This window comes from Pristis pectinata, chromosome 2 (genome assembly GCF_009764475.1).
Source record: "Pristis pectinata isolate sPriPec2 chromosome 2, sPriPec2.1.pri, whole genome shotgun sequence".
NCBI classification, from domain to species: Eukaryota; Metazoa; Chordata; class Chondrichthyes; order Rhinopristiformes; family Pristidae; genus Pristis; species Pristis pectinata.
This window is the reverse complement of record NC_067406.1, coordinates 100101017-100245195: the sequence shown is the minus strand read 5'-3', so window position 1 is coordinate 100245195 and position 144179 is coordinate 100101017. Positions and strand designations below refer to the sequence as shown.

At 42.0% G+C, this 144179-nt stretch overlaps 2 protein-coding genes and 1 non-coding gene across 3 annotated transcripts; 1 reads left to right on the top strand and 2 right to left on the bottom strand.

Moving 5' to 3' along the window:
- Nucleotides 1-28842: 28842 nt before the first annotated feature.
- On the top strand, nt 28843-53351 carry LOC127584148 (uncharacterized). The gene is made up of 3 exons (XM_052040732.1): nt 28843-28950; nt 51015-51176; nt 52401-53351. The coding sequence occupies exons 1-3, from the start codon at nt 28858-28860 to the stop codon at nt 53349-53351; spliced, it is 1206 nt and encodes a 401-aa protein (XP_051896692.1). The 5' UTR covers nt 28843-28857.
- A 14162-nt stretch (nt 53352-67513) lies between these two features.
- Nucleotides 67514-130705, bottom strand: cpe (carboxypeptidase E). The gene is made up of 9 exons (XM_052010227.1): nt 130374-130705; nt 97730-97926; nt 92545-92712; nt 89044-89161; nt 86460-86642; nt 80059-80198; nt 79411-79510; nt 75598-75716; nt 67514-68744 (listed from the first exon to the last, which is right to left on the bottom strand). The coding sequence occupies exons 1-9, from the start codon at nt 130618-130620 to the stop codon at nt 68646-68648; spliced, it is 1371 nt and encodes a 456-aa protein (XP_051866187.1). The 5' UTR covers nt 130621-130705; the 3' UTR covers nt 67514-68645.
- On the bottom strand, nt 89812-89914 carry LOC127567582 (U6 spliceosomal RNA). The gene has a single exon (XR_007955921.1). It is a non-coding gene; the product is annotated as a U6 spliceosomal RNA (small nuclear RNA).
- Nucleotides 130706-144179: the final 13474 nt, after the last annotated feature.

Here is a 144179-nt window from a genome sequence, read left to right as displayed (position 1 = left end):
ATTGGTATTGGTTTTGGTTTATTATTGTCACTTGTACTGAGGTATAGTGAAAAGCTTGTCTTACAAACCGATCATACAGGTCAATTCATTACACAATGCAGTTACATTGAGTTAGTACAAAGTGCGAGAGGGAAAGTGCGTTGATGTAGTACAGGTAAAAACAATAACTACAGAGTAAAGTGTCACAGCTACAGAGAAAGTGCAGTGCAATAAGGTGCAAGGTCACAACAAGTGACGTGAGGTCATAGTCCGTCTCATTGTACACAGAAACCATAATCAACAAAAGGAGGGCAATGGCCAGTGGGTGACAGTAGCCCAACATCCCCCAGTGACCCAAACAGCCACTTGTTTCCCATAAGGTGTCGTGCTGGAGGAGCTGGTCCCTTTGTTCTGAGTTTTGGCCTCCAAGTCCCCGAAGTGATCAGCCAGGTTGGAGGGGTGGCTAGATTTATCAGAGATAAAGGTGCAGCACTCCTTTGTAATCACCGCACATGTACCACCATTCGCAGTGAGTGGACCATCCAGGGCCGTCTGATTCCACCAGGTTACCACCCTGACGGCGGCCAGCTCTGCTGCCGTTGTCGTTTCTCATGAGACAGTCTGGCTGTGCAATACAGGGGGCAGGCTGTCCTCTCGAGCCTCTCCACCTCCGCGATGGCCCTGCTGTCCCTGTACCCGCTGTGTGCTGGGTGCTCCCCCTGTTCATCAGGTGTGGATTCAGGGCACTATCAAACACTGGAAGACAGCAATTGTACCAGCCCATGGGGAACCACAGGTAGGTACTGGAGCCGGAGATCCAGTGGGTCACGTTCGGAGTTTAGGGAGCCCCAGCTTAGCGGCACCATCAGCAGTGGTCATGGGGCACCTGGACACCAGTCTCGCTCAAACTCACAACGGCCAACTGAAAAAGTGGAACTGTACTCATCCTGGAGTCTACACCAGCATTCTCTTGGAGTGCTCAGTAACTGCGGAATACTCTGAGGGTCGGGACTCGCGCGGAGGTCAAATTGTATGAAGGGAAATACCAGCTCCTAAAACACCCACCCCATTCGGAATCTCTGGAAGGAATGTACAGTGGTGGGGGAAATGATGAGGAATTGCCATCCAGCCCCCCCAGAACACGGATATAACGAGCCCGACAGGTGCAACAGGGAGACTGAACCGCGCAACACCGACGCAACAGAGATAAAAGGAAAACTAATAAAAACAAGAGAGTCCACGTAAACAGTCCATTCTGACAAGCATCCAAGGGAATCAGCGTCGATGGCAAGGCTTCAACGGCATGTGCTGGGATTCAGGGGTAGATTCAACCGTTCCGCATGCTCCACGATTCTGTCTTTGGAGGTGCTGGCGGACCCGTGAGTAATTTCAAGGGAAGGTTGAGCAGACAGCTCGTCAATCATCACAGTCAGCAGAAAGAGATTGAGGGTGGAGGGAGCAGTGCCATCGTCCTGTAGCGGGGGAAACAAACTCATTCCCGGCGGGTTAGGTATCGGGTATGGAGACAGGACGGGTTATTTCCACACGGAATCGCGACCCAATGAGTGTCCCCAGGACCGCACACAACGACTTCCCCCTTCTGAGGGGGGCCTTGTGGCTGTCGGACCCAGATCCTCCGGGACTCCTCAGTCCCGGGGGATTCGGGGTCTCGCAAGTCAGATGGTGGGGAGTAAGCCAGATGGCGGGATAATGGAGACGCCCCCTTGGCCAGTGGGCCGTGTGTTCAGCTGATCAACGGCCTGCTGTAGCACGCCCGACCACCCCTGCGATGTGCAGGAGGGTGTCAGCGTGCGTATTGTCTCCTTCAGCAGGCCGTTCATCCTCTCAATCAGGCCCAATGCCTGGGGATGGTAGGGGATGTGAAACAGCCACGAGATCCCCTCCTCTGCCGCCCAGTTTTGTACCTTGGCCCCCGCAAAATGGGAGCCCTGATCGGACTGTACCTCCCACGGTACTCCATAGATGGAGGAGAGGTACTGCAATCCCTTGATGGTGCTGTTCTTGTCTGCCCTTTCACAGGGCACCGCCACCAGGACACCTGAGTACGTGTCCACCATCGTCAGGGCGTATTGCTTTCTGTCATGGCGTGGGAGCAGTCCGATATAATCCATCTGCCACACACGACCCGCTCGAATGTGGCCCGGTGGCCCCGTTGGCCAACCTCGTGGTTCTACCTGCTGGCAGATGGGGCAGTTCACGACCATGTTCTTACACTGGTCCATTGTAAGGGCGACCCCAAACCGTTCTGTCCAGCAACTTGTACCGTCGGCCCCTAGGTGGCCGCTCTTACGGTGCGCCCATGCAGCTAGGCGCTGAAGTCAGGTTCATCAGGCGAAAGGGTTGCGCAACATATCTGGGCAGCATAGTCCACTGTGGCATTATGGATGGCCTCCTGGGTCTTTCTGTGTGTATGGGCATCCACATGATGGACCGATATGCGTCTCTGGGCCTCTTGGTCCCAGATATAGCGCCAATGTTCCTGGCCCCAGAGGGGGCATCCGTGAACTTCTCACCCCGTTTCGTGCCACCGCGCCACCCACACCACCATACCATTGGCCACTGCCCAAGAGCCGGTATAGATGTGGACCGGCCCGGTGGAGTTCTGTAGCATGAGTGCCACTGCCGCTAGCTCAGCCAATTGACTGGACCCTCCCGTTCCCTCTTTTGTCACTGTTTTCCCTGTGGTGGGATGAAGTGCCACCACCTTCCAATGTTGCTTCCCATTTTTCCAGCGGCTGGAGCCATCTGTGAACCAGGCGTGCCGCTTCTGCTCAGGATTAAGGGAGTCGAAAGGTTGGCCCCAGGACACGGGGGAGGGCACGATCTCGGGAATGTCTGGGAGTGATTCCTGGGATTGGGGAAAGGACATGACCTCTTCGTGGAGGTGGCTGACCCCTTCCGGACCGGGTTTGGCCCGGTCCGCGATATACCACTTCCACTTCAACACCGAGGACCTCTGGGCTCGGCCCTCTTTGTGAGTGGAGTCAGGGGACTTGACCCATCGCATGATGGGCAGATGGGGGTGAAGGATGACTGGGTCAGTGCCAGTTTGGTGTTCTGTGGCAAGGAGTGCCAGGTAACAGGCCAGCAGCTGGCACTTGAAAAGGCTGTAGCGGGCAGCAGCCTCCGGCAAGGACTTGGTCCAGAAGCCAAGTGGGACCCTGCGCCCCTGGGTCCTTTGCCAGAGGCTCCATTCAGCGACCGACTCGCTACTGGAGACTTGTAATTCAAAGGGGACCCCTTCCTGACGGGGGGCAAGGGGCAGGGCTTGCTCCACAGCTTGCTTCGCTGTCTCAAAGGCAGCCTGCTGTTCAGGCCCCCAGGAAAAGGTGGCCTTTTTTCAGGAAACCCTATGGAGGGGTCTCAGGATCATAGTAAGGTGCAAGATATGCTGTCTGCAGTAACCAAGGAGTCCCACGAACCTCTGTGTGTCAGTTTTGTTCTTGGGGACGGCAAAATTCAAAAATTTGTTCCATGCGGGCTCAAGGATCTCTCTCCCACCGGCGTGCCATCGGATTCCTAAGAACAATACATCCTGGGCTGGACCTTGCACCTTTTCCATATTAATGGCCCTGCCCCGCTCTCTGAGAGAGGAAATTACCATGTCAAGGGCTTCTGCAACAATGGCCTCAGAACGGCCTTGCAGCAAGACATCATCGATGTAATGGGTGGCTACCACCCCCAGGAATAGTTCAATGGTCTGCAAATCCCGTGCAAGTAACCCATGGCATATGGTTGGACTGTGGATGTCATCTTGGGGGAGGCGTCTAAATGTATATTGCCTCCCGTCCCAGGTAAAGGCAAACTGATCCTGGGAGGTATCGTGGAGGGGGATGGAGAAGAAAGCATTGGCCAGATCTATAACGGCGTACCATGACTTGTCTGGGCGCCCTGACACATTCTCCACAAGGGTGACTATATCGGGTACTGCGGAAGCGAGAGGGGGGCAGCCTTGTTCGACTGCCGGTCATCCACCGTCATGCGCCAGGTCCCATTCTTTTTCCGGACGGGCCAGACAGGGCTATTGAAAGGGGAGGCTGCAGGCCTAATAACTCCCTCCCGCAGCAAGGCTTTCACAGCCTCTGTGATGTCCTGGTGTCCTCCCGGTACCCTATACTGTCGACTATGGACTACCTGCAAGGGAGGGGGGGACGACAACTGGCTCCCATTTAGCCACCCCGACTACCACCGTGGCTCAGGCAACTCCGAAAGTAAACTTGCCCTGACTAGTGTGTAGGGACTGTCCCTTTAGGACATTTATCCCCAGTATACACTCGGGCCAGTCCGCAACTAAAATGGCCACTGTTCGGGGGGGGGGTTGGTTCCCAACAGCCATGTGGACCTTGACTTCCTTTGCTGGCAAAAGGGAATCCCCCAACCCTTCAATTTGCATCTGTGGCCCCTTCCAAATTGTGGGGTTCCCTGGTACAATGGTGTGCTGGGCACCCATGTCGACAAGTGCCATCCACCTCTGTATGTTCCCTTTTCCCCAGTGTATTGCTACAGGTATGTGTGGCCTCAGATCCCCCAGGCATGGAAGGGTGACGGAAGAGACACGCTGAGGACCCTGGCCTTCATCCTATGGGAGGGGGGTGGGGGTCTGCCACTCCATGGGTGAGGGCTCTTGTGGGCGGAACTGGACCATCTCATGTCGCAACGGGTCCCGTAGCTGAGCTATGAGTGCAGGAGAGGCCGTTTCAGGTAAGGGAGGAGCAGAGGCAATGTCAGCCTCTGCAGGGGCAACCCATGTGGCCCGGCGGTTGGGGGCACCCCCTGAGTCAGGCTTGGAGCCAGGGTGGCCCCGGGTCTTTCCACGGCCAGGCTTCTCCCCTCAAAGCTCCTTCCAGCGTGCGTGGAGAGCGGAGGTCAGAGCTCCATCTATACTCGCGCCATCCACCCCTGCACGCAACAGATCTAAGTACAGCTGCCTGTGCGTGGGACAGAAGGAGGTGTCCCCGGCCCTCGTCTCCGTTCTGCGGACCTTGGCGGGCATCCCCCGCTTCGTGTACTCCAATCCCTCCAGGAGGATGATGGCATCCCGTACGGTCTTCCCCCCAATCAGTCCCATGAGGGGCAGGACCACCGGTCTCAATTTGGGGCGTGTGGTGGCGACTAGGTAGCCTGCTAACGCTCTGGTCGCCACCGTATTTTCTAAAAGCTCCAGGTCACCTGCCCTCTCATAAATACCTGTCACCAGCACCCTCTCTCTAATGACCCTGTGCTCTTGCTGACCGTACTCCACTGGGGTCTCCCGAATAGATCCCATTCTAGGAGGGTAGGGTACCGGGTCCTTACTGCGGTCACTACCCGGTTCCACAGCGTGGCATCATTCCCAGCCCTCTCCGGTGGCACCCACAGGGCATTGTTGATGCCTTGCTGGTCGGACAGGCACACGCCTCCTGGTGGGAGAGGCTCACGTTGGAGGCCCCCCCATCCCACAGCTGGAGCAACCACGCGGCCAGGTTCTCGCCCGGTGCTGGCGGTACCGGTCTGCCAGCTGCATTAACTCCTTGATGGAGAAGTCCCGGGTCTCCGTGACCTCGGAGGGGCTCCATGCATTCTTCCCCAGGGCTGCCTCATCCCCATTCCCCTCCCTCGTGGAGCGGACCTGGGACCGCGTTCAGACGGGTCGAGCCTGCAAGGGCTCGGGGGCACAGGGTGGTGGTCGGGCTTGGAGGGGCTCCTGCTCTTCTAGCGCCCCTTCCTCATCCAGGTCCATCCATATGTCCCTGTCCCCAAGCCACGTGTCTAGCCAGTCACTGCACCAGACCAGGGCTCAGATTTTAAAGGGATCTGGCTGCCAGCCAGCTCTGCGGGCTGCTTGTGCCTGCTGCACCTGGACCAGCCAGCAGGTGACCTCGGTACCCCAGACTTCAAGGTCATTGGCCCGGGTCTAGGCAGTTTGGACCACCTCCTGGAGTGTGCAACACCTTTGTCGGAGGGTCTCTATCTCTCTTTCCCTTACTGAGCAGGTATCCTGCAACTGGCCAGTAATCTCAACCTGGCGCCTCAGGAGGGATGCTAGGAGCCAGATGGCACCCCTCGGGCTCCCTCTGGCACTGGGGAACCCTGACTGCTGGAGGAGGGCCACCACGTGGTGTCCCAGTTTCTCACCACGTGGACCTAACTGCTCATCCCAGTCCACGGGTTTGGCATGGTTTGCCAGCAGGCTGGCCAAGCTCCCAAATCCCTCACTCTCCTCTGTCCACCCTGGGATCCTCTCCTCTGCATCTGAGCTAGACTTGCATCCCCAGTTCCGAAACATTCTCCCTGCGTTTATGTCCAGCCAAAATCCTGAAGACCCTGCTCGCAGCGCCAAATGTTGCATGAAATTGTTCTTGCTGTATTAAAGATCAAGGACTCTGGACACGAGCTTTGTAGACCAAAACTAGTTTAATCACAAAGGCAAACGCAGGACAGAATGGATGGGAACAGACACACGCTCACTCACACACAGGATACCATGAACACGAGGGGGGAAGGGCAACTGGGGTAAAATACACTCACACACACACACTAATACACACACACACACACACACACACACACACACACAACCACACAGTAACAATGTACAACTTCAGGATATAACACTTCAATGCGCGTCCTACACTAGCATTGGCCCTTAACGCTCCATGACCATGTGGTGATGCACTCTTACCAATGATCTCTGCAGCGTTGTCTCACTACCCCTGGGGTTGTCGAAAGAGGAAGAGCTAGGGGATTGCAGCCCTTTTTATGGTCCAAGGAGGCTGGGTGGAGCATCACTGTTGTGACTTAAATGAGCCAATGGTGTGGGGGGGGGGGGCGGTCAAAGACAAAGGTTCCTGCCACAGCCAATGGTCAGACAGGTTCAGAGACAAAGGATACTGGTCAGGCAAGTTCAGAGGCAAAAGGTACTCTCACACCTGAGGGGTGGGTGGAGCCGCACCTTGATTGACAGTAGTATCACTTCTGATCAGAGGAGCAATGCTGTCCTCCGGTCAGCGGGGGTCAGTGTCATTACTGTCACGTGATAGCCATGTGGATTTCTCACAACAAGCTGTCCTTAAGTCTGTGCCTGTGATGCTGCTGCAAGTAAGTTTTTCACTGCACCGGTACAAGATAAGATCAGATACCTTTATTAGTCACATGTAGATTGGAACACACAGTGAGATACATATTACACTCTTTTTGTGTAGAATGTGCTGGGGACAGCCCTCAAGTGTCGCCACTCTTCCGGCGCCAACATAGCATGCCCACAATTTGCTAACCCGTACGTCTTTGGACTGTGGGAGGAAACCCATGCAGACACGGGGAGAATGTACAAATTCCTTACAGACAGTGGCCAGAATCGACTTGACTTTGACTTTGATTGGAAGCCTGTGCCGAGTGGTCTACCACAGGGATTGGTGCTGGGTTTCTTACTGTTTGTCATGTACATTAAAGATTTGGATATGATTGTAGGAGATATGATTACTAAGTTTTCAGATGACATGGAAATTTGTGGTGTTGTTAATATTGAGGAGGATAGTTTTAGGGTACAGGAAGATATTGTTCAGCTGGTAAAATGGGCACAGCAATGGCAGATGGAGTTTAATCCTGATATGTGCAACATGATGCACTTTGGAAGGACAAGTCAGTTTGGGACATACATCATAAATGGTAAGGCCTTAGGGAGGATTGAGGAACAGAAGGACCATAGTGTACACATCCAATGATCACTGAAGGTGGCAGCACAGGTAGGTAGGGTGGTAAAGAAAGCATATGCAATTCTAGCCTTCATTAGCTGGGGCACAGAACATAAGATAAGGGAAGTTATGAAACATTGGTCAGGCCACAACTGGAGTACCATGTGCGTTCCAGGTCATCACACTCTAAGAAGAACACAATTGCACTGGAGAGGGTGCAGAGGTGATTCTCCAGGCTGTTGCTAGGGATGGAGTGTTTCAATTATGAAGTAAGACATGATAGGCTGGGTTTGTTTTCTTTGGGGTGGAGAAAGCTCCCTTGCTTTCCTCTCTTGAGGTTATCCAAAATTACCATCAGGGAGAAGGTATAGGAGCCTGAAGACTCACACCCAACATTTCAGGAACAGCTCCGCCATCAGCTTTCTGAATGGTCTATGTCCCAATTTGCATCACCCCATTCATGCATCATCCTGTGATTGCTGATCGACACAGGTTTACAGACTAACTGCATTGCAATTTGAAAATCTCTATCCTTGTTTTCAAATCCCGTTATGATCTCCTGACCTCAGTAATTTCTTCCGGTCCTATAAATGCCACAGAATGACTGTGCTATTCCAATTCTGCCCTCCAGCGTCCCATCATATTTAATTGCCCCAGTGTGGCAGCCTTACTCTCAGCTTCCTTGACCTCATTGCATCTCTATCACCCTTCCTCCTTTTTAAGACTGTTCTCATAACTTACATCTTTGACCAAGCTTACAGTCTTCTGCATTAATATTTCAGCATCAATTTTTGTTTAATTTTCCTGGGAAGTATCTTGAGATGTGACTCTTGTGTTAAAGGTGTTTTATAATGGGAGTGGTTTCTGTTGCTGGATATCAGATAGAGCACAGCCATTTTAGACCTCCTTAGTTGCAGCCTATTGATATAAAACTAACTGTATCTCCTGACATGAGTCAAGGCAGACAGCCAAGCAGAAGACTTGAGATCTACATTGTCCTACTCAAGCCCATCAAGAGCCAGCTGCCAGGCACTAGGAAGGCTTTGAATTTAAGGGTGCACAAAGCTACTGAAAGGGGCTGAAGGAAGGGCTGGGAATTGATCCAGAGGACAGTATGGTAGGGGAAGTCAAGGTTTTGTCATGGGTTTCAAATTGAGTACTCCTCCTGTCCCACAGGAAAAGAAACAAAATCAAGGACCTTCTATTCTTGTCCTGGCTCACCTTCCCAGCAAGTGTACCTGAAATGGAAGCTATAATAGATTTCTGGTGTAGAACTCAGGTTAAGCTTGTACTTGAACCCTCCAGATGTCATTGGAGCCTAGTCTGCTCCTTTCTGGCACATGACTTGCATTCTCCAAATGCCGCCTGACCTGCTGAGTATTTCCAGCATTTTCTATTTTATTTTAGTCTTTGAGCATCTGCAATTGTTTTTTGTTTGTTTTCACCATATAAGTACATGTCGGTGTCCTTAAAGTAATTCCATATAAAGGATTGCTAATTAATTCACAGTTAGTATTGATTGCTGAATAAGTTACATTTGCCTTTGGTCAATGAATATTCTAATTATCAAGCATTTATCTATTATTAATGCTGTTTACTTTATTTGTTTCAGGGCTATCTGATCAGAATATGTTGGCGATTATCAACAAGAAACTTGTTCAAATATGGAAATATGTAAAATGGGCAAGGAAAGGCCATCAGATCCTCATTAGATTTCATGAATCATCTTCAGCAATCAGCAATATTGCCAAATACTGAGGAAAGCAAAATCCCTGAGCAAACAATCCATGGTTAATCCCAGGGAAAATATAACAGTGAATGCCTTCATCAACTCCCCAGGCAGTCATGTAACCTCTTTGAAACCATGGTTACATATGCTGCATCAATATATATATTTAACTCATCCCCTGCAGATATATCTCAGTGAACTTCGGAGTCTATGTCAATACATTATTTGTTTGCAGGACTGTTCAATTTATGTGGGATGACACTCATTTGATGTTGCTTACTCTGATGTATACTCAAGGTTCCAATTAATGTTCATTATGTGGTTTAGCTCCTGAAAAACACAAACGTGTGGAATTACTAATCTATACAGCTAGTTGTAAGTGACAGAAAGAATATCTGGCATCATCAAGAATGGGGCTTTCAAATCATGGTGCAAACTAATTTCAATATATGAGGAGACATGGATTAAGAGAAGGACATTTGACCTACTAAACAACTCTTTTATACACAGTGAACACATTTTCTATCCCAACTTTTAAGTTACCTAAGGGAAATATTGCAGTTTTATTTCATCTGCAAATGCTTATCAAGCATTCTTTATATTTTTATATCTCCATTAATGAAGACTTCTGGTTTCTTTCCACAGCTTGCATTTTCTTAGTCTCAGCATCATGGGGGCTATCATCTTCCCAGCAAAATTTGACAAACTTTTTATCCACACCTTCGACCCCATTTCCAAATAGACATTTGTACTCACCTCATCTAGTTGGACATCACATCAATTACCTGAAGAGGGAAGCTCATCCAGATGCAGCTACAGTGCTGGTACTCTGCAGGAAATTGCATCAAGTATACAACATGAGATTTGCATACTTACTCAATGAAGGTATTGCAGGTTTTATAGCAAAATCAGTGGAGTACAATTTGCACTTATATAGCACCTTCTATATATTGACGCCACCCAAGGTGTACAGAGATGTTAGCAAATTAAGTTTAAAAACCAAGGCATGTATGGAGAACATGCAGGTGGCCAAAAGCTTGGTCAAATAGACAGGTTTTGAAGAACATCTTAAAGGAGGAAAGAGAAGTAGAGAGGTGGAGAATTTAGGGAGGGAGCTCCAGAGCTCATTGACTTAGTGTTTGAAGGCCTGCCAACTGATGATGCATTGGCCATTCCCATAAAAAGCATTGCAGGCAATATATTAAGTGGCAGTGGTGACTCTTTTACAGTTCCTCTGGGTAACCTGTGATGGTGCTATTCATTACCCGCATGGATTAGTAAGGAGCACAATCATTTCGTAGATGCATAGACTCAGAGTTATACAGCACGGAAACAGGCCCTTCAGCCCAACTCATCTGTACCGACCAAGATGCTTTCCTGAGCTGGTCCATCTGCCTGCATTTGGCCCATATCCCCCTAAACCTTTCCTATCCATGTACCTCTCTAAATGTCTTTTAAACATTGGAATTGAACCCACCTCTACCACTTCCTCTGGCAGCTTGTTCCATTTGCCCACCACCCTCTGTGTGAAAAACTTGCCCCTCAGATCCCCTTTAAATCTTTCGCCTCTCATCTTAAATCCGTGCTCCATAGTTTTCAACTTCCCCACCCTGGGAAAAAGGCAGTGAGGATCTACTCTAACTATGCCTCTATAGACCTCTATAAGATCACTCCTCAGCTTCCTTCGCTCCATGGATAACAGTCTCAGCCTATCCAGTCTCTCCTTATAAGTCAAGCCCTCGAGTCCAGGTCACATCCTTGTGAATCTTTTCAGCACCCTCTCTATCTTAACCACATCCTAACTATAGTATGGCAACCAGAACTGCACACAATACTCCAAGTGTGGACTGATCGATGTTTTATGTAACTGTACTCAATACCATAGCCAATGAAGACAAGCATACCACATGCCTTCCTCACCACCCTGTCTGACTGTGTTACCACTTTCAAGGAGTTATGTACTTGTACCCCTAGGTCTTTCTTTTCAACAACACTGCCCAGGGACTCTTCTATTCACTGTATGTCCTGGCCTGGTTTAACTTCCCAAAAAGCAGAACTCTTCACTCATCCAAGTTAAATTCTGTCTGCCATTCCTGTGCCCACTTTCCCTGTTGATCTATATCCTGTTGTAACCTTAGACTACCTCCTTCACTGTCCACAATACCACCATTTTTGTTGTCATCTGCAAATTTATCAATCATTCCACCTGCATTCTCAACCAAATAATTAATATATATGACAAACAATAGGTGATCCAGCACTGATCCCTGCGGAACACCACTGGTCTCAGGCCTCCAATCCGATAAACAACCCTCCATTACCACCCTCTGTCTCCCACCACCAAACCAATTTTGCATTAAATTGGCTAGGTCATGCTGAATCCTACGTGACCTTACCTTCCGGACCAGCCTACCACGTGGGACCTTGTCAAAGGCCTTGATAAACACAGGTAGACAACATCTACCACCCTGCCCCCATCAATCCTCTTCGTCACCTTGTCAAAAATTCAATCACATTTGTGAAACATGATCTCCCACAAACAAAGCCATTCTTTCCAAATGCAAGTAAGTCTTGTCTCTCAGAATCCCTTCCAGTAACTTTTCCACCACTGAGGTAAGGCTCACCAGCCTGTTGTTCCCTGGCTCATCCTTGCAGCCCTTCTTAAATAAAGGCAAACATTAACCATCCTCCAACCTTCCAGAACCTCAACTATGACTAATGAAGATACAAAAACCTCTGCCAGGGCCCCAGCAATTTCTTCCCTTGCTTCCCACAAAATCCTAGGATACACTTGGTTAGGCCACCCAATTTAGCCAACTTCATGTGCTTCAAGACTGCCAATGCCTTCAGGATATCATTGTTATCTTCCCTGAACTCACAAGCTTCCATGTCTTTTTCCAGGGTACAAACAAACAAGAAGTATTCATTTAAGACCTTGCTTGTCTCTCATAGCTCCACACATAGGTTACCACACTGATTCTGAAGGGGCCCTACTCTCTCCCTGGTCATCCTTTTGTTCTTAAGAAGAATCAGTTCAGGATTTTACTGAGGGAAGCTGTAGAAAAAGATTCACAACCAGGTGCACCATTGAAAAGCCTGTTAATATGGCTATCAACATCAAGAGCAAAATGCCTATGAATTTTACAGCACCTGTATTAGATGCATTAAAGTAGCAACCCCTTTTGCCTTAATGCAAAATCAGAAATCACTGAATAGTTGCAAATTTGGGACTTTCATGCTTTAAGAAATAATTACTATGGTTTATTCCCTTCAAAAGATGTTGAAGCTCAATTGTACGTTTCATAGACACTGCTGCTTTCTCAGCAGGAAGTGGCGAGGGCATACATTCACCTTGATGAGGGAAATGTGTCAGTAATTTTAAAAGGATCATTCCGTGGCAGCCTCAATTGCTGAGCCCCTGCAATTAGCAGCTGCCTTTGCATCACAGATGAAGAGGTCTGTGAACTTCAGTTATCAGTTCCCAGGAGCCGCTGACTGTACTGCAAAATAGTTTTATTGAAGTAAAATTTACTGGGGATGATTCTTACCTAATAAAATTGTTATCCCAGTGACAACTTTAAATCCTGGAGGTTGGATGTCAGCTGGTCTTCCAAGCCAGCTGCAGCCCAAACCAAGGAGGCACTATGTGGGCTGACAGCCGTTTGGATTTGTCCTTAAAGCCATTTGCAATCAAAGGTCAGCAGCTACATACTAGCCACTGGGTAAGCATCTCAAAGCACTAAAAGCCACTTTGGTCCCTAATGGGTCCTACAATGTTCCTGGTTACCCTCTTGCCCTCAGTATTCATATAAAATGCTTTTGGATTTTCCTTACTCTTGCCTACCAATGATGCCATTTTGTGCCCCCTCCTTGTCCTCTGTTTTACTTTTTTAGGTTACCACCCACCCAACACATTCTATATTCCTGCAGGACCTCACCAGTTTCCAGTTCCCTAAACCTGTCATTATCTAATCCTTGATGTCCCATAACATCCAATGTTCCTTAGACATTGACATTGCCCCTCACCATTATGGGCACATTTTGACCCTGAACTTTGGCTATTTCATTTCTGAATGCCTCCCACTGTTGACATGTAGACTTCCCTGGAAATGGTTGCTCCCAATCCAGGTATTGTCATGTTGAAATTAGCTCTCCCCCAATTCAGGACCTTAATATCTGCTCTATGCTTGTCCTTCTCCATAACAAACTTAAAATTTACAGTCATCATCACTTTCTCTATTCTCCTACAGGCACTTCCTCCACTTGCCAGGTTAGATCCCAATGATTAGACCCAGTTTGCTTAGGACCTTGGCTCTAAATTGAACAATTCCATGCAGTTGTTCAAAAAACATGACCTACAGTTGAAAAAAAATCCTTTATATTTCAGCAATGTCTTTAAACTAACAGAGAATTAAGAATAGCATCACAACACATTTATTAACGCTTGTGAAATTGACCTTAGCAACATAAAAATTGAACCAGTTTAGTGAAAAGTGTGTGGATGCTTATTGGTAGGAGCTGTCTGACATGAGGGATTATCTGAAGAGTGATACTGAAAGCAGCAGGTTCAGTGCCCTCTGGCTGACATACACCTGGCCTGAATTGTTGAGCAGGCTTCTCAGAAGGAAACATGGTGTTGAGGCAAATAAAACTTCCCATGCATGCTTTTTATTTTTGTGTCTGTACATAATCTCAGTACACCTTCTGTTCAAGTAATGAGCACTTCTGCAAATCAATGGAAAGTTTTCAGTAGCCCTACTCGTGGAATCATCTCTTGGTTGACAATGGAAAAATACCAGAGAGTCTGAGATATGGCCAAAACTCACCATGGATTATAAAAGAAAATTGAAGTGCAGATGTTGGAAATCTGAAATAACAGAAAATATTAGAAAAACAGCAGATCAGGCAGTACCTGTGCAAAAAGAAACAGTCAATGTTTCAGTTCTAAGACTCTTCATTAGAACTGAGAAAGAGAGAAACAAGATTCTCTGCGTAGCAGATGTTGGGGAGGGCAGTGGGTGAAACAAAGGGAATTTCTGTCAATTTGTTTCAGGCATTGACTTCCACCACCTTCTCTGCCATATGAAGTATCTTGTTCTTGACTTCTCCATTCTGATGAAGGGTCTCAGACCTGAAACATGAACTATTTCTCTTTCCACATATCCTGTCTAACCTGCTGAATTTATGCAGCATTTTCTGTTTCTTTACTGCAGACTGTAAAATACTTGAAGTATTTGTCGGAGGTTCCTCCAATGCTGGCATATGTGCCATTGGCTGGAATCCCTTGTACTGTGTATGTTGGAGAATCTGTGCTCTGTTAGATGGTTCCTGACCATACATCCAGGTAGACCCTCCTTTTCTGCACAACCTGTCATCTTCCACAAGCACTTGCTCATGGGAGCCAGCTCCCCTTCATCATCCTCCTCCTGCCTTCCCTCATGATCCTCCTCTTGCTGCAGGCACTCAAGCATGGACTCTGCTCAGTTGTTTGCTAACTTGCACGATAAGCCACAGATGACGACCAACAGGGAGGCTCCATGACTGAGTATTGGAGGGCACCATGGAGAGTGCAGGCGGCAAAATCTTTTTTTGAGAAGGTCAATAGCACTGACTAAGCTCCTTGCACTGCCATGGCTTCTGTTACATCTCCAGTGGCTGCAATGTGCATAGAGAAGCCAGCTAAATAGCCTTTATTTCCTATATCTATCCACTGAGGCAGTGGTCCCAGAAAGATGTTCAGCAACTGCGATTTCCTTAAAATGAAGAAGTCATGTGACCTTCCAGGTTGTCTTGCATTGACCATGAGGGAGTATCTTGGCTTCCCAGGAGCCGAACACTGAGTGACTGGAAGCCTGTGTAATTCATGAAGAGCTCCAGTACTTAGCGAAACCAGCAACACTGACAAGTCCACTTGCCTGCTCCGCAACATCTTCCCCACTGGAGGATGTGTAAAGGTAGCCACTTCTCCTGAAGTATAGAGCATGAATGCAGTCAGTAAGCAATAAACTGGAAATAGGGCACAGATCGGAAGCAGCCACCTGCAATAATCTCAAGGCTAAGAGGCTGGGTGTTACAGTGACCTTGACTTTGACTCGCAGGGTGCTCCGGACATGGATGTGAGCCTGGAGTTAAGCTGCAGGACACCACAGGTCACTGTTATTAGGCAAACCTCAGCCTCCACAGGTATAGATCTTCAGTGAGATCAGATAGAAGCATGGATCTCTGTAGACCCTGGGATATGATCTTTGATACCAAGCCCTTCTGCCTCCACACTTAGGGTTCCCAGCATGACTGACACCCCTCGAACCACATGCTCCAGTTCCATGTCTTCCAGCAACACCACACATGTGCCCATTACAAGGATCTTCCAAGTTCGGAAATGGCAGCTAGTGTTTAAAATGAGCTGGCAGCCTTTAGTGTGTTCTATAGCAGAACTGCAGGTGAGAGCATAAATGAGCCTTTAGATTGTGCATCAACTGAGTAAGCAGCATTGTAAATTTGGAAAAAAAGAGAATGCTAAAAGTATGCAGCAGAAGTGAGAAAGAGCTAGAGTCCTGTCCCTCATCTCCCTTAAGTGTCCTTCTGTATGTGGAAGGAGCTTGCTCAGCCTCAATGTAGCGTCAGCCCCACCTCCTCTCATGCTGGGCACTAGTTCAGAGGCTCCTACCTCCTGAATTGTTGTGAGACACTTGTAATTAATGATATACTGGTCAGGGTGAATGGAACAGCTGGTGGCAATTCAAGAGACAGATACTGGTGAAAGGAGGATCAGAAAGCATTGCTGCTTATCCCCTTCCAGTATTCACCAGGACACCCTGAGAGCCCTTCGTTTCCTCCCTGTTCAGTCAGTAATTCTCCACTTGACGGACAGTATTAACATGAAATACTTCCCGTTTGACTCCATACACTTCCACCAAATAAAAGATGTTGTGATACCAAAAGCCCAGGAGCAGCATGTTCCTGTTAGGATGAAAGGTAAACCTGGCAAGTTTAGGGAACCTTGGCTAATGAGAGATATTGAGGCTCTGGTAGTGAAAAAGAAGGAAGAATACATTGGGTTTAGGAGACCAGGTATGACTGAATGCCTTGATGACTGTAAAAAGATTAAGAATACTATTAAGAGGGAAATCAGGAGGGCAAAGAGAAAGTATGAGATGGATCTGGCAGGTAGTGTTGAGGAAAATCCCAAGAGGTTCTATCGCCATATTAAGAGCAAAAGAGTGGCTAGGAAGAGAGTAGGTCCCCTTAGAGATCAGCAGGGCTGCCTATGTGTCGAGCTGCAGGAGATGGATGAGATTTTTAACAAACACTGAGGAGAAAATCATAGTTGCGCAAGAGATAAGAGAAACAAATGGTGATGTTTTGGAGGACATTCGTATTACCAGGGAGGAGGTTAAGGTGATAAATCCCCAGGGCCTAACTGAATGAATCCTTGGACCTTGTGGGAGGCTAGAGAATAAATTGCAGAGGCCCTTGCAGAGATACTTGCTTCATCACTAGCCACTGGTGAAATTCCCAAAAACTGGAAGGTGGCTAACATTGTTCTGTTGTTTAAGAAGGGCAACAAGCTACATGGTGATAAATCTGGTAAATTGTTGGCCAACCAATTGAAAGCTGCTTCAACTAAACATCAGATTATTAAAGTTCATAAATGAGATGGTAATTACACAGTGGACCATGATCAAATTAATAAATCTTTTCAAGAATTTTATACTTCCTTATATCAATCAGAATTTCCTGAGGATTCTACATCAATGCTTGAATTTTTAAGGAATTTGAAGACTCCAAAATTATCACTTAATGAACGTTTAATATTAGATGCACCCATTTTGGAGGAAGAAATAAAGAAAGCAATTTCTTCAATGAATTCGGGTAAAACACCTGGTCCCGATGGGTATACAGTTGAATTTTTTAAATCCTTTTCTGATCTTCTTTCTCCCTGGTTAGGTAAAATTTTTAAAGATGCCCTATCAGTGGGTAAATTACCACAATCCTTTTATGAAGCAACTATCTCTTTAATTCTTAAAAAGGATAAAGATCCCACTGACTGTGCATCTTATAGACCTATTTCTTTATTGAATGTGGATTCTAAAATTTTTTCCAAAATATTGGCTTCTAGAATGGAAAAGGTACTTCCACAAATTATTTCTGATGACCAGACAGGATTCATTAAGAATCGTTATTTGCATTTTAATATTAGGAGGTTAATGAATATTGTGTATACCCCCTCATCTACAACTCCAGAACATGTTATCTCGCTAGATGCCGAGAAGGCGTTTGAGAGAGTCGAATGGGAATATTTATTCAACACGCTTCAGAAATTTAATTTTAGCCCAAATTTTATATCCGCGATCAAATTGATTTACTATACACCTACGGCTTCAATACTTAATAATAATCAGAGATCCCCCTTTTTCAGTCTTTTTCGAGGCGCTAGACAGTGTTGCCCTCTAAGTCCTTTATTACTTGATATTGCTTTGGAACCCTTGGCAATTGCTTTTCAGGAATCTTCTAACATATTTGGCATCACTCGTGGAAAGGGGACCCATAAGATATCACTATATGCAGATGACATGTCTCTCTATCTCTCTAATCCAGAGAAATCTATCTTTGCAGCATTATCACTGCTTGCTCAGTTTAGTGTTTTCTCTGGTTATAGATTAAATCTAAATAAGAGTGAAATGTTCCCATTAAATATGCAAGTCCCAATTTATAGGCAGTTACCATTTAGATTAGTGACTGATTATTTTACGTTTTTGGGTATTAAAATTACCAAGAAGCACAAGGACTTATTCAAAGTTAACTTTTTACCTTTAACTGATAATGTTAAATAATTGTTTACTGAATGGTCCCCATTGTATCTATCATTTATTGGCCAAATTAATGCGGTTAAGATGAATATTTTACCAAAATTTTTGTATTTATTTCAGGCCGTTCCAACTTTCATTTCGAAATCTTTTCTCAATACCATTGATTCTAAAATTCTGTCATATATATGACAGAATAAAAACCCAAGGCTAAGTGAGAAATATTTACAAAAATTAAAAAAGGATGGTGGTATGGCTTTGCCTAACCTTAGATTTTACTATTGGGCAATTAATAATGGATATTTAATTTTCTGGGCACAAGATTTAGATGTAATTCAATGTCCTCGATGGGTGTACCTTGAGTATGAATCAGTGCAAGGATTTTCATTAGTTTCTATTTTAGGAGCCTCACTCCCTTTTGTACTTACTAAATTGAGTAAACAAATGACTAACCCAATAGTTAAACATACAATACAAATATGGTTTCAATTTAGTAAATTTTTTGGATTGAATAAATTTATTTTATCAATTCCTATCCAATCTAATTTTTTATTTCAACCATCCAGAATTAATTTAGCCTTTTCTTTATGGAAAATGAAGGGAATAACATGCTTTCATAATTTATTCATTGATAACTGTTTTTTTAATCCTTTGAACAGTTGTCTAATAAATACAATTTGCCTAGATCACATTTTTTTTGATACTTACAGATAAGAAACTTTTTAAAAGTTATTTTACCTTCTTTTCCGATACCATATGAAATTGAAATTACAGAAAAAATCTTAGGATTTAATCCTTATCAGAAGGACTTGATATAAATAATTTATGACCTGATTATGAAAATATATCTAGAGACACTTGATAAAATTAAGAATGAATGGGAAAGAGAACTCCAGATACTCTTACCTACAGAGACATGGAAGAAAATTCTCCATTTAGTTAATACTTCTTCAATGTGTGTTCGACACCCTGTGATACAGGTTAAGGTGGTCCGCAGGACCCATATGTTGAAAGACAAGTTAGCCCATTTTTATCACCATATAAACCCTGTATGTGACAGATGTAATTCGGAGGTGGCTTCCCTGACACATATGTTTTGGTCCTACCCGCTTTTGGAAAAATATTGGAAAGACATTTTTAACATTATTTCAATTGTATTGAATATTGATTTACAACCTCACCCTGTTACTGCTATTTTTGGGTTACCAATGATGGATTTGGCCATTTATCTGCTTCTGCTTGTGGAATAATTGCTTTTGTTACATTAATGGCCAAGAGATCCATTTTATTTAAATGGAAGGATCCTATACTTCCTACTACATTTCAATGGTTCTCTCAAACTATATCATTTTTAAATTTAGAAAAAATTAGGAGTGGTACTGTTGATCCTTCACTTAAATTTGAGGAGGTTTGGAGTCCATTTATTCAGTATTTCCATATGATGTAAGCAGACCTTTTTCGAATCCCTTTCAATAACCTTTGAATACAGAGGAGCGGAGCTAACGACATAATAATTTTTTTTTACCGAAGAAATATCAGTCCAATTTTTTTTTGAAGTTTTTTGGTTTGCTTTTGTTTATTTTTTTTTTGATTTGGGGGTTCTTTTTTCATATTATTAAATCTCTTTTCAATTTTTTTTTGCATCATGATCACTTAGCAAGAGGGTGGGAGGTCCAGATTATATTTTTTACTCCTTGTGAGTATATATATTAACTGTTATTATTGTTATCCCAATCTCTTCGCACCATATGTATAATCATTAATGTTATGTATATTAATTTGAATTAACTTGAAATTCAATAAAAAGATTGAAAAAGAAAGAAAGAAGGGTAACAAGGACAAGCCAGGGAACTACAGGCCAGTCAGCTTGTGTGGGGGGGGAAGTTACTGGAGGGAATTCTGAGGGACAGGATCTACCAGCATTTGGATGGACAGATTCTGGTAAGGAGGAATCAACATGGCTTTGTGCGTGGGAAGTCGTGCTTGACAAATCTTTTAGAGTTTTTTGAAGTGATAACCAAAATGGTAGATGAGGGTAGGGTAGTGGGTCTTGTCTATTTGGAATTCAGCAAGGTCTTCAAGAAATTCCCGCATGGTAGGTTGGTCTGAAAGGTTAGGTCGCATGGAATCCAGGGAGGACTAGGAATCAAAATTGGCTCAGAGGTAGGAAGCAGAGTATGGTGGTTGAAGGTTGTTTCTCAGAATGGAGGCTGATGACTAGTGGTGTGCCACAGGGCTTGGTGTTGGGATCCTTGATATTCGTTATTAATATAAGTGATGTGGATGCAAATGCATAAGGCTTGATCAGTAAGTTTGCAGATGACAAGAAATTAGGAGGTGTTGTTCATAGTGAAGAAAGTTATTGTAGATTATAGGGGGATCTTGATCAGTTAGGGAAGTGGGCTGAGGAGTGGCAAATGGATTTCAATATGAATAGGTGTGAGGTGACGCATTTTGGAAAGTCAAGCTAGTGTAAGACTTTGTACTATGAATGGTAGGGCACTTGGGAGCGTAATGGAACAGAGGGACCTAGGAGTACAAGTGCATGGTTCGTTGACGGCAGCATCACAGGTAGACAGGATGGTGAAAAAGGCATTTAGCACGCTGGCCTTTATCAGTCAGGGCATTGAGTAAAGGATTTGGCACATTATGTTGCAGTTGTATAAGTTATTGGTGAGGCTGTGTACAGTTTTGGTCACCCAGTTATAGGAAAGATGTGGTTAAACTGGAAAGAATGCAGAAAATATTTACAAGGATGTTGCCAGGACTGGAGGGCCTGAGTTATAGGGACAGGTTGGCCAGGCTAGGTCTTTATTCCTTGGAGCATAGGAGAATGAGGGGCAACTTTTTCACGCAGAGGGTGGTGAGTATATGGAATGAGGTGTCAGAGGAAGTGGTTGAGGCGGGTACAAGAGTATCATTTAAGAAGCACTTGGATAGGTGCATGGAGGGGCGGGGCTGACAGGGATATGGGCCAAACACAGGAAATTGGGACTAGCTGGGTGGGCACCATGGTCAGCATGGACTCGTTGGGCTGAAGGGCCTGTATCCATGCTCTATTTCTCTCTGACTCTATGACTCTGTTGGTATAAGAACTCATATAAGTTTAGCTCTGCCTGCCTCTATGTGCATTGGGAAACATTATCTAGTTCATTTCTACTGAATCCTTTGCCTCTTTTTCAAAAATCAAATTGCTGAAGGAACTCAACTGGTCCAGCAGCATCTGCAGAGGGAAATGGACAGTCAACATTTCAGGTTGAGACCCTTCAGCTGGATTGAAAGAGTAGATGAGCGATGGCCAGTATAAAGAGGTGAGGGGAGGGGTGGAGCAAGAGTTGGCAAGTGATAAGTGGATCCAGGTGAGGAGGGGTGATAGGCAGATGGAGGAGGGAAGAGTGGAAATAGCAACAGAGGCTGGGAGGTGAGAGGTGGTGGGAACAAAGGGCTGCCAATGATGGAATCACAATTGATTCAGAAATATGGTCCATAAATTGTATGTCAGTGACCTTGGGATATTAAACTTCATTCCATCTCTTCTACCATGCCAAGCAACCTATCTTGTGATTAGATTATCTGATGCAAATAAAATGTGTCTGACAATGGAAGCAGAGAATAGAACCACACAATTACCACTTTGTTTCCATCCATTTGTCAGTAATTAGCTGGGCACTACTACTGAACAGTAAAAAATTATGTTGGAAAATACAACAGATGGCAAAGTAGGCAAAGTTCCAGTAAACTAACTTGCTGCCCATTTTCAACTTAAAGCAGTCCAATTCACACTGCTGTAATGTACAGCCGAGAGTGAGAAATTCAAGCTTGATTCAAATGTCCACTCTATTCACAAGAATGTCCAGAAAGTGAGTTAAATAATTTACAAAAAGTCTGTGAAGTACTCACAAAATCCAAATAACTTGGAATGATTGAATCTATATAACACATATTCTAAAACTGGGGTTTTAGAATATTATTAAAGTTTTGCAAACTAAATTCCATGATTTAACTCACAAAGGGGTTATGAATAGGCTGTTAAAACAGTAAAAAGGATTCTTTATTTCAAATCCATGCATTGGTCACATAAAAATCAATGAAATGAGATTTGTGTTGTCACATGGGGGCTGCAATGGATGATATTAAGAGAATATTCCTTTTCATTAACACTTAGCATATCTGCTTAATCCTGTCAAAGAATTCTCCACATCTCCAGAAAGAGTTCATTAGTTACTTAAATCTTTAACAAACTTCACCAATAAACCCATCGTGGGTGTCCCCTTAAAATTTTTCCTTAAAAATTGAAAGTAATCCAATTCCACTGACAGAAAAGGATTATTTAAATCTTTCATCCATTCATTTGAGAATATTGTTAACCTGAAGTTCTCTAAAAGTTACTTTTGATGATATTCTGTTTAGTAAATCTTTCCAAAGCATTTAAAGAAACATCATCTTTGATATAGCTAAACATATAACTTTGAAGGCTTCTGATTTACACATTCTGGTTTTTATTTCTCTTATAGTCAGGAGAGCTGTATTGCTTAAATGGAAGGAAGTTACTCCGCTTCCTCATGCTCTTTGGTTACGGGATGTTATGTCATACCTGAATCTAGAGAAGATTCGCTGTTCAGTTTTTGAATCTAACTTAGACTTTCAAACCTTGTGGGGACCTTTTTTCAATTATTTTCAAAATCTCTGATTTGGTGACTAAAACACAGATATTGGCTGACACTGTTACGTTTTAAAGGGTTTTTCCTTGTGTTTTTTTTTCCATCTAACAGCTTCCGTTTTTGGCAGTGGGAGTAGATTTTTTTATACAATATAATAAAATATTTCAATTTTTTTCCTTTATTAACTAACTATTATATGTGATTATTAATTTAGTGTATTGTGATCTTAAGTATGATTTAACACAACGTATTTAGCAGTATTCTTACTCTCTCTTCTGATGCATGTACTCTGTACTTTTTTCATGGATTTAATAAAAATATTGTAAAGAAAAAAAACATCATCAATCACTAGGTCCACTTTTTAAGGTGTTTTTTAAATAGAGGCATGATTGTAAAATGGTTCTCTATTTATGATGATGTCTATGTTGTTGGTACATTCGTGTGGCGTATCCCACTGCCAGGCAGCTGTTATCTTTGGATCCCTTCCAGTTTAAAACAGGGTGATATATTAGCTTAAAACATTTGTCGCTGATAATTGGTGGATTTCACTCAGAATTTGCATATGCCCAGTGACATAAACTTGTCCCTAATATATGCTTCACTAGTTGGATAATATAAGTAGTAGAGCACCAGAATCATAATTATTTAGAAAGAGACTATCTGATCCCTAAGTACAGAGTAGAAACTAATACGGGCAACATCATAATATGAACATTTAATGTGCTTGATTCAACTCAACATCCCACCATTTTAATGGAAGATTAGGTTATTAATCATCTCACTCTTCTGTTCAATTAAGCATTGAGGAACTTCAGGCCAATCTCCTTAAACATTCATATGATAACACCTTCAACAATAGCTTTATTTTTGCAGTGCAATAATCTGATTTTCAGAGAGTTGACTGCAATTAAGATAAAAATGTGATTCGTCATTATTCACTTTATACTGTTGCCCTAACTCAAAGTTATCCCCATACTGCTGCAAAGAAATTAACATAAAAATCATGATCACGTGGTCATAATGAATGCAAAGTAAAATCAAATAAGATTGAGCTGATAGCATATTTATGAGTTCCAAACTAAAACTCACCAACATTTATCACATCCTCGGTAAATGCTTTGAACCTCCATCTTTACGATTTTAACAGTACTAGAGCTGACTACTGCAATTAATTACTACGTGATCACCACAGTGGAAAGAATTCTGCTGCCTTTGGCAATTTCATAGTCTTCATAAGCTCCAATTCTAAGTAGTTAATGCAACCAATATGGCATTATAAAAATGCTTCCAAATGTCTAGTTTTAGGCAACCACAATGAAATTGTTTATTAATAAGCACTGTTTCTTTGAATGAACTTGCTAAATTCAATTCAGATGTGGAGAATGTAATGAGAACTATCCAAGAAACATCCACTACATGGATTTTCAACTCACAAAAGACCTTCTGGCTGCTAATGTGTATTTTGTTGCTTACTGTGCCAGTATGCGCTTAGCTGGTTTTATTTACGATTTTGTGCATCACAACTTATGACAATAACAGTAAAGGGAATGTATGTGTTCAGTTGCACATTGAGAATATGAATTGGAGTTGATGGTACTGACTGCTTCCACCATCACTCTGACAATTGGGATTTACACCCGCTAATGAGCAGCAGAATTTTTGTTTTAAATTTCTAATCAACATTTGTATAATTTGGATTTGACACTGCCAGATACCAATCAGAGAGGTATTTTTATACAGTGCAGGATTTTTCTGACTATCCAGGGAATCATTTAGCTGACATAGATCAGTGCAGATGACATCCAGTAATCTAGAATGCAACAAAGACCACAGGTCACTCCTCATCTCAGCCAAACCACCTCTCAGCAGTGAATCTGCTATAGTCCTGTGTCAGCAAAAGCAAAATGAAGTGCAGACTGAGTTTCTGCACTTAAACTACAAATTCAATAATGAGATGCGGATGTCAACCAGTCCCCTTGACAGTTATAAAAACCTGGTTATTTGCCTGTTAAACATTGATTAGTAAACAACAGGAGGGAGAAACTGGCCAGCATCCAAAGACACAGGCAGTGCAGGAGTTGATAAACACCTGCGGATTCATTGTGATGCAAAACAGTGCATTAAACAGTCTCACATGCACCTGCCCATCCACATTAGACTGCACTGAGTTCAACGTATCCACAACCAACAACCAATCCTGTGGTGAAGGCTGGAGTGGTCCTGAACGTATTCAGTAGCACAGCCAGCCAATGATTCATAGACTTTGTCCAGCAAGTCTCCTTCACCCATGTCGAATGATTGTTCAACATTTCCATTGGATGATGGATGGTGTGGAGATATTAAGATATATTGAATTCCAGACACAGTCAGAGAGGTGGAATAGATAAACTGTGCTGACCTAAATGACAAATCAGTTTCAGAAACCTGTTCCTCCAGGAGACAATGTTATGCAAAAACTGACCTCAGGCCTTCAGTAAATGTTCCACAGAGATGCGTCATTCTAATGGCAATCCTCGTGACCACCAGTGGCTGCAAACCAGCATCTGCAAAGAAAATCCAAAAAACTCAGATGCTAAAATAAAAACAAAAAAACGTTAGAAGTACTTAGCAGGTCAGGCCACATCAATGGGAAGTTAAACAGAATCAATGTTTCAGATTGAAGACCCTTCATCAGAACTCAACCCAGTAAGGAGCCTGATTCCAGATGAAAGATGAGGGGACAAGCTGGCCATCTCCATGGTGGGACTGGAGAAGTGGGCAGTTGTGGCCTGCAGTCTTGACACACTGACTTGGACTTCACTGGATCCTCCCTATACTAATCAATCCCAGGCTAGCACACACATCCTCTAGATACTGCCTTCATATGAACAATGCCCAGGTGCTGAGCATGAATCTTCTGCAACATGCAGGTCTCAAGCACATTCACAATCTACTCTCTGGCCCCATTCTAGGTAACTGACACACCAGCAACTCATGCTGTCTTCTCCAGAACATCTGATCTCGTCACTCACTTCCAACCCCAATTCACTGCATCCCAACATGGTATATTCATAGGTCTGCCTCTGAGGAACATCTGCACAAGTGGCCCAGGCAATCTCATCACTGTGACTGGAAAATCATCTCCAATATTTTGAAGTTGAAAAATTCCCTGTTCCAAGTTAGCTGTTGTCTCCTCGTAAAGCATCTGTGACAAAACAGCTGCAGTATTTGCTGGGCAGTATTCAATATAATCATCCAAATATGTCAGTAAGATAGCCAACCACCCTTTGTGTGAAAAAGTTGCCCTCAGGTCCCTTTGAAGTCTTTCCCCTCTCACCATAAACCTATGTTCTCTAGTTTTAGACTGCCCTACCCTGTGAAAAAGACTGTGTCTTCATCTTATCTATGCCCCTCATGATTTTATATACCTCTATAGGGTCACTCCTCAGCCTCTTACACTCCAGAGAAAGAAGGCCCAGCCTATCCAGCCTCTCCTTATAATTCAAGCCTTTCTGGCCCGGTATCTTCCTCGTGAATCTTTTCTATGCCCTATCCAACTTAATGACATCCTTCCTATAGCTGGGCGACCAGAACTACACACAATGCTCCAAATGTGGTCTCACCAATGTACAGTTGTAACATGACATCCCAACTCTTGTACTCAACACCCTGTCCAATGAAGGCAAGTGTGACAAATGCCTTCTTCACCACTCTGCCTCCCTGTGTCGCCACTTTCAGGGAACTATGCATTTGTACCCCTAGGCCTCTCTGTTCTCCAACATTCTCCAGGGCCCTGCTATTTACTGTGTAAGTCCTTCCCTGGTTTATCTTACCAAAATGCAACACTTCACACCTGTCCAAGTTAAACTCTATTTGCCATTCCTGTGCCCACTTTCCCAGTTGCAGTGGTTCAAGAAGGTGGTCATTAGGGTTGGATGTTAAATGTTAGCTATGCCAGAGATGCCCACATCCTGTAAATGATTAACCTCATTCCTGAACCTACCCCATTAAGCCCCATAGCAATTTTATATGTTTCATTGAGATCACCAGTGTTTGAAGATTACAATGAATATAGGCCTACTGTTCTTCACTATCTATGCTGACAAGACAAATCCCATCTCAGGAATTGATCCTATGGACTTTCATTACACTCTTTTTTTCATAAGTATATCTTTCTTTAAATAGGGAGACCAGACCGTTATATAATATTCTAGATGGTGCCTCAATGTGGTGTCTCGCTGCCTTGGTGAAGCAGCCAGCATAATCAAAGACCCCACCCACCCGGGTCATTCTCTCTTTTCTCCTCGTCCATCAGGCAGAAGATACAGGAGCCTGAGGGCACGTACCACCAGACTTAAGGACAGCATCTATCCCACTGTGAAAAGACCATTGAATGGTTCCCTTGTATGTTAAGATGGACTCTTGACCTCACAATCTACCTTGTTGTGACCTTGCACCTTATTGCCTACCTGCACTGCACTTCCCTGTAGCTGTGACACTTTACTCTGTATTCTGTTATCGTTTTATTTTACCTGTACTACCTCAATGCACTCTGTACTAATTCAATGTAAATGTACTGTGTAATGAATTGATCTGTACGAATGGTATGCAAGACAAGTTTTTCACTGCACATCAGTACAAGTGACAATAATAAACCAATACCAATACCAATTCAAAGGGTTCCATGTAATTTGAAAATACATCTTCACCCTTGCATTCAACCCCTCTTGCAATAAAGACCAATATGATGCATGCCTTCTTAATGGCTTGCTTATCTAATGAATAAATCACAATTTCCAGGCCACGGTTTCTTTCCACTCAATAGTGGGATTGAAGCAAGGAAGATTCCCCATTCAAGCAAGAGCAGGTGTCACCAACCTTCTTTTTGAATAGGGTCCAAGGTTCAGTCAAAGCATTCAATTCACAGCTCCAGTGACATGGCAAGTGCATTTTGTATCCCTGTCAGGGAAGGCCACATGAAAAAAATATTGATACTGGCAAACTACTCTTTGTCCAGTTGCTGGCCCACTGACGGATGTTGGATTTGTCCCTTTATAAATTGGATGATGTCGCAAGAGGAGTTGGCACTTTGATTGGCCCTCAGCCTGAAGCCTGTTGAGAGCTTGTCCTGGAGTTGAAGTCGCTGTGTGATGAAGGATGAACCAGGGAAATTTCCAGCATAGAAATTTTCTTCCTTCCATCGTCCTTAGCCATTTTTAGGATTAATAACTTATCCAATTTCCTGGCAGCCATATTAAATCCCCTGCCAATTACGCCAGGAGCTTGCCACTGGGGCCATAAAATTCCAAGCCATAAAATTCCAAGCCAAAGTAATTTTTCAGAATAAACATTTGCTATTTAAACATGTTATATTTTCCAACTGTTCAGTGATTTTGAATGACAACAAAATATTAAGACAAGAGGACAATTGATGCAGTAACTTATACTTGGTATATCTTATCAAGCTCCTTCAGATTCTTTGCCTTCAGATCCATCAGATGCCAACTCCTTGTATGTGGATGCGCTGACAACCTACTCCCAGGCCTCTCTCGACTTTGCTCATGAAGCACATATTAGGGAAATGCCTATGCTGCATTTCCTGGCCTCTGATCAACTTCTTCTCATGAGAGTGCAGCTGACATTGGGAGTTTACTCATTTCATAATCTGAACACTACCCCACAACTAACACCATTTGTTTTTAATCGGATCATGGTTTTCATTGCTTAAGGAACTACACATCTAATCAAATCATCAGATTGAATTACCTGATGGTGATTTCCCATAAAACCTTGTTTAATGCACACAGTTATTGTCTTCATACATTTCATTAAGCATATGCTGAATAATGTCCCTCCCTCTAGATTTCCCCAGATGTTCCTGCCAACCATGTGTCATTCCACCCACAGTGCTTCATTCCAAAGTTCCTCTTTTCACACAGAACAAAAATTATAAGTCTCCTCAGAAGTGCTGCGGTCTCCACAGATGCAGTCATAGATTTCTGCCTCAGTTAATGCTGAGAGTCCCCAAGAAACGGAGGAAAATGTTCACAACAACATTCTACACATTCTGGGCAATGAATTGTGTTTGGTTAGATATACTGCTGGTAAGTTGCATTTATTATTTTCTTTTTATCATTTATTGTATTTATTGTTTGTACAAATGTTCTACTTTCTGGAAATGGGTGGACTAACATGTAAGGAACTGTTGTTCTGATTCTGGAACCAGTGTTCAAATGCAGTCCGCACTATTAAGAGTCCCATGTTGCTGCCGGTTTCTTTATTAGCATCAAACCGATTCTGCCATTAAGTGCTCTGGGACAATTGTGGCTCCATTTCAATTCCATCAGAGAACTTCACAGAATTTCCAGCAAGTCGTACAGAATCTGCACATTTGCTTAACAAGTCCTTCCTGCTATGGAATAATACATATGCCAGGATCAAACAGTTCTTCAACAAAAATAACAATGTATGCATTGATAGTCAGTTTCACTTTAGGATTAAGGAACATTTTTATAACTTACCCTCAGGAGATTAAATAATTGAGGTAAAATCTGTGAAAAGAACAGAATCTCCTTTATTCTTTTTGTATGTGACCAAATAAATACTGAACTGTACCAGTGTATGTTTTAATGTGGTTTCTTTTTATTCATTAGCGGATGGTGGGCATTGCTGGCATTTATTATCCATCATTTATTAAGCTTTACTAAAGATGGTCACCATCTTTCCCAGAAGTCTAGATTCAGCTGGTGGTGGCGGGGGTTGGGTGCTTTGTTTTTGCTTCAGAGGACGTTGGTGAACCGGACGGGCCTTTTCATGATCAACATTGCTGGAGCTTGCTTTCAATGTCCAGTTTTATTAAATTAAGTAAATTTAGATCCTCAAACTGCCATGATGGAATTTGGAGAGTTATCTTGAGGTGTTTAGTCTATGCCTCTGGGTTTATAGTACAGTAACTTAAACATCATTTTACTGTTCTTACTTAACATTTAACTGAAAGAATACACATTGATCTGGAGAAATTTGTTCTTATAATTAAGGTCTTCTGGTGCTAAATTATCAATCACTGAGTCGGTTGCCAATATAAATGGATACTTTCAGTTGGTATACAAGAAGATATCTTTCCAACTTAATGGTACAGTAGAAGGAGAATTATTTTGGAGCCAGAAAGATTGGCTCTGAGTGATCAAATGGAATCATATTCCATGTTGCACAATTCTCCCTCAGAATACTCTATTTTCATAATTGCAGTTCTTACCCTTTCCAGACAGAGGGTAAAAATTCCACAGTGCTGTTTTTAGTGAATAGACTTAGCACATTTATTTGGTGATCCCTGTGTTAAATAGGCCTGTTGTAGTTTCAGGTATTTATATTACATTGAATGCAGTTCATTGACTTTTCATCAATGGCAGAGGCAAAGTAAGTTTTATATAGGTATTTTCCAGAGCATTATGGTAGAGAATTTGATAGTGGTTCAGAAGTTCCTTGTTATTTTGTACTTTTGATCAGATGTAGACATTACTATAACTACTTCCCTTTCACCACAATAGGGGGAAATTGTTGATTCGTTTTTTAAAAATGCCCAAATATGATTATGGTTTCCATCAGATAGACAAGATGGAACATTGCATGTATAAAGCAGATTATCACATCTCTCAATAACTGCATTGGCTGGATTTTGTTGTTAACATAGCAGTGATGTTAACAGTGTTCACTATTACTATTTAAATCAAATACCCAATTCAAGCAACTGCACGCGTATAATTAAATGAATAAATCAGGAGATTTCCAGATTATAGAAAAGCTTCTCCATAATAAGCTGTCTACAAAAATAGAAAATGCTGGAAGGACTCAGAAGGTCAAGCAGCATCAGTGGGGAGAGAAACAAGAGTTGACATTTTGGGTTCAGGACCCTTCATCAGAACAGGAAAAATGAAAGAGAAATCAATGTCATTTAGTTGCAGAGAGGAGGATGGAGAGAAAGTTGTCAAAGTAATATTTACTTAAAAATCTGAAACTGGCATCAGAAAAGAAAATGAAGCAAATTGAAACAGAAAATCACTGCTGCATCTGTGGAGAGAGAAAAAAAAAATCCAAAATTATTAAAATCAATATTAAGTCCCAATGGCTGTAATGTGTCCAGACAGAAGATGACATACTGTTCCTCAAGCTTACATTGGGCACTATTGGAGCAATGTTGGAAGGAAGGTCAGAATGCAGGTGGGATGAAGAATTAAAATGACAGGACATTATGGTAGAGAATCGGTTACTACTTTCAAAGTACCTCCATTCATGTCACCCTTGTGAAATGAATGGAGGTACTTTGAAAATAGTAATCAAACCTGCATTTGGTTTCTCCAATATAGAGGAGACCTCATTGTAAACACTGAATGACATACATTCGATTAGAAGAAGTGCAAATGAAACATTGCTTCAGCTGAAAGGATTGTTCGGGTCTCTGGATGGTGGGTTGCTGAATGCCTTGACCTGCTAAGTGCTTCCAGCACCTATAGGTCATTGCTCCAACTAGTATCTCTCTGCCTGGTGCCCTATTCAAATACATTGAATGGCATGAATTACCTGCAACTTATTTTCATTCAATAACACTTGTATGAAAAATCGTGGGATGTTTCTACAATGTAAAATGTACAGCGATAACTTTAAGTTGTTGCGACAAAACAGACAAATGCTGGAAAATTTCAGGAGGTCAGGCAAGATCCGTGGTAAGAGAATCAGTCAATGTTTCACATCTGTGACCTTTTGAAGGTTTTAACAAAGGACCACAGACCCAAAATGTTCATTGTTTCTCTTTCTGCAGATGCTGCCTGACCTGCGGAGTTTTTCCAACATTTTCTGTTTTTTGTTTTAGATTTCCAGCACCTGCAGTTATTGTTTCATTTTCATTTACTGAAAGTTGTTCTGCTTAACTTACTCAATAAACCCACCAGAAAAAGTTGGGTTTCTCCATTCCTTTGCAGCAGATGAAGTCTTAATTGCTCTCAAATAATGTCCACTGCGTGGTTAATTAGCTGGTAAATGGGATTTGATTAGATGGTTGGCATGGACATGATGGGCTGAAGAACCTGTTCTATGCTCTATAATTCATTTTACAAGTTTGACTTTAATTCCTTCAGATTGATTACTTCTCTAAAATAGATTTTTTGTTTAATTTTTTTTTCTTCAGTCTCTTTTACTTCTCTCCATTGCTCCCATCTTTCTTATAATCTCTCTGTTTTCTATAACTGAACTACATTAACATTTCTTGCTGATGGCTCCTGGTTCAGATTCTGAATCGATAAGTAATGATTATTTAATGTTATTGGTTAAAGAGACACTCAGTCGCTTGCCCTTTTCATATAGCTTCCAGAAGCCCTCCAAAGGGTTGCATGATTTTGGACAGGAAACCACCACCAAAGCCCACAGAAAGCTAATGGCCAAGAGCAAGTCTTACAATGACTAGTTCTGTTTGTTTGCCATTGACCACAAAACGCAACCCAAAGGATTACTTTGAATCTATAGAGATACAAGAGACAGCAGATTAAACTCAGCAGGTCAGGCAGCATCTGTGGATTTGTGGAGGGAAATGGGCAGTCAACATTTCAGGTCAAATCCCTTCATCTGGTCCAGGTGAAGGGTCTCAACCCAAAACATAGACCATCCATTGCCCTCCACAGATGCTGCATGACCCACTGATCAGTTTCTTTTTTGCATTTTGAATCTACAGTTGATTTGGGACAACCATTTTAAACATCACAGTATCTTGTGAATAACAATGACAAGGATGGCTTCCTCATTAGTTCATTTGTTTTTGTTTGTGTAGGCACAAAATGAATAGTGTCTCTTCTGGGCAGTACCCCCACATATAGTCACACACACACTCACCACCCTCAATCTCCCACACACCAAATAATCCCCAACCATGCACACAAACACACATTTGCAATTGTGTGTCTTTTGGACTGCATTTTGAAAGATAGTGAATTTCAGGTGTTTTTTGCCTTGCATGATTTGGATAACCAACATGTTGCTATCAATGTTCCAAACTTTTACTAAAAGTCTAAATCTTCAACAAAAGTAAATACATGATATAATTGCAATATTTTAATCAAAGAAGTAAACTATAGTTCAGCAAATGTATCTGTTGCTCTTCATATGAAAATTCAAAAAAATGTTTTGACATAATGCAGCACAGAAGGGTTTAAACAGCAGATTCAATAACACTGCCTTTTTTTCTATTGAAATTGGTAAATTGAACTCATGCAACCATGGCAACATCAGCAAAACTCTTTACCACTAACTGGATCTATAAAAAATCTGACTCAATGCCACGTCAAGGCAGACTTGGAGCCCTTTCAGACTTTGCCTGTGGGAATAGCCATCTGTTTCCAGGCAGACAAGGACTTAAATAAACTTTCATAGGGTGGATTTTTAACTCTGCTAGATGGACCTTTATTTTTCTTTCCACTATAATTTTCTCCTCTCCTCTCCTCTCCTGAAGTTCTGGCTCTTATTGGAGAAGTTTCACAGGCATTTTGCCCAAATGCACTGTGGCTGTGCCTCACTGTAAGATTTGGCAGGCAAATCAACCTGGTGATCCTTTTCCCATCTTACATATTTCTTTCCAGCTGGTTACATTAGGTAGCAATCAGGAACAGTAATCCTTCCCCCATTCCTATAGCTGCAGTTCCTTCCCCCTGCCTATTTGAGTTTGGAGAAGCTAAGCAAATGCAAGTGCTCCAGATCACCCACAATGGACAATGCACTTACCAACTCAGTCATCAGCACAGCCAGACAAACTAGTTCAATGATTCAGGCAAAGCTGTGATTGAACAGAGAACATAGAATGTACAATGTTGAACCTAGAACAGGCCCTTCAGCCCACAATGCCTGTGCCAATTGAATGATGCCAATTTGAACTACTCCCATCTGCCTGCACATGGTCTATATCCCTCCATTCCATTCCTGTTCATGTACCTGCCTAAATGCTTCTTAAGTGTTGCTATCATATCTGCTGCCACCACCTCCCCTGGCACCGCGATCTAGGCACCTCCCCTACCACTCCCTGTGAAGAAAAGGCCACATAAATCTCCTTTAAACTTTCCCTGTCTCACTTTAAAGCTATGCCCTCCAGTATTTGACATTTCCACCCAAGAAAAAAGGCTCTGACCATCTACTTTCATCATTTTATATACTTCCGTCAAGTCACCCCTCGGCCTCTGCCGCTCCAGAGAAAACAATGCAGGTTTATCTAATCTCTCCTTATAGCTAATATTCTCTTGATCTCCCAATCTACCTCATTGAGGCCCTTGCACTTTACTTGTCTACCTGCACTGCACTTTCTCTGTAACTGTAACACTGTACTCTGCATTTTGTTTTCCTTCTTACTATCTCAGTGTACTTATGCATGGAACAATCTGTCTGCATGGCATTCAAACAAAAAGCTTTTCACCGTATTTTGGAACATGTGTCAATAATAAACAAATAACAATTCAGACAACCTCCTGGTGAAACTCTTTGAAACCCTCTCCAAAGCCTCCACATCCTTCCTATAAATTGGCAAGCAGACTGCTCACTCACAGTACTCCAAAAGTGGCCTAACCAAAGTTTTTCCAACTGCAGCATGACCTCCCAACCTTTATACTGAATGTCCCGACCAATGAAGGCAAGTATGTCAAACGCCTTCCACACTACCCTTTCTATATGTGTTGTCCCTTTTAGGGAGCTATGGACGTGCACTCCAAGATCCCGCAGTACATCCATGCTCCTAAGAGTCCTGCCATTTACTGTATACTTCCCTCTTACACTTAAACTCCCAAACACCTCACATTTGTCCAGAGTAAACTCCATCTATTATTTCTCCACCTACATTTCCAACAGATTTATATTCTGCTGTATCCTTTGACAACCTTCCTCATTATCCACAACTCTGCCAATTTTTGTGTCATCTGCAAATTTGTAAATCAGCCACCTGCATTTTCATCCATATCATTTATATATTGTAACTTGATATCTTGTAAGTGGTCACTGAGTCAGATAAGAAGACAAAAGGGACTGCAGATACTGGAATATGGAACAAAAAACAGAACCCCGGAAGAACTCAGTAGGTCAAGCAGCATCTGTGGAGGCAAAAGGTGCATGTTGATGCTTCAGGTCAAGAACATGCATTAGGACTGAGAGGGAAGAGGAAAGATATCCAGTATATAGCAGTACAAGGGATGGGTGGGACAGAGGCTGGAAGGTGATGGGTGGAACCAGGCCAGAAAGGGGTGGGGGTGGGGTGGTGGGGGGTGAATCATGTAGACAATGGATAAAACACATGCAAGGGCTCCATCAACTATGGCCGAGGGGAAGCAACATTTCAGGAAGGAGGAGGACATTTCAGAAGCTCTAGAGCAGAAGGTCTCACCTTGAGAACAAATGCAGCAGAGACAGTGAAATTGGGTAAAAGGGATGACATCCTTACAGGATACAGGGTGGGAGGAGGTGTAGTTGAGGTAGCTGTGGGAGTTGGTGGGTTTATAGAAGATGTCAGTGGTAAGTCTGTCTCCTGAAGACAGAGAGGTCCAGAAAAGGAAGAGAGGTGTCACAGATAATCCAGGTGAATTTGAGGGTAGGGCGGAAGTTGATGGGATTCCACATGAGTGCAGATTGTAAAGGAGTTAGTGAGATGCCTGGGCAATCACATTCAGCTTCCTCCACCATAGACCAATGGCAATTTCTACTGGAAGAGGGCATGTGACCAAAAAAATATGCTGCCAAATATGTATTTGGACACTTCTGGCATGTTGTACAATGAGATGGATGACAAGTCATGGTACGCTGATCTCTGTCCCTTAGGCTCTAATTCTCCAAGTGCAATCTTTGGGATATTTCCAGTGGAGCTGCTTGTTGCAGTGAGAGAGGTAACAAGTCTATGAATATGTATTTGAAGTGCTCTGTCAGTGAGCCTATGAACCAAGAGCTGGATAATGAGATTAGCTCTTCCACGGCTAACAAACACATGACAGGAAATTAAACGCAAAGAAAGGAAAGAAATTAAGACAATCATTATCTCTGAAGAAAAAAATACCTGACATACTAATATGACAAAGGACTGAGAGATCTCTGGGCCTACACCATAGAGTTCTGAACGTGGTGGCTGCATAGACTGTGGATGCATTAGTTGTAATCATCCAAAATTCCATGGATTCTGCAAAAGATCCAGCATATTGGAAAGCTGAAACTGCAATCCACTATTTGAGAAAGAAGTGAGAGAGAAATCAGGGAACTGCAGGCCAGTGAGAAAATGATGGAAGAGATAACAAGACACTTTATTATATGATGAGCCAAAGTAAATATTATTTTTAATGGAAGGTAAATTGTGTTTAACATATTTAGTAAAATTTGTTGAGGCTGTAACTGGCAGGTGTAGTATATTTGGATTTTCAAAGGTATATAATGAGGTGCCACATATCACTGTAGCACTTTATTTAAAGCCTTTTGGCTGAGATAACAGGAGTTACGGTATTAAAGGTACTATATTAAGTCTGCTTATATGACAACTGACAGAAGGCAGAGAGTAAGGATAAAGAGATCATTTTCAGGTTAGCAAACTGTAACTAATGGGGTGTGTCCTGGGACTTCAACTATTTACAATCCATGTTAATGATTGGAACATAGTGGCCAGATGTACTGCATGGAAATTTGCTGATCATACAAAAATAATTGGGAAATTAAGTTGTAAGGAGGACAAAAAGGGTTCACAAATCAATATAAAACGGGTTAAGAGAGAAGATAAAATTATGGCAGTTGGGGAATATATGGAAAGTTTTGAAATGATTCACTTCAGGAGGAAGAATAAAAAAGCAAAATATTATTGAGCAGACATTATCCAGAGATTCCCAGGAGTCGATGAGAAAGTTATATTTCTTCAAGGAACAAATTTCTTCAAGCTTTGAGAACTTCCTTGAATCCCATCCTCTGTTTGCCTGATAACCTCTTCCCATGACAAAGCTCTATTTCAAGAGTCTGGTGTCAAGCATGTGAACGATGTCTGCACATCGCAGCTGACTTGAATGTAACTGTGGCCGATGTTGGTCTGGAAGAGGAAACTGGCATTGATACATTTATCCTTCCAGTGAATTTGGAAGCTAATGGGGAGACAGCATTGATGATATTCTTCCATTGCTTTGAGATGGTGCTGTAGGTAGTCCAGGTTTCACAAGCTTATAAGCATCGTTGTTGTCTGGTATTCCATGAGTTTGTGCCAGGTCTTCAGAAGTCCCTTTCCTCAATTGAAAAAAAACTGTTCTGGTGAAACGTCATTGGTGGATTTCATCATTGATGTCTGCCTTCTCCAAGGTGTGGCTCCTGAGATATGGGAAGTAGTTCACATTTTTTGAGGGTCCCACTGTGAACCTTTACTGTTGGAAGGCAATGTGAGGGCAGGTTGGTAGAGGACCATGGTCTTGCAGAAGTTGCAGGTAAGGCTGATCTTTACATATGCTTCAGTGAAAGCCTTTACGATGACTTGGAGCTTGGCCACCAAGCTTGTGCAAGCACACACAACATCTCCATACTGCAGCTAGACTACTGAGGTTTGGGTATTATTGGTTCCAGAGTATAGTCGTTTGAACAAGTTCTCCTGAGATCTGAAGACTATTGCAGGAAGTTTGTTGGAGGGAAGATGCAACATTATAGTGAGGCAGGTTGAGAAATTTGCAGGGGCAATGACACAGCCTTGCTGGACACCAGTATCCACTGAGAATGGAACACATCATAACACAAACAACACTCTTCCAGCTGCAGGTCAACGTTGTTTCTGAAGAGATGGATGTTGAAATGATGAGAGATGGGTGTCAGAGTACTCTTGGACTGTCTGTTATATAGCAATGCCTCCAGAAGGCATGATCTTTAGACATGGAACTCATCAATAGATTCCAAAGCTGCAGTCAGCTGCTCCAAAGGTTACTGGGGTGTCTCCAGAAGAGTATGACTGTATTCTATGAATTCCTGCACTTTAGGAAGGTTCAGTGTAGGCAATTATCCACGCCTGGTCTGTTTGCTTCTGTAGACTAAAAGAAAGTTAAATGAAGTCTCCTCTTATTGACTGTGGAGTTCGGTCACCCGCCTAATGTGCAGTGAGCAGCAAACTCTGTGACATGGCAGAGTTTAGCAGCAGCAGCCTGGAATGGTCCTGAGGCTCAGAAGCTAAAAGTGACTGTGACCTTGACCTTCATGAGCAAAGCATTCAAGGCAGATGTGTGAGGTTGCATCTCAATAAAGACTAAGAATGCAGTTCAAGAGAAAATACAAACTATTACCCTAGAAGTAGGATTTTATCTATTATGCTGTACTAAAACATGTGTTTAATGCTAATGCCAAATTTGCTGCACTGCAAAGCAAATCATCAAATTGTCCATAATCCAGAGTGAAATGATATGAGGGCAGTCCTCATCCAGAAACAAGTCTTGAAACAGGACCTGCAGAATTCCAACAGCACTTCCTATTGAGCACAGCTCCTGAAACTTGGTGGTGCAGAGATCACAGAAGAGTATTAACTCTTAAAGGAACATTTCACATAGTAGCCACACAGGAGCAACAGAAACTCTGGCCGTCATGGAAGCAGAAAATGTTGGGAATACTCATCAGGGCAGACAGCATCTGTGAAGAGAGGAACAGAAATAAAGTTTCAGGTCCATGACCTATCATCAGAATCAGGAAAAGTACCGTGGAGGAGAAGCCATGGTTAGGGAGAAATATATCTTGAAAGCACTGGTATGGAAGTGTTATGGAAGGAACAGATACGGCAAAGTCAAAGAAACTGGGAGAATGGAATAACTTCCTAACAAGAAGCAGAGTGAGGGAAAAACACGGTGATAAGATAAGATAAGATATCTTTATTAGTCACATGTACATCGAAACACACAGTGAAATATATCCTTTGCGTAGAGTGTTCCGTGGGCAGCCCGCAAGTGTCGCCACGCTTCCAGTGCCAACATAGCATGCCCACAACTTCCTAACCCGTACGTCTTTGGAATGTGGGAGGAAACCAGAGCACTCGGAGGAAACCCACACAGACACAGGGAGAACGTACAAACTCCTTACAGACAGTGGCCGGATTTGAACCCGGGTCACTGGCGCTGTAAAGTGTTTCACTAACTGCTACACTACCATGCCTGCTATACACTACCGTGAAGAGAATCTACCTATCACCCCCTTGTGCCCACCCCACCTCCCCTCTTTTGTCCACCTATCACTGCTCTGATTTTCCCTTCTATATATTGGACTTCCCCTTTTCCTATCTTCAGTCCTGAAAAAGGGTCTTGACCCAAAATGTTGACCGCCTGCTTTTCTCCACAGATGCTGCCTGGCCTGCTGAGTTCCTCCAGCATCATTATGTTTTTCATCCAGATTCCAGCATCTGCAGTCCTCTGTTTCTCTCGCAGAGTGAGGGGGATGTGGTCAAATAAGTGTGGGAGTCTGTTGGCTTTTAATGGATATTAGTTGCTCACCTCTCTCCGTGAGGTGGAGGTAGAGAAGTCAAGAAATAGAAAGGAGGAGTCAGAGATGGATCATGTGAAATTGAGAGCTGGGTAGAAATAGATAGCAAAGCTGTAGGTGATTGACCTGAAAAGTTGATTCCATTTCTGTCTCCACAAATGCTATCTGACCAACTGAGCATTTCCAGAATCCTCGGTGTTTATTTCAGATTTCCAGCACCTGCAGTTCTTTTTGTCTCTCAGTGGCTGCCATAGAGGAAGGAAAGGCTGTTAGAATAAAGAGAGAGTTGCTGCGTTCACTCAAGGATCATGTAAGATACAAGTTCTGGTGAATGTGATAAATGCCAGGAGGGAGATGTTTTGCAGCAGGGAGCCAGGACACCTGCCAGGTCCATCATAAGAGTTTGCAAGAGGTGGCTGCAGTAGCAGTGGCAGGCACAGTAGTGTAGCAGTTAGCATAACCCTAGTTCAATTCCAGCCACTGTCTGTAAGGAGTTTGTACATTCTTCCCTTGTCTGCATGGGTTTCCTCCGGGTGCTCCGGTTTCCTCCCACATTCCAAAAGTGTACGAGTTAGGAAGTTGTGGGCACGCTATGTTGGTGCTGGAAGTGTGGCGACACTTGCGGGCTGCCCCCAGAACACTCTACACAAAAGATGCATTTCACTGTGTGTTTCGATGTACATGTGACTAATAAAGATATCTTATTTTACAGTGGTGTCCTCACACAATGCAGCAATTTGGAAAGCTGTGTCAGAGTGATTGGCACACTGCTGTTTACACCTGCAGTTTAGATCCCAGCACAAAATTGTATTTTTTGCAATGTTCTTTAGTCAAGGTACCACTCTTCGGGAATTACAGCCTTGTTGTAGCAAGTCATTTAAATAATTGGAGCAGGGGTTCATTAACTTGTGAGCTATAATCAGTGCAAGAGGTCCATCAAATCAAGATGTGTGGGGACAGATGCATTAGGGACATTTAAGAGACTCTTAGATAGCCACATGAATGGAGGGCTATGTGGGAGGGAAGGGTTAGATAGATCTTAGAGCAGGATTAAATGTCGGCACAACATCATGAGCCGAAGGGCCTGTACTGTGCTGTAATGTTCTACGTTCTATGTTGTATGAGGGATTTTATACAGCATCTAGACTCCACTGTCTGATTACTGGGGCACTATATTGGTAGTAAGGACTGGTAGTTCAGAGACTGAGAGAGTCAACTGGGCTTGCATTGATACAAACATTTTATATGCTCATTAGGAGAAAGTCTCTCTATCAGCTCTTGCCAAAATGGCTTTCTTCCCTTGCTTTGCTGGCAGATGAGTCTGCAGATGCTGATCAAGGACATTTCCATGGTAGTCTTCATCTTCCTCCAGTTCCTCCTCATCTCCAGCCTCCTCCTCATGGAACCCAGGCTCTGTGTCTCCTTGTTGTTCTTTCTCTGGCATCAGCTGCTATCTTCAGTTGACGAGGTTGTGCAGCCTGCAGCACATCAAAACGGAGTCAGTGCATTAACTGTATGTGTACTGGAGGGTATCCAGACAATGAAATTTCATCTTGATGAGACCATTAGTCTTTGTCATTGCTATCCTGGTACTTGTGGGGCTCTCATGTTAACTGTGCTCGGCAGCTATGTTTGGAGAGCTCCAGGGATGTAGAAGGTAGCACTTGTCACTTTGGATTCATCCCTCCAGGCAGTGCTGACAGCTGAAAATGTCCTCTGATGAGGAGAGCTGCACATTAAGGGAATGGAAACCCTTCCTGTTGATGAACGTGTCTGGGTGAATAATGGAAGCCCGTATGCACACAAGTGTAATCAATGTCCTCCTACACTTATGGAAAGCCAGCAAAGCTGGCAGATTCCAATTCCTGGAATGTCACCTGTCCTTCAGGATCTCACTTCTTTCCTGAAATTAAGGATTTGAATTTAAATATGTGTGAATGCAATGTCTGGGTGCTGATTCTAATGAAATGATGAGGAACAAATTGGAAGACATTGTGGAGATCTTCTGCAGCAGCTTGTAAAGAAATGTGAGAGTTAAAAACTACTGCTGTCTCTTGTGTCAATTCTTCCAGCAGCTGATCTGGAAGCAGAGCAAATTCCAGCATCTGCAGTCTCTTGTGTCTCAAAGTTGAGAGTTAGTATGACCTTCACCTCCACATAGAGAGTAGTAAAGAGAAGGGAATGTGACTGAAGGGATGTCAGATATCTCAGTAATGACAGCTTTGATAAAGAAAGGTGAGATAGAGTATGCATGAAACATAAGAATGGACTTGTAAAAGCTTGTATAGATATGTAAAGAGATAATTGTGGGTCCCTTACAGCTAGAGAATGAGTTTTTATAATGGAGAATGAGGAAATGGCAGAAAACTTAAACTACTTTGTGTCTGTCTTGTCAGAAAAGAAGGCACAAAAAAGCAAGAGAAAAAATGCCAGAGGACAAGAGGATTTGCTAGAATGAGGAACTGAAGAAAATAAGTATTAGTGAAAAAAAGTGCCAGAGAACGGAAAGCCAATAAATGCCAAAGAGTCAGTGATCAACAAACCAAAGTTTTGAAAGAGGTGGCTATAGAAATAGTGAGCACTCTGGATATCATCTTCCAAAATTCTACTCATTCTAGAACTGTTGCTGTGGATTGGAGGGTCGCAAATATGACCCTAGTATTTACGAAAACAAGGAGAGAGAATGCAGGGGATTATAGAGCAGTTAGCCTAATGTCAGTAGCAGTGATAATGCTGGAATCTAGAATGAAGGATGTAATAAAAGAAACCCTTGAAAAGAACATAATAATCTGCTATCCAACCATTTGGAAAAACCAATGGTTTGGCATCTGGCTCACTTGATAATGTTTGCCACAATCCCCATCCACTCAGCAAGTAAATTGTTAAATTGGTTTATGATTGTCACATGTACCAAGGTACAGTGAAAAAATTTGTTTTGCATACCATCCATACAGATCATTTCATCACATCAGTGCATTGAGATAGTACAAGGGAAAAGCAATAACAGAATGCAGAATAAAGTATTACTGTTAGAGAGAATGGGCAGTGCAGGCAGACAATAAAGTACAAGGCCACAACAAGGTAGATTGTGAGGTCAAGAGTCCATCGTACTGTTCAAGAGGTCCGTTCAATAGTCTTACAACAGTTGGATAGAAGCTGTCCTTGAGCCTGATGGTACGTGCTTTCAGTGCTTTCAGTGCTTTCAGACTTTTGTATCTTTTGCCCGATTCGGGGGGGGAGGGGGGGGGGAGGGGGGGGTGTAGGGGAGAAGAGAGACTGTCCAGGCTGGGAAGAGCCTTTGATTATGTTGATGGCCTTACCAAGGAAGCAAGAAGTGTAGACAGAGTTACACTCTGGGCTGTGTCCACAACTCTCTGCAGTTTCTTGTGGTCTCGGGCAGAGCAGTTGCCATACCAAGCAATGATACGTCCAGATAGAATGCTTTCTATGGTGCATCGATAAAAATTGGTGAGTGTCAATGGGGACATGCTGAATTTCTTTAGCCTCCTGAGGCACTGGTGCCCTTTCTTGGCCAGGGCGTCTATGTGGTTGGACCAGGACAGGCTATTGGTGATGTTTACTCCTAGAAACTTGAAGATCTCAACCCTCTCAACCTCAGCACCATTGACGTAGACAGGTGCATGTGCACCATCCCCCTTCCTAAAGTCAATGACCAGCTCTTTTGTTTTGGTGACATCACAGGAAAGGTTGTTGTCATGACACCACGTCACTAAGCTTTCTATCTCCTTCCTGATTTGAGATTCAGCCCACTATGGTGGTGTCATCTGCAAACTTGTAGATGGCGTTAGAGCAGAATCTGGCCACGCCGTCGTGAATGTATAGGGAATAGAGTAGGGGGCTGAGGACGCAGCCTTGTGGGGCACCAGTTTTGAGAATAATCGTGGCGGAAGTGTTGCTGCCTATCCTTACTGATTGCCGTCTGTTGATCAGGAAGTCAAGGATCCAGTTGCAAAGGGAGGTGTTGAGTCCCCAGTCAAGGAATTCGGAGTTGAGTTTGCTTGGAATTGTAGTATTGAAAACGGAGCTGTAGTCAATAAACAATAGTCTAACGTAGGTGTCTTTATTAGGCTCCAGTTCCCACACTCTTTATCCTACTCACCAGGCCCCAGTGCCGTACTGCCTGTCCACTCACTGGACCCCCAGTTCCTGCACTCCCGAACTACACAATGGGTCCTTGTTTCCCTTGCTTCCCAACCACTCAACAGGCCCCAGTTCCCGTGCTCACCATCCTCTTGCCTAGGCCCCAGTTCCCACACTCCCTGTAGACTCACCAGCATCCTATTTCCTGTTCTCTCCTCCACGAGGGGCCGCAGTTCCCACATTTCCATAGACTCACCTGGTTCCATTTCTAGTTGTTACTTATTGGCTTAACTGAAATGTTACTGAATAACATCTTTTTTTAAAAAGTGAATTAAAAGTGTGTAGCAGTATTTAAAAAAATAACATCTGATAATCCAGAAAATGTCCTTGTTTGGCACCTGCAATGACAGATTAGTGGAGTTTAACCATAATAAGATTGAGCAGAGTCAGCATGGATTTATGAAAGGAAATTCATGTTTCATTAATCTACTGAAGCTTCTTGATGATGTGTCTAATAGAATAGACAAGTGGAATCTAGTAAATATGGTGCAATCTGGATCTTCAGATGGTCCCACACAGGAGGTGGCCCAACTAGGCACATGAAATTTGGGTAATATACTAACGTAGATTGAGAATTAGTTAATGGAAAAAAAGCAAAGTGTGTAAATAAACAGATCTTTCTAAAGTATGCAGACTGTGATTGGTGAGGTACCATAGTTCCCCAGTTACTCATGGGCTAGATCAAAGATTCAGCTGAGGGGACCAAATGTCATATGTCCAAGTTCACTGATAATAGAGAATAATTTGGGATTGTGAGAAGGGAGGAGGCTTCAAGGAGATATGGACAAGTTGAGTGTGTGAGTATGAGCATGGCAGATGAAATATATTTTGGGAAAAAGTGAAGTTATCCACTTCGGTGCAGAAAAAAGAAAAAGAGAGCATTTTTAATTGGTGAGAGATTGGGAAATATTGTTGTTCCCCCATACAGAAGTCACTGAAAGCAAATATGCAGGTGCAGCTAGTGATTAAAAAGGCAAACTGTATGTTAGACTTCATTACAAGACAGTCTGAATACAGGAGTAAAGATGTCTTGCTGCAATTCCATATGATCCTGTTGAGACCATACCTGGAGTGTTATGTTTAGTCTGGTCTCCTCATCTGAAGAAGAATATACTTGCCAAAGAAGGAATGCAGCGAAGATTACCTAGGCTGCTTACATGGATAGCAGGCTTGTTGTATGAGGAGAGATCGAGTAGATTAGGCCTGTATTCTCTAGAGTTTAGAAGAATACAAGGTGCTCTCATTGAAACCTACAAGATTTCTTACAGAGTTCAACTGGCTAGATGCAGGGAGTATGTGTCCCCTGCCTGAGGAGTCAAGAACCAGGAGTCACAGTCTCAGAATATGGTGCAGACAACTTAGAACTGAGGTGAGGAGTGGTAAATCTTTGGAATTGTCCACCCCAGAAGGCTATGGAGGCTCAATTGTTGAGTTATTTCAAAGCGGAGAGATAGACTTCTGGACATTAAGGGAATCAAGGGATGGTGTAGGAAAATGATGTTGAGGTAGAAGATCAGCCATTATCTGAGCAAAATTAAATGTTGCACAATTTGTCAAAAGACACACAAGCATGAAAATTATGAGCAGGAGTAGGGGAAGCAAAATATCTGAATGATGAGAGTTTGCAGAGCTCTGAGGTGCAGAATGACCTGGGTGTCCCAGTGCAAGATTTGTGAAACTTTTTGTAAGACTTGTACACTTGCAATACAGCAAGTAATTAGGGCAACTACCTGCTCAAATCTGCTCTGCTGTTTACTAAGATCATGGTTGATCTCACTGTAACTTCATCTCTGCTTTACCATCTCTAATAGCTTTTCACTCCCTTTCTTATCAAGAATCTAACTGTCGTTACTTTAAAAATATTCATGAGCTCTGCTTCTATTGGTGTAAAAGAGTTCCAAAGACTCCTGACTCTTTGAGAGAAAAAAAATTCACCTAATCTCTGCCTCAAGTGTGTGATTTTGTTTTAGATAGTCACTCCTAATTCTAGATTCTCCCAGAGGAAACATCCTCTCCACATCCACTCTGTCAAGACTCTCAGGATCTTATATGTTTCAATCAAGTGCCCTCTTACTTTTTTAAACTCCAACGCATTCATACGTTCCCCATCCAATCTTATATTATACTTCATTTGCCAGATCTTTCCGCACTCCTCAACCTAGCTATGTCCCACTGTTGCCTCCCCATGCCCTCATCACAACTTAAGACAATCAACTCACTTCCAGTATTAGTCTCGTAACCTTCTTTTGAATGGCTTCCAATGCATCCTTCCTTAAATAAGGAGACAAATGCTATACACTGACCTCAAGTTGTGGTCTCACCAATGTCCTATATAACTGAAGTATAATTTTATTTTTGTATCCAATTCCCCTAGCCATAAATGGCAACATTCCGTTAGTTGTCCTAATTACCTGCTGTACTAGCCTTTTACAAATCATGCACTAGGACACCCAGGTCACTCTGCATCTCAGAGCTCTGCAAACTCTCATCATTCAGGTAGTATTCTTCTTTATTAGCTTTCCTGCCAAATTGGAAAATGTGAAATTGGCCATCATTATACCCGATTTGCCAGATCTTTCCGAACTCTTTAACTTAACAACATCCCTTTGTAGCCTCTCCATGCCCTCATCACAACCCAGATTTTGCTCTACTCCAGGCCAAGCTAATTTTCAACTGTTTTTTTTGGAGTTGTGAGAAGGATTTTCTTGGCCAAACATTTTGCTACAACTGTACAGTGGAACCCAGCTGCCAACCCCAGACAGACAGGACTCAACCACAAGTGTGGCACTCAGGCTGAGTCAAGTTTTCAGATTCAGATGTGATCAGGATGCACCACACTGATTGTGTACAGTAACCCGTCCAGGCCAAGAAAACCCACCCGCACTACCACACGTGAAAAGAGAGCTAGAGACTGCTACAGTCATGGCGATGGTCAGATCAGAGATTCAAAGGCACCAACCCACATTAATTCCACCTTCCAGAACTTGTCCCATAGCCTTCTAAGCTGAGGCAATTCAAATGCTTATTTGGACACTTCTTAAATGCTGTCAGTGACTCTGCTTCTACCACTCTCTTAGGCAGCTTATTCCAGATACTCACCAGTCTCTAGGTGAAAAAGATGCCCCTCAGATCCCATCTTACCCTGACCCTTAGTCTATGTCCTTTAGTTATCTCTACTACTGGTGTGGGGAAAAGTTTCCTGCAGTATACCCTATCTATACCCTTCATAATTTTATATACCTCAATATATATACCTATTAACACACACACACCCCACCCCCACTGCAATGAAAACAGATCCAGTCTGTCCTCCTTACTGAAATGCTTCATCCCAGGAAACTTCATGGTGAATCTCCTCTGCACCCTCTCCAGTGGTATCACATCCTCCCTATAGTGTGGTGACCAAAACTGCACACAGTACTCCATCTGAGGTCTGACCGATGTTTTATAAATTGGAAGCATAGACTCCCCACTCTTGTATTCAACACCCTGACTGATGAAAGCTTATATCCCATATGCCTTCTTAACCACATTATTTGCCTGTGCTACCACCTTCAGGGATCACTAGACTTGTAAACCAAGGTCCTTCCATTCCTTAATACTCCAAGACCTTACCATTCATGGTGTCTATCTTAGGCTCAATAGTACTGCCAAAATACATCACCTCACATTTATCTGGATTAAACCCTATCTGCCATTTCTCAGCCCATTTCACCAACACATCAATATCACCCTGTAGCCCAAGACTACCCTCCACACTGTCAATAACTCCACCAATCCTCGTGTATCTGCAAACTTACTGATCATGCCTCCCTGATCCACATCTATATCATTCACATATATTACAAATAGCAAGGGGTCCCAGCACCGATCCCTGTGGAACACCAACCACTCATTATAGACATTCAATCAAAAAACAACCCTCAACCATCACCCTCTGTCTCCTATTGCCAAGCCAATTTTGGTTCCAATTTACCAATTTTCCCTGGATTCCTTGGCCCCAAACTTTTGGACCAGTCTCCCATGTGGGACCTTGTCTAAGACCATGTAAACCACATTTACTGCACAGCCCTGATCAAAAAACTTTGTTCCCTCTTCAAAACATTCAATCATACTTGCTTTCTCTGATTACTCTCCACCTTTCCAAGTGATCAGCAATCCTGTCCCTGAGAACTTTTTCCAATAACTTTTTCCAATAACTGATGTTAGGCTTACATGTATATAATTGGCAGACTTTTCCCTGGTGCCATTCTTGTAAAGGGGAACCATACTTGCCATCCTCCACTCAGCTGAGGCCAGCAAAGATTTAAAAATCTCAACCAGAGCCTAAGAAATCTCTTTCCTTGCTCCCACAGCGGTCTAGGGTAAATCTCATCCAGCCCTGGGTACTTACCCATTTTTAAGCCCGCTAAGACTTGCACTAGAATTTCATCTTCCCCTTTGTAGAATCCTCCATCAGTACTATTTTGTCATCATGTGTACAAATGATACCAGAAATATGACAGTTTCACTTGAGTCAAATAGGACTCCGAAGCGCCTGATCCATTTTCTAATCGGATGAAATCATGTGCAAATCAACTTTCAAAGCAAATCAAAATTGGTACTTTTCATCAGTACCAAAACGGACTTAGTAAAAAGTAATCACTTAGGACCTCACATATACTTTCTGGCTCAATGCACAGATAGACCTGTTGTCCCTAATGGGCCCTACTCTTTACCTGGTTATTCTTTTGCCCTTAATATACTGTCTGCCAATGATCATTCGTGACCCACCTTTGTCTTCCCAAGAATAAGTCAGGTTGGACGTGGGAAAAAAAACCACAAGCACTCAAGCTCGGGTCAGGTCAGAACAGTAATGGTCAATTGGGGCACTGGTCAAGTCTCATTTTTATACATGAGCAGATTTCTGTTGTATAGGACTTGGGTGAGACTGCATCTGGTGTACCACATACAATTGTGCCAGCCTAGAAATTAAGGTGCATGGCTCTTGATTTGCTTTGAAAGTTGATTTGCACATGATTTCATCCGATTAGAAAATGGATCAGGCGCTTCGGAGTCCTATTTGACTCAAGTGAAACTGTCATATTTCTGGTATCATTTGTACACATGATGACAAAATAGATAAGCATGAGGCTTATATTATTGCCAAAAACTGGAGGAATAATATGCAACCTATGACATTCACCTTTAACTCCTAGAAGAATTAAAGGGTCCTTACTGGGGCATTGAAACATTGCCATTTGTATTTGTCTGCCAGAATTTCCAAAGATCAGTGTATTTGTTATATAATTGTTGGGTCTCATGGTGCATATCGCTGACTTAAGGAAGAGCACAGAGATGCTGTGGTCTCTGCCTGAATAATGACCGAGTGCCTTGCAGTGGCATGGGACTACTCACAGACAGAACTGAGCAGAAAAGGGGTAATGCCTTCCACACCAAAGACGCAAATCCCCTTTCCTCATGTTTTCCTTCCTCTTGATGGAAGCTTTTTCTACAGCTGCTTCTGTGGGCCATGGGACCTGCTCCTTTACAGCTCTGATATACTTCCCATGATCCCTGATGGCAAAGACACAGCAGTGGGAACCTCTGCAGGCAGCTGCTGTCAGGGCCTGTGCGGGTCATATTGCAATACAACAGTCAGGGTACAAAATACAACGATTCTCTAAAGGTAGATTTTCCCATTTTCACCATTTTTGGGGAGCCCCAAATGGGTATTTGAATAAAGCAAATAAGGGTGAAATCCAACTTCTAGGTCTCCTTATTTAATAAAAGATATACATGCCTTGGAGACAGTGCAGAGAAGATTCACTGGACAGATTTGTGGGATGAAGAGGTAGACTTATGAAGAGGAATCAGATGGGTCTGTTCTCATTGGAGTTTAGATGAGTGAGAGGTAATATTACTAAAACATCTAAGCTCCTGAGGTTGCTTATCAATGCAGATGCTGAGAAGATTTGGTGCATTAGGGCATTGGTGAGACCACATACAGAGTTCTGGTCTCCTTATTAAGGAAGGATATTAATGTATAGGAAGCCATTCAGAGTAAGTATACTAGACTAACACCTGGAATGGGCAGTCTAGAGGAAAGGGTGGACAGTCTGGTCTTGTATCTGCAGAAGTTTAGAAGAGGGAGAAGTAACTCAGTTGAAAGATCTCAGATGCCAAGGGGTCTTGACAGGGTGGATGTGGAGAGGATATTTCTTCCAGTGGGAGAATCCAGAACCAGGGGGCATTATGTAAAAAATAGATCAACCATTGAAGACAGAGACAAAGAAACATTTTTGGAGTCTTTGGAACTCTCTTCCTCGGAGGCTGGTGCAAGCAGAACCTTGGAATATTTTTGAGGCAGAAATACGTAGATATTGATAAGGAAGGGGGTAAAAGATTATTGCAGGTAGGGAATGCAGAAGCGAGTTTACAAACAGAGATGATCTTATTAAATGGTGGACCAGAGGTTGAATGAGCTACTCCTGTTTCTAATCAGTATGTTCATATCCTGGGTGAATTCACTTAGGAGCATAGCTTCAGTGGAGATTGAGGCATTAAGCATACTCTGAGTATAGGAATTGGAATTGGTTTATTATTATTACATGTACAAAGGTACAGTGAAAAGTTGCCTTGCATACTGTTCATATAGATCAATTCATTACACACTGCATTGATGTAGTACAAGGCAAAACAATAACAGAATGCAGAATAAATTGTAACAGCTACAGAGAAAGTGCAGTCCAGGTAGACAATAAGGTGCAAGGTCATAATGAGTTAGATTGTGAGGTCAAGAGTCCATCTTATTGTTCATTAGCCTTATAACAGCGGGATAGAAGCCGTCCTTGAGCCTGGTGGTATGTGCTTTCAGACTTTTGTATCTTCTGCCCAATGGGAGAGGGGAGAAGAGAGAATGCCTGAGGTGGATGAGGCCTTTGATTATGCTGGCTGCTTTAGTGAGGTAGCGAGAAGTGCAGACAGAGTCCATGGAGGGGAGCTGTTTTCCATGATCTGCTGAGCCGTGTCATGTCTGCAACTCTCTGCAGTTTCTTGCAACCATGGGTAGCCATAGGTAGTTCAGTTGCCATACCAAGCCGTGATGTATCCAGATAGGATGCTTTCTATGGTGCATCAATAAAAATTGGTGACGGTCGATGGGGACATGCCAAACTTCTTTAGCCTCCTGAGGAAGTAGAGGCGCTGGTGACCTTTCTTGGCCGTGACGTCTTCGTTGTTGAACCAGGACAGGCTATTGGTGATGTTCATTCATAGGAACTTGTCAAAGATGAGATAGATAAACTTCTCAATTTTTGGGAAATCAAGAGTTATGGGGATAGGCAGAAGAGTGGAGCTGAGGCCAATATAAGATCAGTCACAATCTTATTGAATGGCAAAGCAGACTTGAGGGCCATGTGGCTTATTCTCACTCCTATTCCTTATATACACAGGCCAAAAGGCCTCATCCCAAGATCATTGGTGGAAAAGATGATGTGATTGGGAAAAAGGAAGTTGATTCATTTATTTGTCTGTTTTCTTATTGTAGGTGCCTGTGACTGGACTGTCAACTGCTGACGATGGAACGCAAGAAGATTCCATTCCTCTTCAGGCCTATTTAATAGTGGCTCTTGTCTTGCTGGTGATGGTTCTGTTAGTGTGTCTTGCAGCAATCATTGGAGTAGCTCTCATCTATTTTAAACTGAGTCAGGTATTCACACTTTATTAAATAAAACACACTTTGTAAATTAAAAAAAGCACAAAATAAAGATTTGCTTTTCTATTCTGTGATTGTAGGAAGTGACATTAGCCTTCAGTCTCTTGGGCTTGCCCTTTATTTCATTAGGTTATTATTGATTGGCACCTCAGCTTCATCTTCCCACCTTGGCTCCATATCCCTGGATGACCTCACCTAATGAAACCCTGTGCAGCTCAGTTCCAAAAGCTCCAATAGACCCAGCATTCACAGCCTTTGGGGAGGAAGTTCCAAATCCCACCAGTTCAACTGAAAATGTGATTCTTGATTTCACATCCTGCTTATGTTATACTGATGTAACAGTGCACAAAAGGTCCCACTAAGTATGAATTTGCAAAAGTCCTATTTAAACTGTGATTGTAAATATGATAAAACTATATTCAAACGAGCTGCTCAGTTTATGCAAAGTCTAATGTTTTTAAGTTGGGTCTGAAATTGCAGACATGTTTCCCATACATCAGTGGAATCTCCCTGAAAATGCTCTAGCAAATTGTGATGGATATTGATCACATCGGCAAGCTTCCACTCCTGATACATAAAAGACAGGGCTTGCACCACTGGCAATGAATGAGGAATCAGAGTAACAGCGGTGGCCAGGACAACGAGTGAGATCAGACATGCCAGCCTCATCCAAAGTACATGAAAAGCAAAAAACTGCAACCACTGGAAATCTGAGATAAAAACAGCAAGTGTCAAAAATATTCAGCAGGTCAGACATCATCTATTTCCAGTCAATGACCCTTCATCTGATGCCATCTGACCTGCGGTGTATTTTGCTGTTTTATTTCACCTAAAACACTGGTGGGTCCAATCTGAGGTGGTAAAGACCTGATGAGTGGCCTGGAATCCTGGAAGGTGCATCTTTTCTTCTTCTTCAAAGAAGGGCTGGATTAACCATTTTGCACAGGGGAGGGCTGTAGAACCTTGGCAATCATCTCAACTCCTCAATGTACAGGAAAGAACCTTAATTTCTATTGGTGTAGGTGACTGTGGGATTCCCACATCCTGTCCCATGTTTATGAGGAGAGAGTAAGACTGAATAGGAAAACACATGGTGTCATTTTAAATTGTCTTCTAAAATACTTATGTGTGTTTACCACAAAATAGGTCACTTTTCTATTGCTTAATGTCTGCACATGCTCCAATACAGAGTGCAAATAATTACATCTTCTGTTTCAGATCCAGAAAATGCTGTCAGAAAAAGATGATGAGACATACGCACAAATTGGCACCAATCTAGCTCACTTTACACGTGTGAGGAAGGATCTAGACTTGATCAGTACCGGTGGGAACATGAAAGGAAACAATGGCATCGTGGAAACTGGCAATGAATATGACAGAGAAAAGAGGCCAAACAAGTGTCCATACCTCAAGCTTCCTGATGGAATGGTTCAAGCCATCTCACTGGAGTTTCCTAAAGAAGCAAAAATTGACACAGAATCAACAAAACACTACAAAGGAGCCAGAGGGACTGGGCAATTGACAGAGAATATCCCAAAATATTCCCCACCATCATCCTACAACAGTGCTTCCAGGAATAGTTCTCAGAGAGAGTTGAATAATCCCCAGAGGAACATCCTTCAACAATCCAAAGAATCACAAGCATTCAGTCATGCTGCAAACAATGACTCCATCATTACCCAAGCCAACCAGAAAGCTGCAAAAAAGCTAAAGGTGCAGCCAGCAGCAAACATCCCTGAGCCTTCTTCTCTCGACTCAAGTACTTACGCCATTTATGACGTGCCTCGGCCTTGCTCATGCTCCTCAATGTGCCACGGTGTTTCATGGCCTTCTCCGGCTTCAGATTTCCAGCACAACCCCTTGAAGCGCTCCCTAAGTGAAATTGGCCCTTCTGCCTTTGAAATACCCCTTGAAATGGTCCAGGATAACAAGTATGCAGTGCCGAGACCTGTGACCTTTCCAAGCCATGGAAACTATGAAACTGAATTTAAAGATCTGGAGAAATCATCATCCAAGGACTCGGGCGTGCTTTCCTACGTGGACTCCCAATTGCTGGATTTGATCCCTGAGGGGAATGAGCCTCATCTTGAGTCAAAAAATAATCTGGAGAACAAACAAAGACAAGTTGCTGACAAGGAATCCGTTGAAGATAAAAGTGTATTTATTTAATATAATTATTAACTAGGAATCCTGAACATATATAGAATAAGCAATCTACCTGTCAATTTCAAAAGAAAGGTTTAGCTGTCCACTTTCATACAACACTAATGGCAGCAACGGGTGTGTTATTAATCATCAGTGCACAAGGATTTCATCTGCACATTTAATTTATTGCTGGCCATACATTAAGCCTTCTAGTGTAATTAAGTGAAGGTATACTAGTTTACCAATTTTTTTTCAATAAGAGCAGTCCTAGTCCACAGCAAACAGAAATCTCTACAGCAAGTAATGTCTTGCTCTGAAAATACTGTAGATACTTAGAGAGAATTCAAACTATTGGTCCAACAACATACAAAAACATAACAACAGTCTAGAGCACTGACTCGAAAAGCAAAAAAAAAATTTTGGAGCAAAACAGCTGTATAATGTTTATTTTTGCTGCATTATTCACAGTACAAAAATCTCAACCATACATAATCAAATTATCAACATTACAATTCCAAGCATCACAATTTGGAAAGGTGTTAAGGGTTTGACGAGTGTGCCGAGAAGATCTTCCAGAACAGCACAGAGATGGAAGTTCAGTTAATTGGAACTAGAGAAAATGCTGAGGTTCTTCTCTCCTGAGCAGAGAAGGTTGAGAGGAGATTAAATAGAATTGTTCATAATTCTGATGTGCTTTTAAAGAGTGAACAGGTTTCCACTGGCAGGAAGATCAATGTGAAGGACACAAAAGTAAGAAAATTAGCAAGAAAGGTCAGCGCACAGAACTATCTCTTCACATTGAATTGTCAATAACTGGGACAGACTGGGTGAGAGTATGCAGGAAGCCTTTGACTTTGACAAGTAAATGCATACAGTCAGCTACATGTCTGATCCAGCAAGTCACTGCATGACAGGCAGAAGTGTAATTTTGAGCTGCAAGAGGCAATCACTTGGGAGCCAAGAAATGGAAGCCAACACTCAGGCAAGTTATTAGGTGCAGTTTTTAGGAGACCCTTAGGATCAATAAGAGGAGGACCCCAGGGTAGGAGAGGTCTAAACTCCCCTTTGGGACCTATGTAGCATGACTTCTCTGGCCCTGGATCCTCTTCCTATAATTATCACATATGGACAAACTACATGACCTGTCAAGTCATGATATAAACTGCAGCAAAATAAATGTTAAAATAATCTGACGATAGGTCATTGACCCAAAATGCCAACTCTGTTTGCCTCACCACAGATTTTATCTGACCTGCTGAGTATCTCTAGCATTTAAACTGGTAAATTTACATTGGTAAAATTGGGAAATTTGTTTATTGTTGTCATATGTACTGAGGTACTGTGAAAAACTTGTTTTGCATGCCATCCACACAGATCATTTCATTACAACAGTGCATTTATGTAGTACAAGGGAAAATAATAACAAAATGCAGAATGAAGTGTTACAGCTACAGAGTGCAGTGCAGGCAGACAATAAGGTGCAAGGCCATAAAGAGGTAGACTGTGAGGTCACGAGTCCATCTTATCGTACTAGGGAAGCGTTCAATAGTCTTATAACAGCAGGATAGAAGCTGTCCCTGAGCCTGGTGATACATGCTTTCAGGCTTTTGTATCTTCTGCTGGATGGGAGGGTTTTTGTTTTTATTTCAGGTGTCCAGCATCTTCTGATCTTTTACTTTTCAATAACTGTGGTGTGGCATGACTGAGGCAACAAACTATTTGACTTTAATCATGCTGCTACCCCTTGCCTATTGTTCTTCAGGAGTAATGCTAAGGGCGAATAGCTTCACAGTTATTTTCACCAGATCATCCTTAACAACATGCAATGTAAATAAATGTCTGCTTAGTGGTGCTCCTCTCTCCATTGTCAGGTTGTGGCTTCAAACCCTGCTTCAGTGTATGAATGCATAATATGGATTGCAAATTCAATGTCATACTGTTAGAGGTTCCATTCTTGGGATAAGAAAATAAACCTGCCTTTCCTATTAAATACCAAATGTCCCTTGAAAAAAGAATGCAGGTTTTATCCCTGGTATCCTGATCAATATACATCTTTCAATCAACATCCTTAAAAACAGGTTATCTGACTGTTTATTTTATTGCAGTTTGTGTGACCAAATTGTTGACATGTTTTCTATGCTAATGTAATGATTACACTTCAGAAATACTTTATTGGCTGTAAACCATTTGAGATGTCCTGAAGTTGTGAAATGGTGCCTAGAATTACAAGGTCTTTCTTACTTTAGGTAGTTTTCAAGATACATTTTAGCAACTATTCTTCACTTTAGTTTTATTGCAAAATGTAGAGCATGATTCTTTCCTTCTGATTTATTAAAGAGATGTAAATTTGTTTATTTTTATATATTTTTGCCTCTAAACCATTTCTATATACATACATATGTCCTGCTCTCATTTTAAAGTTATACTTTGTTTGTTGCCCACCCTAAAGTCCATTGTCTGCTACCCTTTGCCAAGTGATATCCATTTCTGCAGTGTTCATGTGCTCCCTTATCCTCTAGGTATATATAATTTGAAATTTGTCCATGTAAAATGTGCCTTGGCAGCTGCCAGATATATTACAAATAACTGATATCTTTGTGTTAAAGAATGCAATTAAAAAAATAAACATTAAAAAAAGCTTCATCACCTCCCTTCTTCTGTTTTCCACAGCAATTCCAGGAGTATGTGTGAACCACTGCTACACCTCACTCACTGTATTCAAAGAGCAGATATCACTTGTGGTGTCCAGCCCAACATTCCTCCCATCAAAAATTGATTAACTAGTAATCTTTGAGCTTTGTTTTGCGTGAAAAAATCTCATTTAATCGGCTTGTGGCGACCCACCTTCAACACAAGCAAACCGGCTCCAAAGTCGGCGCACGCGTCGGCAGACAGGCCAGCCATAAAATGGCACTGGGCCTTCTTCTTCAACAGTGAGGGAAGAAAGCCCACGCATGGGAAGAGGTTCGGTTGGCGCACCTCTGACATCATCGCCGTGCGTCGAGCGCGGGAACTTAACTGCTTAAAAGCCAGCACGGCAAGATTCAAATAAACCAGTCTCGAGTTCAACCCACCAACTACGTGTCGTTATTCCTAGCTCAGTGCGTAGCCCATCGCTACAACCTCATATTTATCCAGGTGCTTTGTTCCTGATAACTTGTTCCAGGAATTTCCGTCAGCTAATGTTGAACTTCCAAAGTCTTCTTCCTCTTTGGAATTCAGAATTCAGTAGTACATAAACTGGAACCCACCTTCCCAGCCTGTAAGAACTACCTCCACAAAACCCCACCCCTGCCCATAGCTCCAATCCCAGATCCTAGTTGTACCTTCTCATTTAATGAGCAAGATGCTGTCTGCTCATTCTAATATCTAGTGGTTCTTCATAGCTCTTTATTCATATTGTGCTGGGAGATTGTGAGGTCGCTGGGTTGATTTTCTGCTTCAGCAGCCTACAACAATCTGTTGGCCTCTACTATCCACAGAGTTACTTAGAGATGATATTCCTGGGGGATCATCCAGTGAGGCTATGTAAGTAGAACTTAGAAACAAGAAGGGGAGGGTCACTCTAGTGGGGCTGTATTATAGACCCCCCAATAGTCAGCGGGATCTTGAGGAGCAGGTGTGCAGAGAAATTGCTCATAGTTGTAAGAATAATAGGTTTGTACTAGTGGGAGATTTAATTTCCCCAGTATTGACTGGGCCGCCCAGAATGTTAAGGGTAGAATTTGCAAAATGTGTCCAGGAAAGTTTCCTGAGTCAATATATAGACAGCCCTACTCAGGAAGGTGCAAGACTGAACCTCCTCTTGGGGTACAATGCAGGGCAAGGAACCGAAGTGGCTCTAATGACCATAATTCTATTAGTTTTAAGACAATAATGGGAAAGGATAGGATAGGTCCACAGGTTAGGGTCCTAAACTGGAGCAGGGCTAATTTTGGGGGAATTAGGCAGGATCTAGCAGTGGTTGATTGGTTGAGCCTGTTTGAAGGGAAAGGAACGAATAGCAAGTGGGAGGCTTTTAAGGGGTAGCATGTTCCTGTTGGGGTGAAGGCTAAACCTGGCAGGTTTAGGAAACCTTGGCTGATCAGAGATTATTGAGGCTCTGGTAGAGAAAAAGAAGGAAGCATACATTGGACTCAGGAGGTCAGAGAGAAGTGAGTCGCTTGATGACTATAAAATGATTAAGAATACTCTGAAGAGGAGGGCAAAGAGAGGGTATGAGATAGATCTGGCAGGTAAGATTAAGGAAAATCCCAAGAGGTTCTATAGCCATATTGAGTAAAAGGGTGGCTAGGGAGAGAGTAGGTCCCCTTAGAGATCAGCAGGGCGGCCTATGTCTCAAACCACAGGGGTGGGATTTTTAATGACTATTTCTCCTCAGTGTTTACTGAGGAGAAAATCATGGTTGCTCAAGGGATAAGGGAAACAAGTGGAGATATTTTGGAGGACATTCATTATTACCAAGGAGGAGGTATTTGCAGCTTGACAGCGCATTAAGGTGGATAAATCCCCAAGGCCTGACCAAGTGCATCCTCAGACTTTGTGGGAGGCTAGAAAAGAAATTGCAGAGGTCCTTGTGGAGATATTTGCTCCATCGTTAGCCACAGGTGAAATTCCCAAAGACTGGAAGGCGGCTAACGTTGTTCCATTGTTCAAGAAAGGTAGCAAGGACAAGCCAGGGAACTGCAGACCAGTCAGCCTGGCATCTGTAGTGGGGAAGTTACTGGAGGGAATTCTGAGGGACAGGATCTGCCAGCATTTGGATAGACAGAGTCTGATTAGGAGAAGTCGGCATGGCTTTGTGCGTGGAAAATTGTGCTTGGCGAATCTTTTAGAGTTTTTTGAAGAGGCAACCAAAAGAGTAGATGAGGGTAGTGCAGTAGATGTTGCTTATTTGGACTTTAGCAAGGCCCTTGACAAGGTCCCACATGGTTGGCTGGTCTGAAAGGTTAGGTCCCATGGAATCCGAGGAGAGCTAGTTAGGTGGATTCAAAATTGGCTCGGAGGTAAGAAGCAGAGGGTGGTTGTTAAAGGTTGTTTCTCAGAATGGAGGCCAGTGGTATGCGACTAATGGTGTGCCACAGGGGTCGGTGTTGGGACCCTTGTTATTTGTTATTTATATAAATGATTTGGTTGCGAATGCACAAGGCTTGATCAGTAAGTTTGCAGATGACACAAAATCAGGTGTAGTTGTTGATAGTGCAGCAAGTTATTGCAGATTACAAGGGGATCGATCAGTTAGAGAAATGGGCCGAGGAGTTGCAAATGGATTTCAATACAGAGTATTGTGTGGTGATGCATTTTGGAAAGTCAAACCAGCGTAGGACATGTACAGTGAACGGTAAGGCACTAGGGAATGTAATGGAACAGAGGGACCTTGGAGTACGTGTGCATAGTTCGTTGAAAAAGGCATTTAGCATGCTGGCCTTCATCAGTCAGGGCATTAAGTATAGTCGTTGGTGAGGCCAAATTTGGAGTGCTGTGTACAGGTTTGGTCACCCTGTTGTAGGAAAGACATGGTTAAACTGGAAAGAGGGCAGAAAAGATTTACAAGGATGTTGCCAGGACTAGAGGGCCTGAGTTATAGGGAGAGGTTAGTCAGGTGAGCTCTTTATTCCTTGGAACGGAGGAGAATAAGAGGCGACCTTATAGAAATATTTAAAATTATGAGAAGCATAGATAAGGTGGATGGTAGCAGGTCTTTGCCCCAGGGCACGGGAGGCCAAAACTAAGGGGTGAGAGGGAAAGATTTAAAAGGGACCTAAGGGACAACTTTTTCATGCAGAGGGTGGTGAGTATATGGAATGAGCTGCCAGAGAAGTAGTTGAGGCAGGTAAAATAATATAATTTAAGAAGCACTTGGACAAGTACATGCAAAGACAGGGCTTAGAGGGATGTGGGCCAAATGCAGGAAATTGGGACTAGATGGGTGGGCATGGACTCAATGGGCTGAAGGGCCTGTATCCGTGTTGTACTGCTCTATGTCTCTATGAGTTTATGAGCTCTCAAATGGCCTCGCAGTTAAGGTTGGCTGCTGAAGGAAGTAGATTGGAGTGGAGACAGCAGTAGAAAAAAGGGAGGGCAGACTGGACTAAGCAGAGTAGTCCTTCCATTCCCTAGTTTCTGCTCTTCATTACACATCCTGACCTCAGCTTCTGACACAGCCTCTGGAATGGGAGTCCCAGCCAAAGGCTCTACTGTACTCGGAAGAGTGCAGCCCTCAGCCGTGACTCACCATGACAATGATTGGCAGTGGGTTGACAGGAGCAGAGACCAACCTCACACTTAACAAGTGATCACCCTAAATCCAACTTGGTCCTTGTAATGTGAAATGATGGTACAGTGTACATTCACTCCTTAGTATACTGTAGGCATACATTTACACTTCATACACACAGTTTTTATTATACTACAAGACTGCACTATTTCCTGGTCAGAAGCTAACAACATAATCTCCCAACAACACCTTAATCAGAACAGAGGACAAAGCCCTTAATGTCTGGACAATATGATCACTGAAGGCAACACCATTTAATCCCACCATGGCCTCACGGTGTCCTGTATAACCTCCTTTAGCACTATAAGCTTCTGTGATCTCTGTAAATTTCCAATTCATGCCTCTTAATAAATTATAAATAATAATTATAAATAATTATTGGGTATTATTAATAATTGGGTATTATTATTATAAATAAAATTATAATTATACCCAAGGTATAATAATTACATCTCCATCAATTTCTGATTCGGCATCTGTGTAGGTCTTAAGCCAAGGAATTTCCTCCCTGAACCATTCTGCATCTCTGCTGCTCTCTCCTGCTTTTGGCACATTTTAAAGCCTTCTCTCATCGATCCTAATATTTCAGTTTCAAATGATGTTTGATAATACTCCTGGGGGTGGGGGGATGGGGGGGGCCGATCTTACTTTGTTAAAGCCACATATTGTGCAAGTCCAGTTCTCGTTTTTGTAGATTGATTTCTCACCCCCACAATACAAAGATGAAATTCCTCATTCTTGGAAGCTATAAAAGATTAAGATGATTTTAATCAGCACACAGCAAGCCTCTCAAGAATGGGAATAGTACTGCAGGGAGCTTTAGGGAATAAATCTGGACAAATGGAAAAGGTGAAAATGGGAAAGCGTGACGGCACTAGCAATTCTAAATACGTGTAATTCACAGAAGAGGGGGAAATACAAACACTGACACTAAGGAGGAAGGATAGAAAATATTGGAAATTATAGACATGGAAAGAGAACCTTTCCAAGGGTCAAGAATTTTTAAAAGTGGATAAATCACAAGACCTGAATAAAGTGCATCCTTCGCTTTCAAAAGAAGTAAAAGTAAGGGTTCTATCACCGTCTAATGCAATTGTTGCCAGAATATGGGAAGACAGCTAAAGTGTAATGTTTTTTTTAAAAAGGAGAAAGGGATAGACTGAGTAACTTCAGGCCTGACACTAATGATGGGCAGTTTATTGGGGAAAAATGTCTAAAGGTCAGAATAAATAAGCACTTAGAAACACACAGTTAACCAAGATTGTTAAGGAAAGGTAACGTCTGAATAACTTGATTGAATTTTTTGCTGAGATAACAAGGAAAGTCAGTGGGTGAAGGTATCTGAGGGAGTCTACATGAATTTTAGAAAAATATTCAACAAAGTTGCACACAGCAAGTTCATCAGGAACATACAATCTGATGGGATCCATGAGAAGCTGACATTAAATTAAAAAGTGGCTGTAATGTCTTATCAAAAGCAGGATGATCAGTTTTATCCTTTGGCAGTATTTTTTATTGCTTGCAAGCAATAAATGGAACTAGCAAAAGGATAATACCAACCTTATCCTGCTGTTAAGATAGAATATATTGATGGCAAGGGAAGTTATTTCTACATTGAAATGATCAGGTAGGACCAAAGAGCAACTCTCCTTCAAAAGATTGGGGTGGGATGGCGGTGGGGGAGGGGAAGGATGAAAATCTACCAACTGTGTACATTAAATAAAATAACAAAATAAAAATGGCTGCAATAATAGTCTTGATTGCAGTATTTGAATCTCAAACCCAGATGGAGGGAATATTGCAAAACATTAATGAACTGCTTTGTTGCAAATGGCAACAAATGATGATGGAGATAAACAAGTCTATCTTAATTAGTGTTGCAGGGGCTTCTATGTATAGTTTAATGAGAAACCTGCTGAACCCGCATAAACCCACTCATAAAAAAACTCAGGAACTGGTGGATTTGTTGAAGAATCACTCTAACCCAAAGCCATGCAAGATCATGCAAAGGTTTAAGTTTGATTCACATTTCAGAAAAGCTAATGAAACAGTGGCTGAGAATGTATTCAAGCTGAGGAAGTTATCACAAGATGTGAAGGAACAGGTTAGCTTGTAGAATGAATAATAACTGGACTTAGAGATGGTTGTTATCAGAGGTGAATCTGACCTTTGAAAACACATTTAAAATGACCCAAGCAGCAGAACTGGCAAGTAAAAAAATTCAGAACATTTGAGTGAGACTGGCTGTTAAATGTAATGGCATGCACAGGATGCAAGCTGCAACACACTCTGTTCCAAAGCAAGCTGAACATCATTTTCAAAAGGCTGTTACCACTATGGGTGGAAGCATATGTCATCTGAATATTGGTTCAAGCAAGAAATGTGTCACATATGCAGTTAAAAAGGCCACATTGCCAGAGTTAGTAAGAAAAAGCATAAAGTAAAATTGAGGAAACAAAATGGAAACAAGAACCCAAAGTAAGGCACTCAATTTTCCAAATTTTCACCATTCAGATCACATCGAGAAAGCAAGTGGAGTATTCATGGCATTCAAAGTAAAGGGGACTGACAACAAAGGTAGAATCACTGACGGTAATGAAGATAAATAACAGTGACTTCTGAGCTTGACACTTGATGCAGAATTACACTGACGAAACTTACTGAAAATGCAGCGTGGTGGCAAAAAAAAACCTCATCTTAAACAGGCACAGATTTCCGGAAACCTCTACAGGTGAAAGCACTGGAGTAGTTAGAGTTGCTGATGTGACAGCGAAATATCAAAATCAGATTACCACCTTACCAGGCTCCGGACCAAACCTGTTGGGAAGAATTTCCTTTGGATTGTGTTAAGTTGGATGAGAGTGGAACATTTCGGGAGACGCGAACAGGTTTTCAAAGCTGAGCTGGACACATAGAAGGGAACCCAAACCAAGATTCTTCTTGATCCCAATGTTCCACCATAGTTCTTCAAGCCAAAGTCAATGCTTATGTAATGAAACCAAAACTGGAGACAGAATTGACAGGCTTCTCTGAGAGAAAGTAATTGAATCTGTTAAGCGTTCTGAATGGGCAGCAACCATTGTACCAGTGTTAAAGCATGATAGATCCACCAGGATTTGTGGAGATTACACGTTGTCTGACAAGGGCGTGAAGTGGAGATGGACCTTTATGCATTCCAAAGTATTGCTGCAGTCTGCTGATCAGCTTGTCCACTGCTCAAAGAAAGAGAGATAATCTTATGTTGTGGCATCAGTTTGTCTTCTGTAAGGGTTGTGGTTGGCAACACATGTTAAAAGATAAAATTCAGCCTCCTTCCTTTGTTAAAATATTGCAGTGGTTCAATGGCAAAAGGCAATGAGTTTTAGTGACAGAACTGTACATAACAGGGTTCCACAGTGTCAGGACTAGTTCCATTGCTTTTCACAATAAGTATTAATAATTTAGGCTGAAATGACTAACATGTTAGACAATGATATCAAAATTGATGGTATGGGTGATGCTGTAGCAGGTGCTTCTAGGCTGCAGGAAGACATCAATGAACTAGATCAGAGGACACAAAAATGGCAAATAAAATTCAAATGGGGAAGTGTGAGGCAGTGCGTCTGGGATGGATATACAAGGCAAAGGAATGCACAATAAGATACTAAGAAGTGTAGATAAATAGAAGGATTTGGGAGGACATGTCCACACATCCATGATGTGTGGCAGCCTGCTGAGCCAGCATGTGTTGCCAACCACAACCCTAACAGAAAACAAACTGACATCACAACGTAAGATTATCTCCCATTCTTTGAGCAGAACATGAAGGTAAGGTGGACAGGAAGGCACATGGAATACCTTTATCAGTTGTGGCACAGAATAAAAGATCAAAGGTGTCATGTTAGAATTATATAAAACACCAACAAGGTCACAACTAGGGCTCTGATCACCCCATCTTTGGAAGGTATAAGCAGGGCTGTGGAGTAGATTTATAAGACATTTCTGGGGCTAGAGAATTTGTAATTATGAGGGGAGACTGTCTAAAATGGGGTTGTCTTCAACTGAACAAAGGAGAGTAAGAGAGTTAATCCATGTGCAGAAAATTGTGAGGCCTAGAAAGGGTGGACCAGGAAGGATCTACTTCCCCAGGTGGAGAGATTTATAACTGGGGAACCTAAGTTTGTAGTTGGGTCTGCAACTCACTGCTGAAAAGAAGGTGGAAACAGAACGCTCATCACCTTTCAGGGTACGTGGATGAGTACTTTAGGCCGTGAGTTCCATTCAGGTTCTCAATTCCACACACTCACCAGTCTTTTTGTGGAAAAATCTTTTCCTTAAATCCCATCTGCTCCATCGCCCAATGAGTTTTTATTCCCCCTCTTTGTTGAAACATCTGCTTTGGGAAAAAGATCTTTCCTGTTTATTCTGTTCAGGCTTGTCATAATTTAAACACCTCAACTAAACCTGATTCTCATCAAATAAATGTGCTTTTAAATACATTTTTTATTTTTAGTTAATTTTACATACAGTATGTTTAACTATAAATATTCAAATCTGTTTTGAAATCTCTTTTATCATCAAAAACATAATGAAACAAATGAGATGTTGTATCTCAAGCTCACGTTGGGAGGTAATGTACATTGAGGAACCCAATCCCAGTTTTCCTCATATGTGTTTACTTAAACAAGGAAAATCATTTAGGACTTAATGGCAGAGGCATAGGGAAAGATTTTGTTTGACCCAGCCTTTGACACCAGAAGCCGTCTTCTACCTGATGTCTAATCACTGCTTGCAACTCTTCCCCCTCAGAAGGACTGGGGTTTGCTTAGATACATTCAGCTGAAAAAATTTATGCAGCCATGGGAACAGTGCAGAAGGTAATCTTGAGTTGCAGGTTAGGGCCAAATATAATCTGGTTCCATGTTTTCACAATTAAGTTCTAAATAAACACATTAAAGGTCCTTTTCCTTGATGTACGTTATTTGCCAATGTAAGCTCAAGACACAGTACCTTGTATTCTGCCTGGGCACATCACATCTCTCCTCTCAGGATCCAATATTGAATTCAATGATATCAGATAGCCAGCCTTTCCTGTTTGTGTCAGATCTGGTTTGTTCTGATAAAAGGCAATCCCCAATTTTCTCTCGCCATAGATGCTGCCTGATCTGCATTCTTTTTTGTTGCAGATCTCAAGGGATTGCATCTCACATTTCCAGAATGTTCTTTTTTTCCCTCTCTTGCTAACTGTCTTCATTTACCTGTTAACTAGATAGCTCCAAAAGCCCTGTATCACAGGGACAACCTTGGTCACCACCCTATCACAGACATTCCTTTTGTTCTCTCCACCCACCCCCCACATTTGTTTATCTTCTCCAGCCCTGATGAAGGGTCATTGACCTGGAATGTTAGTTCTGTTCTCTCCCCACAAGATGCTGTCTGACTAGCTGAGTATTTTGGCACCTTTTGTTTTAACCTCAGGTATCCGACATCTGCATTTCTTTAATTTCAGAAGGATTGAACAAAGGATCAGGTCGATGGTCAAGTATTTGGCATCTCAGGTAACTGGTGAGACGGGTATTTCTATTGGCAGTGGTGGGTACTGGAAGCTACACAAGTGCCCAAGGTACGGCTAGGTGCATTACTTAAAGGGGAGATTCCAGTGCTGGATTCCTCAAAGGGGGGAAGTCTATTTAAAATAATACTGAAACAGCCTACACTTGATGTCTTGCTTCTGCATCAGTGGCCTGTGCCAAATGCAATCCATGCATGTATGGATGAAATTCCAGGCATGTATTGCATGTCATTGGACTCCACTGCACATATGTGGGTTCTCCATGCACTGGAGCATTGCCACACAACATATCGTTTGTGGTCACATCCAGCCCCCAAAATCCTTCCTTCCAACCATGGAGCCTCATGCATTGTAATGTAGAATGGGTCAATGGGAGGTCCTACTGCTTGACTCAGCTTCCTTCCATGTGGTCACCAAACATTTAGCATTCCAATTACCTAAAGTGTATTATTTATTTTATGAAATTTGACAATCTTCTTTATTGCAGATGCACAGCATCTTAAGCAATTAACTAAACCTGCCAACAGCCACAGACCATTCCAGAGAACCTTCAATTCTCCAATGGCTATGAAGATTTATTTCCAAATGTTTATCTGAAACCAACAGCAATAATGATAAACTCCATTTGCTGCCAAGCAAAGATCCAGCATACTTTCTCAGCAGAGAGTGAAACGTGGCTGGGTTCATCAACACGCTTTTTGCCAGAGCCATTCTAGCAGAGTTATGGGTGAAGGTCAAGACAAGATCTCTGGTCCATTAGCCAAGATACATGATTGTTGTCCTTGGATTAGAGTTATTGGTCGGAGTTTCAATGGACGGAAAGGATTTAGGTAATTTACAAGTGCAGGAAGAGATAAAGAAAGAAAAATGAGTATTGAAAAAAATCCCATTATCCTCTCTTCCCATAATCTCAAACCTGGAAAATTAATCTTGCTTTTTGGATGTCTTGAGAGGACCTTGTTCATTGTGCAGTTTTCTGGCACAATGCTGATGCTGCTAAATTTCCATGGGGTACAGAGAAAGTTCTTTCATTCGGCCCCTGCAATGTCATTTCTTTATTTCTTTTGTTTTGTTAGCTACTCAATACTGTCCACAAAATACCAACATCTTTGATGGTTTATAAATCAAACTACTGAAATGCCTGAACTTCCAGAATTTCTGTTTGCCCAGTATCAGGAACATTATTCCTCTCACCAAACCCCTAAACACCATCTCACTCCCCAAGTCAGCCAAAGTCTTGGTACTTGGCACTTGTTGTGTCCAAGGAGGAGCCCTGGAGAAATTCCTAGTCTGGTCTTTTATGAAAACTAGTTTCATCTGATTCCAAGTAAATGTCCCTGGCTTTGGACCTACAAGTTTCCAAATGTTCTAATTAGGTCAAATGTTTGATCTTTAGTTTATTAAACACCAAGAGCAGTGCTATGCATATTTAACAATGCCTAACTCTTCCATCAATTTATTTGGGAATTCAGTAAACTATTTTCAGAAAACAATCTGCAAGTTGACAGACCCGGACTTTGGCATCAAGAGGTGGGGGTGGTTGGATTTTTCACTTGCTTAATTAGCAAGCAATGTATTTTTGGTCAGTAAAACAAGAGAGCAACAAAAGAAAACAAATTAACATTGAGTATGCGGTTGGAAATGGAAATTATTTGCTCTAAATGTCAAAGCTTAATTGTTAAGCAGGAAATGTTTTAAAATGAAAGATAGCATTTGATTTGAATGTAGACCCAGGCTGCACCTCTGGGATTGATAAAAACTAAACATGATTTCAACCAAATTATGCTGGCAAACACATAAACTATAAGTCAAAACTTTAAATATGGAAACCATTATTGGCTTGGTGTTGTTTGGTAGCAATTTAAATTTGAAACTAGGTTTTCCACAAATTCCAGCATCCAAGCATTCAAAAATGTGACTAAAATTATCAGTATGCAATTATGTGATTAAATTTTTAAAAAAATACTTCATATGAATGGACCTCAGAAGTGATTCTGATTGTTAACCTGACCCCCACACTGTGTTACAGTCATATGCACAGAGAACCCAGGAGGAAAATCTCCACTTGAGCAACTTGCAGGAAGTCCATGATTTTTCTCTACATTTTATTTTTCACTGAAACTGAATTACCTCGAACATATAAAAAAAAAACTGGCACTGCACAATCCAATTCCTGGTTTAAATCCAAAAGGCCTTTCCCTGGTCAATTTAGTGAACTAGCCACGAGTAATCAATTGCATTGTCTGTGGGTATTCAGATATAGGGCTACTATTTTGTACTGCTCTGAATTCTGCTCTGATACTAATATGACCAAGTTTAAACACAGACCATGTGTGGACAAAATACAAAAATCAATCATTATTGGGCAACAATTAATTTTTATCTCAAACACAACAAACAAAAAACCACAAATTACAGTTCAGTACGTTTTGAATTATATATGATCATGAGTATACGCAGGTGCTATTCTCCACTACTTCTGGAGGTAACAATATAATGTTCAGTCTATAGAAACAGTGTACAGTATCTTTCTATGAACACTATTAGCATTATGAACATTCTAATGCCACATGCTTATGAGGACAGAGATCATCAGATTAACCATACCATCATGTGTTCACTTTGTTCAGCTTAACTAACAACCAAATGAAAGACATGGTTGTTGAGTTATACTGTTGACACACATATATTTAATACATTTACATTCCTTAGAGATACAAATTAAACCTTTAAATCGTTTACCACCCTAGTTTAGTAACTTGGTTTCAGATCTTCACATATGATTAAAGTTAGAACAGTAATGCACAACTTGTTTTACATTATGAACTTGAGAAATAATTGCTTCTGTCAAGTGCTCAATTTCATAGTTTAGGAACTCTTGCAAAAATGTCAGTTACTGTAGGATTGATTAAATACAAGCTTACAATGTACAGATGATATTCTATCCATGACAGAAAATTAACATTTTTATACATGAATCAACATCAGTTTTGATGTGACAGCTTCCCTTCACTTTACCCCAAAGCAGACTTTCCATTTCAACACGAATACCTTCAATAGACAGTTAGATAAATCCACCAAGATCTTACAAACTTCATTTGTCATGAGTTACTCCAGAGAATTCCAAGCAGTACCTGATATTGTCGGTTATGACACACCATGTGGAATCTTTTAATGGATTACTACATAGAGATACAAACACATACAGTAGCAGTAGTCACATATATCTAACAAAGACCATGGAGGAAGGGAAACCATCTTTCAGTAAGGCGAGCAAATGCAATCACTGGCAAATAACATATATTCCAGCTGAAGTGGCTTGAATAAGATAGGAGGGACATCAGATTGAACACCTTACCTCAAGGCATCACTTCCTACATTAATGTCCTCAAGTACTACTAAAACATCAAAGATAAATAATTAAATGATTCTTAAAAAAGGATCAAGTTGCTGCACACTTCCCATGAAAGCATGAGCAGAATCCTTCTCTTTAAAAATTCAGCGTTTCAGACATCATCTTCCACCATTGCATTACTTCTGCTTTCTCCTCTTCTTTTCGCTCAGAAAATGACTCAAGGCTAAAGTCAAGCTGCAAAAGTACAGATCAAGATAAAAAGGTGTTTGAGAAATCGCTCCTCTATTTAGTAGGGAACATGCATACATATGAAAATGAAAGAAAAGATGATACCATTCAGTCCACTGAACTTGAGCCAAAGCTCTACCAAAAGAGCCCACCCCACCACCATCCCAACCACACCTTCCTCTTACCACACGAAACACAACAGATACACAGTCACCGGGGACAGGGAAATGTCATGCTAGATTAGTGAAAGATTAGTGCAAGTTTTCCATTATCGATTGGATTTCTCTCTCTGTGGGAAATGCAGTAAGAAGTTGACATTTATTAATATCATTATGTGCAAAGATCAGTTCACAGTATTGTTAACTTTGCTGAGAAATTGGATCAGATAATGCCTGCTTTGCAGGCAATAATCTTGCAAAATTTGATTTCACCCAGACCAGATAGCGCTGGTAATCATTTCTGGGTGAAATCAAGAAAATCATGAACCTAGCAGGGGCATACCCATGTGTGATCCACATTAGCTCATCTGAACTTTTCCCAGCATCAGCTGTACACCAGATAATAGCACTATTCACAAATCATGCATTCATTCCCATACTTTTATAAATTGCAGCTCAAAGTTTCAACCTGTGACTGTCCTGCAACATTCCCAGTAGAATTAGGTGAAAATTGTTCTGATGTATTGCTTTTGTTAATATTTAAAAGGAAAACTCTGCTGAGATCAGGTGGCCTAACTGGGCATCCTCAGACCAACAACAGACTGCTCAAGCGCCTTCCAAACTCCACAGAGTGTGCTTAAACTAACAAGGAAGTATTTTCTTCAGCATTTAATTGCCGAAATGGTCATTCCATAGGTGCCTCAGTATGACTTTGCTGGCATCTCTCCATTACTAGAGAAACAAAGGACTGCAGATACTGGAATCTCAATGAAAAACACCATGATGCTGGAGGAACTCAGAGGCCAGGCAGCATCTGTGAAGAAAAGCAGGCATTCAACATTTCGGGTCAGGACCCTTCTTTGGGACTGAAGACAGGAAAAGGGGAAGCCCAATATATAGGAGGGAAAAGCAGAGCAGTGATAGGTGGACAAGAGGGGAGGCGGGGTGGGCACAAGGTGGTGATAGGTAGAAGCAGGTAAGAGATAGTGATAGGCAGGTGCAGGGGAGGAGAGGAGAGCAGATCCACCGGGGGATGGGTCAAAGGTAAGGAGGAAAAAGGGGGGTAGAAAAAAGAGAGAGGGGCAAGGAAAAGGAAGAAAAGAAGAGGCATGGTTGGGGGGGGGGGGGGGGTGGGGATTACTTGAAGTGGGAGAATTCAATGTTCATGCCGTTAGGCTGCAAGGTTCCAAGACAGAAAATGAGGTGCTGTTCCTCCAGTTTGCACTTGGAATTCTCCTGGCAGTGGAGGAGGCCGAGGACTGTCATATGTGTGATAGTGGGGGGGGGGGGGGGGGGGACGGGCGGGTGGGAGCTAAAGTGACTGGCACCGGGAAGATGCAGATCACGGTTACGGACGGAGCGCAGGTGTTCTGTGAAACGGTCACCTAGTCTGCGTTTGGTCTCACCAATGTAGAGGAGGCCACAATGGCGAGACCAAACACAGACTAGGTGACCATTTCGCAAAACACCTACGCTCCGTCCGTAACCGTGATCTGCATCTCCCCGGTGCCAGTCACTTCAACTCCCCCTCCCATTCCACACAGATATGTCAGTCCTCTGCCTCCTCCACTGCCAGGAGAAGACCAAGCACAAACTGGAGGAACAGCACCTCATTTTCCATCTTGGAATCTTTCAGCCTAATGGCATGAACATTGAATTCTCTCACTAAGTAATCCCCAACACCTCCCCCCACACCCCCCCCCCAACCATGCCTTTTCTTTTCTTTTCTTCTCTTTCCTTGCCTCTCTCTCTAATTTCTACCCCCCTTTTTCCCTCCTTACCTTTGACCCATCCCCTGGTGGATCTGCTCTCCACTCCTCCCCCGCACCTGCCAAGCACTATCTCTTACCTGCACGTATCACCACCCTGTGCCCATCTGGGCTCCCCTTTTGTCCACCTACCACTGATCTGCTTTTCCCTCCTATATATTGGGCTTCCCCTTTTCCTATCTTCAGTCCTGAAGAAGGGTCCTGACTTGAAACGTTGACTGCTTGCTTTTCTCCACAGGTGCTGCCTGGCCTGCTGAGTTCCTCCAGCATCATAGTGTTTTTCATTTCTCCATTACTTGAGGCATTGCTATAGCCTCAGTTCAGCACTAGTCAAGGAACTTGGGGCAGAAGAAGAAACATGCCTTTGGGTGAAGAACCTGCCCTGAGTCTTCAGACACCACATAATGACGAACGTATTAACAGGTTCCAGTATTCCAAGGCTGTCATCACTGCAATATGTGAGATTTTAAGGAAAGAACATTCTCTTGTGCCTGAACTGCTCTCTCTGTGGAGGTCAACTCTCTCCCACCATCAATCCAAGTTCTAGGCACCTGTGTTCCCTTCCTTTATAAATGTTCATCCATACAGTGCTTTTAACATAGAAAAAACATCACAGAGACATAAACTAAAATGGCAAAAGCACTATAACATTAATTATAGCTGCAGCCAAATAAATTCACACTCTGTGTCAAAGAAACCAATCCACAAGGATACCTCACATTAGTGCCATGTGGATGAGTAGAGTTTAAAAGGCAATTCATTTTTTTTTATTGTGAAAGCAGGCTAATCTGTTCATTTTTACTGTTCATTTCTTAAAGAAAAACTTTTCTCATGGTAGAGTGGGGTGGAGAGGAGGAGGAATACAAGGCCAGTGTGCCTCATCTCACTTGGGACAGCCTTCTCCATCAAGCCCCACTTAGGCAGAGGCAACATGGGAAGCAGGAACTCTCACAGTGTGGAATCCTGGCCAAGTCCCTTTGACATATGGTTCACATTTTGTCCCAGACAAGGCCACTTCTGAAACTTCCAACACTGAAGTTATCACAGCAGTTTGCCAGAAGACCCACTTAGTTTTCACCTCAAGGTCACAGACTTTGTCTTAGTAACATTTGTGCGATGTGAGGGTCATGACTGTCTGGCAGAGTATGAATTCTCATCTTTGCTTTGGAATGCCACTGTAGGATTTTCTAACTCTCGAGTTTTCTAACCCCTGTGGCCGTTCCCATCACCCCTGTGGCCGTTCCCATCAACAATAAGTATACTGTTTTGGATACTGCTGGTGGGGACGACCTACCAGGGACGAGTGGCAGTGGTCCCATCTCTGGCACTGAGATGGGACCCTCAGCTCAGAAAGGAAGGAGGCAAAAGAAGAGAGCAGTAGTGATAGGGGATTCGATAGTTAGGGGGACAGATAGGAGGTTCTGTGGGAGAGATCAAGAATCCCGGATGGTCTGTTGCCTCCCTGGTGCCAGGGTCCACGATATCTCTGATCGAGTTCTCAATACTCTCAGGAGGGAGGGTGAGCAGCCAGATGTCATGGTCCATGTAGGGACCAATGACGTGGATAGGAAAAGGGAGGAGGTCCTGCAAAGAGAGTTTAGAGAATTAGGTGCAAAGTTGAAGGACAGGACCTCCGAGGTTGCAATCTCAGGATTGCTACCCGTGCCACGAGCTAGTGAGGCTAGAAATAGGAGGATTATGCAGCTAAACACGTGGCTAAGGAAATGGTGCAGGAGGGAGGGCTTCATGTTTCTAGACAATTGGGCTTTGTTCCAGGGAAGGTGGGACCTGTTCCGACGGGATGGTTTGCACCTGAACTGGAGGGGGACAAACATTCTTGCAGGTAAGGTTTGCTAGTGCTGCTCTGGGGGGTATAAACTAGATTTGCAGGGTGATGGGAACCAGAGTGTTAGAGCAGATAGTGAAGTGGAGGAGGAAAAAGGTCATGCGAGGACTGCAAGTATAAACAGAAATCAAAGGTTTGTACGTGATAGAAATGTTCTCAGGTGCATCTATTTCAATGCAAGGAGTATTGCAGGTAAAGCAGATGAGTTTAGGGCGTGGATTGGCACGTGGGATTACAACATTATTGCTATTAGTGAGACTTGGATGCAGGAGGGGCAGGACTGGCAGCTTAATGTCCCGGGGTTCCATTGTTTCAGACGTGATAGAGGGGGAGGGATGAAAGGGGGAGGAGCGGCATTACTAGACAGGGAAAGTATCACAGCTGTGCAGAGACAGGACAGCCCGGAGGGCTCGTCTACAGAGGCCATATGGGTGGAGCTGAGGAAAAGTGAAGGTGTGGCCACACTAATAGGGTTGTACTATAGACCACCCAATGGTCAGAGAGAATTGGAGGAACAGATCTGTAGTGAGATAGCAGACAGATGTAAGAAGCAGAAAGTTGTGATAGTAGGGGATTTTAACTTTCCATATATTGACTGGGACTCCCACACTGTGAAAGTGCTGGATGGCTTGGAATTTGTCAAATGTGTTCAGGAAAGTTTTCTAAATCAATATATAGAGGTACCAATGAGAGAGAATGCAATACTTGATCTCCTATTAGGGAACCAAACAGGTCAGGTGACAGAAGTATGTGTAGGGGAGCATTTTGGGTCCAGTGACCATAATGTCATTAGTTTCAAGTTACTTATGGATGAGGACAGGTCTGGTCCTCAAGTTGAGGTTATAAATTGGAGAAAGGCCAACTTTGTGGAAATGAGAAAGGATCTAGGAAGAGTGGATTGGGATGAGTTGTTTTCTGGCAAGGACGTGCTCAGTAAGTGGAAGGCCTTCAAAGGCGAAATTATGAGAGTACAGAGTTTGCATGTTCCTGCCAGGATTAAAGGCAAAGTTAAAAAGCATAGGGAACCTTGGTTTTCAAGGGATATTGGCAATCTGCTTAAGAAAAAGAGAGAGGTGTATAGCAGGTATAGGCAACTAGGAACAAATGAGGTACTTGAAGAGTATAGAAAAATTAAGAAAATACTAAAAAAGGAAATCAGGAAGGCAAAAAGAAGACATGAGGTTGCTTTGGCAGATAATGTGAAGGTAAATCTGAAGGGTTTCTACAAGTATATGAAGAGTAAAAGGATAGTAAGGGACAAAATTGGTCCCCTAGAAGATCAGAGTGGTCATCTATGTGTGGAGCCTCAGGAGATGGGGGAGATCTTAAACAATTTTTTTGCATCAGTATTTACACAGGAAACGGGCATAGTGGATATGGAAGGAAAGGAAACAAGCAATAGAGTCATGGAACATAGAGAGATTAAAGAGGAGGAGGTGCTTGCTGCTTTACAGCGAATAAAGGTAGATAAATCCCCTGGGCCAGATAAGATACTTCCTCGGACATTGAGGGAGACTAGTGTAGAAATTGCAGGGGCCCTGGCAGATATATTTAAAATGTCCTTAGCCACAGGTGTGGTGCTGGAGGACTGGAGGGTAGCTCATGTTGTTCCATTGTTTAAAAAAGGATCTAAAAGTAAGCCAGGTAATTACAGGCCGGTGAGCCTGACATTAGTAGTGGGTAAGTTATTGGAAGGTGTTCTGAGAGATCAGATATACAAGTATTTGGACAACCAAGGGCTGATTAAGGATAGTCAGCATGGCTTTGTGTGTGGTAGATCGTGTTTAACGAATCTTGTAGAGTTTTTCGAGGAGGTTACCAAGAAAGTAGATGAAGGAAAGGCTGTGGATGTTGTCTACATGGACTTTAGTAAGGCCTTTGACAAGGTCCTACATGGGAGGTTAGTTCAGAAGGTTCAGACACTAGGTATCCATGGAGATGTTGTAAACTGGATTCAAAATTGGCTGTGTGGGAGAAGACAGAGTGGTAGTGGACAATTGTTTCTCAGACTGGAAGCCTGTGACTAGTGGTGTGCCTCAGGGATCTGTGCTGGGGCCATTGTTGTTTGTTGTCTATATCAATGATCTAGAAGATAATGTGGTAAATTGGATCAGCAAGTTTGCTGATGACACTAAGATTGGAGGCGTTGTGGACAGCGAGGAAGGTTTTCAAAAGCTTGCAGAGGGATCTGACCCAAATGGGCCAGAAAATGGCAGATGGAATTTAATGCAGACAAGTGTGAGGTGTTGCATTTTGGAAGGACAAATCAAGGTAGGACATACACAGTAAATGGTAGGGCACTGAGGAGTGCGGAGGAACAAAGGGATCTGGGAGTTCAGATACATAATTCCATGAAAGTGGCATCACAGGTAGACAGGGTTGTAAAAAAGGCTTTTGGCATCCTGACATTCATAAATCAAAGTATTGAGTACAGGAGTTGGGATGTTATGGTGAGGTTGTATAAGACATTGGTGAGGCCAAATTTGGAGTATTTCATGCCGTTCTGGTCACCTAACTATAGGAAGGATATCAGTAAGATTGAAAGAGTGCAGAGGAGATTTACTAGAATGTTGCCGGGTCTTCAGGAGTTGAGTTACAGGGAAAGATTGAACAGGTTAGGACTTTATTCTTTGGAGCGCAGAAGAATGAGGGGAGATTTGATAGATGTTTACAAAATTATGAGGGGTATAGACAGAGTCAATGCGAATAGGCTCTTTCCACCTAGATTAGGAGAGATAAGTACGTGGTTTAGGGTGAAAGGGGAAAGGTTTAGGGGGAACATTAGGGGGAACTTCTTCACTCAGAGTATGGAACAGGCTGCCATCTGATGTGGTAAATGCGGGCTCACTCTTGAGTTTTAAGAATAAATTGGATAGATACATGGATGGGGGAGGTCTGGAGGGTTATGGACTGGGTGCAGGTGAATGGGACTAGCGGAATAATGTTTTGGCACAGACTAGAAGGGCCAAATGGCCTGCTTTTCTGTGCTGTAGTGTTCTATGGTATGGTTCTATGGTTTCTTACATTTTAAAGGGGCAAAGTATGAAGCAATATACAAGACTGATTAAATAAAACGTGAAGCTTACCTCTACAGCTGGGCTAGAAGGAACTGCCACTTTTTTAGTTATTGCCAGATAGCCAGGAGCAGAAGCTGTGATTTTATAGTTTCCAGGAGCGAGAAGCCTCCAGTAATCACCATCTTTTGCTGAAGGAAAGAATAAAATGTTCATGAGCAGCAGTAGGTATTCTCTGACTGACAATACCTTGGACAGATTTAGCAATGTAAATATGTGCCAGTAGGAAGCACGCACATTGATTGCAAGAGACTTTCCATGTGTCTGAAGACTCATGCATATTGGACATGTTTGTAACAATAATGGCAGGATTAACTTGTTTGAAGTGATATGGATTCTGCCACTAGGGCCTCAAGAGAATGATCACTTCATCTGCAGAAACATGAAGAAAATACCCAATTCACAAATCCTGTGTTGGGAAGACTTGCCCTGCCACTAGTCTCTTCCTTCCAGTGCCAAACTTGCTCTTGCAAAGTGATTTTGCATATAATGAATTAAAGATGAAGAAACAGTTAGTTGCTGAAGTGTAACACTTAAAGGCATATGTTATTGCATACAATAGTTTAGATACAAGGTGTGGGAAAGTAACATTGGGCCCTCCAAGCCTCTCCTCCAACTGTTGACCTTCTCAATATGTCCCTCAATTTCTTCTCTCTCAGCAGATAACTATCCAGCTGCCTCCTGAAATGATTTGCAAGGTCCAGATCAATACCTATTCAGGGAACTACAGGAGTGAGTTCCTATTAATGTTTTTCCAGTATCCCACTATACTATTGGCAGAAAAACTAAATCAATGTCAATAACAATGTTTTCCAATATTTTTGTACTTCTGTCAAAATTTATGGTAGATAGAATGTTTATGACAATTCATCCCTTATTGCACATTTGGGGGAAGAAGCAATTTCCCTTCACTTTCCTTCTAAGAAATACATTCTTAATTTTTCAGATTGTTTTCCAAGGAGTTACACCACTGGTTTTGTGAAAACTGCCAATTTGCATTCCCTACAGTATTAAACAAAAAAACTTTATGTTGTACAAATAATAGAAATATTTCTTCACCCCTATAGATAGCTGATTCCTCACAAATCTTGGAGTAACAATCTGAGGAGGTGCTGGGTGAAGGTACCATGTCAGCTGAAAGAGGCGATTGTCCCTGACCAAATTTTTAATCACAGCTCTTGGCTGCAGCTTGGCCAAGTTTAGATGTACACAAATGCAGATGTGATGCAGACACTCCCAGCTGAGGTCATGTTGGAAAGTTAACAAAGGCTTCTAAATGGTTTGTAAATCATTTCCCACGCAGCATTCCCTTTCTCCTTCCCTCCCCCAGCAGAAGCAAAAGTTGTCATGCATCACTTCAAGATGCAAATCATGATTTAAACTGGAGTTGGTTTTCATTATTTTTTCCTTTTGTAAAGAGGTGACTGCACACTTAACCATGTGCAGTTCCTCCTGCAGGGACTTGCTCAAAGAAGGCAGTCCAACCCATCAAGTGGGGGTAAAGGGACATGTCCCACCCACAAAACTGCCAAAGAGATTTTGACAGGCAGCTAAGCCAAACCAAGTACGTCCCCTCATGAAGAAAACCAGAGGAAACAAAGCAGTTCTCTGAATGCCAGAGGAATTTAAGGGAAGGATGAAATAGAAATGCGGGTATATGCACAGTCAACTTGAGAATACAAGGTAGAATCAGGTTGAATATAAAAAACATAGAATGGGAGTAAAAGTGGAAATATAAAGGGCAAAGGGACAGAATATAAAAAAGCTAATATAAAAAGAAATTCAAAGGTCTTCTACAGCTTTGTAATCAGCAAAAATATTGTTAGCAGAGTGGTGAGATTGATTAAGGACTGAAATAGAGGTCTATTGGTGGAGGCAGAAGACATAACCAAAGTGACAAGTGGGTATTTTGCCTGATGTTTACCAAAGCCATGATAATGAGGTTGTCAGAGTACTTATTACAACAGGAAAGAAGGCCATTCGGCCCATCAAATTTAAACTGGCTCACAGCAGAGCAATCCTATCAGTCTCTTTTCCCTCTTATTCCCTCTTTTTCCCTGTAACCCACCTCTCACTGACAACATTCAAGTCAGGATCAAAGAGGGTCCCTGGAGCTGTGAGGCAGCAGCATTAACTGCTTCACTCTCATGCCACCCTAAAGATAGCAAATATAGGTAATGAAGAGGTAATAAAATGACAAATAGTAACACCGAGGATGTTACCCATTCGAGGTGGGATCCTTCCCAGCTTGCTGAGGGTCATAATCATATAAATTACTGAGCTGCTAGACACAATCTTCCAAACACTTTAGATACCAATTCAAAAAACAAGGCAGATTGACCTACAATTACAAATAAATTGATTTAATATTAGTAGTGGTAAAGCTCATTGAATTAATTATCTGCAAGAAAATTAACAGCGAACATGAAAAGCACTAACATTGAAAGAGAGGCAGCAGAGGTTTGCGATGAGAATATCATGTTTATCTGCTAACTCCACAGAGTTTTCTTGATGAGGTAACAAGGATGGTGGATGTAGGCCATTGTTCTCTACATAGACTTTGAAAGAGTGTTTGATATTAGACTTTTTAGCAAAATTGAAGCTTAGAGAATAAAAGTGACAAAAAAAACTTATAAGCACAGTAAGTAATGAAAAAGACATTGATGTACTTCAAAATGACACAATTATGCTGGTGTAATATACACAAGAAATATCAAGTTCACCACAGAGCACTGTAAGATGACACATTTGGCAGAAAGAATGAGGCTAGACCATACATGTTAAAAGATGCAAGCTTAAAGGTGCAGGAATGAGGGTACTTATTTACAAATTTTTGGGGCTGGTAGTACAGGGTAACAAAGCAGATTATAAAGCATATACAGTTTAGTGATTTCTAAATATGGACATCAGGTAGAAATTCATCCTTGATCACATGCATGAAATGCATAATAAATGTTATGCGTTGTACTCTCTTTCAGAGCCTCCATTCCATTGACCTCCACCCCACAAAGTACACAGTCCAAATATCTTAAATGTGCATGACACCAACTCAACTCCAGCTGGAGTACTGTTTCCATTCTGGGCATGGATTTAAGACAGGAAATGAAGGCTCTGGACAGGGTACAAAATAGAATTATCAGAATGGTTCTGGGATGAGAACCATTACAGTTACATGCATATACTTACGGGGTGGATTTAATACAGATATTTAAAATCATGAAAGTTGAGCTACAGAAAATAAAGAGGAACTATTTTCCTTGGTTGAAGGTTCAATAGGCAGAGGACTCAGATTTAAGGGAACCACAAAAAAAAGAGGTTACACAAGAAAAAGCTTTGTAACACAACTGAATTGTGCCTTCAATAACTATTGAAACCGAAATTGAACCATTGGTTTAACAGTAGGCTTCCAGAGGGAATTGTACAAATACTTAAAGGAGAAATATTGTAGTGATATGGGGAAAGATCTGCAGATTAGCTGGACATCTCTTTCACAGTCTGATGCAGACTTAATTCGTGAAATGGCCTCCTTCCATGTTGTACAGTTTTATTTTTTCTCTGCTTCTGAATCATCATCCTTGAATTTGATTTATTTATATATGTTCAGAGAGTGTAGTGTTACGACAGAAAATGTGCAGTCCGGGTGCATAGCTCAGGGTGTTGGAGACAGGTGGAGGGGAATGGAAGATTCATCTCATCAAGGGATCCACCGGTAATAAGATTCATGAGCTCTAATCAATAAAGATTAGTTTAAATTAAAATTCACCAGAGTTTCTCCAAACTGCCACTAACTTCCCTAACCCAAAAATGTAATAAGTTCAAACATACCAGAGGTGATATCATGATTTATGCCTTCCACGGATATGGTAGCATTAGCAATTGGGTTCTGATGATAATCACGGACAAAACCTTTAATGCCACGGTGGACCTGAAACACAAACATAACTATGTCATTACTACCAAATGACATCTATATATTCTGCAAGAATAGGAGGCGAGTTGGTTGTGAACTGAACTGTCTCACTCTTCAAAAGCCCAGTTGCCTGAGAACATTAATGCAGAGCAAAAGAGAAAAATATATCTGTATGATTATTTTATTTTGCATTTAATAGCACCCAAATCATATGTTACTAGAAACAAAATTAAAAAAAACAAAGTCAAAAAGAAAGCATTAAGGATAAACTTTACTGCATGATAAGAATCTTCACTGATGCAAATACTTTATATTCAATGTACCAACATCCTTATCTATGCCTGACCTATCAAACATCTGAAAGTTAAATATTGTTTCTCACTTCTCCATTGCTAGAAACAATTTGACTTTAACAGTGATAAAAGATCAGACCTGCAGAAATGTCACACATTCCATAATCATGAGTTATGTAAAAGATAACGAATGTGAAGAATGACTCATTTTAAATGAGTTTGATTTAATGGCACATCTTTTTTGCTACCGCAACTATTTTTTTTGCTAACCTGCTGAATGTAATTAATGAGAGAGTCTTTATTCTCATCCCAGTATAGTGAAAGTGTGTCTGCTGGTGGGAATTTGATGCAGCTTAGTTCCAATGTGATCTCAAAGCAATTACTGCTCAGGTAGTTGAAATCTTGCATACCTGGGAAATAAAAGATTGCAAAATTACAAGATCCGATGTTAACTGTGATATACAAAAGAGAGCAATGATACAATGAGAAAAAAGCACAACAACATGGAAATATACTATACAGATTAGTAATGTAAAGGTTCAGCTTCTAATCTCAGCTGATTTAATTCATTTTAAGCAGCATGTCCCATTTAAACGTGTTCTTCCCAAACTAGATAGTAAAGAGTCAACTGGAATTCCTGATCCAAAATCCCATCTAGTGATCTGAACGCAAATGCAAAGGGGGGAAACAGCAGGCACTGTTCTAACTACCGGACAACAATACAGTTCCCAGCAAAAAACTAATTGCTAGAGGAACCCTGTAGGCCAGGTGGCATCTGTGGAGGCAGAGGGATAGTTGACATTTCAGGTCAAGACCCTGCATCAGGACCTGCATCTCCAATACAATTCCTACTTTGCTCATTTAATGAAATCCTCCTCCATGCCTTTGTCACCTTTAGATTTAACCAGTCCAATTCCCTTCTGTTGAACTCCCTCATTCTACATTCCATAATCTGAGGTCATCGCATGCACTAGGACTTTGGTGTTTGCTGATGGCTGTGGCAGCTTCAATACACTCAGCAATGGTTTCCCCACTAAAGAGACCCTGAAGACTTCAACATTAGATGCACAACCTCTCACAGGTCCGGATAGAAGAAACCAGCCATCTGCTAATGGTCGCAGAGAACCATCTTTCAGACCGTGAAAGATCTCTTTAGGACCATTAGACCTTCTCCATAGATTAAAGTTCAGCAGAGCTAATTAGTAAACATTGAGGAAAGGCATTGAGTCATTCCATTTAAGATAGGAAATTAATTGTACATGGCAACTCAAACATCCAGTCCTTTCTGCAATGTATTGCTAAAATGCTTGCAGAAGTCTCCTACCACAGGTGGTACAGATGTACATGATGGTTCCACAGTCATCAGTGTGCAGTTTTTTACCTTAATGGTTCCCTTCTCAAAAAACTGAATTTGTTGAATAGTTTTCAACTATAAACATACTGGAGAAAAAAAGCACCAGTAGACCATAGTTGTAATGCTGTGCTATTTTCTCCAAAAGTACATCAAACAATGTCTGGTTTCATAATAAATGTACATATCATCTATGGCCTCAGAGGGTTGAGTAATTGGGACTACTGGAGAGTCAAGGAATGAGGCATCCGGACCTCAGACCCTCAGAAGGGCTTAGAGGGCTTGGTGATAAGGGGCGTCATGAGGTGGGGGGGTGCAAGAGATCAATCAGGAAGTCAGGAGATCAGGCCGGAGGTCCAAGGCTAGGCCAAGTGGGGAGACAAGGGTGAAACTGGTAAGGATAGAAGTTGGGTCAGCACCCTGCAGGGGTGCAGAGGATCAAAGTATGGATTTACATTAGTGGGGTCCCAGTCCAACGCTGCACCAGGAAAACTTGGCTGTTCCAGGGGTCCTCAATAACATCCACCCATAGACAATGTTCTTCATTGCAGCACTAATGTCCCAACACACTGGAAATGCAATTAGTTGATGTATAATACAGGGAACAAGTTAGATACACAAGCATAAGTCACACCAGAATATGCCCAGTCAAATATCCAGAGTGAAGTAACGTAGAAGTGGTCTTCATCACATTTTACTTTGTGCAAAGGGCATTTTCAATCACGAAGCCCTGAAATAAACTTTGCTGCTTGATTAAATTTATAAGCAAATGTTTCCACAGAATTTTGCAACAACTGGGCTTTGTTCCTCAACCTTTCCAGTTAAGGCTGTCTGTTCCTATTAGATAATTAGGTGGCAGCAGCCCTGAACATTTGTGCTTGGGTCCATATTGTCAAGTTCAGTCAAGAAATCACTAAAGAACAGAGGTAACTTACCCCTGACAGGAACTAGAATACTCATTTATGAGACTAATGGTGTGTGTGTGTGTGGGGGGGGGGGGGGGGGGGGGGGGGTGAAGTGGAGAGGAGGAGAAGAAAAACAGAGGGTGAAAGAAAAAGAGAGAATGAGATCTGGAAAAGTAAAGGAAGAAGTGGAAAGGAGGACAGAGGAGACCAAATGATAAGGTGAGAGAGAAAGGGCAGAGGAGTAAGGGTAGGAGAGTGGCAGGAGGTTAGGGGTAGGAAAAACCAAAGAGAAGATACAGGGGGCAGGGTGACAGAGGGTGAGAAGGATTCAGGGGAAGGTGGGGGCAGGAGGGGGGTCTGAAGTGGAGGTAGTGAATAAGGGCAAATGTGTGTGACTGTAGTCTCTAGTTGTCTGCTGCCCCCCTCTTGCCACTGATGTCCCTTGTTTCCAGACCATGACCTCACTTTATCAATAACATGAGGTAGCCAATATGCAAGGTTGTCCCATGGTCAATGAAACCCTGCGCAGGCAACATCCACTCCTCAGTAAGAAGTTTTAGATCTAGGATGCCAGAACCCTAAGGGACAGTCCAAATAGCGAGAGACCTAAACACTTTCATAACTTGGAAAATCAGGTACTTTAACATCACCACCCTGAATGAGACCTGATGGCAGGAAACGGTAATGGCTATATCTTCTCGAAAGGCAAACTGGAAGAGAAACGCTATTTTCCTAGGTAGGTTTTGCTGTCACAAATGAGCTAGAATAGCATCTCAGTGTTCCTCCTCTAGCATAAGCGATCATGATCCATCGGCTCCCTCAATGTAGAACCAGCATACCATGGTCACCACGCCTATGCCCCAACACTGGCCATTACACAGTGATGCCAAGGTAGATTTCTACTCCAAATTTAAGTTGACCTGTCCTGCATCCTAGAGGGAAACAGGTTGATCTTCCTGGATGACTTCAATGCCAGGATCAGAAAGAGTGCAAACCTCTGGAAAGGTGTGACTAGAAAGCAGAGAGTAGGGAAAACTAGTTTCAACAGACTCCTTCTCCTCACAAAATGCTTTGAATGAAAAAGTCATAGCCAACAACCTGTTTCATCAGAGAGACAATCACAAAGAGCTCTGGTACATGTCCAAGTGGGAGATCACAAGGACGTCCACGTCACTGTGCCAGGTACAAATGACTCTTAGCATGCCTGCCACCTAATCCACACTGTTATCTCCATCTGCTGGGTTCCAAAGCAAAGGCACCAACAGAAGCAACGCTACAAGAAAATCAATGTTGGAAGTCTCAAATGGCCCTGCAGAGATAACTCTCCTCAGACATCACTTCATAGACAACCTAATGCCTCCCACCCCCAAACCAACAGGAACCACAGGGTGTTCATTCATCTGAACTGCCCTGAAGTCCACCATAATTAGCATCTGTGAAGAGACATTTGACTTACCCACCAGAAAATACCAGGACTGGATTGATGAGAATGACCAGGAGATTAAAGAATTACTCACAAACCCAGAGGATGGTGGGTATAAGGAACAAACTGCCTGAGGAAGTGGTAGAAGTGGGTATAATTACAATGTTTAAAAGACATTTGGAGATGAACATGGACAGGAAAGGTTTAAAGTGATATGGGACTAACTCAGGTAGGCACCTTGGTCGGCATGGACAGGCTTCCATACTTTATAACTCTATGACTATGACAAATACAAAGCATTAGATACTCCACCATATCTCAAGTGAAAAATGTCTCTACAGGCATTGTATTACAACACAAACACCTGAGGACCCACTCTACGGAGAATCAAGAGAGGCAATCAGCAGGCACTGGAAGGAGCACTCAGAAGAACCATTCAACTGTAACTCTGTTCTTGACACAAGTGTCCTTCCCCGCACACTACAACAAAGCATCCAGTTCAGTCTCGCCACAATGCTAGACCAACAAGATGCTAAAAGGCCAAATGCCAACTGAAATCCAAGAAGGCCTTAGGAGAAGAGGGCATCCTTGCTGAAGTTCTAGACCTTGGTGGAAAGAAACTTCAGACACTAATTTGCATTCTTACCTCCTTCATCTGGAAAGATAAAAACACACCAGGTGATCAAGCATCTGTGTGTTTGAATTTCCTCACTCTGAGACCTAGATTTTCTACATCAGGCACCTCAGAGTATCAGAGGGATACCACCACTGCCTGTGCAAAATCCTCCAAATCCACCAGCAGGAGAAGTGAACCAGTGTCAGTGTCCTCTCCCAGGCCCAGCAATTATACTCAAGCCTGTTTTCATGCTCAACATCAGCAGAGATTATCAGGGTGCACCAAAGAAATGCTTCAAGGACTTTCTTACCACCTCCTCACAAAAATGTAGCATCCTCACTGACTTTTGGGAATCCCTAGACCCTGACTGCTTGAGAGGGAGAAGCAGCATCTGGTACGGCAGTCTCTTCATCCAGAACACAAAGAACGGAAGGAGTGGACCAGCTCCAAACAACCAACTTGCTCTCTCCATCTCCCCTTCCTGCCTCACCTTAGAGCTCACAGAATAAGAGTGGAAGCAAATCACTATCAACCCCAAAGGACTGCCTAAGACAAAGTAGAAAAACATCTTTAGAACTAGATGAGGATTTTGTCTCAAAGAATTTAGCAGGAGATTCATTAACACAGCCCGATATGCATGTTCATTCAGAAGCAGTCCTCCTGCTTCCTCGGCAACCTCTATTCCAAGCTTCAAGTCCGAGAGATTGAGGAAAGCTCTCCCCTGCATTTTCTCCTCTGCCTGAGAAGATGCCTGGCCTCTTCCCCAAGGCTCCCTGCAGCAACATCAAGGTAAGGTTAGGAGCAATGAGGAAGGAATCAAAACCTATATCCACTAATCCTTACACCACACTGGCTACTCTGAGGAGCTGCACAGTTGTGTCTAAAGGGATTGCAGCTTCAAATGAACACAAGTGAAGTTCTCCCAGTTTTACTTGCCCAGTCTGTCATTTCATTTATTTTGTTTGGACATTCAGTCCAAATGGTTGTGCTGAAAAAGAGATTACATATTTAAAAAAAACACATTTGCTGGATGTGGGTGCCACTATCAAGACCAAGGTTGATAGTTACTCCCTAACTACCCTTGTAAAGGTAATGAGCTGTTTTCTAGAACCACTGCAGGCCTTCCAGTGGAGGTACTCTTGCAATTGGGTATGGAGATCTAGCAACAGCAAAAGAATAATGATATATTTCCAAATCTGGATGGTATGGGACTTGGAGGGGAATATGCAGGTGGTGGTGTCCCCATGCACATTAGCAAGTTATTTAATTTGGAGCAAGTAAACATTCAGGGTAGTGGATGGGGTCACAATTCCCCTGTGTAACTTACCTGTTGAGAAATAATACATATCCATAACTGGGTCCACTATTAAACAGTTTCTTAAATAGGTTCCCATGGCACTCAACCTGTAATCCTAAATGTTATCCACAAGGATGTATGATACACGGTAGTCCATAGACAGACTCTGAAAGTACACCCTCCTGGTGTTAAAAAATGCATAAAGATCTATGTGGTGCATTTACTTTGGACACAATATAGTAAAATGTCCTTAAAAAAAACAGGAGAACTTAAACTAGCCTTCTCATTCTGGCAAGGATTTTGCCTTTCCTAACCCATTGTAAAATTCATGTACTGACAATCACATGGTTAGATTTTTAATTTGCTATTCACAACATCTAATTCCATGCAAATGACTCCCCTCTCTCTGTACACACAAAAGAATGCCGTGGAGCTTTTCACAATCACCACTTTCCTTCGCGTTAAAATACTCATCATCCATTTAACTGTAATTTCCTTAAAACCTAACTCTCAAAGTTAAAATATTCCTGAGTGTTTACTCTTAATCCACAAAATGAAAAGCTGGCCATTGAGAGATGAACGCTTTATCAAGGGAAACAAATTTTGGAAGTGGACTACAGTCTGAAGCTAGCTTTACTGTACTTGGCATTTAGCACAAGCAATCAATGATGACTTGTTGCATGCATGTATTTCCGGGAAGTGGAGGCTGTCCTCCTGATAACCCTGGTCAAATTCACCCCTTGGCTAAGAGTATTGAAGCAGCTTAACCAGCTACTTATTTAATTTTCTGTTTGGGGATATTTATGTAAACTGGCTGCAGCATTTGCCTACATAACAATAGTCACTACACTTGAAATTAAGTCCACAGCTGTGCAGTCCTTTGGGTGTGTTCTAGGGAAATGTATGATATTGTATAAATCCAAACACATTAATGTTTCTTTGTTTAAGACTCAGAGAAGGTTTGGTTCTTTTATGAGTTTTGTTACAAAGAGTAATAAAACTGTAAAAGTACCTGCAATAAATAACAGTTACACATGACAGAATATGATTCCATTGTTCATGGATTCACTTTCACTTACCCCCTGGAACACTATACCAAGCTCCTCCATTTGTTGTTCCATTAATAAAGCTGCTGTCATCATCATCCTTGCGGCATGGTTGTCTATTAGGGTTTGACATGACTGGATTTAAAGAAGCATAAGCTTCAGCCAAGCTTTTAAAAATCTTGTCATCTGGGCATGCACTATATTGATGTGAAGAACCTGACAAACAAGAATGCATGTTTGAAACAAACTGCGGAAACAAATACAAATCGTTTCATTGGAAACGTAATTTCACTATTGCAATCACTAATACTAATACATAAAGGTACAATTCTTCCCTCATGCAGATTGATCTCAATTAGCTGTTTCATTTTGACCTGACTTACTGTACAAATGTAAGGTTAGGTTTGCCAGAAATCAAAACAGAAAATCCTGGCAAAGTATGGAGAGAGAATTACACTCACCATTTAGGAGTTAGGCGTTTATCAGTTTTGAATAAAAGTAATAAACAGTCATCAATCTAAAACATCAGCACCGTTTCTCTCTCCGCAGATACAGCCTGACCTACTGGGTACTTCTGGCATTCTCTTATTTCAGATTTCTAGCATTACGGTGTTTACTTTTGTCAGACCACACTTCAGCCTATACAATAATCTTTGGACCAATTAGACAAATTTGTACAAATACCCACTGCTGAATCCACCACTGTTGCTTTTACACAATTCACCACTCCTGTTGCTTCTGAAATGCCATCAGATCTAATCTAAAAGTCGTCTAGGGAGCACTCCCCAGCAGAACTAAACCTTAACAACTACAGAGAGTGACTGACACAAGGAACTGCAGATGTTGGAATCTGTAGCAAAATCTCTTGACCCACCGAGATCTGCTGGAAGAACTCAGTGGGTCAAGAGGCATCTATGGAGGTAAAGCGATAGATAACGTTTTGGGTTAGGACTCTGAATCAGAACTGAGAGTATAGAGGGAAGATAGCTTGTGTGTAGAAGTGAGAGGGAGTGGTGAGGCGGAGGCTAATAGGTGATAGGTGAAACCAGATAAGAGGTGGGAAAGCTTAGGCAGATGGAACAGGGTGGAGGAGGGAAGGAGAAGGGTAGAAACAGAGGCTGGTGGATGATGGGCAGAACAAGATAGGGGAGGGATGATGAGCAGATGGAACTAGGTAGGGGCGGGGAGCAGTAAGGGATAAGAAAGGTGAACCAAGGGAAAAGAAACCCAGGTGGATAGGTATGTGGATGACGGGTAGATGGAGGGTAATGAGTCTTGGCAACAAAGGGGGAAGGAATGGAAAAGGTGAACAAAGGCAGAGAACTTCAGTGGACAGTTGGGAAGCGGAGCGGAATGGAACAGAGGGGGCATGGGTTACCTGAAATTAGAAAATTCAATATTCATACCATTGGGTTAGTAGATTATCCATGGAATATGAGGTGTTGTTCTTCTACTTTGCGTTTGGCCTCACTATGGCCGAGGACAGACAGATTGCTGTGAGAATGGGAAGGGGAGATGAAATGACCTGCAACTGGATGCTCAAGGTGACCATTACGGACAGAGTGCAGGTGCTCCACAAAACGTTTGCCTCGTGTGCTTGGGCTCACCGATGTAGAGGAGGCCACATCGCAAGCACTGAATGCAATAGATCAGGTTGGAGGTGGTGCACATGAATCTCTGCCTCACCTGAAAGGTGGACATAAACAGCCAACAGTGAAAAGAACTCAGTGCTGCCTGTGAAAATGGAAAATCCAAGTTTTTGATGGGTGTGCCTTTAATGCTTATGTCATAGGCATACTCAAGGGCTAGTCATGTGACCTCCTGTGCATGCCAAACAGACAGGCACACTGTAAGATTCACCAAAGGGCAAGAGTGTCAAACTCCATTTGGAATTGGCAGGGTAGCTGAGGGTTACTAGGTTATCATTGCTGTTATTGTCATGCTGGTGAGCTACAGGGTCAGAGCTCCTGCCCAATATTTGTTTGCGGTATGGATTTCCACCATGTAACTAGAGTTTCCCATTTGCCTTTACCGGTATAAGACTTCTAAAATATCAATGTCCAGAAAAGCACCTTAAAGACATATGTATCAATCACTTTGTGATCACATTTGCCAATAATGAAAAATCTTAGTTGTTTTTAAAACTATGAGCTGAGGTGTCATCAGGTGTGGAAAATCACCCATCGTTCTCCATGATGCTTTTTACCTCAGGTTTATCAGACGGAATTGTATATTTGAAAAGGTTATGTCAAAAAACATAACGTTGACCAAATTAAAACCAAAGTTAGTTGTCAGTACTGTAAAATTTTGAAAAATCAACTTTGTATTTGTCTGAAGTGGGAAATTTGCATTGAAGCAAATAGCTGTGCTGGAGCTTTCCCCACAACTGCTGCTGCACACACTCCTGGTAACAGATGAGGTTACTTACTGCCCCGCTACACCACAACATGGATTTTTGCCTCCTGCCTTGCCATTTTGTGGCCATCACGTTCAGTCTTGAATCTGAGCATAACAGTGCTAACCTCAGAAAGTAACATGGTGGCATTACTTTGCTCTCATTTGGTGTTTATTTTATGCTATCAAACTTCATTTTTCAAGAAATTTCACGCATACTTACCTGTTCGAGTCTCATCGTAAGGATAGTTTGCTACAACATCACCACCATGAAGATTTGCAGAGAGCACAAATGGAATGTCCATGATCCAGTGAATGACGGCTTTTACCTCAGGAGCGAGCTGCAGAAATAATAGTACAATAATGCATCAGGCAATAGATCTTCCAAGTGCTTGGGATGTAGAGAATATTCATATACACTATGAACTTGGCCACAAAGACTTTTGTACCCAGGATGTTAATCACAAGAGTTTGGATTTGTTGCACAAAATCTTTACGTATTTTCAATCAGTGCATGTTTTTTGTTTTATTATTTCCTGAGCCAGTGATTTACTGCTTGTATTTCCATTCATTTAGGTTCACAAAGTTGCCTGTTGCAAAAAAAAACTACTGGGGGAACTCAATGGGTCAGGCAGCATCTGTGGAGGCAGATGGATGGTCGACGTCTCGGGTAGAGACCCTACCATCAGGACTGAGAGTGCAGAGGGGAGTGTAGAGGGGAGAGTGCCAGAAGCTTGTTCACTTAGTTCTCCAGTTGCCTGCTGGCTCATCCTTCCCTCACCTCTTTAGACCGACCATCTTCCCTCTACACACTCAGTCCTGACGCAGGGTCTCAAACTGAAATGTCAGCTATCCCTCTGCTTCCACAGATGCTGCCTGACCAGCTGAGTTCCTCCAACAGTGCCCCAGAGTACAGGAACTGCAGTCTCTTGTGTTGCACAATGTTGCCTGACAGCCTCTGACTACACCACTGTGCAAAACTTTCTCTTTAATTTTTTTTTAACGCTTTTCAAATTTGCTTGTCATCCTTGCGCAGGAACCATGTTAATCATCTCTGTACCATTCCAATTTTAGTAGAGGTGCAGATTAAGCACAGCTGGAGCTTCAGAGAGCAAATACCCCACCTAGTGGATTTGTTGGGAGTAAATTCAAATACATGCCAGCTCTGTGCACAATACCCTCGAGAATAATACTGTCAAACAGTATCATAAAATTGCAGGACAAAGGCTCTTTCCAGACATGTGCACTTATCAGCAGAGTAAGACTATATAATTTGTAAACCACATATTATCAGTCTCTATGGCCTAAGGCTAGAAATAAAGACAGTACATCATGTTCCACGAACAAGTTACTGCAATAAAACCAGTAACCTACAGGACATTTTCCCATTATGCATGTTGATTTTCCCAGTTGCTATTCTCAGCAAATGCCACAAATTAACTTTGGTAATCCCACTGGGTGTATGGGACACACACACACACACACACACACACACACACACAAACTGGCAGAAGGGCAGAAGCACCATGTGACAGCAGTCTTCAAACCAGCCAACAATAAAACATTGCCACTGATGGCGGGTCCAGTTTCCACAGAAGGAGCAAAATGAGGGAATCACACACTATAGAACAGTACCCTACAGCCAATCATAGGTTACCATTTTGTCTGGTTATTACAAACACTCCCTCAAACGACATCTTCAAATCTGTAAATAACCTGAAATACACCACAAAACATTGACTATTTGTGATTAATTAGAACAGTTGAACAACTGTTCTGTGATATAAAGAACAGCAGTTCTGTGTTCACCAGATTCATCTTGGATGATGGACCCATTTGAAAGGCAGATGACATGAACATGCATAGAGGGATAATTTAGACAAAGTGAATAAACAGTAGACTGATTTATAAAAGCAGAGGAAACAGTCCATAGTATGGCAAAAGTCCTTCACTGAATAATTCAAGGCACATTTACAATCTGCAGGACTACCATTGTACGAGTAAGAGTTATTCATTGAGAAAACAAATATAAATGTGTAATGTAAAAATACAAACTGCTGGAGGAACTCAGTGGGACAGGCAGCATCTGTGGAGGCAGACAGATTGGTTGATGTTTTAGGTTGAGACCCTGCATCAGGAGTGAGAGTGTAGAGAGGAGAGCAGGGGGAAGATAGCCAGTATAAAGAGGTGAAGGTGGGGGGGGGGGGGGGGGGGGGTGAGGCAGGAGATGGCAGGCGATAGGTAGAAACAATTGAGGGGGGAGATAATATGCAGATGGAGCCTGGTGGGGGATGGGGGTGGGTAGAGTCAGGCTGGGGGGTGATAGATAGATAAGGCGAGAGAAAAAAAAAGGGACAAATGAGGAAAGGGGAGGTGGAAGTAGAGACAAATGTTAGAAGGTGATAAGTGGAGACACAAGAGGTGACAGATGCTGGAATCTGATAAGTAAGGAAGGTAATAAGTGGAACCAGATATGGGAGGGATGATGGAACCAGTTGAAAAATGTATTCTGAATTCTATCAAGTACCAAACAAAGTTCCACAATTCTGATTTCATCAGGTATGTCTTATAGCAGCTCTTCCAAATCACCACCTATTGTGGTGATCTTGAAAATGTAATCTATCCTGTCCAGTTTTAGTCTCTGAACAAAGACGACTGCTAGAAGTTCTGGAGCAGATAACATTGGGGTTTCAGCAATGAAAGTAGAATCCCTAACTGCTTTTAAAACAGGTAAATATTTGGAAGATTTGAGGTCCTTTCCTGTGCTTTCATATCTAAAACATCCTTCCTATAAAGCTATCTTCACTTTGATGTGGTATTTTCGGGCTCCTGAAAAGAATCAAAGAACTGCATGGCAAAGGAAGCTGTTTGTCTCTGTTTCATATAAGCACCAGTGTCCACTGTCTGTTGTTTCCCTGGACCCTCCCAAAGTTTTACTTTTCAAATATTCAATTGCTGTTTCTAAAAGGGTGCTCTATAACATAACCATAAATAAGTTCCCTTCTCCTTCCCTCCCTTCTCCACTCCATCCCTTAGGTCTTTTCTTAATCATCTGAACTTTATGCCAACTGGTAACCACATTCATTGTTTTCCATTTACCTGATTAAAGCTCTCCTCAACTTTGAAAACTTCATTCAGATCCCCTCTTAATTTAAAGATTCTCATTTTCTCTGGGTTCTGCTCTGAACTGAAGCCAAGTGTCATATTTCTGTGTCAATCTTGGCAAAGACAGGGACTGAATAAGAGTTCATTTTTCTAAATGTAATATAATCAAGGTTCAGACATTTAACATGATCAGTTTTGTCCTTGGAATCTGTGCCTCAATTATATAAGCAGCTAGAGCCCTGGGATGCTTATTTTTCACCTGCATCCAAATTGTCCATCACTATTAAAGTATGTGCACCTAAAGCCCAAAAGCTCAGGTCTCCTAAAGGTTTTATCATTTACAGTTCCCTGCCCCTCTAAGAGTAACATGGTCCCTTCACTTCAGCTCCTTTAATGGGCATAGGAGCCTATGCATTATAGTACTAGAAGGCTAAGCTAAAGCTTACTGTAAGTAATGATCAGGGTCTAATGGTCCACAAGTTCAGAAAATGAGCTGCTCATAAGTGGAACCTGGTCATAAGCTGCCTTATCAAATCTATTTTGTCTGTAAACCAATGTGTGGGTACTGAGCAGCAGTGAATTGTCTATTTTGTCCCAGGAACCTGTAGGCACATCCTACCTTTGTATTTTTGTCCACAGAAAGCTTCATGTTTTTCAGAAGATGGTTATTGGGTCCTCCTTCCTGTTCATAAACGTAAGCTATCCTGTCGAGATCAGGGAAATTTCTGTTGAGGTCTATTCCGCGCGCGTTGGTGCGGCCCACTAACCAGTCCTTCAGATCATTCACCTGGAAGAGAAAAGCAGGGGAAAACAACACATGATCAAAGGGCCATGGGAGCAACGGCAAGGCTGGTTTCCCCAGCTGTTCAAATAGCAAAAGGGATCATCCACCTTTAGGACAGGATGAATAGGAACAAATTTTCTCAGAGAAAGAAGAAATTATAAACCTAAAATTCAGAAGTATGCATATGCTATTAAAAAGAATTAGAACTTAAAAGACAACCTAACCTTTCCACTATACTAAAATTAGACAGAGAATCAAAATCAATACAGAGGAGATAACCTTGAAACTACTCGAGGATTTTGGATTTAGTATCCTTTTATTTGCCACATTGCATGTACTTACAGCTACCTAGTACGGAACAATTGAGAATCATAAAGCACAGAAACAGACCCTTTGACCACCAGGTCCATGCCACCCATTATACCTATCTACAATTAACCCCATATGTCCTATTTACCTGCATTTGGTCAGACTTCCATACAGGAGGCAGGAAATAAATAGAAATGTATTTGGACTTATCTTTCTCTCCATACAACGAACATCTCAAAGCTGTGTATACAATAAATTCCCTTGTTAATAATGAGTGGCAGTGTACCTATTAATAACCCGTCAAATATCGACCCATTCTATTGTAACATCGATGCCATCTTCTGGACAGGATTATATTTTGTCCCAAGACTTTTTCTGTCCACAAGATGGTGCCAGAATCCAATTTGACACAAGAACAGGAAATCATTTGCTGAGTGCAGGATTTTAAGCTCCTGCTTGGCACATTGAAGTGACTGTGTACAACTGGCAATGTTGAATTACTAGTTCCATGTGCCTCACATCTATTCAGGAGTAAATGTGAATCAAAAAAACTGCATATGCTGGAAATCTGAAACAAAAACAGAAAATTCTGGAAACACTCAGAAGATCAGGCAGCAGCTGTGGAAAGTGAAACATTTCGTCAAAGTCTAACAAAGGAACTTCAATCTGAAATATTAACTCCATTTCTCTTTCTACAGTTGATACTTGATATGACGAGCATTTCCAGCATTTTCTACTTTTGCTCAAGGGTAATGCTAATCCTTATGATGATAACCTTGCCACATTAGGTCAAGTATGTACAGATAACACAAACTTCTCTCTGCACTCTCAGACAAGCTGCACAGACAAACATTCTTCCGCGCGCGCGCACACACGCACACGTCACTAGAGTCATTGCCTCCCAGTTCCATTGAGTTGGGTTCAATCTTGATTTTTTATGCTGTCTGCATAGAATTTGCATGTTCTCCCTGTGACTGTATGCGTTTCCTCTGGGTGCTGCAGTTTTCCTCCCACGTCCTAAAGACGTGTGGTTGGTAGGTTAGGTGGGCATTCTAAATCACCCCCACTGCGTAGTGGTACAATCTATACATCGACTGTTTATTTCCCTCCATAGATGCTGCCTGACCTTCTGAGTTCTTCCAGAATTGTGTATGTGTTGCTCCAGATTCCAGCATCTACAGAATCTCTTGTGTCTTCATAAAGGATTAGTGTGAGTGGGTGCTTGATAGCTGACATGCTCATCAATGCTCATTGATTTGTTCGCAGGTCGATAGGGTTGTTAAGAAGGCATATGGTGTGTTAGCCTTCACTAGTCGGGGTATTGAGTTCAAGAGCCGCAAGGTAATGATGCAGCTCTACAAAATTCTGGTTAGACCACACTTGGAGTATTGTGTTCAATTCTGGTTGCTTCATTCTCGGAAGGATGTGGAAGCTATAGAGAGGGTGCAGAGGAGATTTACCAGGATGTTACCTGGATTGGAGAGCATGACTTGAGGATAGGTTGGGCGAGCTAGTGCTTTTCTCTTTGGAGAGAAGGACGATGAAAGGTGACTTGATACAGGTGTACAAGATGATAAGGGGCATAGATCGAGTGGACAGTCAGAGACTTTTTCCCAGGACGACAATGGCTAACACGAGGGGAGATAATTTTAAGGTGATTGGAGGAAGATACAAAGGGGATGTCAGAGTAAGTTTTTTTTTACAGAGAGTGGTGGGCATGTGGAATGCACTGCCTGCAGAGGTTGTGGGGGCAGATACATTAGGGACATTTAAGAGACTCTTAGATAGACACATGAATGATAGAGAAATGGGGAGCTATGTGGAAGGGAAGGGTTAGGTAGATATTAGAGCAGGATAAAATGTCGGCACAACATTGTGGGCCGAAGGGCCTGTACTGTGCTGTAATGTTCTACGTTCTATAGTTGGTGCAGAACACAGTCACACTAATTCATGCTGTATAACTCTTATGACAAACCAGAGATAAATACACACACCACAGACATAGGTGCAAACATACACAATATACCCATGCTTGGATTTTCAAGAGACCTACTTTCATCTCGTGCCTCCAGACCTGGAACAGTATTTCTGTTTCACTTTGGTTCCTATCTCACAACAGTGGAGCTGCTCCCACAGCAGCACAGTGGTAGTTTCTATACCACAGCACTACAATGGGTCGGCAAGGCAGCTTCTCAGGATTTTCAATGGCAATTAGGACTGAACATTAAAAACTGACTTCCCATCCATACCAACCTCCTACAAGAGATTATGGGTAAAGTTTGTAAACCCAGGGACACAGCTTCATTAAATGGTATCACTCTGTTGTTACTCGTCTCAGTGTATGTTTAAGCACAAATTATGAGAACCAAATAAATCATGCTAAACGAGGTTATACACACAATCAATACTACAAAATCTTGAAGCTGACTTTTCACCCCTGTGCATCCCCTTACTGTCTGCTTTCCATGCGACTTAACTGCCCTAATACCTCTGTGCCATGCTCTCTCAGTGGATGGCTGCTATCTTGCAGCTGTGGAGGGTGCAGGTGGCTATGAAGGATGAGCAGTTGTAAGACCAAGTTGAATTGGCATGAGACCAGCAGCTGAACCGGCCACAGGAAGGGCAATGGTAAAGTGCATTGGCGGCAGCACAAATACTATCATTCTGTGAATTAATTTTCATTTGTGCCACCACCATTCTATCAGGACCAGGTATGAGCAACAGGAGTGCCAGACTGATTACATTTGTATATTGATTTTAATAATGAAGATCTTCAGCCCATCCGAAGCTGAAGGAAATAATGTCAAGACCAGTAAGGATAGATCCAAATGAACTGGGGATCCAAATACCCAAAGGATTAATTGGCAAGCACACAGTAAGAGCTGGAGGTAGGAGATTAGCATGTGAGCTGCCTCTACCACAAGCCTCCCCCACCCATTTGCACACCAAGACCCCCTCTGATCTAGCCCTGAACCCAGGCCTCTCTCTTCAATCTCCTCTCAAGTCCACACTGAGCCCACTGGACCACTCTACTCTCGACTACACCATATCTATCTTCGTGGTTTTCATCCAAGATTATATTATGTGCTGTCTTCTAAAGCTGCTAAAGTTAACCCAATTGCTTAAAAAAATGCCTTCAGTTCCTCTGTCATTAAAAACTATTACCTCATCTCCAAACCTCCTTTCCTTTCCAAATACATCCAGCGCCACCTCCCAGATTCATCCGCTTCTTTCTTGCCACTCCATTTGTGAATTTCCCATGCTAGGTTTCCATCCTTGAAACAGCCCAAACCTAAGAGCCAAATGACTTGCGTATTCCCTCAGTGACCCTCCTGACTCATCCTCAATCTCTTTCTCTTCCCCAGTTCAGATTATTTCAATAATTTCCTGCCTGCCCCATTCTCATTTACTTCATTCAAAACACGGCTACCAGTATAACACACCAAGTGTCACTCGCCCATTGATCTTGTGCTGCATCTCTCAATTCAATTTTAAATTACTATTTTTAACATTGGATCCTTTTCATGACTGGACCATTGTTGATCTCCATAACTTCCTCCTGGCCCAGATAACCTTTCCTAGACCAGGTAAGCCTTGGTACACATGTTCCTCCAACTTTGGCCTGTTTGTTTGTTCCCTCCGTAGTGGGTATGGCTTGGTATCCTGGCAACAAGCTCTGAATTCCCTCCCAATTCACCACCCATCCTGTTCCCTTGTTAAAATTCACCCTTTCAATCTTGCTTCTCATCAGTCCTCCCAATACTGCCTCCTTAGCATGCAATTTTGTTTGATTGTGCTTCTGGGAGGTGCTTTTCCCTATATTTTATCATCAGCATCCATTTTGAAACAGACTTCGTACTTCTCAGTAATCTTCCAATGGATCTCATGTTTTGTGAAGTAAGGGGCCCGAAGATGCATATTGTGGATCCAATGGCAACATTGAAGGGTGTGAGAGGAACTCAGAGGGACCATTGTCTCAAAGGTGGTGAACAGAAAGCTGGCATTGAAGGAGATGGTTACAAGTTGCAGTGAGGCTGAGGATAAGCAACAACAATGGACACAGTCACATGTGTGACTTTGACAATACAGCTGGAGCTAAACTGGCACCAAAATTTTCTCAAATACTGAGAAACTGCTGCACACTTCTGGTTTTGCTCTTTAGGCACCCATGGGGTTTTTCTCTAATAAATAGTTTGCTTAAAATCTAATGATTCAAGCAATTCACGGTAAATGTATCCTCATGTGTGGAGCTAAGTAGTGATCATGAAGTTCCCAGATGAAGCCTCTGTCCACACTGAGTTGTTGATTTCAGGCCAGTGACTCTACATCTGCCGTTGCCATTTCTGGTCTGAGCTGCAAAGGCTGTTCTTTGATCCCTGCTGGAAAATGGATCAGGTGGGAAAATGATCAACCTTGGCTATGATGACGTGTACGCTTGAATAGCTTGTTGAATGTTACTGTGTAAACTCACACATGAAGAAAGAAATCATTCTTACCTCCATTTCAGTTTGACTTAAAAATAAATCCTTCAGCAGAGTGAAAGGAATTAAGTCTCAGATGAGCTTTCAACATTTTTTTCAAAAATGAATTCTTCAAAACAATTTTTTTTCAGTTAACTCTCCTTCCAGATAAACAGGGGTATCTAGATCAACATTCTTCTAAGTATCCGAGGTGTGGACCTCAGGTGCTAGAGCACATGGTCTCGACTTACCTGTGAAAATGCCTTCTCAAACCCATCAGGATTCATGGAGGGCATAATGTGAATCCGTGTGCTGTGAATCAGTCTGACAATCGTTTCATTTCCTTTCTGGTATTCATTGCACAGATACTGTGCCAAGAAGACAAGCAGCTCTCTTCCCACTGCCTCGTTCCCATGCATGTTGCCAACGTATTTAAATTCTGGCTCTCCTGTAAGGCAGACAAGGGGCATGAGCATTTGTAAAAGGTTTGTACCCCTCGGGCACTTCAGAAACTAGTTGAAACATTTCCAACTTTACAAAAGGGAAGTGAACTACTTTGCTTCACTGTCATAGGCTTTGCCTAAACTTCAGATAATAGGAAGATTAAAACAACCTGTTCACTCAATGTCAGCCTAAATTGCCTGCTTGGAAATAAGTGAGCAGCTAACAGCTCATCCCACTGTAAACATCTGCTCAATCCCTGCTTAAAACTGCCAGAAATAGATAGTGGTGGCAAAGAATTGTGAGGAGTTCAGTCACCTACCCTCAGAGACCCAGGGTGATATTTTGCTTAGAGACTGAGCGAAAAATTCTCAAATACTTATGAACAGGTATTTAATGATATAGGTGGGGTAAGATCTAAACCATAATCAAAGTAGCAGATTTACTTTCTCAGGGAAAAGGAGAAAGTAAAGATTCTTTAAAAATGTTTCAAAACACTGTACTTATGTTGCCATCAACTGACTAACAGGGAGGTGCAATTGGTCTTCATCAGTAACACAAAACTCATGCCAGTGAATTGGCAGCCAGTTTAACCTCAATGAAAAAGAAAAGTGACAAGGTATGAAACAAGCTGTGATCACTAGTTCCACCCCTTGCTTATCCAGTAGATGTAACCCCTACAGAATAACCAAAGTAATTAACACAAGACCAAAACAGTTATTATAAAACCATGGAAATAATTTATAAGTTTATGAAGAACTTCACGATTTAAAAACATTTATTTTTAGATGAATCTGCAAAAATATTCTCAAAATAACTAACAGATAACAACACTGGAAAACAATTTTCACCCAAACGTATCTCAACATGGTTGGAGAAACAACATAGCTCCATCCATGTGCTCCACACCAGAGCTTTCTTGTCCCCTTCCAGATTTAGATACCCACATCTAAATTCAGGAACCATCTGCTGCTGCTTTATTCTAGCTGTTCTTTTTGTCACTTCTCTAAGTGAGAGATTATCAGCCAAAAGCTTTTGGTAACAACTTCCCTATGAAAAGACAGTGAAAGATTGCCCACTCATTTTACTTAAAAGCTTTCAGACAGAACTGGCTTTCATTGCACTGGAACAGCATGTAAACCCTGATTCAATCTGCCAACACTCCATGCCATCCAATCGCCCACAAATACCCTTTTGTAGTTTTATAAATCTCACACTTGTGATGTGGTTTTTGTTTTAAAACTTAAGCTCTAAAGTGAATTCAAATAAAAGCAGGCAAGGGAAGAAAATCCATTCACACTGGGCTTCAGTATGAACTAAAGGAATGCACAGATTTGCTCAAACAACAACTTGCTTTTAATGTAAATTTAGAAACCAAAATTAAAGCAAAAGATGGCTTGCAATTTTTCTTATCTGTAATGAAAGGACCCCTTCTTTTGAAATGCATTATCTCAGTCCTTCTGGTGAAGGTTTTCTCACAAATTTGTTCTATCAGAGTTGCAGAATTGGGAGTAGCTTAGATGGGCATCTTGGTTGGCATGGATGATTTGGGCTGAAGGGCCTGTTTCCATGCTGTATTCTCTATGACTCTGACTCTAAATAAGCCCAAGTCCAAGCATTACATGAGGTAAGGATGAGACTGAACCACTTTTACTGAATGGGGTGATCTGTAGCATGTATACTCTGTATCTGCTCTTCATTCTAACAGGCAGTACCTATGCTTGAATGGCTGGAGCAGAACTGAGGTACACTCTGTGCAGTTTTAAAACCAGCAATAAAGTGTTTAAGAACAAGAATAATTCTTTGTTCAAGTGCATCGTCCTTGCATAAATGATCACAGTTAAGGCCATTAACAACCACATTGTACTCCTCATCACCTACCTCATCCCACCTCCTTGCACCCACCTCTGCCCAGTCATTTACATATGCAGAGATACAAGAGATTCTGCAGATGCTGGAATCTGGAGCAACACACACAAAATGCTGGAGGGTCTCAGCAGGTCAGGCAGCATCCATGAAGAGAAATAAACAGTCGACGTCTCAGGTCGAGACCCTTCATCAGGACCGGAAAGGAAGAGGGCAGAACCCAGAATAAGAAGGTCGGGGGAGGAGCACATGCAGGCAGGTGATAGGTGAGTTCAGGTGATGGGTGAGTCCAGGTGAGAGGGGGAAGGTAGGTGGGTGGGGGAGGGGGGAGATGTAAGAAGCTGAGAGGTGACAGGTAGAAGCAGCAAAGGGCTGAAGAGGAAGGAATCTGGTCAGAGAGGGCAGTGAATCATGGAATAAAGGGAAGTGGGGAATAGATGGGCAGGTCATGAGGGCAGGGGAAGGGGAAAGAGAGAGGGGAGGGGACCACAGGAGTGAGGGAAGACAAAGGAGGGGGAACGAAAAGGAGGGAGAAGAGGGGAGGGGTTACTGGAAGTTAGAGAAATTGAGGCTGTCGGGTTGGAAACTCCCAAGGTGAAATATGAGGTGTTGCTCCTCCAACCTGCGTCTGGCCCCAACATGGCCGCAGAGGAGGCTGTGGATAGTCTGGGAGTGGGATATGGAATTGAAGTGGCTGGTCACCGGGAGATCCTTGCTTTTGCAGCAGACGGAGCAAAGGTGCTTGACGAAGCGGTCACCCAATCTGCGTCGAGCCTCACCGATGTAGAGGAGGCCACACTGGGAGCACCAGATGCAATAAATGACACCCTCGGATTCACAGGTGAAGCACTGCCTCACCTGGAAGGACTGTCTAGGGCCCTGAATGGTGGTGAGGGAGGAGGTGTAGGGACAAGTGTAACTCAATGTAACTGCAATGTGTAATGAATTGACCTGAACGATCGGTATGCAAGACAAGTTTTTCACTATACCTCGCTACAAGTGACAATAATAAACCAATACCAATACTTAGTGCAGTTGCAAGGATAAGTATCAGGAGGGTCATCTGCGGGGAGGGGTGAGTGGACAAGGGAGTCGCAGAGAAAGCAATCCCTACGGAAAGCAGGGGGGGGGGGGGAGAGGGAGATGTGCCTGGTGGTGGGATCCTGTTGGAGGTGGCGGAAGTTGCGGAGAATGATGTGTTGGATGCGGAGACTTCTGAGGTGCTAGGTGAAGACAAGGGGAACCCTGTCCCTGTTATGTCGGGGGGGGGGGGGGGGGGGGGAGGTGGTGGTGTGTGTGGTTAGGGTGAAGGCAGATGTACAGGAAATGGAGGAGATGCAGCTGAGGGCTGCATTGATGGTGGTGGAAGGGAAATCCCATTTACTGTAAAGAGGACATCTCGGAGTGAAAAGCTTCATCATGGGAACAGATGCGGCAGAGGTGGGGAAGGGGCTGGCATCCTTGCAAGTGACAATGTGGGAAGAGGTGTAGTCAAGATAACTGTGGGAGTCAGTGGGTTTCTAAAAGATGTCAGTGGTGGATCTGTCTCTGGGAATGGAGACAGAGAGATCCAGAAAGGGGAGAGAGGTGTCGGAGATGGACCAAGTAAATCTGAGGGAAAGATGGAAGTTGGAGGCAAAGTTGATGAAATTCAAGAGCTCAGCATGGGTGCAGAAAGCAGCCCCAATGCAGTCATCAATGTAGCGGAGAAAGAGTTGGGGGAGCGTTACTGGTGTAGGCCTTGAACATGGACTGTTCCATGTAGATGACGAAAAGGCAGGCATAGCTGGGGCCCACGCGAGTGCCCATGGTTACACCTTTGGTCTGGAGAAAGTGGGAGAAGCTGAAAGATAAGTTGTTGAGGGTGAGTACCAGTTCTGCCAGACGGAGGGAGGGTGGCAATGGAAGGGACCTGGTTGAGTCTGTTGTCGAGAAAGAATCAGAGAGCCTTAAGGCCTTCCAGATGGGGGATAAGAGTGTACAGGCACTCGACGTCCATAGTGAAAGTGAGGTGGTCAGGGCTGGGGAACTGAAAGTTGTTGAGGTGATGGAGAGCATGTGGTGTCACGGACATAGGTGGGAAGGGACTGGACCAAGGGGGGCAGAATGGAGTCAGGACATGAGTTCAGTGGGGCAGGAGCAGGCAGAAACAATGGGCCTAGCGGGGCAGTTGGGTTTGTGGATCTTTGATAGGAGGTAGAAACCGGCAGTGCGGGGTAGGGGAACTATGAGGTTGGAGGCATTAGAGGGGAGGTCGAGGAGAGAGGAGGGAGGGGAAGATGTGCCTGGTGGTGGGATCCCTTTGAAAGTGGTGGAAGTTGCAGAGAATGATGTGTTGGATGTGGAGGCTCATGGGGTGGTAGGTGAGGACAAGGGGAACCCTGTCCCTGTTATGTCGGAGGGGATGGATGAGGGCAAACATGCAGGAAATAGAGGAGATGTGGGTGAGGGCAGCATTGATGGTGGTGGAAGGGAAACCCTGCTTACTGAAAAAGGAGGACATCTCAGATGTCCTGGAGTGGAAACTCCAGACTGGTTATTCTTCCAATTATTGCTGTTGTCAAGCTATTGGAAATGCCCAATACATCAGGCAGCAGCTGTGGAGCCATTCTCCATCTCTCTTGTCTGTTCTCATTCATCTGCTATTTACATCTTCCCCAGATAGATTAAATGCCTTCACTACCCTCCCTCAGTCAGCACCACCACCATTATTCATCCTTTAAGAACATTCCCTTTGTTGTCTCCACATCTCAACTACTTAAAGCTTGTTTGATTTCCATCTTTTTCCCAGTTACAATGTTGAGCATTGTCTTGGAACATTAACACTATTTCTCTCTCCACAGATGCAGCCTGATCGGTAATTTCTATTTTTATGACTTGGGATGTTTTATATGTTGGAAGAGCTACTCAACTGCACTTTCTCTGTAGTTTCTTGTTAAATTTATAATCATGCTCCTTCCTGACTAGTACCATCACTTTTTATCAGTGGGCAGATGAAGGTCCATGGACCACAATCAACATCCTGGGTGTCACATTAAGCAGAGACTCATCTGGACCACCCATATAAACACCATGGCAATACATGCAGGTTGAAGGCTGTGTATCTTGCAGTGAGAGACTCACCTTCTGGCACACCAAGGCCATTCCACCATCTATAAGCCAAAACTCAGGAATATGATGGAATACTCTCCATTTACCTGGATGAGTGCAGCACCAACTCTCAAGAAGCACAATACCAGAACAAAGCAGCCCACTTGACTGGCAACCCATCCACCTGAGACACAGTGACAGCAATGTGTACCGTCTGGAAAATGCATTGCAGTAACTCACCCAGGCTACTCCAGCACCACCTCCCAAATACCCAACCTCTATCACCAAGGGCCAGGGCAGGAGGCACATGGTAACATCACCATATGCAGAGTGCCCTCCAAGTTGCACACATCCTGATGGGGGAAGAAACATTTGAATTGGTTATGTGGGGCAGGTGATAAAAGGAGAGCCACGCAAAAAATAATGGGAAAGGAAACACCAGGTGCAGGAAATCCAAAAGCAAAAAATTGCAGATGCAGACCAATGCTCATACCAGAGATAAAATACAAATGTTGAAGACACCCAGCAGGTCAGGTAGCATCTGTGAACAGAGAAACAGGACAACGATCTTTCACCAGTTCTGTTGAAAGGGCATCAAATAGAAATGTTAACTTTGTTTCTCTGCCCGCAGGTGCTGATTCACCTGCTGAGTATTTCCAGAACTTTGTGTTTTATCCCCATGCAGACATTGGTCTGCAGGCAAGGAATGGTGTCCTCATTACCCAGGCATTCTGAATGCCCACTGAAATCAAGACAGTGCTGTACAAGGCACTTTGGAGGAAGATTGCTGTCTTGATCATTCCATAGGATCACCCCCAGAAGGTAGCTATCCAGCTTGTCTGTAAGGAAGTGTAGCCAGATATCAGGCCATCACTAACCATTAGTCTCGCAACCTTCTCCGGTTACTGAAGCATAGGTTGTTTTGCAATACACGCCACAAATCTGGACCTGTCTCTTTGCTGAGTCCAAATCCTGTGAAGTCTGATCCCGTGATCATTGACAAATTAGCTTAAAGTTATGGCTGATATCTTATGAGTGATCAATTGTCAATAGTGGCACTTGATCAGTCTGATCACAGGTTTGACTTTTTCCCATGTACAGGATGTAGGACAAACTTTACCTGAATACTCCTAAAGTAGTTACAGCTGAGTGGGTAATGAGGGCGTAGAGGTTTTGCTGAGAGCCCCTCCATTAGAAAAAGGAAGCTCTACTGGACTGCAATTTCACTGCAGATCCAGATACGCAGGTTGACAGCACTGGCATGCAGTTAGAGTGGGTGGGTGAGGAAGGGAGAGATCAAGGTTTGGGAATCAGGGGAGGCTGATACAATTCACTTCCGAGCCTCATTATGGACATGGTGATAGGACTTCCATTGATTAAACACTGATGCCAGGACCAGAAGCTAGAAATAAATAATTTAAATTATCACAAAGGTAGTTACAAGAAACAGCAAAATGTCCTATAACTCTAGTTGTCTTTGTGCTGCCATTTAAACACCCTATCAACTAAAACTCCGTCAGATTGCCATGGTAACCAGCACACATAGTAGGCAGAAAAAGTTACATTTGACCACTGGACACTGTAAAAGGATGTTTTCATAGAGACACTCATTCAGCTGCAATTGCAAGAGAGCAGTAACCACAAACCACCTCCTTCCCTTTTCACTCTCAATACCATATTCCTGCACCAGACTCATAGAATAAATGATTTGTGGGCCTCTAATCTCTAATTCTGCAGACAGACTGGCTTGGTAGGGGGGGTGGGGGAGGCGGGGGGGTGGGGGTTAAATCAGTAGAATGAGCACAGATCTACTTGTTGCAACGGTGAATAGAGAGGTAAAATTCTAATGTACACCCTGCAAAAGGGCGCTGCAGCCTTTTAATGCCGTCCTCTGCTCCGACTGATATGAAGTTCTGGATTGGTAGTTTGTACAATCCACCCAGGTATGACCACAACATTCTTGGGTTTGCAAAATGAGCATAGTTAAGGGAGAACAAGATTTTATCCAGTTTTGGAGAATTTATGACCTGTCTGCACCTGTTTTGACACAAATAAATCTCTGCCACACCAACATGAAATGTTTCTGCTCTTCACACAATTATAGCTACAGCCTTTGACCATTTTATTTTGGAAATCTTGGCTGACTTGAGTCAATTTTAAAATGTTGGCCCATATCCTTTGTGAACTGGATTGCAAAGGCTGCAAATCATCTGTGGTTACTGCAGCTAGCTGTGAAAAGAAACTTCTATCCTTTTACTCCAGGCTGTACTGAAACCCACAGGGCACATGTTAACCCAAGACACTTGGTTTTCTTCATACAGTGATCACATTAAAATCAACCCTCACTTTGTCTCCAGTATACGGGGATGAAGGAAGCTCTGATGTTGTAAAGGTGGAAAAGCAGGACATGGTTGCTACTCTCTTTAGATAGGAGATAAGGTTGTAAATAAGATCTCTTTACTAGTCACATGTACATCGAAACACACAGTGAAATACATCTTTTGCGCAGGGTGTTCTGGGGGCAGCCCGCAAGTGTCGCCACGCTTCCAGTGCCAACATAGCACGCCCACAACTTCCTCACCCGTACGTCTTTGGAATGTAGGAGGAAACCAGAGCACCCGGAGGAAACCCACGCAGACACGGGGAGAACGTACAAACTCCTTACACACAGCGGCCGGAATTGAACCCGGGTGGCTGGTGCTGTAAAGTATTACCCTAACCGCTACACTACCGTGCCTGCCCGCACGGTATGACGGTAGCTTTTAAGTGTGTCCAGTGGTCAAGTGTTGCTGTCTTAAAACCTGAACTAAACAGAATTAATATCTGTACTCAACAGATGTAAGAAAATCTGCAACAAAAACAAAAATTTTGGAAACACTCAGCTGGTCTGGCAGCATCTGTGGAAAGAAAAATAGAGTTAGGCATTCATAAGGAACTCTGTTCTTTTAAATGAAAGACAAGAGATTCTGCAGATGCTGGAATCTGGAGCAACACACACAAAATGCTGGAGGAACTCAGCAAATCAGGCAGCATCCATGGAGGGAAATAAACAGTCCACGTTTTGGGCCAAGACCCTTCATCAGGACTGGAAAGGAAGAGGGTAGAAGCCAGAATAAGAAGGTGGGGGGAGAGGAAGGAGTACATGGTCAGGGGAAAGGTGAAATGAAATGAAACATTTTTTAAGTGAAACATTTATTAGATGTAACTAAACCCTATTCAAAAGTTGCAAATAAAGAGATAGCAAAAATTATGCAAATTAAATCCAACTGTCTTGGAATTATATCTGAGGCATCATATTTCTACTTGGTCAAATTCCCCTCATATCCCCCAAATTCCTGAACCACAGTGCCATAGCTTGAAGAGCCATTGGCTCACATCTCTGGCGACCATGGCTCAGACCTGATTTCTGGTGCTGCCCATGTGGAGTTTACATGTTCTCACGTTCTGAATGCTCCAGTCTCCTCCTACATCCCAAAGGTTGGCAGGTTAATTGGCTACTATACATGGCACCTCGTTCAGGGTGAGTAGTAGCAACTGAGGGGAGAGGGGTCTATGGAAATGTGGGTAAAATTAAAATAAGTTGATTATTGTAGGATTTACACAAATGGACGCTTGATGGTAGGTGTGAACTCAGTGGGCTGAACGGCCTTTCCTATGTTGTTTGGCTCTGTGATTCTAGGAGTCTAAAAGGATATTGATGAAACAAGTTTTCTTGAAATTACGACAATTTGAAGATGATCACAAGCAAAAAGCACTATACATCTTATTTCACTGTCAGTAAAACTTTTGAAAGTCTAAGATGAACTTGTTGATGAGGTACTTAGCAATTAGACATAACTTTTTCCATTCTGAGCAATGTTTACTAAGACATTTTCAGGTCAGCACTTACTGAGTTAAAGCCTCAGTTCAACTACTTACTACTCTCCCAGTTCTTTGCTTTTACCAGCATTTATTGATATTTCCCCGCCTGTTAATTATTTAACTTTTTTCAAAATCTGCATTCAAGCTGCATATTTGGAAAGGCAGTTTATAAAGCTAGTTTTTGGTGATTTTATTTTTTTAAATGGCAATAACTCACAAAATAAGGGTTCTGGGCTGGTAGCTGCCAAGTAACAGTAGCAAATTAACACTGAATCATAAATCAATGCTACATCCATTTTCCTGCTACTCTTGTATCAATATTCAAAGTGCACACTCACAGTGCAGAAAATTTTAATACCACAACAACAAAATTACCAGGAGGAACCACTTCAACAACTCAACTAATGACTGAACTCCTCCACACAAGCACATCATCTGAATCTTTCTTGAAAAATATAGATAGCAGACCCTTTAAAACTTTGAGAAAAATAATGTGATAGCACATTTTCAAAAACAGCAGTTAGCAAAGGTAAGAGTTTTCCTGCAAACAATCATGAAATATTTTCATTGTTTTGATACATTTACTTAGACGACAGGCATTTGAAGAACAGTTTCTCTCCAAGTCTCTCACTGTAATCTGGAAACCTGCTGAAAAGGTTACATCTGTTCTCAGAAAATATGATTTTCCTGTGCCAATCATGAGCTTTGAGACAATACATCAGAGCAAAAACTTAATAATTTGTAGATGAAATATTACATATTTTGAAGCCTGTTCAATGTTAATAGAAATGCCCTATATTTGTTATAATTTTCTACTCAGAGCTTTAAATCTCCGTTCAATCTTCACCAAAAACTGAGAGCAAAAGAATCATTCACATTGGTGTCAGTGTAGCTCGTTACGAAGCAGAATCAGCTGAGAGTCTTATGGTAGGTGTTGCGTCAAAGAAAAGAGAAAGCCCTTGGGAGATTTGTGGTTATGAATTTGAGAACTTGAAAGTGAAATCCAAGAACTGAAAGTTATTTAAAGAAATTCTATAAGACAGAATCAGCCAGTCTTGAACCTTGAACTTCATTATCATTAGGCAATAGGCAACGCAAGTGTTACTTTCAATAACGAGAATTAACTTGTCCAGGAAGATTTCTATGATTACACTAAAGTATCTTGGCTTTGTTTATCTGGTAAAGTCAGATGCATTATATTCCTTCAGCATTAAACAGTGACATCAGAAACCTTAAAGAATTAAAGGAAGGTTGGTTTCAGCTTAACAGCCATGCAGCAGGTTCAGTTCCAGGAACAGCAGTTACTTCCTGCAACCCCTCCATATTATTTGCAGTAAGGGTCATTTCAAATCACATAAAATTGACAGTTATGTACAAAAGGATATTAACAGTATAAACAAATCAAACATGCATAATTTCTAATGTATACAGATAGCAATTAACAGTAGATTATGTATCAAAGACTCAATCATTCTAACAAGGCCAATTCAACAGTAATGTCTACAAATATCCTATGGAAAGAGATCACCTTTCTTTCCCCACATTGTCTGTGTTACTTCTTTCCTATAATCAAAAATGAGCCCCCACAGCTTATTCTTATCTTCAAAACGTTTAAAAACCCCTGTACTTGAACCTACTTCCATTTGTCAATTAATCATTGTGGAAAGGGTAGAAGGACAAGTGGGGTCTTTGCAATGGATAACTATTACTCCCTTAAACTATACTAATAGAGAAAAAAAAATTGCATTTAAATTGTACCTTTCATGATGTCCCAAGGTACTCTACACAGTTGTACTCTACAAAGTGGAGGCTCTGTTTTAGTGCAACACTCAACAGCCAGTATGACCTGATTTAGTAATGTTGGTTGAAGAAACATTGTTGGCCAGTCTTGGGCTCCCTTGCTCTCATCCCAGAATGGCCATAGAATCATTTATGACTAGCTGTGACAGCAATTTAAATATCACATCCAGCCATGCAGCATTCCTTCAGTAAATGCTCTGGAGTATCAGCCTAGATAATGCATTCATGCCTTGCTGTGGAATTTGAATACACAACTTCTGACTCTGTAATAAGAGAGCCACCACTTGCTTATAGCCAACTTCCAGTACTAATGTAGAGCTAATCAATATTGCCTTCATATCACACAACCAAACTGAATATGAAAATTAGTTTCTAGGAATTACATGTTCAGATATTTGAGTATAGACTTAACAGAACAAACAATGCAGAACTATAGGTAAACGTTCATGGGATTGAGGGTGCTGTTTCTGTTTCTCCCTATTTGGTTATACTTCAAAGACTGCTCCAAAGAACCAAATCCTCAGTACAGCAGTACTCAATAAGGTTGGAGAACAGGGTGAAAGAGGCTGGCCTAGGAATCCGATTACGTTGTTTTAAAAAAAACACATTTTTGTTCTTTTTGGACAGTGAGCTTTTGGGAATTACGGTACTGACCAACCACCATATGTACAATGCATGTAGGGACGGAGGCACTTGGACTTGTGCAATATTGTCAGTCAGCATTCAAAGCACAATTAATCTTGCATGATCTCTTCACCACATATGCACAACTGATGAAAATCAGGAGCCTCAGCTACAGAAGCTGGTCTTAATGGGTTGTCAGGTGAGTTAGGAGTGCTGCCACATATTGGAGCTAAAACATATCGGGCTGGTGAGGCCACACTCAGAGCACTGTGTACAGCTGTGGCCACCCTGCTATAGGAAAGATATGGTTAAACTAGAAAGAGCGCAGAAAAGATTTATGAGGATGTTGCCAGGACTGCAGGGTCTGAGTTACAGGGAGAGGTTGGCCAGGCTAGGTCTTTATTCCTAGGAGTGTAGGAGAATGAGCGGTGATCTTATAGAGGTTTATAAACCATGAGGGGCATAGATGAGGTGGATGGTAGCAGTCTTTTCCCCAGGGTAGGGGAGTCCAAAACTAGGGGGCATAGGTTTAGGGTGAGAGGGGAAAGAGTTAAAAGGGACCCGAGGGGCAACTTTTTCAGGCAGAGAGTGGTGAGTATATGGAACGAGCTGCCAGAGGAAGTGGGTGAGGCAGGTACAATAGTATCATTTGAGAAGCACTTGGACAGGTACATGGAGGGGCGAGGCTTAGAGGGATATGGGCAGAACGCAGGAAATTGGGACGAGCTGGGTGGGGACTGTGGTCAGCATGGACTGGTTGGGCCGAAGGGCCTGTATCCGTGCTGTATTGCTCTGTGATTCTGTGTAAATCAGAAGGTATAATCCTGCTCCTGTACAAGATAAATGGCCTGTCCCTGTTTGAGCTGCTGTTAAGTAGTCCAACAGTTAAGAATCCTCCAGGATGTGATGCTCCTCTTTAGGTCCCTCTTATCTTCTAATATCTTAATTGTAGCCATACCCCTCACCACCTTAGAATGAACTCCACGGAGCTTCATGCCTCTCTCTGCCTAGCCTATGCACTATCTTCTACCAGCCTCCAAACCAATTATCATCTCCCTGATCCCTCACCACAGTCTTTTCTCAGAACCTCTGATCTTTTCTCTGGATCACTGATCTACTTCTTGGCCTCTTCCCCAAGTTCTCCACAACTCCTCTCCCACCTCTTCCCCACTCCCAGATCATTTCCCCCTCATTCTATCTTTTCCCTATTTGTACTGGCCTGATCCCCAGTTCTCCCATTCTTCCACCCACCACACACTCCAATTTACTCTCTGGACATGTATAACTGCTGCATGGGAAAAATTAAACGACATCAAATTTAAAGGACTCCATCTTCAACATGATGTGCTTCCAACCATAAACATTTAAAGAAAATCTGCCAAAATTCTGGATCAAATGAGGAAAGGAGAACTAAATTCGTAGGCAATCTGCAACATCATTGAGAGTTACTTAATTACCTGTGAAAGATTGCAAGTGTAAATATTTGAAAAAATATATATAACTACAATCACAATTAGATTTTCTAAACCCCCTAGAACATTTTTCAGGGCAAGGCTTTCTTGACTCAAAAACTGTCCTACCTGAGAACAATGTCCTTTAATGTTTAAATTTAATTTTTTACAATAATAGAAACTTGGAAAATAGGAACAGGAATAGGCTTCTTGGCCTTGAGTCTGCTTTGTCATTGAACATTATCGTGGCTGAGCTCTATCCCATATCATATTTCCTTCTTTCTCCATACCAAAAATAATCCATTAGATTTCATCATCTTCAATGTAGATAATTAGTGTCTGACTTTACTTGACTGTTCAGAGTTTCCCACATTGACATTTTGTTCTGCTAATGGCACACGTTGCTAAGATACTGAGCTATTTGTGGAAGTAATTATCAACAGACAGATGTTCTCTACGTTACTTTATGCAATTTTTGATGCTGGGTACTAGTCATTGATTATTTAATGCAGTAATATTTGAACAATTGTTCAAACGTGCATCAGAAAACACTAGTTGACCTTTGGCGTTCCTGGCATCCATCAGGATCCTAAATTCTTGGAAATTGCCATGACATTGAAAATTAGTCATCATCCTAAATTCCAATTTTCTGGATGTAACTTTTGACCCCAGCCTTCTTTCTTAACAGTATGGGTTCAAGCTGAAGACAGTCACAAAAAATCTACCGTGAAGGTTCAATGCCACGCTCAAGTCAAAGGTAATGTCTTTTGGATAAGCAGATAAAGAGACACTCAGCTGGTAAGATCCAGAAGAGTTCATCTGGATATCCTCAACAACAAAGGCAAAAATTGAAGGACAGAAATTCATCCTCGGTCACTTGCACTAAGTATATAATATGGTGATGGCTGCACATTGGCATCCAATATTGGTTCCACTGACTTCATCACAACCAAATTTTAGAAGTGGATTACAATGCGTAGTCACTAACATATTGCATGATGATTGTTTGTGGCAAATGACAAATTTCTATCCCTGATACCTGGTCAATTACCTCATTTTTGTTTGTGAGCTGGTTCTACGGGTGGATTGGCTGACACTCTTGCTCACTTTATGCCAATAAATGTATTATATTGGCTTTGTGGCATGCTGAATTCCTTAAAGAGTTCTTTTGATCGGACTGAAGTATGACTGCATAAGAATACTCCAACTGGCCCTGTTCCCAATAGTTTTATAGATACTGAACACAGAATTCCAACTACTACTAGCTGGATAAAGGTAAACTTCAACATAGCTTTTTCATTAAATAATGCAAATTTCATACATAATAATTATTACAGATGTTACACGCATTTCACAAAATAATGGCAAATATCAGAGACCACAAGAAAATGCTGCCTCTTCCTTTTACTCCCACTCAAAGTATCCTATTGCACATAATTAAAATTTCAAACGTGGGCAAATCTATCAAATGCTTAAAACACTGAAGTGGCTCAGAGCGTCGTTTATTGCTGTATATTTGTTCTGACTTAGAGGCCCATTGATTTATTGTTAACTAAACTCATATTACCAGTATTTCCTTCTTTTTGCCAGGGCAAAGGCCAGATCATGAAAGCAAATTTTGCAACAGTACTCCAATTTCACCATCAAAGTTTTAGCAGAAAAGTTGAAGAAAAACAATTTGTGCCAATTCTTCTGCAGTTCTCTCAACCCCTCTGTCAAAATTATTGCGACCATGTGGGTGAAGTCTCATAGAAATGCACCCCATAATATTCACCAAATAAGTGACAGTTGCGGTGGAAAAATTACTTTTGATAGCCGAGATATTTTGGATACAGAAGCAGTTCTGTGTGACTAGAGCAAATAATGGAGGGGCTGTTCAGATGCAAAAAAAAAACAGAAGCAATGAAATTCATATAAAGTCATCTGACACAAGGGAGAAGGGCTTTAACATAGAAAGGTAGAAGTGCAAAAAGTGCTCAACACTCTCCAAAGCTGACACAGGAAGGTGAAAGTACTGAACCTTGACTAGAGGCAGCACTGTACAAGGTAATCACGGTGAACTGCTCAATCAGAATAGAGAGGGATTCAAAAGGCCAAGGAAACAGAAAATTGTGGAAGGATGAAAAGTTCAAAGACGGCACCTTGAAAGCTCATTCCCTCCTAAAGTAAATCAGCCTGGATCTTAAATGGCATCAACTGCAGCAGATCAAAAAGACCACTACCATCTTGCTAGAGGCAACCAGGGATGGATAGTAAATGCTCGATTTACTAATGATGCCATAGCCTCAGAACAATTAAAGACAATTAGGAATTTAGGGCTTCTGCACTTGCCCTTTGCCTGAATTATGAGATTCAGGATGTCCCCAACATTGAGCTTGAACTCATTACAATGGATCCATTGTAGTGGAAACAGACATCCAGTGAGGAGCGGACCAAGATCAGTACAAGAATGAAGCCCAGAACTGGGATCGCAGGCAAGTGAAACAGTGTTTAATATATAAATATAAATAGTTTGAGAAAGAAAAAGTGCAGGTTGCTTTTCATCTCCAATTTATGAATTAATATCTAAACAAACATGTAAAAAAAAACTGCATGCATATAACCCCAGACTTTTACAAGTATGCTGTTACTAGAACTGCACACAATGAGAATTTGTGGTGAAATTTTGTCAAGGATAAAAATTAGCTGAGGGAAGCCACAGGTATGTTACATCAGGCTTGGAGAAAGGGAAGGACGAAATGAAACCAAAGTATACACAGCAAGTTTAACATGCATTGATATTTTGTTCAAAAGGTATACAAAAATGTAATCTATAAATGGACAAAACACTGACAGATAAAATGAGATTTGTGTGGTATTGAGAAAGAAAGTATCCTGCCGTATGTACAAAATGAATGATATAGAATCAGCTAAAGCTCCAGTTGAAAATGGATTCAGCAATTAACATAACAATTCATCATTCAGTAGCAATCCAAGAATCCAAGAGAATTATGATGATTACAAATGCAATGGAGAAAATATAGCAAGATATCCAACTAAAAATGTTTTGTTGTTTGGTCAGACTGCATCTTGAACATTTTCTGCTTCAACAATAAATGCTAAGGCATCAAAGAATCCTGCAAGTACCCAAATATCTTTTTACAATGAATAAAAAATCCAGTTGTTAGTTTATGGTAGGAAATTGTAAGACAATTACCAAAAAAAACCTCTCTACACTTTGGTTGTAGAGAGTATTCTTGCAAATTTATAGATCTATTGAAATCCTTAATAGCTTTGAAAGGATGCTTAATAATGGAATAATGGACTGATTGCATAACAGAAATGTAAATTATATACTTCACAGGCCGATTCAGATGAAGTCAGAGTACTGCAATAAACAATGGCTAGTTAACAAAATAACAAAAGACTATTTCAAATTGTCCACAAATGATTTAGAGGCAATACTGGTGATGTGTCCAGTGCTGACCTGTTTGCAATTTATGTTCAGCTTCCGAAAATTATCAGCAGGTAGCTTTCGTGTTGTAATCCGCCCCCCCCCAGTAACCTGCCAGATCTCGTCTGAGTAAATGAAAAAATGATTGTATCTAGCATAATGTAGCCAGTGGAAATTTCATATTGCTGACGCATTCTCAGAGCTCACATAACGAAAGCTAATGTCACATTCAAGCTTGTGAACAAAGGAGAGAGTGATTACAGCACATCTGAATCACAGCGTGCAAACAACACGTAGGTTGTATAATCCCTTGATGGCTTTTAAAATCATAGTGCAGTAAATTCAGAAATAAATAGGTGAACAAGTTAAAAAAGGAACAGCTCTGAATGCTTCAAATGGATTAGTAATGTTTAAGGAGAGGTCCAATCAAGAACTTGATAGTATGATAACCCATGCGGTATCTTTAATGAGACCTTTAGCAGTTCTGCAAGAAGCATCTGCCCACCAATCTGTGCTGCATTAAAATTAATCATGTGGGAGGTGTAACTAAATCTCGTGAGACTTCGCACCTTTCTTTCCATGCATACAAGGTCAACAGAAGCTATTTCCCCAACAGGCTTGGATTATCATACCCAATTTTTAATTTAAAAAGAAAATCACAACACTGTAGTTTCTTGATGCATAGATTACACTGTAGTTTCTTGATGCATAGATTACAAGTGTATACATCATCTCTCTCTGCTGGTCTCAATAAAATGCAGTCTACTATTATCTGAACAGCCCTTTTCATCTGAGTATCTGATGCTGCCATTTACAAATATGCACTGATAAAGGTAGCAAAATGGAAGTTTTATCATTTAAAATTATATCCAGGCTCTATGCACAAATATAATGCTGAACCTACAGTGTGTTCTGGTTCATCCTGAAGCCTGTACTCTCTAGTTGAAGTCTGCAGTGCAACAATCAAAACAAAAAGATTGTGTCAGCAACAATCCAAGACAAGATAGCTTTCTTTTTTGAAAGTTGATACTCAGAAAATCACAAAAAGCTGTTTTGTTCCCTTCTTGTAAATCTTTATTACGAAGGGACATTCTTTAAAGTTATATTACTGATTAAAGAATGTCCATTAAAAAAGCCATACTTTTTAATCTGGAATAATTCACTGCAAATCTTCCTAATACATTTGATCAATTTTAAATCGCAGTCCACGTGCCACTGTAGCCAGCACCTGTTCTCCTTCTGATCCACAACCTTTCCTCGAATTCTAAAACAAAATTAAGAGCAAGAAAATAAAGGAAATCTAAAACAAAAAAAAATTAAAGCTCAAAAAATATACTCCAAGCAGGGAAGGAAATGATCATCTACCCAAAATGTTTCTCTCACCACAGATGCTGTGTGATCTGCCATCATTCTGTGTTTTTATTATTCAATTAAATATGTAGCTTTTCCCATTCTGGGCCAAGAGAGAGGATTGACATTGAAATAAATATCACATTCCAGCAGAGAGCTTTAAAACATTAACTTAATAATCAAATCTAAAAGCTATTAATTGTAATACATGGAAACTGAAACTTTTGCCCTCTCCATCAAAAAATACTTTTAATATTTTATGTCATGGTCAGTGTGCCAACCTTTCTCTGAACATTGAGCAAAGGAACATCAGAAACACAATTTGACAAAATCCTGCATCACATGGATTCTATTCTAAACAGCAATCTTTCAAACTATAAGTGATGCATCAGTAGTATCTACAGGAGGCTCTACCTCAAGAGGGCAACATCCATCATCAAAGATCCCCACTATCTGAGCCATGCCAACTTCTCGCAGCTACCATCGGGCAGGAGGTACAGAAGCCTGAAGTCGCACGCCACCAGGTTCAAGAACAGCTACTTCCCTTCAACTATTTGGTTCTTGAACTAACCAGTGCAACCCTAATCACTTCAGTTTAGCAACACTTTGATCACACTGCACTAAAATGAAGTTTGTTTGTTTTTTGTTCTAATTGTGTTCTCTCTTGTAAGAACTGCGTATAATTTATGTTTCATTTATGTTTTCCTTGTGAAATGCTGCTTATATGATACTATGTGTCTGTGATGTTGCTGCAGGTTTTTCATTGCACCTATGTATACATGTACTTGTGCACATGACAATAAAGTCAACTTTGATCTTCAAAGCTAGGAGCAGATGAATAAAGTTTTCCCAAAGTATGTTAAATTTTCATAACTTAACATCTTACTTGCAAATCAAGTGCAAATTATACTTTTCACTGTATTAAGGGTAACCAAGTCAGAGGTTAAATAGCTCTAAGCAATCATCCTGTATCATTGTAGGAAATATAAAATAAATGATAGTTGCATGGGCAGGATATTCAACATAATAGCTTAAACTAACAAGGCTTAAAAGGCATAAGACTCAAGATAAAAATTTTAATGACTATATGTTCTGTACCATGTATATTGCACCCGTAATAAAAAGTGAACATTTTCCTGTTTCTAAACGATGATGCAACTTATCAAGTTAAAGAAAACTATTTTAAGTGTTATTGAAAATGCAATTTTCAAACATACACAAGTAAAATAAAAATGGAAAGAAAAAGGTCTTCTTGTGTACGTATACCCCAAAACACTTTGCAGCCAATGATATGGAAAATCTTAAAACTCCAACTTGACCAATTACAATTCCAGCTGCAATCATCAGCAAACTGATGGAAGCAGTTACCAAAAATGCTATCATGTAATGCCCATACATGGTTAAGTAGGTTATGCTTCTTCAAGATCACTTAACTTAGAACTTTGGACAAAAGAGCTGAAATATAGTTCCTATTTGAAAATTTTCGTCTGTTCTCTCAGGGTTATAGAATACGGAAACAATCCATGCTATCAACTCCCTACCATTCACCTACACACGCAGGGCAATTTACAATGGCTAATTAACCTACCAAACCACATGCCTTTAGAGGATGAGAGGAAAACTGGAGCACCCAGAGGAAACTCACACGGACACGAGGAGAACGTGCAAACCCCACGCAGGCAGCACCATAGGTCAGGATTGAGCTCGAGTCACTGGAGCTATGAGGGAGCAGCTGTGCCACCCTTTTTTCCTATCTCCTACAACCAGTCTCCTCCATTCTGAGCTGAGCTGCACAATGGATTCATCCCAGCATCTGGGTGATCAGGGAGTGTGAATAACAGGCCTAGGAAGTTCCTAGCATGGGAGACCTCTTTTTTTTTCTGATCTAGCCTCTCTGAAATCAAAACTATACTTAAGGCATTTGTCTCCCCTAGGGACAAATCAGCTACAATCATTTTCTAAACAGAGACCCAAGGTTCACCGGTCCTGTTGTAATTCTAATTCCCACTGGGATTCATGTGCTCTTCCAGCATACAATCCAGAGCTCAGTCTAGAGCCACCAGCCAGATATTTCCATTTCCCAGTCCAGTCATACTCTGGACATTTCCTTGATGCAAAATTTGCAACAAAATTAACTGCAATTCTGTGTTATGGCACAATTTCCTCCAGGAATTAGAATGTGGGCTATGAACTCATTTCATTAGGGGAACAACAGTCCTGCATTAACTTCATTGAAAAAAGTGGACATAAAAAGTTGCATAATGTCAGAAGAAAATGTCATCAGTTTACTTATTTGTCACCAGCATTAGCAAAAAGCTTAAAGTATGAAACTTAGTTGGCTGAACATTTTTTTTTGCTGAATGTGCACATTAGCAGCCTATACTGCAATTTAGACCATTGAAATTTATTAATGTTACAATCATTTCTTTTCATGTAAACAAGTAATTGACAAATTTAACGCATTTTAAAGCATTTAAGGGGATTGCTGTTAATATCTAGAAAGTATCTTCCTTTACATAATTTCTACGAAGCATAGTTTAGAACATATAAAATGTGTTCTTGACCACCAGCCACACCACCCCAAAATATCTCTTCATTTTGTACATCGATTACCCAATATCCAGTACTGAATGAGCAGAAAATTTTGTTCACTAAATACTAAGAAGCCTCTGGTCCCTGCAACATTGCCCTTCCCTGAGCATTATTTTCATCCATGGTAACTGTCTGGAGCCTTTGTGTTGTGTCTGACCTAAACTAAATTTTTGTCTGCATCTCATTCCATCACTGAAACTCCTTTCTTCCTCCCCCTGTACATTGCCCGACTCTGACCCTACTTCATTACCTAAAACCCACATCTATACCCATGCCAATTCAAGATGCAAGACCAGCAGGGAGAATTCTGGATTAGTAAATAAATCTAAAATTCTCATTGCTTGCCTCCTTCCTTTCATCCTAAGGCTCACTCAAAACATTGCTACAGACAATAGTAACACAGCGAATCCTGCTTACCTATCACTCTGTCCTTGTTGACCTACTTTGATTCTTGATCCAACAACATCTCCATTTTAAAATCTTAACACTTGCTTTCAAATCCTTCCTTGGCCTCCTATCTCTAGTCTTCTCCACCCTAAAAGCCTTTGAGATCATTAACTGTAATTCTGGCTTCTTGTACCTTTCCAGTTTTAAGCACTGGACCATTGGTGGCCACAGCTTCAGCTGGCTACATTCTCAGGAGTTTAGAATTCACTCTCTTAACCTCTCTGCCTTTCAATCATTCCTCCCTTTAAGTGCATCATGAAACCTCTCTCTCTGACCAAAATAATATTTCCTTCTCGAGATGTCAAAAATTTTGTTTTATAGATAATGCTCTTTTTAACTGCCATGAGTTGTTGTGTGATGTTAAAGATGTGTTAAGTACGAGTTGTTGCTTTAGATGCAGAGAATTTGTATTAAAGCAGCTGAATGCTTTAATAAGGAACAGACAACACTTCAATAGAATATTAATCAGCAATGGAGTTGCACACATCATAAACTCGTGCCTTTGGTTTCCTAGGCTGAAGGAAACATAATCCTATCAATCAATCAATCCAAAAGCTGTGCATCTCCTGATTTCAGTCCATATTTTCAGTCGCAGCTGTACAAATGGTTAGAGAGACCATATATCTGTAAGCCCAATTCAGGTGTGGTGTCAGCTACAATCAAAGGTCTTACTAGCACCATCTAAATTTGAACATGGAAAATGAATACTTGGATGCATATCCTATAAATTTCCAGAAAAATGTATTAAGCAACTTCATAAAGGGGTGGATTAAACACAGCAAACTGGGAGACAAATTAATCCTCAATATTCTAATGCTGGCGATAAAACTTCAACAGTGAGTATTTCCTGACTCCTTGTTTGCTATGCAAGCTGCAGCTGAGCATCTGTGCACTGCTGACAATTTAACCTCATTTCCCAGACAACAGAATACAGAATTTCTCACATGTCACTTCACATGATCTAGACAAAGCTAACAGAGCTATCTAGGTTATGGAAGCAATGGATGGCTTAAAAATAATAAATCAGAGAAAGAAGGTTATGTGCTGGAATATTTAACTGAGAAAAAAAGCTTTTTTAAAAAATTGTAAACTTACCCACTACTGCCAGTAAATTGCCTCTTATTTTAATTGTGTTATGCATACTGCTTATCCAAGTATGTGTTGCTCTATATTTCTAGTTCATCCAGTCCACCACCTGACTGCTGCTTAAATTAATAATCTATGCACATTTGACACACACACATACACACACAATATAAGTAAGCAAATTCCTGACAGGAAAGTTCTTTATCACCCAATTTGTCCTTCACATAGTTGGATTTACATAACCACCGCTGGTACTATTACCTATGCCAACATAGGCAATTCTTTCATATTACACAATTTCCTCAACAGACCAAAATCCCATTGTGCTACCACTATGCAAACCAGGACTTTATCTGCTGGTTTGATAAACTGGTTGCACATCTTTTCTTTTATATAACAGGACAAAATACTAAGTCCATATTTCAGAATGTTGCAGATCAGTGTATTATGCTGATTAACAGCCAGATTAAGTTAGTTATTCTTTGTTTGCTAGGTATGGACTAATATTCCACTATTTATCAGTTTCCCAGCACTTAATCATTAGCCCTTTTAAAATGCCTTAAACATGTTTTAAGCATTTCTTATCATCGTTTACATAGTGTTCTATAGTACTAGATGCTTTTTCAGATCAAACAGCAAAAAAAATAACTCCCATTGGCTAATCCCTTTGATCACTATGGTGACATCTATTCTTGATATTCTTTCAATTTTCAGCAAATAAACAAAGAGGGAATATAGCCATCTCTTCATAATGCTTCCTTAATCGAGCATAACGTACTCAGTAGCTACTGTCTGCAAACAACGAGGAAAGGATAAATGACACATCAGTGTGATCGACTCTAAGATCAAAAGCAAAAATACCCAACAGCTGAAATGTATTGCAAGTAACAGCAAATAACAACTGGCTAAAAATTAGTCTCCAGTTTCTCTTCTCCCATCCATAAAAGTATGCTGCTTCCCTCAGTAGATTCCAGTAATGTCTTCACCCTGCATATGGATACCCAGAAGTCTGAAAACCAAATCGCAAGCTTCAGATTGATTGATCAGTTTTGTTTTTCTAGAATCTTGTTTGATTGAAGGTTCCCACTACAAACTATTTTTTAAAACATTTCTACTAGACATTATGAAAATAAATAAACTGAGGAACAGATATGTAGGCAGATTAGGGAAAGGAGCATAAACAACAGGGTGACTTCAACTTCCCCAATATAGACTGGGATCTCCTTAGCGCAAGAGGTGTAGATGGGTTAGAATTCACTAGGTACATCCAAGAAGGTTTCTTGAATCAATATGTTGATAGCCCAACTAGAGGAGGAGCTGCACTGAACCTGGTATTGGGAACTGAGCCTGGCCAGGGACTGACAATTTATAGGGAGAACACTTAGGAAACAGTGATCGCAACTCCTTAGGATAGCTATGGATAAGATTAAGTATGGACATTGTGGAAGAGTATAAAATTGGGGCAGGGCAAATTACAAGCGTACAAGGCAGGAATAAGGGAGAGTTAATTGGGAACAGCTGTTTTTGGGCAAATCCACATCTGACATGTGGAGGGTGCTTAAAGATCAACTGCACAGAGTACAGGACAGGTATGTTCCAGTAAGAGGGAAGGACAAGGATGGCAAGCTGAGGGAACCTTGGATTATGAGAGAGGTGGTGAATTTAGACAAAAAGAAAAAGGAAGCGTGTGTAAAGTTTAGAAAACTAAAATCAAACAGTACCTTGAGGATTATAAAAAAGCTAGAAAAGAAGTCAAGAAGGGAATTAGGAGAGCCAGGAGGGGCCATGAAAATCGTTGGCGAGAAGGATTACATAGAATCCCAAGGCATTCTATACATACATCAAGAGCAAGAGGATAACTAGGGAGAGGGTAGGACCACTCAAGAATAAAGGAGGGAACATGTGCTTGGATGCAAAGGATGTGGCGAGGTCCTAAGTAAGTACTTTGGGTCAGTATTTACCAAGAAGAAGGGTGTAGAGGATAGTGAGATCAGTGTGGAACGTGCTAATATGCTAGGGCATATTGAGATAAAGAAAGAGGTAGTGTTGGGTCTCGAAGAACATTAAGGTGGATAAGTCCCCAAGGCCTGATGGGAAGCACCCCAGGTTAGTGAAAGAAGCAAGAGATGAGATTGCTGGGGCTTTGACCAAGATCTTTTTGTCCTCACTAGCCATAGATGAGGTCCCAGAGGACTGGCGAGTAGCTAATGTTGTTCTGTTGTTTAAAAAGGGAAATAGGGATAATCCTGGCAACTGTAGACTGGTGAGTCTCATGTCAGTGGTAAGGAAGCTATTGGAGAGGAATCTTAGGGATAGGATTTATGAGTATTTGAAAACCATGACCTAATTAGGGACAGTCAGCATGGCTTTGTGCAGGACAAGTTATGTCTTACTAACTTGAATGAGGTTTTCCGAAGAGGTGACAAAGATGAATTATGAAGGTAAAGCTATGGGTGTTGTCTATATGGATCTTAGTAAGGCATTTGACAAGCCCTCATGGTTGGATCATCCAGAAGATTAAGATGCATGGGATCCACAATGACTTAGCCTTTACAATTCAGAATTGGCTTGCCCATGGAAGACAGAGGACAGTGGTCAATTCTGGCTGGAGGTCCATGACCAGTGGTGTTCTGCAGGGATCCGTACTTGCATCTTTGCTGTTTGTGATACATATATAAAAAACTTGGATGAACACATCAATGGGTGGGTTAGTAAGTTTGCAAACAATACAAAGATTGGTGGCATTCTAGATAGTGTAGAAGATTGCCAAAGGATACAGCAGGATATAGATCAATTGCAGATATGGGCGGAGAAATGGCAGATGGAGTTTAACCCGGCCAAATGTGAGAGGTTGCACATTGGGAGATCAAATTAGGTGGAAATGGTTACCAGGTAATTAATGTCAGCAAGGGATGACTTGAATCTTTGGAATTTTAGCTAGTATAAATGTAGGACAGTTTGCTAATGCATATATTAAGTATCACAGAATCAAGTTCGACAGAGTACAGCTTCTACAAAGCACAAAACTCAGAATTTTGGTGAGTGTGAGAACTCGGTGCAAAGACAGGAAGAGGTGCTGTTCCAGTGATGTGGCAGGACACCTCAAATTAATGACATGCAAATCCTTTGCCAAGCAGAAATTCTAGGATGTTCACCTTTCCTGGAAAAGTACAGCTACACGTATTGTCATCAGTTGGAGGAGTACAAACTCGGCAACTTGAGCAACAGCTGACATTACTTAGGTCTATCTGCAAGGCTGGTTGTTTTTAATGACTTGCTTGTTTCAAGAGGTGCTTACCCACAGATTTTATGCAGTGCTGACAGAAAGGTACTGGGTGAGTGTCAGACAGACAAGACAGAGAAAACCAACATGCAATTCCAAATATTCAAGGGGAGTGAATCATGTGTGGCTCAGCTGTAAAGGAGAAGTCAAGAGGGCAATAGTGAAAAGGGAATTTTGTAGTTAGAGGAGACATTTCAACAGAGCCAGGACCAATGCCCTCATGGGTAGGTTTGCTGGTGCTGTAGGAGGACCTGGCAGGAGAGTGGGAGGCTGAGCATTAGCTTAGAAGGCATAAAAGCAGATAATTAGTGAGCTAGTTCGGAAAACAAAACAAACAATATTTAGAAAATGGACTAAGAGATGGTCTGATTGTGCATTACATTAGATACCCAAAGAAAGGAGCTTAATCTAAGGAAGGAGTTTAGCTGAGGGCACTAATATACACATGGAGGAATATATTGTAGCTATAGCTGAAACATGGCACAACATCAGAAACGGAAAATGCTGGAAAATTCAGGTCAGGCAGCGTCTGTGAAAAGACAAACAGTCAATGTTTCGGGTCTGTGACCTCTTGTCAGACTCTGCTTAAAGAAGGGCTGATATCTCAAACGAATCATTAAACGGGGCTTTTGGGTTAAACTGAAAAACAGGAAAGGTGCAAACGCAAGCCGATGAAGGCACATTTCTGCTATAAAAAAAACAGTAGGACAATAGACGTTCTGATAAGGTTAGAACGTTAAATCTATTGGCACATTTCCAATAAGAAAAAGCAGGACTGGGGTTTTCAATTACCCCGATATTAATTGGGAAACAATCATTGTAGAAGATGTAATGTGCACATAATTCCCAAATTACATCTTGAAGAACTGTTTAAGCCAGTATGTTGCAAGCACAACGGGGGGGCAATTATGAAGACTGACTATAATTTTCCACTGGCACCTGACTACAGGAACGATACCATGCAATTGGGGGGGCAACTAATGTTGTTTACACTAGGAGGAAGGGAAAAACCAAGTCATTACCAGCCAGTTAGTTTAACTTTGAGGGCTGACAAATATTAGAATGATTTCTGATAGATAATACAAACCTTCATTTATAAGGACAGCAAATAACCTGGGTTATTCACTGTGAATTTGTTAAGGGGAGGTCATTTTCAAACAAATTTGATTGAAATTTTTTTGAAGCAGCACAGGGAGGATCAATGAGGGCAGTGCATTTGATGGGTACATATGTATTTTAGCAAGGATTTTAACAAGGTCTAAAACAGAAGCCTTCACCAAAAAATTGAAAACTCATTAGCTCCAAGGTAGAGTGACAATTGGATCCGAAGTTGTATTTATGGCAGGAATCAAAGAGTGCTGAATCACCAGTGTTTTTGTGACTGAAGACTGCTAACAGTGAATTTCCACAGGGTTCTGTACATAGTCCCATGCTTTCTGTAAAGTATTTTAATGAATTAGATTTAAATATAGGGGGCATGAGGAAGTACTTTGAAAATGAATCAAAAATTGTCCCGGTGGTTTACAGAGGAGGAAGGTTTTAGACTACAAGAAGATCTAGATAGTCTGCTCAGTTGAGCAGAAAAGAATCACATGGAATTTAATTCAGATAGTGTGAGCAAATGCATTTGGAAAGGTAAAACAAAGGTTAGGGTACGTACCTGTGTTTCTCTATTAATCCTTAAAAGGTAAAGGGACAGGTCAATGACCATATGGCATGCTTTCCTTTGTTAGCCAAGGTATAGAATTTAAGAGCGGGGAGTCTTATGCTGGAATTGTATACAGCACTGGTTAGGCCACAGCATGAGTATGGGTCTCCACATTACAGAACTGTGGTGCAGAAGAGATTTGAGGATATTGACATGAGTGGAAAATTGTTAGCTATAAGGAAATATTGGTCAAGCTAAAGTCCTTTCCTTTGGAGCAGAAAATCTGAGAAGAGCTAACTGAAGTATATAACAACCTACATTGTATATAATGGACATAGATAGAACAAGTAGGAAGGACTTACCGGAGGGGCTGATAGAAGGTAGCTGGTAGAGATAAAAGTTCATCCAGAAGGTAAAAGGGCACTAGAAATATTGCCTGAAAGAGTGAAAGAGGCAGAGAAACACTTGGGTGACCTGCAGGGCTACATACCTAGTGCAAGAAGATGAAATTATGTCAGGTAACTCTTTATCCACTGGCAGAGACATAGGTCATATGGCCTCCTTTGCTGGAGGTATTTATACTTTCTACATTCTAGGATTCTGTGCCATATTTTGCTCATGAAAATCATACTGTTGAGGCATCATACAGTTTAGGACTTTTGTTGATGGGACATGTAACAACAAATGAAAAGGGCAATTAAATCCTTATTAGAAATCGCAACTATTAATCATACTCAGAACAAAATGGTTGCTGACATAGCGTGGTAAAGAAACCATGAAGTGCATAAGAATTTAGATAAATCCCATAGAAATAATAATCTTCAAATGCATGAATACTATTCAGTTGAAACACCCAGACAAAAGTAGTGCATAGTTCAGATGATGAGAAGCATTCTAAGTCTAGCACACATTCATGAGAGAATAATTGTAAAAATATTCAAAGGCTAAATTCATGAGCTTTACTTGAAACTTATACAGCAAAACATCCCAAGGTACTTAACAGAAGCATTATCAAGTAAAATTTGACACCAAACCACACAAGGACTGTTAGGCGACAAAGTCATAGAAGATTGCAAGAAACTTCAAGAGGATAAAAATAAAATAGAGGCAGAGATTTGGAAAGGTTTGTGGACGAATTTCAGAGTTTGATCTTTGTCAGTGATTGGCAGGGCTGCTGATGGCAGAGCAATTAAATTTGAAAGTAATCATGAGGTCAGAAGAGGAGGAGCGTTGCATCCCTATAAGTTGTAGGTTTATGGAGATTACAGAGAAAAGGGAAAGTCAAGAATAAAAACAAAGATAAGAATTCAAAAATCAATATTGCTTAAGTGGGAGCTTCCACAGGACTAACTAGTGAACATAAGATGGTACGAATTAAGGTATATGGAGAAAAGTTTTGGACGACGCAAAGTTTATGGATGATTGAGGATGTTAAGGTGTGCACTGAAGAAGTCATGTTTAGAGGTAATAAAGGCAAGGATGATTGTTTCAATAGGAAATGAGCTGACAAGGAAAAATATCAGGCAACGTTACTGGGTGCAAAAAAGGGATCTCAGTAATGTGCTGATGTGTGACCATAAAACCATCTTGATGTCAGGTACAACACTGAGGTTGCAAATGACTGCATTTAATCTCAAACAACTTCAAGGGAGTGGGATTGAGTCAGTAGCTACAAAACAGAGTTTGTGACAGGGATCAAAGGATGAAAATTAGTTTGGAAATCCAGTGATGACGGAGGAGTCCAGAGAGGTGCAGATGGGATAGAGCTGGATGTCATCCGCATATATGAAGAAACTTTTTTTAAATATTATGGGAAAGGAGAACAAGAATGTGAATAAGAAACTGGAGGGGACTGATGATGGATCCGTGTGGAAGAAAAGCTGACAGAAGTCGTATCTGAACTCAAGATGATTTTATGGTCACATATCAGCACATTACTGAGGTCTCTGTCACTACAACTAGATAGATGAGATCCCCCAGCTAACTGATGATGAAGCAACTGTGGAGGAGGATGGATAGGTAACCACAACAAATTCTGCAGCCAGTTTGAGAAGGATGAGGAAGGAGAACTTACCTTTATCACTGTACATTACTAGTGATAGGCATTTTGATCATTGGTTTAGGAAAGGTGCAAATAAATGCTACATTCAGATCTACTGCCAATATTGTCATAAGTTTCAATGCATCATTCATTGCTTCCACAAACTGTGTGTTCTGAAATAGGCTTAACCTGTTCATATCCAATTGTCTTTGGAGTCAATTACGTATTTCCTTTGGTTGTATCCCTATGCGCAAATCATTGCTGCTTCATTTCACAAGACCTGAATACATTGCATAACAGCTATAATTAGTTTCATTTAGTTCAATCAGTAGAACTAGCCATTATGCAATGTTACAATAAAGATAATGTCCTTTGAATATAACTGGATAATTTTGCTTGATTTAAATAAAATAAGTCCACACAACCTCATCCATTCTCCTTCTCAGTCTAGCTAAAGCTGGCTCTCACTATCCTCTTTATTCCAAATCCATGTGAATAAATCCATTGCTCAAAAACAATGTGACAATAATTCATTCACTAGTTTATTCAGTACTTTTTTAGACCAGCATTGAATATTTCCATTGATCCATGGAAATATCAACTAATTCATTAATTTTGCCCACACTATCTCTTGGAAAATATCAGTGATATTTACCAAATCATAAGCATGAGGGGCATGATCAAAGAAATTTAACTTCTAGCTTTAAAGTGCTTTGGCTCAGGACTTAAATATATTATACATTCAAAACACAGGAGTATAATGTTTGGTAAAATGGAGCAAAAACTGAATGACACTACACGGGCAGCCTGCTTTACACTCAGGAACAATTACCAGCTGCTGGTGGGCCATCACATTTTTTTGCTTCTATTCAAGACAGTGTTCAATTTCACCTCCATCAATCTTCACGATCTCCAGAAAATTTGCATCTCAATTTAAAAAGAAAATCACAGAAAACGTGTCAGACACATGCTTTCCCTATAGACTTTTGAAAAAATGCTCATCTTATACTAACATTTCTATTATTATTTTCACTAGGTGAAAATTTTCATTTCTGACTTGTCTGCCTCGGTGATTCATCTAGGAAACCATACACATGGGAGGAGAAACACAACAGAAAATTTTGGAGATGCTCAGCAAGTTAAGCTTTCCATAGACATTGCCTTCACTGCTACTTTCAGCATTTTCGGTTTTAATCTTCAGATTTCCACCATCTGTAGCATTTTCCTTGTGGATAAACACAATCTGACCAGGGCTGACACTGCGTTATTAACAAATTAGTTACAGTTTTGTTATTATATGATACAAATGGAACATAGAGTAATACAGCACGAAAACAGGCCCTTACGCCCAACACATCCATGCCAACCTAGTTGCCTATCTGAACTAGCCCCATTTGCCTGTTTCACCCATATCCCTCTAAACGTTTTCTATCCATGTACCTGTCTAAATGTCTTTTAAATTTTGTAAGTGTACCCACCTCTACCACTTCCTCTGGTAGCTTGTTCCACATACCCACCACCTAGGTAAAAGTTTCCCCCAGGTCCCCTTTAAATCTTTCCTTTCTCACAAGTGGCAAATAATCCACAATTCTCAAGCTACATGAAAAGGGTGATTCAGAAATATGCAGTTTTCAGTGTTGTATTTTCACAGATTCAGAAAAATCATTATTTAGGCAGCAATAGTTTCTTATCCAAGAACAATGTACTCTTATAGAACATGTTATAAAGTTCAGTCAATATTCAGCAACCTGCAAAGGAAAGAGCACATTTTTAAAAAGTAAGTTCTGTTCGTTTATTCACATCACCTCACTTTTGAACACCTAAAGTGTAAACAGCTGCTTGCTATTGCTTTACATTCCTGCAGCATTTCACTAGATGTTTAACCTGTGCAACACGTTGGCCCTGCTAGGCAACACTTAGGGAGAATACGCTGAAGCACACAAGTATGAGTAACATTGCCCAAGAGATTTTTGTTTGGGTGGTGAATTCGGACAGAGGGGAAACAGCGAAGATGTTAATCTGCAAGATATGGTAAGTATTGAAAGCTCAAGATATTGAATAATTAAAGAGGAACTCTGTTTAAATCAAAAGGAAGCCTAAATTGTGTTGGTCTTAGTGCTCAGCGGCCATACAAGCTGTCACCATCCATCTATCACTAACATGAATCAGATGTCCATTCTCATTGCACTGCAATGAGCACCAAACAGCAGACAGAATAAAGACTGCATGTGTTTTTACTCAGACTGTTACTAAAACAAATTATTTCTGAAAAGTTGCTTGCATCTTGTTGTTGGAATTATACCTTTGCATTCAATTCAGAAAGAAACCTTATGGAGACTATGCCACCTACAGCTGTGTTGAAACATGCTGAAATTGGCACAATCACTTGGAGCAATGGTAACATAATATTATTAATACATTAATTTGAACAAGGATTCTAGGCAACTGAAATTAATTCCAGCATAATACCATTAGAGGGGGAATTAGTTTCAATTGCCTAGAATCTGACCATCTGAAATCATACTGGGAAGCAACTTTTTCCTCTTAGTTCTCCTCCCCTTTCTCAATCGCCAAGGGCACTTTATTGTATTGTAATTAGGTCAAAATACCAAAACACCAATCGCTTCTTCGTCCTCTTACCGAGAAATGGTTAATAATTTAACAAGGACGATCATTTGCACTCTTTATGCGAGCTGAAATACTTAGGGCATTTTCAAATAGTCATTTTTTAAGTAGAATTATTTCTCAGAACTAAACCTGAAATAATTATTTTCTTATGTTACCAATTTGCTGGAATTTACACAATAAGGAACCCATATTCCAATGTTTACATTACAAACTGATTCCACACCAGACGCGATGCCGTGAAATGTAGTTTTATACCACACACTGATCTTCCGTGCATTTTTATATTGTGCTTCTCCCATTTCTGCACTTGTAATTACCCTTTTCGTAAGGAATTTGAGCCAGTTATTTTGAATGTGACTATAATACTTTTTTTAAACAAAGAAAAGCCTTATGAGGGTAAAAATTTGTTCAACAACGAAGAGAATATATTGTCATATGCATTATAAAATGTGCTGAGGCGATTCAATTGGATCCGTTTAATTATGTATCAGCGACAAGGCTACAGATCGACAGCGGCGAAGTGGGATTAGTCAGATCAGCTTTTCCTCGCTTACACAGACATGACGGGCCAGTTCTCTTTCTGTGTCGTGAAATCCGGTGATCCTAAGCAATCGATTATACCTTTATAAAAATTTAAGCAATATAATCTGAAGTAACACAGACTTCTCCCTCCCTCGCATGGAGTGCCTCAAACAAGAAGATATGCTCAAAAAACATTCATGGCTAAATCTCTGGAGCTTCAAGTGTTACCTGTTAATATAAACGGAATTACATTGGAAAGCTTTCCTTATAAAATGATATATAAGCCCGTGAGCTAAGTGGCGTCATATTTTGACTGAAACTGATTGGGGGCAGGGTGTGAAGGAAGGCGCATTAAATGCAAACGGCACCATACACTTAGCTGTAAAATGGAAGCGAGCTGCCAGGCAGGTGCCAGATGCATCCTTTTGCAAAGGTTATTACGGGGAAGTTGATCAGGAGTCCTTATTGCAAAATATCCAGTGGTTACCAAAATAGAACAGACCACATCAGGATGAGAAGATCAGGGAACGCTTCCCTTCGCCCACCCACCTTCAAAGGACGAGGTCCAGAGCCCAGCAATGGGCAGACCCCAGAACAAGCACCCACCGCCCCCACAGGATTAACACAGCAATTCACCAACCATCAGAACAAACAATCCTTCTATTTCCTGCGCTGACTCCGAAATTGCAGGCAGGAACCGTGCGCTCAGAGGGCTTTGAACGTGCACATTACCGGCTTCATGCTTCCCGGGATGGTCTGTCATCTCGATGACCAGCAGGTCCCGGCCCTCGATGCTCTTGCCCACCGTGTAGATGCGGCTGATGCTGGGGCACTGGAGCCACACTCCGACCAGGACTTCGCGCAGCTCCGGGTGCTGGTGATACTGGAAGGTGATACTGTCGTCCGACGACTGAGTGGGCACGGCCGCCCCGGCCCAGGACACGGCCGAGCAGAGCAGCAGTAGGCGTCCCCAGGTCATGTTTGAGCCGGCTGTCTGCTCCGAAGGCAGGCTGTGAGCGGCGAGCGGCTGAATGAGAAGCGACCGGTGGCAGCGAGGGAGTCAGTGTGGAGAAGGAGGAGCTTCTCGCTGCTGACAGCCCGAGCTCACATGCGCAGAATTACAGCAAGGGGGGCCATTCGGCCCGACCACTCCCTGGTCGACATCCCTCTCTCCCGTGCTTATCAACACTCCCCCTCAATGTATCTCCAGTGCTGGCATGTGGCTGTGAGATCCACATTCCGACTGCTCTCTGGATAAGGACGTTCCTCATGAATTCCCTGTTTCATCTCCTGACAATTATCTTCTGTTGATATCCTGGCCCAGGGTCTCCACCCGGAACGTCTTTGCCTCCACAGATGCTGCCTGGCCCGCTGAGTTCCTCCAGCAGTTTGGTTTATTTTTGCTTCCCACACCCACCCCAGCCCCCCCACCACCATCCTCCAGCCCCCAACACCCCCCACCAACCCCCAACCACCCCCCAGATCCCCCAGCAACCCGCCACCCCCGACCCTGTTTCTTTCTCCTTCTCCACCCACTCTATCTGCCCACCATCCACGCACTCCTCCCACTGGATCCCCTCCCCTTACTGTTTCCATCTCCCTTCCCCACCTTCCTTATCTGATTCATTGCTCCCCTTCCTTATCAGATTCCATCATCTGCAGCCCTTTGTCACCTCCACCTCTCACCTCCCCATTTCTGTTGCTATTTCCACTCTTCCCTCCTCCCATCCGCCTATCACCCCTCCTCACCTGGATCCACCTATTGCTCGTCACCTCTTGCTCCACCCCTTGCTCCACCCCTTACCTCTTTATACTAGTTATTTCCTCTCTACCTCTCAATCCAGATGAAGAGGTTCGACCCAAAGCAGTCTCTCGTGTCTCATCTTGGTGTGGATATCCACTTGGGGAAACAATTGAAAAGTTTCTGTGAGTTAGTGGGTTCAGCCTCATGGAGGGCTCGGTGCCCGAGGCCCCTGAGGTTCTGTTGAAAGAGTATGAGGAGCTTGGGTCTAAATTTTAAAGGAAAACCATGAAGATGGTCATCTTTAGATCATTACCTGAGCCACATTAAATTGTCATAGGGTAAATAAGATCAGAAAATTGAATGTGTCAAAAGATTGATGTGAGAGAAATGGGTTTCAATTCATGGGGCACTGAAATCAGTATTGAGGAGAGAGTAGTTCCATTGCGACAGACTTCATTTGAATTGTACTGGGACCACTATCCGTGTGAATCAAGTAGTGGAGCGGAAGACAGGCCTTAAACTTTGAGGGCAGGGACAGGGATCAGAGACAAGTGAGGAGAGATTTAGAAAGTTAAAAAGAAAGGACAAAGCAATTGTGTAGGATAGTGAATGGTAATGATAATTAGAGTCCTCCAAGAAGAGATGGTGCAAGCAAACATAAGGATTTACCTCCAGTTAGAGACAGAGCATTGAAAATTGGTAAAAAGACAGAATTAAAGGTTCTTTATCTGAATGCCAGAGCAATCATAACAAGATTGGTCAATTAATAAATCAGCAGAAATAAATGGGTATAATCTAATAGCCATTACAGTCATGATTGCAAAGTGACCAAGGTAGGGAATTAAATAATCCAGAAAACTTTAAGAAAGGATGGGCAAAATGGAATAGGAGGCAGGGTATTAAAGAATAGGATAAAGGCAGTAAAGATAAATTATCTTGGCTCAGAAAATTAAAAAGCAGAATAAGTTTGGATGGAGATAAGAAACAGCAAGGGGCAGAGAATATTGGAGTTTCACCTTGGCTCCAAACAGTGGTGATAATGCAAGGCATTGTACTAATCAGGAAATTAAAGGTCCACATAAAATGGGTAATAATCACGAAGGATTTCAACTGAGCAAACAAAATTATCAGTAAAAATGTGGAGGACAAGTTCTTGCAATGTGTGAGAGAGAGTTTTTCAGATCACTATGATGAGGGACCAGCAAGGGTATTGGCTATTTTAGAGCTTGTATTATGTAATGAGAAAGGGTTAATTGATGATCTTTCAGCAAACAGTGATCATAATATGGTAAAATTTTATATAAAAGTTGAAAAATACTTAATTCAATCTGAAACCCATGTCTTAGATTTGAATAAAGCAAATTACGAAGGCATGAGGTGCGAGCCAGCTATGGTATATTGAGAAACTACATTAGAAGGCACAACAGTAAACAAACAATGGTGAACATTTAAATAATTCATACATAATATTCAAGTAATATATGTCCCCTCTCAAGCTAATATCAAACATAAAACAGACTGCAAAAGTTTCTATGGATACGTTGAAAGGAAAATAAAGGTTAATGTAGGTCCTTTAACAGACTGAGAAGGGAAAAATATATTGGGGAATAAGAAAACCGGAGAAAAAGTAAACAAGTATTTTGTGTCCATCTACAGATCTAGAGATGAAGAAATTAGCATTATTAAAAAAAAGAGCATAGTAATGTGACTGAAAGGCAATAAAATCCCAGGACCAAATGACCTACATCTTAGTGTTTTGAAGGGAGCGGCTAAAGAAGTAGTGGTCATTATCTTCCAAAACTCCATAAAATCTACACAGGTTCCCACAGTTTGGAAGGTACTATTTGCAACTTCATTACTTCGATTTGCCTGACATCAGTAGTAAGGAAAATATTGGTATCTATTATTGAGGAAGCATGAACAGGGCACTTAGACAATAATAGTAGGATGGTGCTAATTCAACATGGACTGATGTGGGATATCATATTTGGCACATCTGTTGGACTTTTTGAGGATACAGTTAGAAGAGTACATAGGGTCAACCTGGTGTTTCTGGACTTCTGGTGGCCTTCAGTAAGATGCCACAGAAGAGATAAAGAGTTGGGGGAAACACACTGGCGTGGATTGCAGATTAGTCAGTAGAGAGAAAGCAGAAAACTGGCGACTTTCAGGTTGGGAAGTTGTTAGGTGCCTGCAGCGATCATTGCTGTGTTCCCAGCTGTTCACAATCTTTATCAATGACTTAGATGAAGGGACTTAAGTGTAGTATTTACGTTTGCTGATGGTACAAACCTAGATGGTAGAGTGGGATGTTAGGAGTATGTAGAGAAGGTTCAGAGGGATTTCTAAAGATTAATTAAATGTTCATTGTCAATGGAATCTTTAGAATTCTCTACCCAAAATGACCATGGAGGCTCAGTCACTGAGTATATTCAGAACAGAGATGAATAGATTTTTGGATATTAAGGGAATCAAGGAATATGGTGATATTGCAGGAAAGTGGCATTCAGATAAAGGATCTTGAAAGTCAGAGGAAGCCTCCTCCTACTTCTTATTATTTATGTTCTTCTAGTTGACTGTCCTCTGGGGGAAGAAATTTCTTCTCATTTTGAGTCCTGAATGGCTGACATTTTATTTTGAGACTGTGATCCTTGGTTCTAGACACCACAACTACTGAAAGCATTATCTTGTCAATCCCAGTAAGAATTTTATACATTTATACAAGATCACCTTTCCTTCTTCTAAACTCTAGAGCGTAGAGTTCCCACCCCACAATGAAAGTTATGTTGTTTCGCCCTCCACATTCTCAGTCCTGGTGCAGAGTCTCAACCCGAAATGTCAACTATCCCATTGCCTCCACATGTTGCTTAATGCCACTGCCACTCCCCCACCCCAAGCTCCTCCAGCAGTTTGGTTTTTGCTTCAGATTCCAGCATCTGCAGTGTCTTGTGTCTCCATTCCATTTACTCTCTCCCCATACAACAAACCTGCCATCCCAGGAATTAATCTGGTGAATCTATGCTGCACTCCTTCTATTTCGAGAATATAATTTCATAGGTACGAGATCCAGACCTGTACACAATATTCCAAACACATTCTCACCAGGACTCTATATAAATGGGGCAAGATATGTCAACTCTTGCATTCAAATTCTCTTGCAATAAAGGCCAACAAACAGTTGGCTTTCCTAATTGCTTATCTTTAAACAATGAGACAGTGGAACCTGATAGCTATTTTGAGTGGGTCAGGAGAGGGAGATTCCAATTTCAACATTGTAGTCAGTCTTTGAGCAAAATTAACAGAGTTTGAGACATTTTTCAGAACTTTTTGTGCACTTAACTCTGTGTATGCAGTCTTCTAGAGCTTCCTGGAACTCATCCATGGAACTAAAAGGAGAGGAAAGCAACACACAATATGATTTAAAGAACTGGCAGTATTTCACAATATTTCACCTCACTTCCATCAAGTTCCCCACTGGAGTGCAGCTAATCTATAGGATGGACAGAAACTATTCAACCAAGGTCATCTTCATTCCAAAACCAAAGTCACTTCAAACTCAGTCAGCAAGTTACACTAAGTATATGGGGGTGACATATGTGTACATTTTGACCAAACCATCATCTTTTCCTTGCTGGAGAATAAGAGAGGCTGAGTCTCATACTAAACATCACAAATAGCAACCTGCTCCCATCACAGGAACCAGCCCCTGATAATCAACATTCATGAGGGACAATGTGGATCACTTCCCATATCTTAGGAACCACACCTCAACAAAGGCAGACATGACAACAAAATTCACCTCCATCTTCCATACACTAGCACAGCCTTTAGCTGACTCTAGTAAAGAGTATGTAAAGAGCAAGAGGCACATTCAGAACCATGCAGCACATTTATGGTTTACTGGGCAGCTGTGATACCCTGATGTTTACATCAGAAACAATGAACAACCTACAGCAGGCATCTCAGAGCTCTGGACCAATACTGCTTCTGAAAAATCCTCCAAATCTACTGGCAGGATAAGCAAGAAAATGTTAGTGTCCTTCCCCAAGAACGACATCCCCAACTTCAAGGCTCTGACCACGTTCAACCAGCTGTGTTTGCTTGGCCACATCATCCACATGCCAAACTGCTAAAGAATGTTACTTTGAGATCTGTCATGGCAAGCAATTTCCAGCAGGATAAAGAAAACGCTTGAAGGGCATCCTCAAAACCTCTTTGAAAAATGTAACATCTGCACCAACTCGTGAGAGTACCTAGATCCAGATTGTTGAAAATACTGGAGAGGCATCTAGGAAGATACAGAGCACTTTGAGTCTTTCCAGCAGGAACTTGAGGAGACCAGGTGCAGACACAAGCAACAAACAAGGAGGCACTCAGTGGGTGAGGCAGCATCTGTGGAGGGAAATGGACAGTTGATGTTTTGGGTTGAGACCCTTCATCTGTGGACAGAGTGTACAAGAATACAAACAATCCTCCCACCCATCCCATGGCTCTGCCTGACATTTCTAAGGCAGTCTGTAGATCCCACATAGGGCTCACCAGCCACTTCAGATCCCATTGAACTGCAGTGAAGTAAGTCCACCTTATCCCCAAGGAGTCACCTAAGGTTAAAGAAACAACCAGTGTCTCTGCCAGTAAAACTTGCAACTTTAATTTTGTTTTGTTTGACTGTTGAAAGGCTTTGTTCATGGAAGCTGTGCTGTGAGATTGCCTGAAGATAAATTTAGAACCATTGGAGAGAGATTTGTAACCTCTGTAGTTTAATTATTAGGCTTTATGGCTGACTCTAGGCAAGCTCTTGATCAGCATCGGTGCCACATTGGGTGCCATATCTTAGGGCTCAGAAGATAAACAATGATGATCACAGGGCGTACTGATAACGCAATTGCTTTCTGATAAAGGGACAGAAATCACTCAAGGGATGGTTAGAGTCACACCAAGTCCTAGCAGATAACTTCAGCCTTCTGGAACAGGTCTAGCTGCCTGCTAGAACTGATGGCTACACTTTACCCATTGGTGAAGGCTATCACTGCCCTCAACTAATGAGGTTAGGGTTCATTCCTGACTCTCTATCCTGTGGATTTCACTCTTCCTTATTACTTTCCATGTCGAGGCAGAAGATGGCTCTTAGTAACAAGACATACTCCCTTTAATCATGACTGATAATACCCATGAGGAACACAAGCAATGAGACCCAGGAGCAGGACAACAAAGCCATTAGACTACTGATAGGTCACAGAACAAGCTACCAAATGCTGAATGGCAAATGCTGAAAATAGGCATCAGTTCCCTGGACAGATGGAGAGGGGCTCTTGATATGCACCCACCAATGTCACCAGTATGGCACTGGTGTGTTTTCAGTATACAATATAATGCAGTAGCAAATATAAGGCTGGACCTGGAGGAGTCACAAGTGGCAGAACGCAAAGACTGTTCGGATAATGAAGAGGAAAGTGAGCTGGTGGAGGAAGAAGTTGGTGCAGGGAAAGCAAGGGGAGTGATGCACATTGGAGACAGAAGAGACTGCAGATGCAGTAATCTGGAGATAGAAACTAACCACTGGAAGAACTCAGTGGGTCAGGCAGCATCAGTGGAGGCAGAGGCCAAGATGTTTCAGGTCAAGATGTTACACTACGTTGCTTGAAATAAGTGTTAATTTATCATCCCACCAGGCTGAATCCTGACAACAACTACCTGCATCAAGTGGAAGCCTCACCAATTTCCCTCGATTTCAGCTGCACTCCCAATGCCCATTCTATCAATGGAAACATCCCGGGGAACATCATGGACTGGAAAATTACCTAAACTGGGCACTTAATCCTGTGGCTGCAAGGACCTGTTGGAAGCCATTAAGCCAGAGTGAAAGATCCAACTCAGAATCTTGTGAAGCATTCCTCCCACTTATAAGGATCTTTGGGAGCACCCCAAAGACACTGATGAAAGCTCCCCACTTGTTTCTATAAATGAGCGCAGCTCTAAAGATGTTGAACAAAATTCTCCACTTACCCCTGTGAATGCAACCTGAAGACAATGAACAGTGCTCTCCTTTATACAACATAAATCAACCCACTATCTTCCAAATCCCTGCCTTTTAACTACAGTCGAACAATGGTCCAGTATATGCCATCTCCCGTCTAGATGGCAGCAAGTTGCGAAAGCTTCAGGAGAGGCCATGACTTGAAGTGCTCAAAAATGAAGGACAGCTGCTACTTCAGTACTTTAATACAGGATGATGGACATTGATCATACAACATCCTCTTTCCTGTCCATTCACTCTTTAGGTATCTTGGAGCTGCTCCAAAATGGCAATGAGATCGTTCATCTCAAGCACTGCAATAGGTCAGGTAAACAGTTCCTCAACATTTCCAATGGTAAATAGGGATGGGCAATGCTAAGAACAAAGTGAAATCCACATCTACACTGTCATCTTTCTTTTATTGATCCTTTCTATGTTGCCTTTGACAAAATCCATGAAAGCCAGAACCAAACAATTAAATATAGCAAATATTTTTATGCATCAAATCAAAGGTGATACCGCACAATCATTCACTAATCAACTTTAGCAGTTCTCTTAGTTCTGTCTTCCATGGGCCCTGTTTCTGTGCAGTACTCCTGAAGCTGATGATAGCTGCTTCCTTCGAGTGGAGAATTTGCCCATGTTGAGAAGTGTATTCAAGAGCAACTCTTGATCTAGATGGAGACACAAGAGACTGCAGATACTGGAAATCTGGAGCAACACACAAAGGAGCTGGAGGAACTCACCGAGTCAGGCAGCATCTATGAAGGGAAATGAACAGTCAACATTTCAGGTTGAAACCCTTCATCAGGACTGGCTGCCTGACTCGCTGAGTTCATCCAGCTCCTTCGGTATTGGTATTGGTTTATTATTGTCACTTGTACCGAGATACAGTGAAAAACTTGTCTTGCGTACCGTTCATACAGGTCAATTCATTACATAGTGCAGTTACATTGAGTTAGTACAGAGTGCATTGATGTAGTATGGGTAAAAACAATAACAATACAGAGTAAAGTGTCACAGTTACAGCGAAAGTGCAGTGCAATAAGGTGCAAGGTCACAACAAGGTAGATCGTGAGGTCATAGTCCATCTCATTGTATAAGGGAACCGTTCAATAGTCTTATCACAGTGGAATTGAAACTGTCCTTAAGCCTGGTGGTACATGCCCTCAGGCTCCTGTATCTTCTACCAGATGGAAGAGGAGAGAAGGGAGAATGACTCTGGTGGGTGGGTTCTCCGATTATGCTGGCTGCTTCACCAAGGCAGCGAGAGGTAAAGACAGAGTCCAAGGAGGGGAGGCTGGTTTCCATGACGCGCTGGGCTGTGTCCACAACTCTGCAGTTTCTTGCGGTCCTGGGCAGAGCAGTTGCCACACCAAGCCGTGATGCATTCAGATAGGATGCTTTCTATGGTGCGTCGATAAAAGTTGGTGAGTGTCAAAGGTGACATACTTTGACCTAGATGGCTTGGCTGAGCCTACACCATCTCACACTCTGGCTGATGAGCGACTGGGAGGATCCTGAAGGACTGGCACTCATGAAAGAATGCATGTTCTCATCCCAAGAGAACTTTTATCCTTCACAGTCAGTGGAACTCCCCTGTTTCGGGGCATTAACTGGCATATCTATCGAATGGGGAAGTGTGACAATGGTGTCACCCTGACAACAATGGAACCCAGAGCCATGATGGCAGGAGGATGAGCTTGCATCAGAGTGTCTGATGTGGCACTCTTACATTAGGTTGTTCCTGCCTGTACTCCAATGGAAGTTGGAATGACAGCTGTCAGACACCGCATCATGTTTGGTACCTCGTGTTGATGGGGAGCTGGCCACCATTTCACAAAGTATAAGGACTGCTTGATCAATAGTCTTGTGTAAGGTTGAGGATATCCTGACCATTTGCTCCCAGACAACTCAGAGGATTTCAGGCAGGCCAGACAATTCCCCAAGCATCTCCATTTGAACCCTTTGTCTCTAGGTTACTCTATCACGTGAGTCCTCAGGGATGGAGCTACTGTGTGACCTTAACCTTCAAGATCTGACACCTGTTCCATCTTTCCCCTGATCCAACAATGGTCCAATTTTGTCTGGAAATGCACTAGGTACAGATCCCATCTCCTTCTTACCTTCTGCTCTATGTGAAATGAAAGGATCTGAGCTGGTGAGTGTGAGACTAAGTAATTTGTCATCTAGAAAAACAGACTTGTAAAGTCCATGATATGCTAAAGTTTGTGCATTGAATTCTGTTTCCAAAATTTATTTTTATTAAAATCAATGGAACAGCATTTCTGAAATTGAATACAATGCACAGAATCTACCATATGACATGTTCAGCACTACCAATCAGGAAATAAATTTCACCCCTACTTTCTCCTCCTCTGATGACTGCAGCTCTTGTCACTGGGGTGTGGCCTGGTGGTTAGTCTCGACTATATGAAATCAGAAGGGCGAAAGAGTATGACCCTGGTAAGGAGAAGCTGGTAATAGGGGCAAATTTTGAGTGTTAAAACACTAGATCATTGTGGAATGAGGGATAAGAAGAGAATTAGATATGAACATTCTGTCATCCTGGTAGCCTGTGTTCCCACTTATAGCCCTCCTTAGCTATCTCCACCTTCACTCTCCCCTCCCGGGTCCATCTGCCTTTTTATCGTCTGCCTCCACCGATCATCCACCAACCTCAGTCTCACAGCCCCACCACTCTCCCCGCCTTATCTAGCTCCATCTGCCTGTCATCCTTCACCCCTCTTTGGTATACCAATCTTTGGCCTCTTGTCTCCCTACTCCCCCTCTCATCTGTATACTGGCCATCTCTCCTCTCCACTGTCAATCCTAATGCAGGGTCTCAAACCAAAATGTTGACAATTCTTCTACCCCCACCCACCGCCTCCCCCCCACCCCCGCCACAGATGCTGCTCAACCCAATGAGTTCCTCTAGCAGGTTGTTTGTTGCTCCATATTCCAGCATCTGCAGTTTCTTATGTCTCGATTCTGTCATCCCTAATGATCTTCAATGCAGCTCCTATCGAGAGCTGTGGCAGCAGAGCCAGTGATCACCAGCACCCTCTCTTCCAAACAACTGACACTGTAGGCCAGCTTAGACAGTTCTTTTTAATCTGGATGGCAGAATTCTCCAGCTAGTGAAGCTGTCACATAGCTCTTGTGACCCAGGTTCGATTCTTTTTTTAAAATTTTTTATTTACAGCGTGGTAACAGGCCCTTCCGGCCCAACGAGTCCACGCCGCCCATTTTAAACCCCCAAATTAACCTACCCATAACGTCTTTAGAGTGTGGGAGGAAACCGGAGCAACCCAGAGGAAACCACGTAGACACGGGAGAACGTACAAACTCCTTACAGACAGTGACAGGAATCGAACCCCGATCGCTGGCGCTGTAATAGTGTTGCACTAACCACTACGCTACCGTGCCAGCTGTTGCTGTCTGTGTAGAGTTTGCACTTTCTTCCCGTGACCATATGGGCTCCCCCAGTGTTTCAGTTTCCTTCTACATCCCAAAGATCTGCTGGTTGTTATATTTATTGGCTATTATAAACTACCACTGGTGTAGGTGGCTTGTGAGAGAAATTCTCTGAGAGCTACCATGAATGCTCTGAGAGCTGCCATTGATACGCTGGATGGCCTCTTTCTATGTCATAATAAAATATATACATATATGGTTACAAGCTATTTTCTCTTGAAATGGGGAAAGAAAATCATTAGTCAGTATTGCAACATGCTTATGATACGTCTGCATTGGTGGAAGAGGCTGCATGTGTATGTAAGCCTTGAGATGCCGTAAGGATGTTAGTCCTGATAAGTGCGTGAGTGTAGCAGTGCAAGTGTTGGTTAGTGATAGTTGGCCACAAACCTTGATCACAGATGTGAAGTCATTAATTTTCGGGCGACACTGGGACAGATCCTCCAAACAATTCCCTCTCTAGCTTCTCCCACTAGCACAGCACTTGGTGACATTCTGGGCAACCTGCGTGCAGGAACCCTGGGTTCCACCTCTTCCTACAGTCAAAGGGATATAGCATGGAAACAGGCCCTTTGGCCCACTGACTTCCCGCTGAGCATCAACCACCCATTTACACTAATCATACATTAATCCTATTATATTCTTCCCATAGTCCTATCAACTCTCCCCAGATTCTGCCACTTACCTACACACTAGGGGCAATACATTAGGTTCAACACCATCATCCCCTCAGTACTAATCAACAACCTGGACCTCTGTACCTCCTTCTGCAACTGGATCCTTGACTTCCTTATTGGGAGACATAGTCAGTGTGGATCTCCTCCTCGCTGACAATCAACACAGGCACACTTCAAGGATGTGTGCTTAGCCCATTGCTCTACTCTCTCTATATTCATGACTGTGTGGCTAGGCACAGCTCAAAACACCATCTATAAATTCGCCAATGACACCACTGTTGTTGGCAGAATTTCAGATGGCGACGAGAAAGCGTACAGGAGTGAGATAGATCGGCTGATTGAGTGGTGTCACAACAACAACCTTGCACTCACATGAGTAAGACACAACGAATTGATTGTAGACTCAGCCAGCTCTATCATGGGCACAACCCTCCCCACAATCGAGGGCATCTTCAAGAGGCGGTGCCTCAAGAAGCCCCCATCCATCATTAAGGACCCTCACCATCTGGGACAGGCCCTCTTCACATTACTACCATCAGGAGGAAAGTACAGGAGCCTGAAGACTCACACTCAATATTTTAGGAACAGCTTCTTCCCTCTGCCATCAGTTTTCTAAGTGGTCCATGAACCCTACCTTATTATTTCTCTTTTGCATTATTTATTTATTTGCAACTATGTAGTAATTTTTACATCTTGCACTATACTGCTGTCACAAAACAACAAATTTCATGCTATAGTCAGTGATAATAAACCTGATTCTGATTACAGTGGACAATTAATATACCAAATGTGGGAGGAAACTGGAGCACCCACATAAAACCCACACAGTTAAAAGGAGAATGTGCAACCTCCACACAGACAGCATGCAAAGTCAGGATTGAACCCAAGTATCTGGTGCTGTGAGGCAGTGGTCTACCAGTTGCATCAGTTGCAGTAAGATTTTGAGACTGGCATCCACGAATTAGAATGCCCACTTCAAATTCAATGCCATCCATCTAGTGTAAGTGCATATTATACTATGCAAGGTTTTCCAACACTGAGTATCTTCAGCTTCCCTTTAAAAGGTTTAGACAAAAATCTTCATTAGCACTGGTCATTTCACAATATTCCAAGCTTGATATGCATTAACGTGGAACATATCACAAGTGATGATCTAAAGATCGGTTCCAGAGTTTTAAATGTACGTCATACTTACTAATGACTTAGATAATGCAAAGGTCAGATTTCAGTGTTAGTTGATAACAAAATTACCGGTGACATTGTAACAGTGCTGAAAGGAGCATGAAGTTAGCAAGAAGCATTGATAGATAATGAGCAGACAGATGGATTTCAATGCACTTAAGTGGTGATCACCCCTTTTGAATTAAAAAGGATCTAAACATTTTAGAAAAGGCTACAAGCTATGAAAGCTACAGGTTCAAAGAAATTTACACATCCAAGTAAATGTTTCATTTCAAGCACAAAAAAAACAATGCTGCTAATGGAAATTCAGTCTTTATAGCAGGAGGGATAGAATAGAAGTGGGAAAAATTGGTTCAATTATACAAAACCCCAACTAGATTATATCTGTGGTACTGTACACAGGCCTAAGTACAACATCTTCGAAAGGAGATATCAGCCTCAAAAGCAGAGCAGCATAGATTCAACAGAATGTAACCAGGGTGCCATGGGTTAAGTTAAGAGAGATGACATAAACTAAGCTTGTTATAGAAGGTTATGAGGTAACAATTAAGGTGCTTATGGCTTTGAAAGAAATTGATAAGATGGATAAAGAAAAGTTTTTTTTGTAGTTGAGAGAGACCATGACAAAGAAACAACGCCTTAAAACCAAGAAAGGCTATCTGAGAAACCAGTAAGGAGACACTACTTCACACAAAAGGATGGAAGTATTGTAAGACTTGTTTCCCACAAAAAGCTCAAATCTGAGACTGTTCAACCTTTGGTAAACAGAAGTATTAATGGATATGGAACCAAGGTGGTGGATGAAGTTAACATATCACTCAACTATGATCTCTTTGAACAGCAGAATAAATTTGATGTGGTGAATAGCCTACTGCTGCTTCCATGTTCATAAATGTCATTGCAATTTTAAATTTCTTGATAATAGGAAATTATCCGTAATGTTTTAGGCTGCAGTGTTATTAGCAGTTTGAATCCGTTTCCACAGTTACAAAGTAAAGATATGCTAAAATTTCATTGAAACATGACATTAGCTTGTAGGCCCCTTGAGGAAGCATTTGCAGTGTCTAACTTCACTATGTAACAGATTTACAAAGTTCTTTGGGGTCAGTGGATCCTCTGAGTACTTCACAGATTAGCCCAAAATGTGATTAAGGGCCCTGTTTAAAATTTTTAAAAGGAGAAAAAATATGTATTAATTGAATACAAAAACCAATTTACATAGGCTGATGTGCACTAGCATTGCCTTTCTGTGTGTGAATGTATATTCCACCCAATTTTGTATAAAACTGAAATTAGAAACAGGCATTGCTCAACCTGCCCAACTCGTAACCATACGAGACATTCAAGGTGCCATGGAATAATAGTAGGTGCTAACAGCATACAGGGAGTACTCTTCAGCGAATGAGGAAGTCAAGTAGAGTAGTATTGTGATGCATAAGATA

Bases quoted from the DNA above. Each gene is read 5' to 3' on its own strand.
- LOC127584148 (XM_052040732.1), top strand. From the start codon at position 28,858: ATGCTGAGAGTCCCCAAGAAACGGAGGAAAATGTTCACAACAACATTC. The intron at 28,951-51,014 runs GTAAGTTGCATT...TTCTTATTGTAG, and splicing joins TTTGGTTAGATATACTGCTG to GTGCCTGTGACTGGACTGTC. The intron at 51,177-52,400 runs GTATTCACACTT...CTTCTGTTTCAG, and splicing joins TCTATTTTAAACTGAGTCAG to ATCCAGAAAATGCTGTCAGA.
- cpe (XM_052010227.1), bottom strand. From the start codon at position 130,620: ATGACCTGGGGACGCCTACTGCTGCTCTGCTCGGCCGTGTCCTGGGCC. The intron at 97,927-130,373 runs GTAATGTGCACG...TCTGCCTTACAG, and splicing joins TCCCGGGAAGCATGAAGCCG to GAGAGCCAGAATTTAAATAC. The intron at 92,713-97,729 runs GTAAGTCGAGAC...TTTCTCTTCCAG, and splicing joins TTGAGAAGGCATTTTCACAG to GTGAATGATCTGAAGGACTG.